The following is a 134,765-nucleotide window of genomic DNA, read 5'->3' as shown; positions in this document are numbered from 1 at the left end:
GACTGCGTGAAGGAGGTACTCAGTTTTTCACGAGTTTCGTTGAAGTGTAGATGGAAAATGATATCCGAGCGATGTCAACGGCTTTTCAATTATTATTCAGTGACTCATTAGGCAGGTGAGCAAAGACTCGCAGAGTGTAATTATTGATCGTGTATAACCTTCATTAAGTCACTTTTTACACGTTTAACATGTAGATTTATGTTGGTTTACCTTCTACCACGTTAATTAAAAGGTTCAAGAGGTAAAGTTCTACTACAAAGCAATCTTTAAGCCAAGCATCAACATCATTTTAATAATAATTTTCCATTTCATTAGAAAGCAATCTCGGCTTTGCAAATGGAACTCGGTTATTGAAAGCGACTTCCTATCCAGAAGCCGCCCCCAGAATGCCGAGAATTTCCATCGTTTGGCGTGGATAAAATCCTGTGTAAAATCTCTGGCTAAAGCTTACCGCTTCGAATCTATCTTAGGACAGCGTCTGGAGGAGCAAATTGAATTGCCCCCGCGCCCTCGGAGCGCCATTCGCGAGGTAAAGGATAAGCGCCCCGAGGTACTTACGACGACCCGTGAGATGAGGTGAAATCGATTTTTACCCATGCTACCACACCGGTTACCGGTGGATCCGGTTCCGACGGTAAGAATTATGATGAACGTTCATTTTCGGAGCAATTTGCGATCCCTCCTAATTTTAATTTTCCTTCCCGAAATGTGCTGATGTGGGCGCACGGTTCAGTTGTTGATTTGCAGATTGAAGCGCGAAAGAAGCTGGTGAAAAGCAACTTGATAACGATCGTTCTCATTAGACTTCATGAAAAGAACACTTTTTCCAACTGTATCTAGAAAAAATAAATTCTCTTCTGTAAACCTGTTAACGTGGAATTTGTTTGATAATTTTGCTTTTGAAACTATTTAGTTAAGGCACTAAAATCCTTTTCATCCTGAACATTCAATAAATTCAGCCGTCAGTATTCAATTTTCAAAGTGAACCGTAAACGCTGCATCACCAGATACCAAAAAATACCATCTCTTCTCAATCTCCCGATCCCACCGGCTAAGCCTATATTGCGTTGTACACCTGCACGCCCATTTCATGTACGATAACGCCTTGTTCCCTTCGGGGTTGTTTGATAAACATCATTAAAATGTTCCCCGTGCCCGTTCGGTGCATGCTGGCTGCCTCGGAGCCATTCAATCTTCTACACCTGTTGAAGGAACGAAAGGACGCTACAGGAAACGAGAGCGACGCCGATTCGAGCCCACCAAACGAGATGACGTTAACTGAAGCGATGCAAGCTAAGCGCTGGAACACTTTATGCAAAAACGGTGCACGTTTCGGTGCATTTTACATGCACCATGGTTCTATGGAAATGGATTGGCTGAAGCGTTTTCTCACGGGTGAACGATAATTAAACAGCTCTCGTGATGGGATAAATGAGACGTTGGGTCATAATTTACCGTCGGTTAAACCATATGGTGCAGGGAAACGTACCCCAAGGGCCCAAACTGGTTTTAAAAACGATAAAACACGATTTAGCTGATTTAAGAGACGAATATTTTATGTTAAAGTAAAGCGGATACTTGTTTGTGTAAATTTAATTTAAAAAGCAAGGTAAACAAAACAAATCAATTTAATAAAAATGATAAAATTAATTTATTCTATGTCCTTACTTTACTTTAACTTGAAGTAGGCTCTATACAGCGTGACGTAATTTATCAATCTATATTATTATCAACTTTGACAACAAAGGCGTTCAACTTATGAGCTTGACGTTGGCAAACTTAGAACGCCTCCTGAAGAACAGCACTCGTAAACGAGCCCGTGTGAAATGTTTTAATCACACTTAGTGCTTCTCGAGTACGTGAAGCGTAAACTTTTCTGTTCCTGACACGCCGTCATGGGGTAAAGTGTGGAAAACGCTAATGCAATCAAACGACGCCTTCCCATATCCCTAACGCTTAAAGCTCGACAGCTGCAACGGCAAATCCGTCGACGTTCCGTCTCCGCCATCTTCGGGGAAGATGAAGAACGCCCGGCCATTCGTTCGGGTTACGAGCTTGGTGTGTCACATTTGGCGCTCGGGAACAACCAACGACGACAGGTCGTTGGTTTTCCATCGAAAGCGTGCAACAAATCCACTTACCGTGGCCTCGAAAACTGCTGGTAATTGTGAAAAAAGCATCAGCTGTGCATAATATTCATTTTTGTGCTCGCATGTGGTGATGGCTTCCATCGCGTGGCATAAGCCGGGCATCATTGTGAATGGATAATGTCGTGATTAAGGACGAGCCAGTTTCGGTGACGAACAGATATCGTTACATCCCGTCACAAGGAATGCGTCGAAGTATTAATTACCAAACTTTGTTCAAAAAGCAGCTTGGCTTCGGTTTTGCGGTTTTGCGCAGGGTGCGAACTGTCGCTCTTCAATGAATAAAATTACGGTGCTTGGTTTGGGTGTTACAGTTGATGTAAATGGGAAAATATTTCGTCACAAAATTTAACAGCACAATGTTGGTTTTTATTTGCAAGCAACATGGTCATATTTTCTTTACATTTAAACATGGGTTTGAACTTTCTTTTGAAAATGGTTTGTTTTTGACGAGCGATTTAAATGTTTCGAAGATGTCTCGGTCGATTAAACATGTTGTTGAGGCTAGATCTTTTGTATTTTCTTTGATGTTTCTTCCTTATTCGATCATTAAAATTGCATGGTTCAATGAACTTAATGAGACAAAACACGTATTTTTCCATCCATTTCTTTTCTCTTCGAAGTAACACCACTTCAAACAGTTTAAATAATGGGGTTAATTACAGCAACATTATTTAAATTGGAAAAATGGAGTGGATGAAAGTATTTCCTCCTGTAGTTCGTAGAAGGATGCGTACAGAAAAGGTAAACAAATATGTGTTTTTACTTCCGTCGAAAGAAGAGTGTAGATTGAGGTGTCCTTTGGCTCTAACAAAAGAAACCAACCAACAAATCCAGCGATGTGCAATTCCGGACCGTAAATACTCCTGTCTCCAGCATGTTTATGTGTGGAGAATTTAAATTTACTTGGCAAGTGAAAAACCGTGTGGGAAAAAAAAGAATCGTACGCGGGGAGCAGCTTTGCAAGAGCGGTTGTGCAGTTTAGTTCAGTTCATTGAATGCTACAGCTAGAACCGTTATCGCCCTCACGTACTTCGGAACGGACTTGGCTACCTGGCCGTGGTGTTGTGGATGATGGAAAACTTTTCCCTCTCCCCTCACCGCCCGATCTGTTCTGCTGACCGCGAGCACGTTTGCAAAGTCATTTCCGGCCCGGCCACAAGGGTAGACAGAGCGTCGTAAATATTCGGGACCGGATATTGCAAAACCCCCGAGCGGACGCGCCTTGTTGCAGTAAGTAAATCTGTGCCGGGTCGCGGATGGCCGGGGCGACGGTGCGAAAAGGCCGGGCTGGGGCAGAAAGTTGGTCGTTTAGCAGGCCGTTAAATGTTTTCATTTTCACGTGCGTTGGATTTGCTTTTTCCCAGGCAGCAGGCATGAGGGAATCTAGATTTATTCAGGGTGTCATTAAAAAACCGTTGGATTGCGAGAAAATAAAATACTGGCTTTTATTATTTAAGAGAAAAAACTTGATTGAATGAAAACTTTGCTTTAAATTATTTTTTAATAGATACAAAAAAAAAGAAAACAACATTTAGAATCAATAAAATCATATAGAAATCATTAGAGTTATTTAGATGATGTAGCAATGCATGAAAATAATCAAAATCAATCTAAGTAAAGCTATAAAAAGATGGTTGAGCTAAATCTTTAAGACCTTTTCATGAAATCAAAGCCTCTTTAAACGCATTTCTGGAAAAGATAAGGTTTGTCCTTAACGAATGCCGCAGGGTGAGCATCTTACGATCTTGCGGAAACGGAAATTACTTTACCTTATTGAAATTCGAGCACTTCCCGAACGTTCTTTTGGCTAACCGGGGGATAGGTCTTTGCGCGTCATTTCGATATTTGTTGTTTCCGTTGGCGAAAGGAATTTATTTCGATTTGAGTACCTCGACGGATACCTGGTCTTCGTAGGAGACTAAAAGCGTTTACCATTCGTTTACTTTGTCCCGATGATTGTTTGTCAATAAAACCAATACCTTTCCCGGATTGGGTCTATTGATTTTGGTTATTCGCTATTGGGCCTCACGGATATCCCCGTTGAAATGAACGCATTTTGCTCCTTTAAAGTAGAAAATGATTCATTTTTCTTCAGCGATTTTTGGTCTTCTCGCTTACCAAAACTCTCCTTTTTGGGTGGGTCCATTTTAAATGCATCTTCTACTTCTCACCACTAATTTCAACGCACGCACAACCGATCATTGGCAGTAGCTACGTTCAGCTGGCTAATTTATTCGCGGCTCTGCACGTCTGCCAATGCTAACTCCATTAACATATTAACGAGTTGAAATGATGTTTACTGAACGCGATAGCGACACCCGTCCGATGGCTGTTTTGGGAAGCGATCCGTAGATCTGGGGTCTATGCCTATTTTTAGCTGTGTGTGGGTTTTAAATTACATCAATTCGGTGAGTTTTTATAAGCTGAACTTCCGCGAATTTCGATGAGCGGTTTCTTCAGTAGAGAAAACAACCTTTTTTATCGCATAAACCCCCAATGACACCGACAAACATTTTTCAGCACACAAGTGTAATGAACAGTATGACGAATTGCAAAATAGGCTTTATATACACGGTTTGAATATTGCTTTTCAAAATTGTCATTTGTAGTGCCTACTCACTGCCGTTGTAAATACGTTAGCTAAACATGTTTGATTGATAAAAAACTTTTGACACGTTGCTTATATTTGCTCTTGTTTTTTCTTTTTATTGTCAAGGCCATCATAAAATTTGTGAAAAGAGTTTGTAGACTAAATTTGTTTATGCGAAAACCTTCTTCTTGGCGTAAACGACCTCTTGGTCATGCCTGCCCGTTAAGGGCTTACGAGACTTGTTTCCCTGTTGTACGTGGATAGTCAGTCCTCTCGTACAGGGGAGGGTCCGGTCTCGGTTGGGATTCGAACCCACGCCGTCGAGGTGGTGAGCCCCGGCGCTCATGGGCCGATTTTCTAACCGGCGCTACCGCTCGGCTGTCGCGGACCCCCCCCCCCCCCCCCCCCCCGCGGATGCGAAAACCGTTTGGTAAATAAATCCTTATAAAAATTATGGTACTATTTTAATGTAATCGTCAACATCAATTTATTATCATATTTGAAGACCGTATCATCCCACTCAAAACGGATCATGCATGAAAAACGATGCTTTAGCAACATACTTATTTTTCCCCAAAGTCCATATTCAATATGTTGGTCTAAGCTAAAATTCCAAAAAGGGTATGGAAGGCGAGGAAGGGGAAACTTTTCCATCCACTCCATTAAAGACGGTGCAATGAACTGACTGTTAGAAGTAATGCTGCCCTCGGGGACGTTCACCTCTTGCTGCGGCAAAAGGTGAAACTTTTCGACAGTCGTGACGTTGGATCACAGCGCGTCAGAATGGTAAAGTAGGGCAACCGGAAGTTTCACAAAACCTGTCAAGCCGCTCGCTCGTACCGTGGTGAGGCGCGGAAGGTGCAGGTGCTGAAGGGCATGACAGATTATGTGGTATGATATGAAATTCAATTTTGATTTTTTCTTTTCCATTCCTGCGAAGGAGAATGACAATGATGGAGCGCTAGGAAGGCAATACATGTCGGTGATGTGTTTCATCATGAGGAAAATAGCTTTCGAATTTTGGTTCGTTATTTTCAGTACAGCATCCCTTCGCATAGATCCTTTTCTGGAAAAGGTTTAGGTATGTTTCGAAAGTTTCGGTCGAAACAAGGAACAAAAAAACGTCAATGATAATGATTATTTGGTGCGTTATCGTGTTGCTCGAGAGCAAACTATTTCCATTCACACTGCCATCGCATTTGCATATCGGAAAGTGTCGGCTCGAATGTTTGCCGGACAGCTACAGTTCGTACGACTGGGTCCGAGAATATTCCTGGCAGCCACTTGTCTCGTGTGTCCCGTGCTCGGAATGTTCCCGTTTGCAGAGGCCATGTGATATCAGATCGGAAATTTATGGGCCGAGCGCCAGCATCAGTGGAGAGAAATTCAATGTTTTAGAAAATTACTACAATCTGCATCGTTTCACCGGTGGTGGACCGATAGAGAGGATGGCGGAATTGATACATGTTTGCGCACATTGTCAAACACACATATTGCAGCAGGAAACGTTCCGATTTATTTCAAAACATTTAACACTAAAATTTAAAAAGGTTCTTTAAAAAAGATATTACGAATGTGGTGGTAACATAACAAAAACATATTCGCTAGAGTTCTTTAATTTTCATTTTACCTATGTTTTAATACTTCTACAGTACCCCATGGGTAAAATTTTGGTGCGCACTGTAAACAACGGTTCAATTCATCCCATACCAGAAGCTTCATCAACTGCGACTGGGGCTTTACTGGAGAAGAGTGGATGGATTTTCAAAGGGCATACCTAATTGGAACGTTGAGCGGAGCCGAAGAAAGCGTCCCATTTAGAGTGTCTACCGTCGCTAACAAGGCTGGCACGCAGGCAGGCACCAGTGCCAGCACCAGCACCAGCAGCAACAACGAGAGTGACACATTGCCGGCAGCAAGTGAAATCCAATAAATAGATTGGACACGCGCCCCCGTCGTTTCGGGCCGTGCCTGGCAATATTGTGGCAATCGAAACACGTTTCGATCCGGGCACGTACGTATCTGCCAGTGATGATGAGGATTAAGCCCAAAATTGACTACATTCTCTATGCACGGCGGAACGGGTGTTCTAATACACTGACAAACGTTGGGGTTACCGGTGAACGCATGTACAGGGAAAACTTAGACGGCGCACTCGGCCAAACTTTCAAACGCGTTTGTTTGCTCGAGTAATTTTTTTTTGAGTACCGATGACACGTAGTGCACCGTTTTGTATTATGGGTTGCGCTCATTTGGAGGGTCTTGTGATGCTAATCTAGTGTTTTATTCAACGCAACTAGCTGCAGCGTAATAATTTACCTTGAATCGATAGTATAATAGTAAGCAAACTCTCTAAAATGGAAATATATTACAGATAAAGTCACTGAAATTAAATTAACGTCCGTAACATTTGGCTATAGCTCAAAACAAGTAGTTTATTTAACCCACGACGGCGTGGGTTCGAATCCCAACCGAGACCGGACCCTCCCCTGTACGAGAGGTCTGACTATCCACGTACACATAGGGTAAAAAGTCTCGTAAGCCCTTTACAGGGCAGGCATGACCAACAAGGTCGTTACGCCAAGAAGAAGAGAAGATTTAACCACATAAAACAAAGTCTCACAAAACTAGTCTAATGTTGCTTTTTTTAAGTTCGTTTGTAGAGTGGGTATAGTGAAAGAATCCGTCTGTTTTTTGATAAAATCTGCATTTGAGTTCCTTTCTTGTGTGAAATATTAATATATTATGCATATTAATGTTTCACGCAAGAAAGGAATTCAAATGCAGATTTTTTCAAAAAAAAAGAGCAAGATTAACCTTTTTTTCTACCGTCCGATTTCGGTAAAAATGCCCGAGTTTTTATTATGACAGACCAGCTTCAACGTTAAAATGCTACATGCAACATTTCTCTCAGTGGGAATTCCAGGGCTACATTGTTTGCTTTGGAACAAAAATTCTTTTCCCGAGATTTGCGATCCATTTGCAAAAAAGTTAGGCCACATCTGTGGAAATCATACGTTTCATACACTGTCACGTTCTAAGAAATAAATTTCCCGAGGGACCGACTCACACGGTTGCAAAAGAAACTCCGAACTGTGTGATATGCTGAAGTTTTTGTCTCTAACAAGTTGATGCTCCAGGCTACTTTCATGAGTCTAATGTAGACGTTTGAACGATTTCTCGTGTATTTGGCAATAAATACAGGAAAGTAAAGGAGAGGTAATAGGATAAACGCAAGCAAATACATTTTATGAGGTATCGCTTGCTTTTAAATAAAGTCTTAACTTAAATCAGCGTCGTGTGAAATTCAAAAATCGGTTGAATACTAAAACATTACCACATGGAATGTCCTAATCAAGGATTGATATATAAGTTTTACGCAACACTCAATCGAAAACTCTCACCTTTACATTGTTACTGTTACAAATGTTTGCGGTAATTTTATCCAGCGCAAAAAAACCATCAATGAAACAGGGATATTAACGAGATGAGCCTTTCTCTTGATTGTTGCTCGGTTCGAAATGAGAAGATGAAAGCCCCGACTGGGTGGCAGGAATGTGATTATCTTTCCATCTGATTGCGCCCCAGTCATGCAACCCGGAAACCCCGGGGTCGGAAAAGGTTGCTACTAAGAACTTCGCGGCAAATCGACGGCCTGTCAGGAACTATTACGGCGGCCCAGCATCGTATCGCATCGCCCGGAGGTTAGCTGTGATTGAAATATTCATGAGACATGCCGATGCGCTGATGGACCGGAATCCACCATCGGGTAGAGGTTATCGGCTATGGCCCGCCGCCAAATAGGTTGACGGTATCGATCATGATAAATTTCTCTTCGTTCGCACCCGGAAGCGAGGGAAAATGGTAGCCCAAAGCATCGTGGTTTAGGGACGTGGTTTGTACGGTACAGTGCGGTTGAAATTGTTGGAATCCGTAGGGTTTAGCCGTTCAAATGTTACATTACGGTACGTGATAGAATTTGGGTGGAGAAAATAGGCTTGAAAAGCACAAAATATGCATTTTTATTGAAGAAAATAATTCTGGAAACTGTATTTAAACCGGTAATCGAACTTTCGCAAAACAGAAACTTAAATTCATCTTATCATCCTCGTTATATTATCATCTCTTTTGATGATTGATAAATGTGAAACATTACAAAGATTCATCATGCATGAATCAAAGCGGAAAGACTCTGTGACATCGATATATTGAACCATCAATCAATCCGAGCTTTCTGGATTTTCAGCTGATGCAAAACTGAAGTAGGTCACCAGAATGACATGTTTAACCATTAAACATCGTTCCAGCTAGCTTTTCAATTAAGACTGCAACAAGCAATGGATCCATTTTCATGCCAAACTCGAGTATTTCCCTCGCCTCGATGTCCGAGGAAAACCCGTTCGCTGACAATAGATGATTGCTTCCGTCAACATTCATCACCCGTTAGGCATTGTCCCAGAAACCGATGAGAAAATGTGTGAAGATCTCATTAGCACGGTTTGTACGACCGTATGATGCATCGTAATTTAGAAATCACATTTGGTCATGAATTAGGTGTTTAATTAAAAGCAGAACTGAGGTTTAATTATTTGATTTAATTTAATTGTTATTTCAAAATGCGCTCGGAAAACTCATTTAAGGCATATTTTCCCAATGAATTTCATCCAACTTCAAATTAAGATTCACCAAAACCGTAAATTACGCGCCATTCCAGCGCGGTGCGAGATAATAATTCTTTTTCCCAAATTTTTCATCCACACAATTTGCCGGAAAAAATTTGTCCACCGCCTTAGGAAGGCAAAGATGACATCTTTATGTTTTTTAATAAAAATGAGACCAAATTACCCCAGCCACGGGCGAATGTCAAGTAAATCATGTTTCGGAGGGAAAAAAAGAACCAAGGACTAGATAACGAAAACGAAACGCTGGAAGACAGTGGGTGACGTGTGGGTTCAACTAATCAAAACCGGATAGACAGCAATTGCCAGTGGACAAATTCATCACAATTAAGCGAAATTAAAGCGGAAGTCGACGCGCCTAGCTACAGGAACATGAACGGTGGGGTGCGCGGTGAGCTGTTGGGATTTTAGATTGGGAGGAAAATATGTGCTGAAAGAAGAAGCAACAAATAACTTTCCAGACCGAGCTATGTGAAGCTAAAAGAGCTGTGCTGTATCGTTTAATCAACGACAAAATTGGTTGGAAAAGAAGGTTTAGAAATAAGCTTTTAATAAATGTTGATTACTTATTCATTGATTTCTTAGGTTTGTAATATCATTCGCGTGAACATAAAATAAAAAGAAAAGGAATCTCAAAAGATACACAATATTTATGTTTACAGTAAATATAGCAAATGCTTAGACCAAATTCAATCTTGTCTTGTCAAAGTCAAAGTCAAAAATTTATAAATGGAAGAGATATTATTATCAACAAAACTAAAACAGCATAAAAATGTATCTGAAGAACATCAAGTAATCAAGATAAAATTTTCCAGCATTCAGCAAATCAATTATGGCATTCAAGGCCCATTTCATAAACAACCATGCGCCTCCATTGGAAAGATTTCTCAAGCATACTAAGGGAAACCGTTAATCCTTTCAATTTTCCTTCCTCATGTTCATCAGACATTTCATTGGAAGCTTAATTTTAATAATCTCGTGTACAACTTTTTCAATTTAACTCATACATTTTGATGAATTATGTGGCCGTTTCAAGGAGAAGTTTAGAAGAAAAATGTAAAGAATTCAATTCGCCTGTTTAGTCACTCAGAAATAAAACAAAACGTTGTACAAGCAAGGTCAATCTCCATAACGAAATTACCATTTCCCATACAGGACACGAAAGTACGGGTTACCTTCTCCAAATACCTATGCACTCGACTTCACCTTTTTCCTAATTTGAGCATCCTGCCGTACGGGCCAAAATTTTCCTTCCATAACAAATCATTCCTTCCGGCAGGCTCCCACACATCGAAAAGTTATGCGTACCACGTGAAAGCTTTTATTATTCGATTAATTAATTTCTCCCATCCCAGCTCTCGAAAAGGGCGCCCTCCCAGAAGGACCGTCGGAAGCGAGAGGCTGTGTTTCACTGCCGGGGAACAGCATAAAGTGATATTTATTTTTCATGCACCAACCTGGGACCTGGTGCGTGCGGGAGTAGCTGCGTATGAGTGTGTGTGTGTGTGTGCAGCCATTACTTCTCACCTCGCCCTGACGGGATGGAAGTTCGTGGCAAGTTAGACAACATTTGCTGCCTCCGTCGCTTCCGGTGGCAATTTTTGGACGAAGCGTTCCACTTCGACCGGCGGATCGGTTAATGATGCTTTATTTATTTTTACACAACCAATTTCCGGCCCAAATTAGATTTTGGCTCGAAACTTCTGCACTCGGACAATATATCAGAGCGGTGTCGTTCTTTTTTTTTTTTTTTTGGCACTTCTACTTTGCTGCGGTCGTTCAGTTCGAAAGGATCGATGTTTCTATTTCGGACTTTTGGTGTGCGCTCTGATTGGAAAAACTAGAACACGTTGGAAAAGTGGCGAAAGGAGGCGAATTGGTAAATTGGTTCGATATTTTTGTCCATATTTGTTAAGTGGCTGCGAGTCTATATTTTTAAAGAGCCTCCGATCCATAAAGGTTTACTTCCTGCTTGGTGGGGGTGTATAAATAACAGTTGTGCTTTGCTTTCCCCTTGGTTTTTTCATTGCTTCGTTCAAAAGATGTCCCATTCAACATTTTCAATATGAAAAAGAAAACTTTGAAAGTGTAGTGTATAATTGTAACATATATTGTAACACTAGAAAAAAAACAAAAAGCGCACAAAACAATACAGAAATGTGGGGCTATTTTTAATCTTCCTGCAAACCCGCTTGTACAGTTATTGTACCCCGTTCTTTCTAAAGTAAAGTAAGTCGTGGCCTGCCAGAACAAACCCGTGTTGCGGCATTCATTAAAGAAAAACCATTTCCGTCGCCCTCGGAATTATGCCCTTTTTCATGCGCCTTCTCGCCTCGTACCTGAAAGTATTTCCGCCTCCGGTTTCCATCCTACTACGCTGGCCCTGGTCGGTGAGTGAAAAGGGTAAATTATGTTTGAATATTTAATGCAATACAAATAAGCTTCCATTCGTCGGGTAAATGTGACAGAGTGGTAGACGTTGCAAGGAGATTTGCAAAGTACGTGACCTTTTCACGGCCCAAGTTGTTGAAAATGTGAAAAAATGTTTTGAATACATGCAATTGGAATTTAAGCATGTTTTTATTTTTAGAAAAATTTAAACCATCATTCGACGTTTATTAAAATATTTCATATAGGATGTTTCAGAAAAGAACTGCTCGTTCTTATGGAGCTTCCACGTGGAAACACTATCAGTTTATCATTCGAGGAATTGATAAATAATTCATCTTTTCCGTACACTCCTTCTCCCTTTAATCCTCACTTGATGCGGTGGGAGGTCGAAATCAAACTTCCAGAAAAGTGTGTGTGTGTGGCTTATCCTGAAAAGTTTAGTTCTCTGCGAGATTCCAAGCGGGCGAGCAAAAGTTGTGATGGATTATTCGATGGGTGAGATAACGACCTGCCCAAGGCAACAACAGGCGTCCACACCCTTTATTCGATCCACCAAGCACTGCACCCCCAGTGTTTTTCCAGTAATCAATCATCATGTGTCACTACGCAGCGTAAACATCGACCATAATACCCACCTACGGTGAGCGAATCCGTGGCTCAGCGTCGCGGCTTCCGGGCATTTGTGCAGCTTTAGCCCGGAATTTGTTTTAGAATGAACTCATATCGGAATTTTCCGCACCGCAACGGGGGAGCAACGTGGCGAAATAACTCCCGCAGGCGATGAAATTTATTATTAGTTGAATGTTATTCTTCCGAGGGCTTAAGGAGAAACCATGGAGCTGGGTTGTTTTTTTTTACATTGGGTGGGTGTATTTGATGGGCGTGAATAGGGATCCGCTTTATGGTCAGCTTAAGCTACGCTTCCGAGCTTCCCACACGTCGCGGGAGTTTTTCTTCTAAGCCCCATTCTAGGCACGTGACGTAGCCGATAGTTGGCGACCAGGTGTCGTTGGCCGTCGTTCGGATTTCCGGCCGAAAGAATGATGATAATTGATATAATGGTTCGTTAAGGCTAACGGAGGTAGCGGTACGATAAAACTCGCCTATGAAAGCGCCAGCCGGGCCAGGGATGTCACTGTTCAAACGAGCATTCGATGTCGCGACCAGCAGGAGCATACATCCAATTAAGGTTAGAGGAAAAAAAAAGTCACGGACATTCCTTAACGGTGCTGGACTAACGTTGACGTGTATGCGTCGTTATTTAATTAGGTGACGAAACACACCCATTGAATCGTTAGTGTATCGCTTTTGTAAACGCCTCGAATAGAAAAATCACCCCAAACAAATGTAGGCGCAGCGTCGGTCACTAGGGAAAAATTTATATGAAGGAAGTGGAAATTCTACGAATAAAAGTTAGAAAATCGAGAGGCAATATCGATTTGATGAGGATTTTCCCTTGTCAATCATCTCAACTTGGCAAGTGATCGATGATACGATGGATAAAGATAGGAAAAAAATCGGAACAGTCATGATGTATGATGAAAGTTTTTAAAATTCGTTCTTCAACGTTTTCTTAAAGCAAGGACGAAGAAACAATTAATAAAAAATGCTGGAAAACTAAACCTCAAACCTTATTTTTGTGTTGAAGCATCAACATTAAAGTGTAAAAATAAGTAGTGTTTAAGGAAAAAGATATAAATTTTAATTACTTTCTCAAACTTGAAAACCCGACAACAATATAATAAATAAATCTACTCTGGAGGTAAATGTTGAAAATACTCTTTTGTGAAATTATTCAAACGGGTCACTGTACACAATAAGAGGACCAACGATGTGGAAGCAACAAGATGACGGAGTACAGATCGGCATCTTCTGATAATAATTCTCGGCCGCATTGAGCAGCGGTACAAAGGTCATTGTGCAGGGTGAATGATAAATATACAATGTTCCATAATGCTCATGGAAGGCAGTAGTGGTGAACAATATTTCGATGAAGCTAAAAGTTTCTCGTTCACCCGACCGGAAACTCGCAACCGGTCTGTTGTCTTTCCGAGGCTTCCGGGTAGTTCGGGCGGCAACCGCAAGGGGTACGCAAATTCGGGAAAATTGTTTCGGTCCGTTGATTTTATCAAGCGTACGGACCTATGCTCCACACTTGCACCATGGAAAGCATCATTAAAGTTTATGAACACAAGGAACGGGTGTTGGATGTGTACCTCGAAATACGGCTACGTAATATTCTTGGCAACGAACGTGAACGAAAGCTTTGAGTCGCTGAGGCGGAAACGATAATCTTTGTCATAATGCGAACGTTCATTTCAATAATCCAAAATTGATAGTCTACACGGAGGATTAAATCGATCGTTTTGTAGGTTTGCTACGGTGTCTTTGTGTTCTTCTTTGCAGTACAGTAGAAGTCACGTTATGATGTATGCAATCCAGTTTTGTTCTTCGAAATGGAATAATCCTGTCACGCGTCAAATAATGTTTAACGACATTGATAATGGTACGTCCCGAAAATGGAAGATAACATATTGATTTCATATTATCTCTCTGTTTTCTGTGACTTGAAGAAAGAGCTTTGAAGAATTCTAAAAGTTTAACCTTTTTGATGAAATTTGAGTGTAAGTAAAACCTAATACAAAAACTCACCTCTTATTATGCCATTATGCAAAAAAAAACTATGATAGCAACGTATGGTTATGCTCATAAAACTTATAACATTCCGACACATGAGTGACAAACATTCACCCCCTTATCATTCGCATCAGTTTCTCCACCACATGTGCCGTGATAAATTGAGTAGCCTGAAGCTCAATTTCAGCTGCTATGAAATGTTCCCCCCCAAAAAAAAGGGTGAGTAGCGTGTTCGCAAAATAAATGATTTATGGAGGAGTAAAGCGTGAGCTTTTGTTCTGCGATTGAAAAATGTTCGTAAAAAATGCTCGCTGCATTATATGGCAAAACTCAAACATACATACACACACACGTATCCTGTAGGAGCCAAGCGCAAAACAGCAACCATGTGGAGTATAAGCCACTCTCACTGCCAGGTTGAAGTGAAAAATGGGCCTCCGCCATTGTGGGGTCCGGATTGAGCGTTTCTTCCGGTTTCGAAGGAACGAAAGAGTGAAACCCCCCCCATTAATCTTGCTTTTCTTGCCTGCGGGTTTTAAAGGGTGATCGTGGACCGGGCGTCAATTTGCAGAGTGAAGAGTTGCAAATAAATAACAATTACTCGTCCCGTAAGTACACTCTTTAATGCCTGCCAGGCCGAGTTGGCACTCGAGCGCCTCGAGTGGAGCACATAATGGTTATGAAGAATTCATCGGAGATTTCAAGTGCGTTGAGGTTTGTGGCACCACCACCACCATCACCCGACAGTCTGACGGTGTCTTTCCAATCAACGGTACTCCAAGAATCTCATCCACGTCATCCTTGCACATCCCCGAGGCCGAGCGCACTCCAAACGATGATTGTTTCGGTCTACCTTGAGCGAGGGCGAGGGAATTCATCATGCGGCTGGATGTGGATTTAGATGCACTCGGGAGGAGCCATTATTTTTAGACACAGAGTGTGGCGTGGGTATGCGGTGTAGGTGCGTTACTTCTTGCCAGTTGGCAAACATTTCTTCAAGGACTGTGAGTTGCTAGCAAACGCAAGGCAAACAACGACCACGTTCTAGTCTCTGACTGATGGATGCGCCATGTTAAAGCTTGATCCATGGAGAATGAAACAATCCAAACCGGATTACCGAAAGATTGCCTGCCAAACATTCACTTATTCATTATCTCTTGCACTCTTCAGGGACTTGCCACCAAGAGCGGGCGTAGTGGAATTTTTCTACGCGCTACCTAACCGAGTCTGGGCGGCGGAACAAAAGTGAGGGATTCATTTTTTATTATCTCGAAAACAACCTTGTTACGCCAAGACGCCCGAGCAGCTAAGACACATGTGTATCCTTTTTTATGGCACCCTCTTGGCTAAAAGAGTGAGTGTCCTTTTACCGTGCGGTGTTCGGGCCGCATCCTTTCGCCTGCTCGACGACGGAGAAGAACTTGACGGTTTGTTAGATCTTTGATTCTTTCGCCGTCGGCATCGAAGCGTAACGCTTGCCAGCTGTGTGTTTTTCCCTGGCAACCCTGGATAAAGGACACCGTTCCGATGGCTTGCACTAGTTCGGCGAACCCCTCGAAAGGGAATTCAATCTCCTGCCGATGCCGAGTGCTGGATTACCGGGTGAAATTTGAGTACCGCCGGATAGTGCTTCGGGGAGCTTTGGAAGCTTTGCGCGCACATTGACGGCTCCGACGAAATTGAGTCCTATTTTTGGGATCTTTTCCAAACAAACCCTCTACGCTAGGTATCGCTGCTAATACCCAACCGATGGTGTACGTACATGGTAGCTTTTTGCTTGCTACTCTAGCACGTCGCTAGACTCTGACGAACAATATATTCTGCTTCCATCCACTATCAGGTTCAGTCTGCAGGTTTGGATGACGCTTTAACTCTGCTCGAGAAGGTTTTGATTCGTGTTTACCAAAGGTGTAACTTGTTTGTGCAGAGATTGATGGACATGCTTAACGGAAAATGAAACAGAATAGCAACGTCACAGAATAAACTCTTCCGAATACATTGCCATGCACTATTACGCACAATATGATAATCATTCCTGATAACCGGCGCAAGCGGGACGTTGTTTATTTATCTTAACTCCCTTTGCCGAGTAGCGCCAACACAACGATGAAAACAATATGCAAGCGCGACGATAAAATCGTGTTTAACGACACGTGAAATTAATTACCTTTTTTGCTCTATTTGCACCAGCTTAAGTGTCTGTATAGCAACCGTTTCAGCAAACACAATGAATAGAGCAGGGCTTGTTGAAATGGTTTGATAAAGTGCAAATCGAGAGGTGATACCAACGTTATTTCGTTGAACAATTTGCCCAGACTATAGGATGGAATGCATTTAAAGAGACAAGAAATAGTTATAAAAAACTTGAACAGTAAAGTTATTGGATTGAATGGGTTCATAAAATTGGGTTTAAAGCTAAATAGAACTGCACAACTAAAGTTTTACAACGAAGACACACTTTAGGGTTTACATATGTAAACGATGGCAAATATAAAATTAGCTATACTCGTTACTTTACTCCGGTCATCATTTAACTTATTTACCTCATATAACATTCACACCATTAAAAAGGCGTTGTAATGTCCATGAACATGTTGTAAACAAAGAAATGTTAACATCTAAAAACCTAACCAACCACGATTTATTTTGCCCCGAGCACCTCCAATCAGGTTCGGATCCATTTAGGACAAATCTGCTCATTGAAAGGATAATGAGAAGTAATCAAACATAAGCCTTGCTGAGTAATCCTTACTCAAATAGTATCATTTTCAAACATCATCGATCGCAAAGGGCGACATGCTGAATCAATAACCATTTTTTCCCACCATTCGATACCATTCGAAGGGGCATTAGTATCGGTTCTGTTTGTTTTCTACCGCCTTCATGCTGACACCTGCGGGAACGAAAAATGTTTACTGAATATTTGTGCCTAATTTAGATGGTATTTCGTCCATCGAAGATTGATTAGCGACAGGCAGGAGTGGAGAGCAAAATTGTTTGATATATAATTATATCTGTATCTGTACCAAAAGATATCGTTGAAAATCATTTAACTCTGTTGCTTCACGGTGGAAATCAAATAGAATGTTATTAAGAAATAATAGCAACATTATAATGATTTATGTTAATGACACACTCAACAGCTTGCTTCGGTCGTGTTTTGAAAGTCGTTGGCGTAAATTGAATTTAAATTCTTCAAATCTCGCATGAATGTTTAACAAGGAACGTTTCTATTTGATGAAGTGCCAGACAGTTTTAAAACATATTTTGTGACGCAATAATTCGTCCCCATGGTACCACAAAACGGTAACTTGATACCCATTCATCTGAATTTTCGCCATCTTGGAGAGAATCTTTTGCTCGGTAAGTTGAACAACAATAAAGCTGCGGCCCAAATCGTCCATCTTTTTCATCTCAAATCCGTCTAAGCAACCGCTCGGTGCTACTTTATTTAGACGAAACCACGGACAAAGTTTTCGTTCGGCTGCCTCCGGCCGGCTGTCGCTACAAATAAGCTTAATCCGACCTGACCCGGGCTCCGAAGTTGGAGACTTTCGTGCACCGCACCCGGATCCTCGAGGGACCAATTAGCCCGATCCGAAATTGTACACGAAAACCTGGCTGACGCTCACGATTGGCTCATTGACTACAGGTTGAAATGGTATCAAAGTGCAAAAACATAGCACAACTTCCACTGGAGCCGGACACCGGCCGAAGGTCGCTGGCCTTACGGTTGGAAAATCTGGCCGTTCGTTTCGAGTTCATAAATATTGCACGGGTTCGTCCACGGGACCGGAGCAAAAGGGGAGGAAAAAAAGGGAAACCAATTCGCACGCCACGTTGATTTCGTGTTAAACATGATAATAACTAGCAGCTTGAGAGCAGGTGAAACTAGAACGGGTGGCCAGCACGCGAAAGCGAACGAGGAGAAAGTTGCGAATGCTCTCTGCCCGGGGGGGAAGAGAAATGTTTCGTAACATCGGAAGAAAAGATACAGCCATCATAAGGTCATTGGGAGCATTCGGCATAAAAATCCAACCCACAGTTAGTTTATGGGTTTATTTCGTATTTCTTTTTTTTCCTCACAAACCCGCGCGAGTGTTTGATGATCTTTTTTCCAATCAATCCGCGCGGCGAATGGCGAGTCGTTGTCGGAAGGAAACCTAAAACCTTCTCCATCGTACGACGGTAGGTTGGAACGAACGAATGGGACTATTTATCATTCGAAGACTGCTTCCATTTGATAGCACTATCCGCTGACTTGATTTAGGAAACGAAGGACCACCTTCGGTTGGCAGGGGAAGAACTTGATACCTTAGCTTAGATTACCTCGCAAATTTAGGATTCCTTTTCACGAGCGTTTTTTCTTTAATACGTGAGAAGGTGCAAATGAGCCAACTAAACCCACCCTGGATCATCATGTCGAGAACCGAGTAGGAACAATTTTATTTTGTTACGTCGTTCGACAGGGAAAAAAGAGAGGCAGGCCATTCTGAGCAAAAGAAGTCTAAGGATTAGCAACCGGAGTACGCTAACTTGCTGAGAGGTTGTGTAATAGCGGACTGTTGTTGACTATTTGTGCGTCCGATGGGACAGTTTTAGAAGCGGCACGCGGAGCGATCGAGATTAACCGAAGAAAATACACGAACTTCAATAATTCCGAAACAAGTTCTGCGTAGAGTTTGTTTTTTGCGCAACGAGATAGACGTAAAAGGGAAAAAGGCCAAAAAAAAGTAGTAAAGTAATCTCTTCCTCGGAACTCCCCACGGTATTGGATAATTAACGAACCGAACCCGGGGTCCTCTAAGGCGGTGGTGAACTTCCACTTTACTCTGCACTGAACAAATTAGTGATAATGATAACGGATGTTCATTAGGCGGGCGGAAGGACTGCGGTCGACGTCGGCGGCATGTTATGCCAACTCTCTGGATACATCGGGTAGCAGGATTTTAACTTCTTTGGATGCCTGAACGTCCACACTGGATTGGATGTGGAGAGAAGAACCAAATTGGCCTCGTGAGGGTTGAGCATTACATGACAAACGCTGTGCGCACTCCAATCACTGTCCTCGAGCTCAAAAGGACACCGTTTGCGAATTGTATGGGAAACGAGAAGCTTCTCGACGGAAATTAAGTAAGAAGCAGTAGTTGCAGTGCGTCGTGCATGGAGGAAACGATGGAAAACGATGGCTCAAGCCCGTGGCGACTGCATAAACATGGAGATATTGCGAAGAAAGCAGAAAAGGATGTAATTATCTTTATGATTATTTTATCATAAAATAAACATTTGCATTCAATTTGCCAATGGCGCCATATAAGCTGTTTCATTTCGCATGGTTCACGACAAAAACTGCAGCAACAATGGTAGATTACCAGTAGTGGAAAACGTTTCACTCGAGCCAGAAAAGATGAACAGCATCAATAACAGAGAAAAATGAATGTACATAAATTTGCATTAAATTACATTGTCATAAACTGGACCCATCGGATTGCTAGAAGTGCCATGAACTGTGGAGGAATTCATGAAGTCATTACCAAGTTGGATACCGAAAGTAATAAGTCTATTTTTAGGAATAACTTTCGGAATTAGTCAGTTTTGTTTTGTATTTTGTACCATATACGTTTTTAATTTGTTTCGATAAAAAATCTAGTTTGCTTTAAGAGTTTTACAAGTTGTTTTAAAAATTAAAATGGTGAAATTAAACCCAAACAAACTGGGTCTCAGGGTTTCGCTTAACCGAAAACAAACCGACCCAAAGACAAACTGTTCGCATTAGGACCAGATTAACAGACCTAAGCAAATAAATTAGTGTCTGCTTTCCACAAAAAAAGGCCCGCATCGGCGGAGCGGAGTATAAAACGAGAAAGTTATCTGATGCCAAACCGATAACGGAGCAGAACGGGTTAAACTTTCCCACCGGATGGGGTTTTTCCGGGTAGACAACGTTACGGCGAGTATATCTTTTCCACGTATGAAGACAAAACGGGGTGATATCTTGTAGAGTTTGTCGAGAAAATTTAGGCTCGCGTTTGGTACACACGAGACCAGATCGATAAATGTGCTCCGTAGCACAAACCAACAACGCCGGCAGTTTAAAACCCCGAAACGTTTGTTAAGAAAGGACGAGAACGGGAGTAATTTAATGAATTGATCCTACCTTTATCGGTGGAAAATCTTGCCGACGCTGACAGTTTTCCGATGGCCGGACACTGCGGGGCGTTCGTTCGATGGTGGATTTCGTTTCGTTCGTTCGTTCATTCGCTCGCTCGTTCGCTTGGTTACGCGGAAGGACACTATATATTTATCGTCGGTGAGTTTCCACCGAGAAGCATGCACAACATAACGCCACCCGTTCACCGACTAGTTAGCACCGGAATGGAAATGTTTTGCCAAAGGAGGACGGTGAGCGAAGGACCTGCAGTAGCGGGAAAGAGAGAAAGAGATGGGAGAGAAAAATCACTCCACAAAACAATCCAGCACGGGCATCGGAACGGTGGCGCTATGTTGTGTTGTGGAATTTCCACACTAGAGTCGACAGCGGGGCAGGGCATGCAGGACTGCAACTTCATTTGGAATTTAATTCTGCTTTTCTTGTTCCAATTGTCCCGAAAACTACACTTGCAGCTGGAAGATAAGTTTGTACGACACATTTTGCAACTAAAATGGCGTCACTGGCGACCGGAAAACCCCCGGAAAGTGGACGGTAAAACAATGCCAAATTACACCAAACGCAGCGAAATTTTCCGGCGACCCGTTCACTTTTCACCAGAGATCAAACACAAACTGAGCAAAGCCAACTGGGTTTGCTGTGTATATGTGAAAGCGAGGAGCGGCGTGAGACTGACGTGTCGTCCTGGGCCCCCCGGGTGGAGGAAAGAGAAGCAAGGTGGTGTTTCGCGCGGGCAAGAAAGAGAACGTCCGGTGGAAAACATTGCCACAGTTCGGAGCAGGCCGGAATCTTCGGCGGTTCCCGGAGAGCGACAAAATGAGTGTTAAAGCGGAGATGGAAACGGAGATCATCGGAGCCTTTTTGCCTCGCATGTTCCACCGTTTCTCTCCTGGAAAAACAACAATTCTCCGAAATGGAAGTTGACACCCCGCGGGGGTGGTGATAACGAACATGCGCTTTCCCTCAATGTTATGCAAGGAAACGGAAGAGTCTTGTCGGTGTCGGTAGGCTTTAGGAATACAGGAGAGAGACAGAGTGAGAGATTCGTTGCGATGGTTACCGCCATCGGGGAGAGGAAATCCGTGGCGAAAGAGGCTGAGCGAGCCTTAAAGAAAAGCTTTCCCGCTGCTACTGCTGAGTAGGCCGCGAGAGCATCTATTTTTATGTTTGGCATGTGATGAGAACCGTCGTTGAAATCATGGCTAAAATGGGCAGCAAGATGATGCTAATAAGCGTTCCTTTAGTCGAATGCAATTTCACTCACCTCCGATGGCCGTACTTGTGCGCCATTTAGCACCTGCTTATCCCATTTTTCCTCACTCGAGCCGAACGTTTCTGCAATTAGAAATTGAACGGCAAATAAAGATCGTTAGCATTTGCATCTTACTCTGTTCGGTTGTTTATTTTCGGGTTTTTATGAACCCTTCACGAGGCCGACATTTGTCGCAATCAAAAACATGAGCGCAAAATAATAAATGTTCCCTGCAATCGTAAGCCGTGCTCGGTCGGGCGGAAACACCGGAAGACACGGCACCGCTCCATCGGAACGTGCGGTGAAGGACGCTTCGGGTTGCTGGGTTTCCTTTTTCTGTCCTCGCGCATGCGCCCTTCGCCTCGCTGCCGGAATGCCAAGAACGCCACGCGAACAGAAGCGGCACCGCTACAAACTGTGTGGAAACGCTCGTGGGACGGAAAGAGGAAGATGGGAGCGAGGGGGTTCGGGGTGACACAGTGGTATCATTTGTTTTTGCCGGGCGGTGTGCCAAGCCAAGCTCGGAGTCGGAAAACAAGGTTGGCAAACGGTGGGAGCCAAAAAAAACGCTGGAGCAGAAAATGGTCCACGGAACCACGGTCGGAAAATAGGTCCTTGTAAGTCGCGGCTTGTAAGTGTACTGGAGGGGTGGAGGGGGTTGCAAGCAAAACACAGATCCCCTAGAGGTGCCGGAAATAGAAGCTGCACTCGTAAACTATCATTCAATTCCGAGAATGGGACCTTGTGTGTGTTTTACTGTTATGTTTGTGCATGTAGATAAATGGGTTTTCCCCCGATTCCGGAAAACGGTGGTGCAAAGGGAAGCTCTACATTGTCCTTAGCATGTGTGTATGTGTGTGTGTGCTTGTGTTTGCATTGGCTGTATTATTTACACCAAACTGTCTCAAGAGCACAATTTTACGACGCTGTAAAACGATGAATGCTGATACCCTTAACGGTAAGCGCCGGTTGAAACCGGAATCAGCTGGAAGCATTAGCAACAACAACAAAAATTCACACAATCTTTCGACCACCGAAATGGGAAGAGGAAAGACGGAACCGTTGATATTTATTGCTTCCAGCACATTATTAAATTGTTCGGTGTGGTCGCGAACTGATTAACAGATTACGTCGGCGTACCATTTCGCCGTAAGACGAAATTGTCGTTCTTGTGCATATTATTCTGGCGAACATAACGTCCCCTTGGCCGCATCGGGTCGGAAACATTGCATCATAAAAAGATATTAGACTCTTTTGTATGCCCTTTTACCCCCGGAGTTTTGTGGTAACATAAGCCGCTCAAAGGGAAAAAAAACCCTCCAAGTCGATGCAAGATCGATGTTGCGATAAGTGATCGAATCTGTGGCGCTGACAGAAAGTCAAATCACCTTGATTGGGGAATTTGCATTTAAATCGGTTCACCGTCTTCACACTCGCAAGTTGGAACATTAAACATCCGGCGAGCGTTGCTTAGCGGTGGAAAATGGACTCGTAATATATTCAACGAACCCAATGTTCTGTTTTTTTCGACAGTATTTTATATAGGAACCTGTTTCCCGGTTTCTTATTGCACTTTATATGCACGTGTCAGCCACAGTTTTGATGATTCTATGAATAAGATATAAAAACATGGAAAAGGTCCCCTTGTTTAATGCCCAAAGGAACATGTAAATTTCGGGGATTGTTCAGTGTCTTTGTAAATAATGGATATTTTTTCGATTTCAGCTGATTATTCATAAGAAGCATTTATTTTTCCGTAGGACTTTGAAATCATACCCATTTCCAAATATTTATGAGATTTGGTGTTGCTGCAATATTTTTTAATTTACAGCAGTGAATGTTTAATAATTTTAAAAAACATTTTTCCTAGCAAATTAAAAACAACCAATTATTTATTCGAGCTTCTTAATAATCGGGAAAGATAAACCACAAGTTGCACCCAAATTGTATAAAATGTGACTAATGAAGGCAAAAGCCTACCATTAACAGTTTGTAACAGCATGACTTCGAATGGAAGGTGCCCAGCATGCCCGATGGGATGAAAAATTTTGCGTAAGGCAATTATGTTACCCAATCCAACATCGTGTACCGTTTGCTGCGTACTCTGTTTCCTACAATATTTCCCCAAACGCACACCAAGTGCGCGGTGGTGATGGCCACTGTCGTCGGTAATTAATTTTGCAATAAATCATCGAACGAAGCGGTTTTTAATGCAACAGCATAATAATATTTCCAAGCGAGAAGGACGGAGCGGACCTTCCCTTCGGTTGCGGGAGTCGTTTCATTTCGCTTGTCTTCGCCCTCAATAGGTGTGTCTGTGGTTAGGTGCCGTCGGCTTAGGGTTTGCTTTAATTTAATTTCTTACGTCCAGCAGGGGTTGAGCGAACGACTCGCGGCGGCTTTCACCCTCATTGGAAAACCTGCCCCCCCTGCATAACCGAACTGGCATTCGATATTCCGCCGGAATGCCTGCTATCGCAGCCGGTTTTCGTTGCTCCTTCGCAATGGCTCCTTCGAATCAGCCCGACGATGTGTCGCGTGTGTCATAACATTTTCATTTCCACGAGGTGTCAAACGGGCGCTCGTTGGTCCCTTATTTTTTGCGCCACCTCCTTGGGCGCCCCTCCCCGCATTGCTGCGTATTTCCTGCCGAAATGGGTGTCCGTCTGAATGACTTCCCGAAGGCGCGTTCTTGGGGAGGGGAGAGTCAAAATCAAATAAAACCTTTTTCTACGCGTTCAATTTTCACAACGATGCAATCGTCGGTTGGGTACGTAGAGTTATGGGCTGCCTCATTGTCTAACCCTTGATGGAATAGATTGTGGAAACTGTTATCAATGAATTTTATGAGAAAATATCATACCATTTTGTACTGCTACAATTCTATAGGAATCTGTAACAAGGAGGTGGTTAAATATCTGCAAAAAAACTGTGTTTCTATAACGAAAATATAAATTCATGTTCTTCTCCTAGTAGAATATTCAATTTTACAGGTTAATGATGGGTTTCAAATTAAATTCATTTAAGTATGAGCTACACTTATCCTTGTCATATTCTTATTTTTCCTTTCCTTATTTGTTTCTTAGAACGGGTTTCAAGTCCTAAATTTGTTTCAAGTATATTATAATGCTAATAACAATTCCAATATACAAGATCGATTGAATAGTATAAAAATAACACTCTCTCTTATTAGAAAACTTCAATACATCAAAAGTAATTTGAACTAAGTTTAAATTTATTGGATCTAAAATACTAGTTTCAGAATGTGGATTTAGCACATGAGGTTTTTCTATTAAGTGGTAATAAAGCTTTTTATAAATTTAACCAACAGAATGAGAATTATGAAATCATAAAAAAACTTATAAAAATATTTTTGTTATACAATAACTAACTTTTTACAATCCGAATAATTAATTTATTGATAGTTTAAGCATATTATTTTCTAATACATTCGTTTTGAATTAGAGGTTTGCTGGTAAGTTTTCCTTTCATGTTTTTCACTTCTGTGACATAGTAATTTAAAAATATGTTTTAATTTAGCATTTCTTCAAAATGTCTGATTATTTAAATTATTGCATTACTGCCATCGTTCAGAACGAGAAAATACATTTGCGCAAACGAATGTCCCCCAAGGGTTACGATATTCTATGACGGTAATATGGCATGCCTCGACAGTCAGGGGTGATAATCCGAAAATGGCGGTAACGTTGCACCCCCAGGGAAAAGTGACGAACTGGAAGAGAAAAAAGAAGGCATAGCAGTTGCATAACTGAAAGCCCCTCACGCGGCTTCTGCTGTTCCTTTCGTTGTCAGTCGGCGGTCGTCAAAAAGGACATTCCACGGGGCAGACAGGGGGGAGGTGGGCGCCCGTGAAGGTGCCTCGAAGTGTAATGTTTTTGTACGCGGCTGAAAAGGAATTGTTGTGAGGTGCTTCGTGCCGGAAAAAAAGGGGACGCCGGATCTTATTTTCCGCCTTCCGCGAGCCTTTTTAACCGAGTCATAAGCCGCAACTTTGGCCGCAAGCAAAAACCGGCGCGAAGTTTACCGAAAGTGCTGTAACGTACGGCCACTCAGTGACAGTGTTGTGCTTGGTTTTTTTCCTCCTCCATCGTGAGATGAGTACCGCCCGTTTCACTTAAGATGACACACTTTAATGGTGCAATTTCGTATTTATAGGCGCATGAATAAAAGATAAAAGGATCCGGTCGCCCACGTGTGCACAAGTGTTGCATGGTTTTATGCAGTCGAACGGACCGGGAATGTGTTCGGGAAGAGCCCACCGTGTCCGCGAACGAACCATGAAAGCATCTTGTATGACGTTAATTTATGGATTTTAATATGCGCCTCCTGAAGGACACAACCAACTCAACCGGTGACGAACCAATAGACGGTGGAATGAATGGTCGGGTACTTGGATGGATGGCTTGGATTGCATTTTGGAGAAAAACAAACACAACCATTGGGAGCAACAAGGCTCTTTACCACTAGAAATGAAACATGTTGCTCTTATTACAAAAGAATGTCACCAAAGCGTGCATTTTTTTTTGGAAAAACAAAAATGTATTCAACGACCGTGAAACATGACGATTTATAGGATAAATGTTTTTTAGTAAAGCGTAAAATCACGTCCTGCATAAGATGAATTGCTGAGATGAGGGCAATTTGGTAGCAAAACGGGGACTTGTCACCATTTTCATGTTTTTTTTAACTAGTTTAGTAATAATTTAAAGTAAATTTTCAAACATTTTTCCTCTTTTTTAGTCAAAAAAGAACACATAGTAATATATTATAATATTAATTTTTAAACCAGATGCTACGTTTTTCACCTGCGTTGATGTGGTTGATTAACTCTTCGAAAAACGTGGAATATAAACTTGTTTTTTTAATAGTATCACCTGGAAGAAATATGAATTATCAAACAAAACTTAAAATGAAACAATAAAAAAATGTAAATAACATCGTGAATCGTATAAAACTTCCACAGTATTTTCAATCAGTTTTGCTTAAAACTTATGTTTTGTTACAATGAAGAGTTGTGAAGAAGATTTTAACCAAATTTATTATTTTAATAGATTAACTTTGTATTTACTTTAGATCGAAGATGATGATGATGAGAGATCGTTTGATTTTAATTTTAAAAACCGAAGTTTTGTTTTAAAGTTCTTCTGTTTGAAGGCGGCATTTAATTTAATTTATTAGTTAAACGTTGGAACAGATTTAGAAGAAGAAAATTAAAAAGTTGTTGCAAGGTTTAACTAATAAATTCAATCAACTCCCGTCAACACATCTCTTCTTTGAAACAATAATTGTGGATTGTTTAATTAGATGTTTTCATTAGAGTTTTTCGGTTCCAACGCGTTTTGAACCTTTCATACTCTCAATATTTTTGCCACAAAAATATAAAGGCTTTGTAAAAACGTAATTCTTCTGTTTACATTCTCTTACATGGAAAAATCAACCCTCGACTTCAAAACTAGCCCACAACCGATGGCTAATATTTCCATCACCCATGAGCAATTGCTTTGGAGAACACCCAACTGACCAGCTCTGGTCGAGACTTTATTAATGAGCAACACATTTAGCTTTCTGATGCAAACACCCACCCCTTCGGATAGCTTCCCGACACGAAGCCGAAGCGACGTGGCAGAAGACGAGCTAACCAACCGAAGAAGCGGTGGAAGGTGTTGAAATTAAGGACCACTTTTCTGTGGGCAGCATTTAGGTTTCATTAGGAGAAACCATCGGCCTTGGGTGCGCCTTTGGGTTCTGATGGTTTAATCCAATTTGCTGTGCCTAACAAATGAACTGCACTTATGAGCGAAATGGTCCATGGAGCGAAATGGTCCAACTGGGTCATGGATTACAAGCGCTAGATTAGGGACGGTGAATCGGTGGCCATTTGTTCGGCACGCTCGATGGTGTGGAAAGCATAACTTTCCTGCGGTGGTGTGGAGTAATAGGAAGTTGTCGTCCGGCGGAGAAGATGTCTAATAGCCAGAGGACATATTTTTTCGTTTAGTAAACAAAAGACACGAGAATGATTTACTTCCCGAGCCTTTTTGTTTGATGCCGACATTGTTGGTGGTCATATTTCTAGTCGTACAAAATAGGCTAGAGAAGAAGTAATTAAAATTCTTCCTTCATACTTTGTGTTTTAATTGGGCAAACTTTTGCTACTCTCAAGAGAAAGTTTTTATTACAATTAAACCCTTGTAAACATTGTTAGAAAAAGCATAAAGACGAATATTAAGCTAAAAAGAAAAAATAATGGTATCAGTTTAAGTTCAAAGAAAATGTTATCGTGTTCCGTTTCTTTTAATTGGTATGAAAACAGACATGCAAAAACTCCAAAATACATGCCATATCGTTCCGCCTGTTCAGTCCGAAATAAATGTGGGCTTTTCCCGTCTTGCTTCATTTACTATCTCCGGAGCCAAAGTATGATAGATGGCCCTAGGAAACGCGCTGGAAATTCAATTGGCCATTAAGAAAAGGAAATTTGGTCCCAAATCCCCACGAATAAATTCCAATTTGGTTCGCACATTGATTCCGCTCGGTCGACGACATTCGGGGCACGGGAACGTCTTATGGGACCCACAAAAGGGAAGAAAATGCTCGTGGTTTGAATAAGGGATGTAAGGGCTGGACAACGTCGGGAAAGCCTCCGCAACAACAAGCACCGAACCGCTGGTAGCTCGTCATCCGGAAAAGCAGGCAATTCAATTTAAAATGGGCCCCTGAAATTCTTGCATTTTAAAGATTTTTCCTCTGTTCTGCCTTTTTCTTTTGGAAAATGTTCCACCCTTGATCCAGGTGGAGTTTCGTGGAACCTATCAAAACAATAGAATTACTCTGGAAAATGATGACAAAATGTGAAGTATTGGCTGAAACGGGACACCCTTCGACCGTTGTCAAAGGAGGGTACCGGGAGGTTGGAAGCAAACGACAAAACTCGAAGCCATCCTGGCTGGTTGGCTGGCTGGCTGGCGGGTGCTTTTCTCTAGAGATTTTCATGATGGTGTCATGACCAGAATACGAATAAAAAATCAACCCTACGTTGGCGAAAGTCTTCCATCGGCGGTAGTCCCGCAGAAAATGGGGAATAAAATAAAGCGATAATGCCACGTTCGGAATTTAAAAGACAAGATTTTCTAGCACCATCTCGGGATGTAACCGACACTGGAGGCGTGTGTTTGCCGAACGTTACTATGCAGCTTATCACCGTTGTTTTTGTGTTTAAATATGAGCGCGAACAACAAGTGTATGTTGACATTATTTTTCCTCGAGTGTTCTCAGCCTTAGAAATAGTATCTTGAAGTGTTGTTCTAAGCTCTTGAAAAAAGGATATTTATGCTCCGAAGTAAACAGCGTATTCATAAGTATACGTTGCTTAACATTTCTATACATTTTATGAAGCATTAACTGTGACAAACCGAATCACCTCAAATAATCCACAAATCCACGAATCACCAAAAAAAATAATTACAAGAATTGGCAAACATTTTTGGCATCAAACGTGGAAATTTATACTGTACTATAACTTTTGGGAGCAAATGTACATCACTTGCACACAGTTACACATAAAACAAAAAAAAATGCATTTTAGGTCACTTCATCTTCCTGTTATTTTGTCTAATAATAGCGCAAATATTATCTCACTAAATAACCAAAACACCAAGATAAATGGAGAAGAGTGTCCTTTCTTTTTTAATTAATTCACTGGTTTTGTAAAAACGGGAAAAGGAGGTATTTTAATTTGATGGATGGACTTCTAAATTCTAAATATTCTACATAACATGGGTTCGTATCATAAACATGGGTTCGTGTAACCGGACCTTTAAACCTAGTAATTTTATAGTTTGCTAGGACTGATTTAAAATCGTATAGTATCGATATCAATTCATCCAAAAGTAACAATTTCTTCCTAACTGGACTCGAGGAAAAAGTTAAATGAATTTTATGTTTGACTAACAATTCATATTTCACCTTCTAACTAACTCCTCAAATTAGAAAATTCATAATGCAGTCCGTGTAACAGGCAAATAACGAATGGTGTATTGGCCAAGGTGTTAGGTCTAATGCCAAAGAATCGGTGTTCGAGCCACGATCGGAGCAAACTTTTATTATGTGAAGTAATAATTTTTCTTCAATATCGATATTTAAAACAATTTAAGTAACGATATTTTTTCTAAATTTTTAACCTGTGCTATGGTTCCTCGGTAAGACTACGGTTTCGCCTTGGATAAACCTTGGTTCGAGTCTCGTTTCCTCTTAGAGTCCACTCGAAAAAAATGCATGCTTCAAGCGAGCACTTTAAAATAGTTTGGTTTTTGTCTCATATCACAAAACTTTAAGACTGAAAATTGTAAAGTAAAGATTTCATTTTCTAACACCATTAATTTAAAAATACTAGAAAATAAAACTTGTAGCTGCTGGATTTGATTGTTCATATTTTTCATTGCAATTTCAAATAACCATTTGCTTCCGATACTTGAGGTATGGATTACACACTATCGACAGAAACATGCAATGGAAAACGTAATATGTTATGGCAAATTGAATCACGCACAAGGCAAGTGCAGTATAAAAGGCATGATTGATGTACGCTGCCACTCGCAATAATTCAATTTGATTCATAATATGCATGAAACCCATGATCCACCACCGAACAAACCCCGCGCATGCCGATCCCGCACGCCTGAGCGAAGAATTAATAAAAACGAATTCACTTTGATGTTGTCCGGCCCGATACCGGATGCATGTCAATATTTTGCACCTCGCTGAAAGTGCGTTTCGGAGCTGCTGAGTGGCTCGTTTTCCCGTTCAGTGTTTCATGTTCCGCCAGCACGATCGACAGCGAGCCTCCGAGGTTCAAAGAGATAACGATACGCCAAACTTCACCAGCGGCAAGCATCAGACGCCCGGAAGGATTGTTTGCACCGGCACCGGGGCGTCACTTTACCTCATTCTAGTGGTAGGAAATGGGTAAAAATGCGGGTTTGCACAGCCGAGCTCGAAGCAGTTAGAAGTTTGCTACCCCCACGGAACGTCGATACGCGTTTTCCTCCAATTCCCCCTCGGGGAAGGATGGGGGGAGTTGACTGGGGGCGGGGTTGAGAAAAGGTTCCGGTTTCCGGCAATCCGTTGGCAAACGATGCTAATCCCACCGCACGGCCTCGGGACACTCACATTCTGCGGGTTTTTTTTATTCTGGGCACCGGGGAAAAACCGCCGGTGGAAAAATGGGAACGGCAAAGTTGAGCCACATTCTTCTGCCCTGCGGAACCGCTTTAGTATTCCATACATTCAAATGCATCGGTGTCTGGAAGGAGGAGGCGAATGGCGACCGGAGGCGGTACGGGAAAGAGTGTGATTTTTTGTTTCTTCTGCCGAATTTCCATCATCGGTGGGGCAAGAACGGGTTTGAAGGGTTGAAAATTATGTTAATGAGAAATACGACCGGCTTCAGCCGGTCAGAAGCGCTTTGCCGAAGGATTAGGATGACGAACAAAAGTTGCTGGTGGTATGCAGATCAGCTTTTCAGCGCCTCTGACGGATTGAGGTGAGAGCCAAGTGAGAGGGTTGATTATTATCTTTTCGCTTTTATTTTCATTCGAACTGGTTTGCTGCTGAACGAAGTTGGTTTAAATTCAATTATCCCCCAAAAACCCTTATTTGGATTCATTGGTTTTTTTTTCAACTCTCAAGTGCATAATGTTAATGTAAAACGCGACATGGATTGCTCTTATATTAGATGAAACCTATATAAAATACACCTAATAATAATTTTCATGATTTTTTGCAGGTAGAATATGTTCAAATACTAAACATAATATTTACCTCCAGCACATAACACCACAACCGTACGCAGTAGAATCCAATTTAATTTATTCAACCAAACACACACTGAACTGTTATTAATCCAAACCAGAAGCCACTAGAGATCGATCGATGTCCACGTTTTCCACACACAACGGCATCAATATTTCAGGCTCACTGTTTACTTTCGTTTTTTACTGCTAGTTTTCCACTTTATATTTTATTTTTAACTCCTTTCCGTTGGTTCAACTATCGAACGTACACTGAACTAGAACAATCACTTCCATCAATTCTATCGATTTGCTTCTCCATTAACTGATCACTAATTTTTACAGCCTGAAATTCAACTGCCAGGCTAGATTCGGTTTCAATTACGTCATTAAAGTTCCCGAAAATGCCCACCGACTCGAGGGGATTTAAGTTTATAGTCCAACGGTGCACGGACCGAGGCAGAGCGCTGGTGCATCGAACCACCAGCATAAAACCACGGAACCACTCTGACGAACTCCCGAGCCTGGACGATGTTGACGCGTCGACCGACAGTCGGCAACTGCATTGCCACCAGACGGAGCAACATAAAAATGATAACAGCCGCAATAAAGAAGGGACCGTCAGGACCGCACACGTTGCGGCGACACAGGCCTACGGGCGCGCTACACCCACTAGTGTTCACCGCACGCACACATCGATGCGTGCGATCCTGTCCACGATTGAGACGTAACAAAGAGGCGCGCCAAAAGGATTAATTGCTCCTTGGGGCAATTTAAAGGTATTTACATATAAGTTCAAATATGTTTAGGGTTTGATGAGACTTGATATTTTTTTCATTTTTATTCACTGTTATTAATCAATAAAAATTGAAGGTTGTTCAAAACTTGTAGGGATTTGTATGCTTTTAGAAAAAGCTTTGTTTATTTTAATGCTAATAGCTGCTGAAATAATAAAGCAGGCATTTTAAATTTATTTATGGCTTTTAAATGTCTATCGGTGGGAAATTTTAATCCTAATTATGACCAGTACTAGTGCTTCTTTTTACCTACTGTTCTCTGGTGCATCTGTATTGGTACGATCCGTTTCCACGAAGGGGAAAAACAATTCACGAGTAAACCATGGAAAACCGAATAGCGGAATCTTTCCAGTTCGGCACCCGGCTTTTCCGGCGTTCGTGCGTGCATCTGAAAATTCCCGAACGCGTGGGCTATTTTCGCTGCCACACTGGCATGGTTCTGGCGTACCGATGCGCAACCATTTGTCATCCGACGGATTGCAGGCGACGGATTGCACACCCGAACCGAACGCCATGCAGGTCACTGGAATGTGGGAAAGCGAATGAATGCAAGGAGTGACCGTTCTCGGAGAAAAAAAAACGCATCCGGTGAGTATTTTTTGGTAAATAACAACAAAGGAAGAGGAAACCTTGCCGCCATACATAACTCATGTTCTTTGACAGCTTCTAGAGATAGGGAGAAATGTTGATGATTCAGATTGATTAATTTAAGCCTATCAACTGCTTATTTTTTATTTTCCATACGGATGAGAATTTACATTTTTCTTTTTTTGTTTTGGTTAATTTGGTTAATCACTGCCCTAAAATAGATGGGTTACCACACTTTAATACCAGACTTTCCGGCAGACTTGTTATCAACTCATTGCATTTTATTGCTGCTAAAACTGATAACCTAGCCATCACGAAACGCACGAAGTCATTCATAAAAATCAGCAAAAAACACTATGATCTTCTTGACTTTGGTGAGCCAGCAATTAAAACCACCAAAAAGTGTTTGTGTCGAATCTGTACCAACCGATGCTGTGGAATTGGGATTATGTGCAATCTGATTAAGAGTAAATCATAGGCCTCCATATCGCTAAGAGCAGCTCATTGACATACTTTGAATGTCAAATGCGAATGATGTTATTCATTCTGGAATAATGCAGAACATTATCAAGAGCTATTTTTTCGTACTTTAATGAACGTTCCTCTAACCCGGGGATGTCAAACATACGGCCCGCAAGAACATCGGATCCGGCCCGCGACCCCTATGAAGCAATACATCGAAAGTTTGGATCTTTGAGTATTAGCTTTTGTTTGAATAGCTAAATGTTTTTTGGTGAATTGAATGAATTGGAAGAGAACTGAACGAACGGCAATTTAAACAATTTCTAAAGATTTCACACAGATTTTCTAGACAATCGAATAAATAGTGTTCATACAAAACAAACGTCATGACCTACAAGAGCATTCTAAATAACAGATGTGGAGCTGTGTTAGCTATAGTAATAATGCAAATTTACTTTTTTTAAATCTTAAATTTATCAAAAATCAAAATGCACAATAGTGTTAAAAAATTTAATTTTTACTAAAAATCGTAAATTTTTGAAAAAGTAATATAATATTTTAAAAAATTTAAAGTGTTCAATACGATTGACTGTTTAGATCAAACCACACTGATAAGAACATATTTTGATCAATCCAATCAATTTTACGTTTTGGCCCGCAAACCTACTTTGAGGGGAAATGTGGCCCGCGAGGTCAAACGAGTTTGACATCACTGCTCTAACCGTTTAGCAATGATAACAAGTCCATTGTTTTGTCGGTTGATTCCTAATCGTTAGTAAAAACCAAACATTGGAGCGGCTTAGGTATATTAACATTAAGAATTATTTGCTAGATTTAATGCGAAGAGACATTTTTCTTTTTGTTTGATAAATTAAAGATTATTAGTAATAGTTGTATTCAAATAAGCTAAATTTATTTTCTTCCGAATTTTTACGAATTGTAAGTTTTCATGAATAAGTAAAAGGTGTTCTATGTCTGTATCAAATTATTTATGATTTCTGCACATAAAAATTGACAACTTGAAGTATTTAACTGATTAATGTTCATTGAATCTCGTTCGAACACAGTTCCAATTATAACATTCTATAGCAAGTATTTGATTATTTCCATTCATCCTCGCGTGTCTTATCAAAACTACTGTATTTTTTGTGTTCGATATAGTAAAACTCTGTAAAAATATGCTTTAAACACTACAGATAAACAATATTTTACCAAAAAAATCATGGAAGATTTTAAATAGTTTTCTCTGGATCTCGTAAAATCAACACAAAAAGCAGTAATTTATTTAAACAAAGAAATGTCAGCTGATGTTACGGATTTCAGGGTTCTATTTATTTAAACTTTTTCAATTTCTTGCTAGCCCAAGTAAGAATACTTTTCTTTAGTTGTACCTGAGGGGCTGTAAACATGAAATGGGACAGCAATTTTATAGCCTGGTAAAATAAAAGAATGAAAAATGCGTAAGAAAAATCATAACTTTATGATGAAAAATAGAAATTCAAGTTAATTTCCGGTGCTCATTTTCCGATGAACATTATTATTCACAAACGATTTCTTCTCTGAAATGTGCGGTGTTGCAGTTTTTCCGCCCAGCCCTGTATATTCCTTCGGTTACACCCACGCATGCTCGGTTGATAAGCGAAGCCGAGAATAGAAGCACCAACAAGCATGGTCTTGCACGGCGAAAGTGCGTGTACCGCAAGCCAGTTGGCTCGAAGAGCTCGTCCCGCAAGCACAAATCCCAGCGTGTCGAGCGAGTGTGGCTTCCGATCGAGTAAAGGTTCAAGTAGCGTTAATTTGGCCATTTGTCTTCATCTCTTCACAATTGTGGAAGGGGTGTTTTTTCTTCACTTCACTGCAGAAGGATCTTGCATGCCTGAGCTACGGCGAGTGAGTGTGCATGTGCGTGTACGTGTGCGTTACGTCCGTCAACGGGCAGCAGTTGAATTGTAAACAAAGTGTTGCGACCGACGACGGTCGGTGGCGAGGCGAGTATATTTCCGTTGCGCGCCATTCTTCGCCTCCCTTTGTCTATTATTATCGGAATTTCCCTGTCGCGAAATGTTTGTAATTTCTGACAGTGAGTTGCAGAACTCCCCGTCTTTTGACGCCTCCCGTCACTCGAAGCGTGCCGAATGTCGCGGCCCGTGAAAACCCGCACGCAGGGGGCATTTTGACAAAGACAACGGAATGTTTGAAGTGGTTTCGCGACACGAAAAAGGGTTAGCGGAGGGAAATTCAACCAAATGTTCAAAAGAAAATAAATTTTTCATTCTTTCAGGTGAGTTTTGTTAATTTTCATGGAAAATAGTTCGGAGGAAATAGAATACGCGTAATGGTAACTCCATCATGTTTCTAATTGGAGCCCGCTTGTAAAAGGTGTCCATTTCGTTCGCTACTGGCAACGAACGTTCATCAAATATTCATTCCCATCCACTTAAAGCGGGCGGGGTGAACGCAATATAACAACAAGTGGCTTTTCGAATATTTATGCCTCACCATAGAAACCGAAACTTGGCGAACCCCTACCAAACAGTTGGCCAGAGCGGGACGGACGTATTTTTCCGTGCGGGCACCACGGGGACCCTGGGACTCGGACCCAACAAGGGGTCCTTCGGCGATAGAACGGTTGTTTGAGTGAAACTTTCCCAATAATAAACTATGCCTCGGTCTCGGTTGCCTTGGGATGTTTGAGCATAAATCTCATAAAAGGATTTTTCTTTTCCAAACGAAATTTCCATTCCTTTTCCATTTTCAGCCGTGTGCCCCCTTCGTGCCTGAAGGTACGAGGTAAATTATTATTTACTTATTTATTCAGCTGTCCTTTGCGTTTCCACAAGCAACTCCCAGTGAAGGGATTATGGGTTGATGAGACCAATGTGAAAGCAAACAGCAGGCGCACAGCCAACTTAGTCGTTGATCTGCGAGTTCGAACATCGATTTAAAAGCATCCCCTTTAGCATGTTGCATACGAAACCTATCGACAGTCGAAGAAAAACCACTGTGCAAGTGAAAATGGAATGGGGAATCAATTTAATCCCTCCAAGTATGAGAATGCTGCAACGCAAACCTTGAACTGTCTGTGAAAACATAAAACTAGCAGCGGATGGTGTGCGCGTTTCTTCGAACTGTACCCCGGATCTTCGTACTTCGTCACAGAGAACTCGGGAAGCGTCCGGCGATATTCTTTGCCCTGACCCAGATGTCCCGAGATCCCCACTGCGACCGGAAATGATAAGATAATGGTCGCCAGCATCGGGAACGCCTGAAAACGGGACCGAAACTTTGCGCAACAATGTGCGGGCGTCGGATGATGATTGATGTCTGCCCGATGTCCAGCACGTGGGGAGGAGGGACGTTCCGCCCGGGATGCTGGGAAAAATGGAAGCGCGGAAAGTCCTCCTGTGCTATTTCATTGGAATGACAGATGACGCCAGAATGGTGCTGGCGGAACGTGACCGCAGAGTTGTCGTAAAATGTGTTCCACTCCATTTCGTTGACGTTGTGCAAGGTTTGACGTGAAACAGAGAATATGGAAGTAAAATATTTGAAATGTAATAAAATTATATAAATTGAAAAACAAAGAAACCAAAACTGAAAACCCTCTGAAGTAAAACACCATGCGCCTCCATAACCGATATTGAATAAGAGTAGGTTTTTGTTTTTACTTTCTCTCCTTCTTGCGGAAGTCTTATGCTTCCATCTGCCACTGTTTCCTACCAATGCATTGTTAAATGGCCAGCTCACATGCTGCTAACAACATTTCCGACAAGATGCTGAAAAATGCCACCTAAAACGATAATGCAGTCACGAGTGAAAAGCTCCCGCCATTCGCTTCCTGTCAACACCCCGTTGGTTTCGTGTCATAGATATGTGTGTTTGTGTGTTTATGTTGGTCTCCAACCGACGATACGTCTTAAAGAACCATAGCATACAGCATCGAGTTCATTTGTCAACACTATCGAGCTCTCCTTTCCCATTTCCCGCACCGGAGGGAATGTGGGATCATTTTACGAGACCTCATTGACGAGCTCGGCATCTGAGAGTGTGTCCCCGTCGTGTTCGGTAGCCTAGAACGCTGGATAATGGACAGCTTAGCAGCACCGGCATGGCAACTGTATGGTCTGAGCTGTACCGGTGTGTGCTCTTGCAACGAGTCGGGAATGTTTGCCACAAACGTACGTCAGGAACATAACGAATGGAGCGGGATCGGACCAGCAAAACCTCGGGTGCGGAACAAATAAAAGATTCATCATCGTTCAAGTTAAACAGACTGAGGCCAGATGATGTCAGAACAATGGACATTGTTCGATTGCCGTGCCGCCCGATGGAAACCCCCTATTTCCATTCGTTCAAGAACGATTTCTTTCTGCCTTTGCGAAGGCGGAGAGGCTGAAAGCGAATTTCTCTACGGTATACAATAATAAACAGTACGAACGGCACAGTATTATCTTTAGATATCTTCCTTTTTGCATTCCATCATGGCCATATATTGTTCGGTAGCACAACGGGCGCATCTTGTTTAGTCAATACGTGCAGTCCGCATAGCAACTCTATTTGGATAAATCAATATCAACAGAGGAGATATTTGTTCGACTCCATGTAAGAACATTTTTCATTTAATTTTTATCAACACAATTTACACAAACGATGTGTATAAAATGCTAGTATATAGTACATCACTTTCGACAAAGATATAATAATAACCGCCAGTAAATTTGAGCAGTGACGTAAACATAAACAGATTATGACGAAGTGGTTCACTGCAAAACATTAAAAAAAAAAACCTTCGCTACAAACCGTGACTAAGTTTCCTTTTTCGTCGTCTCGGGGAGTATTTACTTCGCCCTGCGATTAAACATCGCCCGCCAGGTGTTTGTTTATTGAAACATTTTCCACCGTCGTTTGCGCCGCGAGGAGAATCCTTCTTTCCGCGAATTAACCGCAAAGTGGGTGTAGACAAATGTTTTGGGAAAATATTAAACCCCAGCGACCAGCGTGACTTTTCACGTTCGCTTCTTGGAACTGAACGTACAAGGGTACAGCTGATGGTAGTCCCGGGTTTCCCAGGGTAGGTAATGTGTTTTAATGTTTTCTTCAAGTGAAACTTCCTCCGTCGTCCACCGGCCCGGTTTACTCGATCTCGACGACGCCTCGGATCAGGATCGGCCGCTCCGTTCTGTGGCGCCACGTGTGCCGAACGCATTATTTGGCGCCAGCAGCGAAACGAAAGTCATAAAACGGCATGACATCAGCATTCCATTCCGCCGTCGCTGATTTATCGCACGCGACACACGCCCGATGGATGCCCACGGTTTGGTTTTTCCGTTTTCTCCCTTGGGGTGTTGCGTGGTGAGCGTGAGTGATCCACCTTTTCATCACCACGACGACGCGCGTCCTCCACCACCCGCCAACGTGGACTCGCATCATTAGTCAATTTGTACGTCTGGCCGCTGTTCGGTGGCAGTCTTCCAGCGGATGCACGTGAGTGCACAATTAGTGCGTGATTTCGAGCCGTGTGTCGTGAAAACGCTCGATCCGAACCGAAGCCATCGCGATATGCACAGCTGCTGCCAGCATCCTCGGCGCTGGCACCGGGCGTACGATCGCTAATTGAGTTGCCCCCAAATGTCAGCTGTCCTCCGAAGTTCTGGGAGTGTGTGTGTGTATGTGCGTGTGTCCCAGCGAATAGCAAAGATATTGTGGATGACACTTATGGTGACACATTAGCGAAACGAAGACCGGAGGGTGACCAGGAAATTAAACATCAACATTAGTGGATTCCTTATTACAGCTGCCGCGTGGAATCCTTCACGCTTTCCCGCTTGATTAATCGGTTTTCCACAAACCCTTCTGGTGGAAATGGAAGTAAACTTAATAATTTAACTTATTGTATCTATATTTAAAATTAACCCAAAGTTTTTATTTTTAAGACATATCTGTACCGTCTGTAAATTAACCTAAAGTTTTTAGTTTTATGACATATCTGTAACGTTTTCCTTAAAGACTGTCACATGGAAAAATTAATGGCAAAACAAAGAAAAAAAAAACAATGGCTAATCGAGAGCTGATAAATTTCCTGCATAATAGCCTTTAAGTGTTGCAATGCCTAACATTTAAAATCACCCAGAAACACAACTAATAATTTGGTAACATCTTACCATCGACACACATCGAAATTATATGTAGTGGGCTCCCGATATGCCAATCTGCAAAATGATTAAAACATTCAACAAAATAATTGAAATCAACGATTAAAATTTAAAAAAAAAACTCAGATACCCTCATGTTACACATTTTTATGTCACATAGTAATCAGTTGATATCGAAGAAAAGAAGAACAGAAGAACATGAGAAAACAAATAAAACCCCATTTTTATACTAAATACTGCTAAACAACAGGAAAAAATAGTGTTAAAAATCAGGTGTGATTTTTGATAATCCGCAAATCCGACCACGAATATAACATGCAGTATATCCTCTTAATGTTTAAAAACATATATTTTCCATTTTCTTCTACGTAAAGCACCTTGTGATCTTTTAACAAGATTAAATTATCTTTCCGTTTACAAAACTGCCAGTCTCTAAAGGGTTTATAGTCAACCAAATCCGCGATTTATAGGATCGTGTTGTGACGATAAATTTGCAGTTCTGCAAACGACTGTTCCGCCTGTTCTGCTGATCCGCACCGGCAGACTTTTCCCTCCCGCCCATGAAGGGTGACACAGCCGCGTTCCTCTGGAGCATCAGGCCAAGGGAAAACATCCCCCCTCGTCATTGCCTACGCTTTCGCACCGCCGCTGGTGCTAACCGGCCAAATGTTCCGGCGATAGCCACATGTTTGATTTTCTAATTTTAGTCGCCTTCGATCGCCGGAAAAGTGATCACCGCGTTCGCACCATGTGGGGTGGAAAACGGTTGGTTTCTGTACACTGACGCGGCCTTTGTGCACCTTGCTTCCGACAGGTCTGTTTTTGTTTTACTCCCCACGCCACCACCACCACCAATATCGGTGGATTGAAATGATTTTGATGGAGTTTATCTTGCAAATGGCTTCAACCGCTTCCGCCCCCTGCCGACGGCGGATCGGTCGTGCGGTGAGGAGGCGGGAAATCTTTGTTTATTTGTTGGTCAATTGTCTGGACGCGCTGGTGCACGGCTCGATTTAGCGAAAAAGAAAGTCACACCGCCGTCGGTTCCTCGTCCGCCAATCATGGATTCCAGAGGGCAGGGTGATTTTTTACGCGCTGTTCATAAAATTTAACGGTTTATTTATAGTGAAATTATCTACTGTTTGCTTATAAGTATTTTTCATGGGATCAGTTACTTAGAGATAAACCATGTCTAGGTTTTGTGAATCAATGTTGTGACCCCAGTGAATGCTTTGCATAATATTTAAATTTAAACCAGACTAGCCTGATTAAAATTGGTGTCTGGGGGAAAAAGCTCAATTTTGATAAATGATTTTTCACTTTGGAATAATACGGAATATTTGTATCTAGAGTTGGTGTTTGTATTCAACAGAAAACTTTTTTAAAAAATTGGTCCGATTCTAAAAGCTTTATGGATGAAATAAATCGATCAAAATGTAGAATTAACCACGGGATATTTGAGCTCATAATTTTTAAAGACATTTCTCATCAACCTTCGTTAGATTAAATGAACCCGATATCGTATTACAACATAGAGCCGGTTTCAGAAAAAAAAACCCTTGTGTTGCACTCCGAGACCTGCCTCGCAATCGTTCCATCAATTGAACAACAAGTAAAAACAAACTCATCGAGTGGGGAAACTCGCGCGAAAAACCAAGCTGCCATTTCTTCGCCAAGAAGCAAACCACTCTCGTTGATGGTAAACGAAGTTTATGGGGATTTAATTAAAAAGTCGACGACCACGTAAAATTGACGTGAGGAGAAATTGCTTCCGAAGCGCAGAGGGGAAACAAAAAGGCGCACAAATTATTTGCACTGCAAATTTCATTCCTGGCTCGCGCTATCTCTAGACACACGTCTTGCCTTCGCACGGTCGGCGATATGTCGTACGGATGTAAAATTGCTCGGGTGCTCGCGGAAAGTGTATTCGGTATTTTTCTTTTTTGGCTTTGTTTGCTCGTTTTCCCAATCACCGGTTTTCTCATCGCTTCCTTCACCCGTGGTTCTACTTTTAGCGTGTCTTTCGCACTTGAGCGATAAATTACCGCATGCAAACAATTATCGGTGCGATATATTTTTACTTGACTTCAGCGAAGCAGCCAATTACTCATCCCGAAAACCCTGCGCTCGATTTCAGGCATCGCGCGAAACATTGTGGTGTTATCTGAGAGCATGCAGCAACTCGGTAGCTCGGCCTCATGTTGAAAGAAGCCTCGAATGACAAATTGGACGAAGAGTTAATTGAGTATTTACAGAGCACGTCGCACGGATGACGGGCGAAAGTGTGGATAAGGCTGTTTGTGCACGGCTCGGAAGTGATTTTTAAATTGCAGTGTAGTTTTGACACACTTACATACGATTTTGACAGCTAAATAAACGAATTTGCAACAAGATTGATGTTTTTGCGTAGGAGCTTTCATTGAATACAGTTGGAAGCTTAATTTAATACAATAAACTATCAAAAATTACTCAAATACGCAATTACTTCCGATATTTATAGTCAAAGCAGAGGTCAACGCAAATTTCTAAACAGGCAATAATTTGTTGCAATTAAATTTAGTGTTATATAACAGTTTTAAAATGAAGTATTCGTTAATAATATTCTAAAACATATTGTTATATACAACAGTGATATACGAGAACACTTTTTCTGTGTTGTTTATCGTTGAGTGTTTTAATTATTTATACTAATTTTACTACTGCAACTATTGGGTTTGGGATGCGATAGTCATATTCCACTTTAAATTATTATGTTTTAACAAGGTTGTTTTTAGGTTGTACATCAAGAAATTACTAAACATAAGTGACTGTAAATGATATTATCATTTCACATATTTTTTAAAAGATGACTATTTATTAAACATTGATGTAAAGCCTTCTTTGAAACGATTTAATGTTTCTTGAAAATTGTTCGTTATGTTTTGTGTTCTTTTTGTGTTGTGTTGACAATAAAATCGTATCGATAGTTGGCTAAAATTTAGAAATAAGCAAGTTACAATTTTAAATGAAATTTATTTGTATAGTTACCGCAAGATCTAATGTAAATGTCGCCGTGGTGATAATAATTGTTTTTCAATGTTTTTGCTTTTCTAAATATTTTGTTTCACTCTTAGGACCTACTTTAAATATCTTGCATTCCAAGGTCATTTTAAATATCAACCAAAACTACAGATTAACTAAGCGATAATTTCTGATCATATTTCTCATAATAAGTTTTATGGCAGCACAACGTTTTTTAAGAAGCTATTAAAACACCATCCAGCTTCAACTGAGGGTGAAAAACAAAATCTCCCAAAGCATGGTACCCTTCAGCCGGTATCTTTTGTAATGCTCGGACGGGCAAAAGCAAATAAGCAGAGCCACAAAACATTCCCGCCAAACGATGTGGAGCATATAGACTGCACCTACAACATTCCTTACAATGAATGTGAGCTTACTACAAGGTAGTTAAAAATAGGATTGACGCGGGAAGCACACCTTTTGTTTGTTTAAATTATAATTTCCCCATTTTTCTTCCCGTCCCCATTTTGTTTAATGTAAAGATGATAAGCTACCGAATCGTCCAGGTGCGTACAACATGATCATGCAAATAGGGTGGTACAAATTTATAGTTGACTGGTAAGATGGATGCAAGTTGAAAAAGAAACATCGTTAAAATGCTAGCATTCTTGATTTACCAACTTTCACAACTTTCGCCGGCAATAAGAAACTCCCGTTGGAAAAGTCATCAGCAAATTCTAACGAGTAAAAATGGGAGTAACATGATCCACCCGTTAGTGAGAGTTTCTCACGACTCTCGGACGGGTTTTCCACGCACCCACCCAACAGGAGGTCCACGATCGAGCTAACACCATTTTTTTTAATCCTCCGGATCTAGAGAAAGCGTTGCGACGGAACGGAAAAAAAGAAAAGGCCAGTCCCCGAGCTGATCGGATGAGCGAACAGGTTGGACGGTGAGTGACTTTTTGGCCGTTAGGAAAGCTGAGTGAGCAACGCGACCAAAGCGGAAAAAGCGTACAATAGACCCGCGAGCTGAGATATTTCTCCCCGCATGACCATTCCTTGAGACGGGATAAAGACACGTACGTGTATGCAAGTGGCGGGGGGATGGTTCGAAGACCGTGTTGAGTTACTCCGCGTCGCACACGCCGAGGGGCCGGTCGTGGGTTGATCGCTATTTTCAGTTGCAATCTGGGCCACTGAGGGATAACATCGTCGGGCAAATCGGTTCGTCCCGGAGTTGTCGTCCGGTCGATTGTAAGCGTTTCGTTCGTTCGCTCAGTTTTGGAACCGGCCAACGTTTCCGTCGTCTGTTCCGTTTAATGAAGTGTTAAATGAACGTTGCCAAGTGATAAACGCAAAAAAAATAAATCAGATATTTTAAACAAACATTCTTGCCGATAAAAGAAAAGGACACTGGTGTTTAACTAGTTTCAAATTTCGAATATAGAACCTTCGAATAAGTGTGTGCAAAATCACCAACATAGCGTGCTGTGATAAAAACATTTGGTGGAAAACATGATTAGTTAAAATGGGAGAAAAAGCATTATGAAACATAAGGAGAAAAAAATGACGTGATAAAATCAATATATTTTTAAATAATTGTGCAAAGGACTATACATAAGTTATGCTCTGCTCTCAACTGGCAGATCATTTTTCGTGCAATCGAGAGCACCACCATCGTCTTCACGGTGCAATTATAGAACGTGGGCCACTAAATGGGACGTTCCCACCCCGTACCTTAATCACAAGCCAGCGCGTGCTGGCGTAAAGATGTGCCCTCGATGCAGTTGCGAGTGTGACCTGAAAACAATTCAACTAAAAAAAAAAAAAAACAAGGGGAAGGAAAAACAACACCATTCCAACACTGCTGCCCGGCCCGTCACACATTTCCTGGTGACTTTCGACGTGGATTTTCCGAGGCAGACACCGTTGTCAAAAACTGTCGTTTGCGCCTCGTGCACGCGCGCGCGCGCGTGTGTGTGCATCTTATCCGTTGCCGCCGCATGTCAACATGCTGCGAAAGACCCCGCTGAGAAAGACCAGAAACACAAAAGTTCATTCCCATTTTTCCCACCAGGGGAGGCAGGATTGAGGATTATTTTTAAAACGCACCAGTCGTCGTGGTCATGGCGATCGTCACTCGTTGTTGCTGAGGTTTTTCGGCTGCGGGCGGGTTTTTACTACGGCGTGTGTTTTTTGTTTGGTCTTTCCCGTTTTCCACCTTGTTTCCCCGTCAACCGGTTTCCGTTTTCCTGGTTTGAAAATTCAACGAGTTCTGTTTTTTTTTGTTTGCTCCTACCAGCGTGTCGTATTTCATCGGTCTCGGCGGTATTTCATTTACTGTCTAAACTTCCTGCTTCGCCTTCGCCTTTCGCGGGGTGCTTGTTAAGGAAGACGGATGGGAGAGAGGGAGAGGAAAACACGAAAACTCCTCCACCGACGAGGGGGGGTTTCGTGTGTCGCGTGGCTGGAACATGCGTAAGCCGCAAGTTGAGTGAATTTGTCCGCTTCAACGCAAATCCGTCCGATGTTTTCCCATCCCGGGGGGATGAGAAAGATGACTTCGTGATTCTTTTAATCGCCCACCGTATTGTTTAACATTCGGCTTCCCTCCCCGCCTTCCTACCTTCATTGGTTCCGACCACCAAAAAGGCTGTGTTCGAGCGCGGACGCGTGGTTTATTTTTACTTCCCCCCAAAAACAGAGCGGCCGGCAACCCAAGCCTTCCCGAGTCGCGAATTTCGTTCGAGTACAGCGCGCAAATAAATTGTCAACCGCGCAATGCGACGGCGAAGGCTGTGTTGCTTGTGGCGTTTGCTGCAATTGCTCGGCAGCTGTCGCCTCCCAGGATTCCGATGGCTGTGCCGTGTCTGTGGTGTGCAACAAAAAATCCCCCCCGAAAGCCGGCTCCGAAGTGAATCCCGGCAAGAGTGTGAGCAAACGCCGACGGCCTGCCGCCATCGATCGACATTTCCACGCCCGACCAAAAAGTTCGCCCGGCCAAATTCGGTTGGCAAGCTATACCGAAATACGATAAAGCGGCGGAAAATTCGCACAGAACTTTCACGCTGCAGTGACCGGGGGGAGGCTGGCTTTCACTCAAATCATTCAAATCACCCCTTTTCCTTTCGCAGCTCGCCGCCGGCGTGTTTCGGTGAAAATTTTCCTGCCAGTGCACGTAGTGTGTGTGTGTGTGTGTAGTTGTGCGTGAAGATGTGAACCTGCTCGAAGGAGGAGGCTCTGTGTTGTTTTCTTTCCGTTTTCCGTTCGCTTCCTTCAGCCGGCGAGTGCTGCGATGAAACACGAAAGCCAACGCGTTAATACAGTAGTATAGAATAGTTGTTAGTGCAACAGTGGTAAACAAAGCAGGCGTGAAGCCATCGATCTTGTGCGCAAGTTCCCGTTTCGCAAGTGGTTTTTTTCCTTTGCCAAGAAGTGCGTGAGTGTCTGATGAAAGCGAAAGTGGTACTCCGATCTCAGTGGTAGAGTAGAAGCAGCGATTTCAATAGCATAACCCAAAACCGACCGAAAACACCATGTCGACCACGTCGATTTCGCGCGAGGAAGAGCGCAAGCCGCTGATGGAGGAGTTCTACCGGCAGCGGCGGATTCTGCTCGGCTGCACGGTGCTCATCGGCGCGGCGGCCTTCATCTGGATAGTGGCCATCTCCACCGACCACTGGTTCGTCGTAACAGGTGGCCAAGGTAAGCAACTCCGGTGCGGTAGTAATATTTCTTCTTCCCTTGTTCGCCTGTTCGCCTCTTTCGACGGCGGGACCGACGCCGCCTCGTGGTCGTAAACATTCCAGCGCCCGATGGTATAATGAAGTGAGATAATTTCCGAACAAATCCACAAATAATTCGTACACAAATCTTCACCGATCCGTAGCCCATGCGGTCTATAAATAGGAACCGCAGCGCGTCGGTTCAATTGGTTCTGCGGAACGAACGAACGAACGGACGAACGATTGCGCCAATGGCTTGCCGTAAGGTGTGATGTTACGGCCATCGGCATCGGTAACGGTTCCATTTACTCAAAGGGGATGTTTGATCCATCCATGGGCCAGTGTTGTTGTTGTTTTTTTTTGTGTTTTGTTTCTGGTGCGCGTTTGAATGGAAACACGTGTCGGGCACCAGGCGCCTCCATCGAGCCCCGGAACTGGATACAATTGGATTTGGTTGAGATTAATTCTACCCAGCAGCAAGGAAAATACATTGTTTCTTAGCAACAACTGCGCCACGGGGTAAAGTCACCTCGAAGGTGGTCTAGAACTGACGGTAGTGTCATCCAACCGATGCCAGACGGTCGGGAGATTTAATTGAATACCTGCCAAGTAAGCAGTAAGCGACGCAAAGTTGGCAAAGTGACTAAACTATCGTGATTTGCTCACCAGTGGAATGTGCAAGACTGCGTCGGGGAAATGAACCTTTCAGACGGGATTCTAAGCAGCTCGATTTAATTTACATCTAATGAGTCACGTCTGGTTTTGATTTCACTGTGATGCCCTAAGCAGCTATGAATTGAAGGCCCCAAAAACATGCAATACATTTACCGTTAACATTTTTATTAGATCAAACCAAACATTTTTAATACGGGATCAAAATTGAATTTAACTACAATTGTTTTTCTTCTTAAGCAATACGGCCAGGCCGTCCTTTCTGAAAATAAAAAAAAACAATTTTCCTTAATTTTATTTTGGAGTTTTCATTGCCAGAAGCCTGATTTGCAAAGATTTATTTCATGAAAAACCATCAGTTACCCAAATTGACAAGTAATTTATTTCTCTACTTTTTTGAATCAATGTTTTTTTAATCCTGTTAAAATTTACAATTGTGAAATGTTTGGAAAAGAAAAAAATTAAAAAAATTTAAGAAAAATTATTATATTCGGAAATGTGCCGGACATTTCTTTTGCTTATCCATTTCCAATATCCTCAAACTATTCTGAGAATTTTCCACTTCTTTTAGAAACTGAAACTCTTAGTATACGTTAGTGCATCAATCACATATTTTTATGCAAAAACCGCTGCACCATTCATGCATCATAGTACATTTCAAATGATTTGGATAATTCACACATTTTCATATTCTTGCCACCCTTGCCATTGGTAACTGTAAGCCAACCGTGCAATTAGTAATTGAAACTTGTTAAATAAAGTGAAATTTATGTGCAACATGTTTATATTAGATTCTTTATTCTCATATACCTCGTAAAAAGTTTCCCAACGTATAGATTAAATACCAGAACTGAAACTCTCTCAAACATGTTTTTTTCCATATTCAAATGCAGGAATAAGGAACAATAATTAATTCGTCCGTCCATGTTAACCGACCAATGTAATGCGTTCCCGAATCTCGTTAACCGATCGCGCTCCTGCCACTGCATAGTATTTTCCACTTTACACGGCACGAGTTTGTCGCGCTGTAAAATGTCAACCCATTTGCATTCGCGAGTAAAAATGCCACCATCAAAAAATCCCATAAAAAGTGACTTGAACACATGTTTCGAGTTTAGCTTTCACTGCTTAATCGTCTCCACCGTCGCCGCAGTGGCAAAAGTTGGCAAACGTCTGGCGTGCCGTCGGATGCTAAATTACAATTCCGTTGGCCACCCGATCGAAAGTCATTTACGTTGCATTTGCGAGTGACAGTACCGCTCGCGCATGATTGATTGTCGGCCTTGCCGATTTGCCCGCTTGCCCACCGCCCTTCGCCGTAGTGTTGTAAAGTTTATCAAACAAAATGTCAAAATATGCATTAGCGCAAATAAACAGTCAATGATTTGAACGTTTTATCGATCACATGATCCGTAACGTTGGGAGGGGTGCGTTCGAAATTGATGGCCAAATGGCTGAAACCATTGCCGAGCGGAAAAGCCGGAACGAAACCAACCGAGGGCAGCCATGTGCGGTTTGGCAATGTTTTGTTTTCCCTTTCTTTTCCAAACACTTTCTGCCTACCTTTTTTCCAAACACATTCAAACATCTTTGTGTAACATTTTCAAGCCCAATGTTGGATGTGTAATGATGTCGTTCAAACATGGCTGTTTGATTTTTCGATCGTCGAAGAGGTGTGTAATTTTCTAATCTATTTTTAAAGCACAACATAAGGTGAATGTTTTGTTTTGTTTTTCTATCATCGCTACCATGTGTGGAAAATGGGTGCGAAACTACAGTTGGTTAAGGCAAATGTTTAGATAATACATAACAAAGATTGATTGAACCATTTTAATGCTTACTCGCTTGATGTTTTTATCAGGTTAAATTGCTTTAGAATAACACACCTTTTAACCCTCATTTCTCAGAAAGCCACTGGTCAAGTTTGAATAGATCAAACATTTTGTTTACATACTCGTATTTGGCTCGTGAATATAATACCGTTTTCTGAATGTTTTGTTTGGTGAATCAAAAAAGCTGATTTGCTGTTAAAAATCACAGAACTTTTAAGCACTTTGCATTACAAGTAGAAATTACGTGTCTTATCAATGAGGAATGATGAAGTGATGACAATAACCCTAGAAAGTCTGAAAAAAACAGAGGACACAAAGAACAATATAAAAAAATGTAGAACAAAATTAAGTTTAATTTATGTAAATTAAACATTTTGTTAGCGCGTTTGGCTCGGGAATATAACACCCTCTCGTCAGAAGATTTGTTTGGTAAATTATAAATGTTTTCTGTTAAAAATTACAGAAACACCTAGGAAACAATCCATTACAACTTGATATCATACGTATTTCGATAAAGAATGATGAAAACCCCGCGTGTCAAGAACAGCACATACTTTAAATTATTTATAATTTTTGCATTGTGGTGCGACTTATGATACATTATATCCATAATACTACTGAGTCTATAAACAAAAGAGAACAAAAAATGCTTGAAATTATGAATAATTTTTACATTTAGGTACGATTTATGACGCCTTATGAGGAGAAATCTAGTAAATCTATGAACAATATTAAAATGGCGTAATGCATGATGGTGAATGTTGCAGAGAAATAATTGATTTTATTTCGAAAAGATAAAACCTTTTCGTATAAAAAAGTAAGTTCTTTTATTATTATTATACATGAATATGACGCAGCAGTATTTTTGAAACCAATAAAAGATAATCATAAAAGTCATGCTAATTGAAAGTAAAATAAAAACCTAGTATTATTTCACATTTGACGAATAATCTGATCCATTTGAAACTAATTTAACAAATAAAAAGTTTGCTTCTGGTTCCTTGCACGTACGTCTGTTGAATCATTTATGATATATTCACGATGTTAAATGATCCTTGATCTTTGACACTAACCACTAACAACCCGCAGTTCGCAAATTATTAATAAAGTGATTAAAAGTCAATAAAACCTCGTGCCGATATGCAACCGGCAAGGGTCAAGAGAAAACAATCAAAACCGCAATTTCATAAGCACTTACATTACAAGTGTAAGGCACTCGTCTGCCGGAAGCATTAATATGCAACCAGATGTTTTTCTACTAGTTTCGAATGCAATCAACTGTTTGAACGTTGCCGAGCAGCAGTTTCATAAAAATCATGACTTACCACTCGGATACCATCAACTTCTACCCAGAATGCCGGACAGCACAACGGCGAATGGTGAGCCAATATTGACATTGAATCTTTCTCCTACTTCCGCTCCGGTCATGCTTTCTGACTGGAACGGTTCACCGTAAAGCAAGTTATGCCGGTTGTTTGCCGTGCGATTCACAATCCTCGGCGAAAGTCAACAGTGCCCTCGGGAGAGAGAAAGTGCCGTTTTTTGTTTTATCTTTTGCACTCTATCTATTTTTGCTCCGACTCTCTTGTTCGACAGTTGGATGTTTTCTTTTTGTTTTTGTTTTTTACAACCAAGTCACAATGTTTTATGTGTTCGAGAATAAAAAGACCCCATGGAGACATGGGTAGCGAGCGTTTCTTCATTTTACAACGATGTTCAACGTTTGCGAAGCGCGTTGCAAATTGGTGGGATTAAAAATAAGACCCCATAGGTCACCGTTGCACGGTTCATCAAGTGGTATGGCAAGAATGTTTTCCCCCGGGGCAGGAAGGACCGGGTTGAACGGTTGCGGTGTGTGGAAGGGGACCTTCGGGATGCAACGATTAACGATTGTAATTAATGCGGAAGACAAACAACCCTGTGTCAGGGATTTATTCGGGCTGTATTTTACACGATATCACACAACACGGAGGCCGTCTTATGATTCTTAGTAGAGCATCCGGTTCCCAAGGGAGATGGTTCGGTTGATACCATTTCCGAGAACTTCGCTGACTTCGCTGAACCGACACTGATGGGTGCCTTCTTCTCCCGCTTGTTGACAGGAATCTTCATCCCGGAAACGCGCCGATACTTCAAAACGTCCCACTCGGGGTTGTGGAAAATCTGCCGCTACGGCGTCATACCGGCCGTGCTGGCGCAGGCCAACGTGACGCGCAACTTCACGACGCTCTCGTTCGTCAACGAGAACCGCATCGCCACGATGCGCAAGACGATCGCGAAGGAACCGTACATCCAGGACTTTCTGGCCACCGACCTGCGGACGGACAACGTGTCCGACGTCGACGACACCTTCCGGCGGCACCTGTTCGCGTCGTGGATCGTGAACGATGCGGGCCAGTTCGGCGAGCTGCGGACCGTCTTCCACGAGCTGACCGGCAAGCTGCGCCAGCAGGACAACGTGGCCGTGCAGAAGCTGAAGAACCCGCCGCTGATGATGCTCGACCCGACCGATCTGAACGGGGTGCGGGAAGCGCTGAAGGAGGAAACGGTGGCCGCCGTCGTGGAGACGGTCATCATCAACTCGACCGAAATCAACGTGCTGCTGCCGCAGGCACTCAAGGAGGCCCTGTTCGACGGGTGGGAGCAGAAACCGGGCGTCATCTATCTGCTCTGGGCGTTCGCCAAGGCGATGAACATCCCGCCGTACGTCGTCAGCCCGAACGGCACCAAGTACATCATCCGGCCGCCGATTCCACCGAAGAAGGGCCGCATAGCGAACGGCTACGAGTACACACCGTTCAGTAGGTTTTCGGCCATGGCGCGACCACGGTTTTCGGCCCGGTACTAACACGCTTTCCCTCTTACAGAAAAATGCAAATTCCACAATCTTTTCCCGAGCGATGACGAAATTCAGCAGGATCCTTCCATCGACGACGAATTGCTAGGTGAGTGATCGCGGATCGCGTTTCGGATGCCTTACTCCATGTTACGGTTCTTTCCCACCGGAAAAACTTATTATTAACAGCACGATCAATCTGGGAAGGATCGCCTCCCCCACCCCCCCCGTACGATTCCATTTTCCCGCCCAGTTTGATTTGATTTTGTGTTACTTTTTTTAAACATTTCTCTTTCGTTTTCGTTTCGTGTGGTTGCGTTGGCATCGAAATATCTCATCCCCCAAATGCACCCAACGTAAATAACATGATTTGTTTTTTTTATAAAAAAAAAAAACCCCCCTCAATACATACACATACCACTATTCCGTGTCCGTGTGTGCATGGCCTGCTAACCGGGCACCGCGCGATTGAATAATAAAACCGATTGCCATTTTCTGTATCAAACATAAAACGACGACGATTGCGATTGCGATTGGAGTAGAAAAAGATGAAGCATTCTACAATCCCGAGTTCCAGTCGGAAGGTATGAAGCACTGGTTTCTCACATAGTTTCGGGAAACAAGGTATAAGTTACTTGTTAAAGTTATCGTACTAGCTAAAATCTGATGATTGATTTTGATTGAAAAAACATCCAACGGAAGCCGGATGGTTAGAGGTTCTGGTTCCGTTAGCAATATTTGATCGCAAATAGTGAGCAAATTAGTGAAAAGAAATATTTGAAGCCGAATTTAGCTAATGCGATGAGTTGAAAAGTAACTGTGCGTCTTGTTCCTTTCTATTAAATTGCCTTCTCTTTGTAACTCTACTAGAACAATTGGAACCTACAAAATGTAGACAAATTATGTGTGGTTCCTTTGCAATTTCGATGTTAAATCATTAGTCGCATCAATGTTACAATTAATCAGTTTTTTCTATATGTAGATGTGGCATAACCTTACGCGCTTTTCTAGCCACTTACAAAAACCGTGTCCCGCTTGGAACGGCATTACATTAAAATTGGGAACAAAATAGTATAAAAGAAGTATTTCTTGTTACACCTAACTGAGTAGAATAGAAAGCCTTCGGCATTTCATTGGAATGGAATCAATTTAATTAACACATTTTATGTTACGAAAAAAGTAAAACTTCTCAATATTGTACTCACACATCATCTGGGAAAGTAAAATAGGTTAGTGCATCTTTACGATGTGATAATTAACCTCAATCGCAACGAAGCTGCATAAGAAACGAATGCCGTGCATCTTTTTGCTCTTCCCGTTTTGTCATTTGGCACTTCCTGTCGCGCACTTCTTTTGCCGGTCATATTTCATATCCGATCGAGCTTTTCGTTGTCTTCATTAATTTTCTCGCGCCGACCATAAACAGCCGGTCGTAAAATTTTGCATGCGGCGCACGACGAAGCGGTGCACACAAGCATCCTCGGAGTTGGTAATCTTGCGGTTAAACAGTTCTTTACACACATTTCATGTTGCTTTTTGCACGACTTGAACATAAACCAGGCGCAACACGGCGTTAAAGTCGTCAAAGGTTTGAAGTGTAGCGAATCGACGAAACGCACATACTTTATTGCATCGTTGTTCGCTTCTGGCCGCTTCTGAATAGGCGTTGCATCATGTTTTCCCGCTGCTCATTACTTTTTACGAATGCACGAGTTAAGAATGGATATTCACGTTTCACATACGTTAAGATGTTTTGCGCGGCTTGGTTTAAGACAATAAATATAAAAGAGCTAAGACAATAAAAAAAAAAGTCTAAACAGACTTAAAGATACTTCTATTATTATGTGTAAAACACTAGCTGTTTTCAAGTTATATTAACAACAATGATGTATTGTAGTATTATATCATAACCGATTTGGTTTTTGGTGTGTATAATACTCTATTTTTCTTTTAAAATTAATGCTCTGAAAATTAGAGATAGCGTTAAACAGGAGAATTATTTTTGTTTGTACTAATTTCTGTACTCCCATAATATCAAAGTGGAACCTTTTCTTTACGTTGATATTTTTACTTAACACTAGAATACATTGCTTTGGAATAACTCCGCCATTATAAAAAGGTGATGTTATACACGCGAAAGTACGATACTTTGTGACTTGACGGTAAAGTATGTCTTCAGGAAAACAAAACATTATATCAAATAGAAAACCCCTCCTAGTCCCCCTAATCGCTTGCATGATAAGGTTAGCGGTAGTGTGTTTAATCCAGTTGATAATAATACTAGTAACAGTGCATCAACTCGATACGACAATGTTTGATTGCCCACAGTAATATCAAACAAATTTCTATATCATGTTAACCTTTTCGTTCCCTCCTCCTCCTCCTCCTCCTCCATCCAGACTACAGCCGAACCGAGGCCTCGTTTGCGTGCATCACCGTGTTCGTGATGGTGATGGGTTTCATATTTTCGATTTACACCTTCCTGAATCCACGATACATGTTCAAGCGGTTAGCCGGAGGAATACATTTCATTTCTGGTAAGTCAGATGGATGGGAAAAGGGGTCAATGGATTGTCGATCTTAAAGTGACGAAAAGGTGTGTTTTTTACTAAACTTCTTTTTTTTTAACTCTTCAACGTGATTACAGCGGCGACGAGCATCGTCGTAATTCAAGTGCTAGTGGCTTCCGTGGAGTACGAAAAGGAAAACATATCCTACACCTTCCCGAAAGGTGCCAAATATAGGTGAGTCCTTCAAATGGTGGTGTGTCGCAGGCATTCCCCTCCCATTCCCCCACTCTTTCTCACTCGCTGCCTTCCTGTTAATCATCTAATCGACACCATTTTACTGCCATTTTAGTTACGGCTACGGATTCTATCTGGCGTGGTTCGTCTTTCTGTCGAACATCTACGCCGGGCTGGCGTTCATGTGGTACTCGAAGAAAAGGAAAGGCAACAAGGCGGCCACCGAGGAGCTGGGCATGGCCGACGAACCGATCAATATTGGCCGATAGAGCGACAGGCAGACGAGAGTGACGACGGTGGGCATCGACAGTGGACGGTCAAGCCAAAGACCAAAGACAACCAACTACTGGATCCTGGAGGGGGACGGCCGGTCGATAAAGACGAAGGTAGGAGGACGCGATGGTGGAAGGGGATTGGCGAGAAGTGATTCGTTTCTTTTTAATTCGCTCTCCAAGATCCTTCAAGCACGTCCGAATTCGAAGCGAAACTACTCTAATAACGATGGACAACAAGAAGCATTAAGACATTGTATTTCTTCCTTTTTTACGCGAATTCGTATTTTGGTTTCTTCTTTTTGTAACTATTTTTTTAAATACTCTATATCTCACTCATGATTCGATTTTCTGTTACGATTTTACTGTTACATTAACTGTTATCGAAATAATAAAGATAAGAAAGATGGGTTAAACAAATGGTGTCCATATGGCTGTGTTCCGTCAAAATAGAATTTGGATTGAAATTAATCTAATAAATGAATCCAATAAGGCAAGTTAGAAAATCGGCCCATGAGCGCCGGGGCTCACCACCTCGACGGCGTGGGTTCGAATCCCAACCGAGACCGCACCCTCCCCTGTACGAGAGGACTGACTATCCACGTACTACAACAGGGAAACAAATCTCGTAAGCCCTTAACGGGCAAGCATGACCAAGAGATCGTTACGCCAAAAAGAAGAAGAAGGCAAGTATTTTTTTTTGTCCTCTATTACTATTACCACAATATTATTTGTCATCAGCACCGTTTTAAATCACAAATACTAATTGTACGTTTTTGTCACACCTCATGTGTCCGAGCCCTTTATTGTCGTGTTATCGATGAACCTTAACATCAACAAATCAGGGTGCGAGCCCATGCCATACGTCGGTTTCACTTCCGGTTTCCCCCCAAAATTGTATTGCTGTACGCTATGTGCGATACGTGTATATTCGGATAATGCTTTGTTAACACGCACTTACCTTCCTGCAACATAAAGAACCGCGTGATCGAACAAATCTTTACGAACAAGGATATTTCTACCTCCTGGTGGTGTCTTCGGCTCAAGAACCTATGCGGTTCGAGCGAACAGGATCGGGTGTCTAAAATGAAATAAAGCACAAAAACGGGCAAGTAACTGTTGCACAATCGACAGCCGCATCGACGAAGACATAATAACCTGATCAACCACGGAGCAAGGAAAACTCTTTGCCAGCTTCCATGGAAAGTACAAGCGCCACACGTACAGTGCACTCCAAGACGTTTCTTCAAAAGATCGACCAAGTGGTGGGTAAAGGAAAGATAAATGTACAAATCGAAAAGACCACTCACTGCCGGCGACTAACTAAAAACTGACGAATGCGTATGGATGGGACTTGAAAGAAATTTAGTTTGATAACTAGTACACTACAAAAGGGTCAATATTAACGTGGGAAATTGTTTAGTTGCACGAGTGTAAAATAACAAGCATGTTATAAAATTCTTTCACTACCTCTTCACAGCAGGCACATTCATTTCCCAGCTCAGGCCGGCGATAAGGACCAAGAAAACCGGAGACCTTCCGACACCTGGCTTTGGATTTTGCTTTACCTAAAATATTCCCCGTTTCTTGCACCGAACAGGCACGGCCAGGGCTCCTGCTGCTGTGGGACGGCAAATCTTGTGGAGGATGGTTTGAAAAACAGGATTAGTTTGCGTGTGCATCGTGTTCATTTGCGGCATATATGGTTGTGTAGGGTTTGATTACTTTGTTCAAGCACTCGGTGCGTAAGTGTACGTTCCAACATCGCTGCTGTTTGCTGCTTTGCCCGGCCAACGAATGCCTCTCCCTCACGTGGCTCCCTTTTGGGCGATGGGCCATCCCGACCACGGCTGAGGAAATGCCCGCACGCACATTTTATCAACATCATGCGCTGCAAATAAGATGAATCAATGTGGTTAAAACTGTCGAGTGGTAACAGCGAAGAGAGTGGTCAAACATAACGCAGTGAATGTTCAATTAACTTAAATTTAGACGGTTGGCATTTGCTCTACGTTTCATTCGATCCGGTTTTGTTTTGTATCCTCGTAAGCAAGGAACCAGTTTTATTATCGCGCTCTCTATTTCAATTCGTCATTTGTGTATGAACGGTATTACCTCCACTATCAATCGATTTGTAAATTCTATTTATTTACCCCTCTGGTGAAGAATTTGATTGAAATATAATCAAATGGCGAACATAAAAACAATTAAAACATAGTCTACAAAATGATTTTAAATCATTCTTCACTTGCCACCAAGTTCGTGTCAGTACCGAAGCTTAAGCTAATCATGCCTGGCGATAATTTAATACTTTCTGCAACCTGCTAAATCGGCCAGAGTCAAGGTGTTGTTGAGCAAAGAAAAAATGGTACCATTAAAGTGACCGAAAAGAAGAAAAACGGTATCCTCGTTACGTAAAACGAAAGAAAAAGATTAATTCTCCGATGCTAGATTTTCACAAATCGTAATCATTCCTATGGTTGGTCTAGTGTTTCGCATATGTATGGGGCTTTTGTTTTTGTTCTTCTTCCATAATGATTAAGATCGATTAAAGATTACTACATGAGTGGCTTTTAGTTGTTTACCTCTCTCATTGCTTGCTTCGTGAACAAAACAAGAGAAATTGTGTTTTTCTTTACAAGTTCTGCAGCACGGTCTTCATAGCCTGCTAATCACACACACACACTTTGATTCCTACGAGAGATTGATGGGTGCATCATCATCTTCATCGGGTAGGGCTTCCTTCATCGTTCGATGAATTCGACTGCGCGCGTGTGGTGTGTGCAGAAAGTGGTGCGGATTGCGGTCGACGTGGTTGTTGTTGTTGTTGTTGTTCGGCGAAGCGCGTAAGTAAGAAAAGGTCATTGTTAATGTACATGAAGGAGCTGCAGATATGCTGGAGAGAATGGATTCATTTATGTCCAAATAAAGGGGTTTTTGGAAGGAGTATACTTCCGTTGCGTACGGGGCCTCAGGTGCATTCGCTCTCCTATTCGGTTTCTACGGGTTTCCCTTTAGATTTTATCCTGTATGAACGGATGTGCCAGCGCGTGGTTCAGCGAGATTCGCTTGGCGGGATCGAGGGCGAACACCTTGTCCAGGAGGTCCTTCAGTTGCGATACTTTGCGTATCTGCTCGTCGGGAAGGTTCTGTCCGGCAATGAGCTCCTGCTGTAAGTCCCGCGTCGACTTTATGACTGATACGACCACAATTTTTTCCTGCAAAATATTGAGAAACATAAATGAGACGATTGTTGGGATTAAATAAACAATACACTGCAAACATGTAACGTTGGGTCCCTGTGAATATTGTTTCATTTGCCAGCTTTTAACGGATAATGTTAAATAATCATTAAATTATTTTAAATACTCCTTTAATCCATTAACAACTACCAAAACTCGTTAAAATCGTACGCGCATAATGATGTACAGCAGTCTCCACAAACATGCGATGTTTAAATTAACGTATTTTTGCGTGTATATAATCATCTTTTTTATCCACGATCATTGCATGGCAAAAGTAGTGATGATGTTAAACGAGGAAACTAGAAGTCTTACTATGCCTTACACGAAGGTGATTCTATATACGCGAAAATACGGCAAATATACATGAACGCTTCTATAATAAGCCCCAATCGATTAACGAATCCAATTTATTAAAGTTGTATGTTTAAAAATCCAATCATTAGACAAATAGAACGGTGTAATTGACGAAGACGAACACAATGGCTTAAGTGCAATAGCATCCGAAAATAGGCTTCTTGTAAAAAGTGCATTTATATACGTATAAAAACATACTGATTTTTTGATTGGCTGTTGAGGTCCAACAAGACATATTCTGCCATTTTAAGACATTAACGCCGGAGTCCACTCAGATCCTACGTTTTCACTTAAGCTTTTAGGCCATTTAAAAGTATAATAACAAAAATTGAAATTTCATGCACATTTGCTTGAACCATCATATATACAGTCTGACAAGAAAGTATCCGTACAGTCATCAATTTCAACTTTAAGCCTAGTTATCTCAGTGACTACGTGACCTAGGACAATTATTTAAACGACATCTCGTAGATAAACTTATATTCTATCCAATGAGGTCTTAACATTTCAAAAAAGTTACTTGTAGGTCACTTTGCTCTAACGAAACCCCAAAAAAGGCCCAAAATCGATGACAAAAAAGTATTCGTACACCCGGCTTTCTTGACCAAAAACACCGGTTTGGTGAGGTTCTAGTAGTCAAAGTATCAACCTAGCTATTATTTCGAGTTATTAAGGGTCTAAAAAAATGGCGGCATCAATTTTATATCATCATTTAACGTGAAATGGCCAGTGAAACTTAGCATACAGCTGCAACCAATAGAGAGCTATCTTTTTCATGTGATGTCAAGGGAACCTAACATGGAAAGTTGATGAACTCTGTGGCAAATCTCATGCTAAGTCTCAGGAACTTATAATTTGTCGAATTAACCAGGGTACAACTAGACTAAACCCTTCAAACAGACATCTTTCGTGGTTACTCAATCGCTATGAGGTGGTGATAGCTCGAAAAGCTATGAAGTCTTCCATACTTAGAGTTCTCAAACATGACGAACGAAGTGTCTAGATCACCAATCATATGATTTGGATTACAACTCTTAAGAAGGTTTTTTGGAAAAAACAATAACATTGCATAATTGTACGTTGCAAATTTTTCGTTTCTAAGGAAAGAATAAGGGAGACTGGGGATTTGCAAATCGCTGTATTTTGATGCCATTGGCGTGTCGGCACAGTGTTTTATACACTATATACAGACTTAATACATATAAAATTAAGCAATTTTGGCCAAAACAACGAACAACAATTGAGATTTAACGTCGAACTCAATCATCAATATGAGCAACGTTGTTCCAACTATAAAACACAGTAGTTGAAAGTATGTGTTATGGCGTTCGGAGGCCATTAATCAAACTGGAAACATTGAACTAATTATAAATCATCTGTAGGACATGGTCTACTTCGCCCATTTTATTCTTTGGACAAGCCAACCCTTGGTAAAAGTTTAAATGTTCTACAATGTTCTCTCTGAGTAAAATAACGATCCTAAGAATAGGTCATGTATTGTCCAAGAGTGACCACTTTATGAGATCATACAAGTGTTGACGATAGTCGAAAAGTGTCCGGAATCGATCTCTATACAACATTTGTCGAAAGATGCCTAGATCTACCATCAACGGAACATTATCCTGATCTTAGTAGACATCTTTAGAACTATTATGGAATCGGGTCAAATTTCCAGCATATTTCGAAAAGAAAACTGGTAGAAATTATTTCTTGGCACTTACAGGCTATTATTGAGGCAAGTGGCATTGATTGCACCATATTGGCACATCATGTACGGATGGCACATCATCAATACTCATCATGTACGGATACTTTTTTGTCATCGATTTTGAGCCTTTTTTGGGGTTTCGTTAGAGCAAAGTGACCTACAAGTAACTTTTTTGAAATGTTAAGACCTCATTAGATAGAATAGAAGTTTATCTACGAGATGTCGTTTAAATAATTGTCCTAGGTCACGTAGTCGCTGAGATAACTAGGCTTAAAGTTGAAATTGATGACTGTACGGATACTTTCTTGATAGACTGTAGATGCAATAAATTTAAAGCGAAATAAAAAAATAAGCACATGCAAAACAGCGACACTTACCCGCTCGGTGATTTTGTCTATCTCGTGCGATAGGAAGTTGCAGTTCTGGTCAAAGTGTTGATCCTTGAACTGACCCTTGCGAATCAGCTTGTTCGGTATCTTGCCCTTCAGGTCCATGAAACACTTAAGCATTTGATTATTGGACTGACCACTGAACAAAATCTTGCCCGTATACAGCTCGTAGATGGAGCATCCGGCCGACCACATATCGATACCGTAGTCGTACGACAGGCCGAGGATGATTTCCGGCGCACGGTAGAAGCGCGACACCAGGTACGGCGTGATCTCGTTGTCGGTGATCGACGATGCCGATCCGAAATCGCACAGCTTCAGCACCAAGTTGTTCTCGTTGACCAGAATGTTGTCCGGTTTGATGTCCGCGTGCAGGATACCGGTCTTTTTCAGCAGCTTCAAGGCCAGCAGCAGCTGCTGGGTGTAGCTGCGTACGGCTTTGATGTGCAGACCGACGTTTTTGCCGTACTTCTTCAGCACCTCCCGCAGGTTCATCGAGAGTGGCTCCAGGACCATGCACAGATGCTTGAGGTGGAAGGCAACGAAAAACAGAAAAGTATGTTAGAAATGTGGAAAGAGATGAGCTTGAAAAGGAAGCCGGCAAAACTTACCTGCTTGTGGAAAAAGTGTCGGTACAAGCGAAGGCAATGGTACCGATCGGTTGGATCCGCGTCGTTGAGTTTCTTCAGTATCTCCAGCTCCCGGAGGCCCGTCTTATGCCTGGAAGGACGGTGAAAATTATCCGATTGATGTACGAAGCAATAAACATGTTTCATGGTAATAATCTTCCCGAAAAAAAACTTACATGATCTCGTTGTTGCGAATGATCTTAACAGCAACGAAGGCACTGCCACGGGCTTGATCCCGAGCCTTCACGACCGTACTGAACACCCCCTGGCCGGTGTAGTTGGCGACCACGTACCGGTTGTCCAGCACCTCACCGATCCGGACACGATAGTAGCCTTCCGCGTCGTCCCAGTTGTCCGTCAAGGCCGGGTTCTCGTGCGCCTGCTTGTTCGCCACCACCTGGTTCGGCGAGTCGAAGTTGGAGTCGATGTCCTGTTCGGCAAACATGTCCCATTCGGGGCGTTTAACATTTTCTTTCGCAGTACTTTTCGGTTCCTTACTCTGCCTGTCCAGGTCCCCTTTCGGTGGGTCGGCCGGGTCTTTCTGCTTACGTTCTACCTGATCCATCAGATCCCGCCGTTCGCTCGGTATCGGGGGCGTGAGCGACTGGTCGGTCCCATCGCGGTCATCCTGCTGCTGGTGGTGGGCCGTCGCTTCCCGGCTGTTGTTGGTGGATGAATCGTTCCGGGACGACGGGCCGGTACTGCTGCTCAGCTGGCGCAGTTCGGGCGGTTGCACTTCCGTCATGCTGTTGCTGTCCTCGTTCGCTGCACCCAGTTTCTGAGAAAAAGTTCATTAATTTCTTTCATTTCGTGTGTTTGATGTGGTTTTTAGCTAACGACCTACCTTCAGTAGCGCTTCGCGCTCCTTGCGTCTCTTTTCAATGATCTTCTCCTCGTCCTCCTCATCGTCAATGTCGATGTCGGCAATTTCACTGTCGCTACTAGACTCCTTCTGCTGCTTGAGTCCTTCACTAAGAGAATCCTTAAAACGATCGTCTTCCACCTTCCGACCCCTGCCGCCGCCACCCCGACCGTCGCGCCCGTTCCGCTGCATACCACGCCCATAACCTCGATCTCGATCCCTGTCGCGACCACGATCCCAATCGCGATCGCGGAAGTCTCGATCCATCCTACCCGGACCACCGCGCACGTTACGATCCCTGCTTCTGCCACGGAAACGATCACGTGATCCCAACCGACCCCCTCCTCCCCGACCACGGGGATCCCTTTCCATCGAACGTCTCTCGCGGCTACGATCACGCGGCGAATAGCCACGTCGATCGCGGAACGACCGATCCATGGAACGATCGCGCTCTCGCTGGCGGGCCCTCGCCCGGTCCCTATCCCGATCGCGTTCGCGCTCGCGAGCTTTCTCCCGCTCGAAGCGTTCCTCGGCCATGCGGCGCTTGTAGTTATCGTCCTCCCGATTACGGCGCTCCTCACGGGTTCTGTTTTCCCGGTCCCGTTCGCGGTCTCGATCCGATTGCCTTGAGCGTCCATCTGCTAGCTGCTGCTGTGACTGGAATTCTTTCGATGACCTTTTGTCGACCTCTGCGTTAGAGCTCCGGTGGGAGGGAGGTTGTGAATCATCCTGGCCACTGCGCGCCGCAGTCGTGCGGTTCACAGCTGCCTTCTTGAGCAGCCGATCCACATCATCCGGCGTCGAATCTCCATCGATTGTTATGACCGCTTCATTCGGCTCCACACGCTTCTTCTTAACCGGACGTTCTCCTCCTTTAGCCTTCGACTGCTTTCCGTCATCTTCGTCGTCCGTCGCATACTCACCAAGGCAAGCCTGTAGCATTGCCTTCTGGCGCATCAGATCCTCCAGATTGAGTTCATCGTCTTCGATGACCGCCACATCCGGGCTGGGTGCATCCTCCACCGCCGTTCCCTCACTTTCACTTTCCACCGACACGACGTCCTCCTTGCGCTTCTCCAGGTTTTGCGTTAGCATTTGTACCAGTTTGTCCGGGTCCGTCGATATGTGCCCTTTCCGTTTTTCCGCCACCTTGCTGCTGCCATTGTTTTTCGGACGCGCCGTGTCATCGCCAACGTCGCTTTCGGCGGATCGCTTGGATCGTGCAGGTTGTTCCACTTTACGCACTTCTACCTTTGCGCCATTGTTCTTGGCGTGGTCAGCTTCCGACCCGCTGCTTGCCTCGTTCTCTTCGTCCTCGCCACGGTGCTTCCGTTTGTGCTTTTTATGCTTCTTGGCCTTGTAGGTCTTCTCCGCCTTATCGGATTTTGATGATTTCTTGTGACGCTTATGCTTTTTATGTTTGCGGGAACTGCTGCTTTGCTTCTGCTCCGATTTGTTGTTCTGAGGGCTTTGCTCCTCCTCGGCCGAATCACTTTCGTCCGAAGCGATACTGCTGGAAAGGGGATGATAATTGGAACCAAATTAAAGCGTCATACTGATGACGAAAGGAAATGGTGGTAAAACAACGCAACCCAATATTCTGGCGGTCGCACTTTAACTTACATTACTTCACGTGATGTCATCGTTTTCACAATTTTCCACAACACAATGCGTGAGATTAAAAATGAATAAGCAATCCGGAATAAAACAACTTGCTTCGCAGAAGCACCTTTTTTTCGTTTTGCACGCACTAGAGATGTGAGTCTAGAGATGAATCGGCTGATTAGAGCCGCTCCCAACAGGGAGCTTGTAGATCCGATTCCAATGTGAGCTCCTTATCGCATTTATTATCTTCAATAAAAAGATAATTGACAACGAACAGAAGCTTTCGACCTGTGCTAATCTAGGCAATTGCATGTGAACTAAATGATGAAATTCCAAAATAAAACCTTCTTTTGCGTGGATAAAATTCAAGGACTCACTCCTCTGTTAGATGTGAGTTAGGAGTACGTCCATCACACTGATACTGTCAGCGAAGTTGTCATTTTCAGTTGATCAAAATGTTTACCTGTTCAATTAAAAAACCTTGGTCCTAAGTTGAAATTACCGTTGAAATAATTAATTTGTTTAAAGTTTCTAAGCCGATTTATTCTATCTTTCTAAGCCGATTTTATATTAAATAAAACATTGCTTTTAGGAAATTAACCAAGACTACACTCTGTCCCAAGGTCAGTTTTGAATTATTTGAGGTAAAAGAATTTTGAAATACCAGTGTTCATTCCTGTTGTAGTAAGCTATAACAAGTCAGCCCAATGAATTAATTGTATAGCAGGCTGTAGCCACTCCGTAGAATTGTTCGGATATACAATAAAGAAACTCTGTACAAAAATTTGTGGAAAACAAACGTTTATACAGTTCCACTCCGAGACTCGTAGCGATCGGACGCTCTTTTACGAAGCAGAGCAAATAGTTTATCTCCGCAAAATAGAGCAAGCCTAACAATGGCAGCTTTGAGAAGTACCCTTCGGGTGGACTTCTCAAAGATTCCTAAAAGGCCTCCCGTGATGGAGGCAACGACCTTCGTGATGACAAAGCTGGGTCTTACCAGCAACAACATCAGCTCAATCCGGATGAAGCCAGCGACATCCGCAATGTTTATCCGTGTGAAGGAACAGAGCCTCGCTCTAAGAACCGTCGAGCAGAACGACGGAAAGCACTCGCTAGAATGCGACGGGAAGCATTTCCCGATCCCGATCACCATGGTCGACAACTCCGTGGTCGTGAAAGTCCACGACTTGTCTGAAGATGTTTCAGACAAGACAATCTCGGATTTCTTCTCCCGCTACGGAGAGGTGCGCGCGATTCGAACCGGCGTTTGGGCAAAACCTTATCCATGCGCCGGAATCCCGGACGGATACCGCTATGTGACAGCGGTTATCACAAAGCCGGTGCCTTCGTACGTCACTATCGGAGGTGAAGAAACAATGGTGACCTACCGGGGCCAGCACCAAACGTGTCGTACCTGTGGGCTTTCGGTGCACCATGGCATGACCTGCACCCAAGGCAGGAAACTAGTTGCTCAAAAAGCAAGTGTGAACGAGAGATTATCGTACGCGTCTGCCCTGCAAAGTTCAGCAACTTCAACGACACGCGCATCTGCACCGGTTGCACCTCCAAAAAGCGTCCCGGCGAGCGCACCGTCCGTCCCGGTGCGTACACCAACCTACCCAGCGAGCGCACCGGCCATCCCGGCGAGCGCACCGGCCGTCCCGGCGAGTGCACCGGCCGTCCCGGCGAGTGCACCGATCATCCCGGTGAGCACATCAACCGTCCTGGCGCGCACACCGACCGTCACGGAGGTCGCACCGGCCGTCCCGGCATCATCACCAAGAACGCCTACAACGTTGCCAAGCGACTCGATAGGCGTAGTAAATACGGCACCGGGTGCTATAACTAAGCCCGTCGTCTCCAGTCTGCTGCGAGCAAGTTCGCTGAACTTGACATCTGGCGCCAAAATCCATCAAGCTTCAAGATCGGCAGCAACATCGGAGGCCGACTCGGACATGGAAACGGAGCAGTGCCAGGTTTCGTCGCTGCCTTTCCTCGCCCCTCGCATTCCCTCTCCTACTCCTTCCACATCATCCGTGCTGGTGACAGGTAAGAGAAGATCGGACGAGACGGTAGAGACAGACGGACCGGGAGTTCGGACGGAGGCGCCGCCCAAGCGCAAGCCTGGCCGTCCCCCCAAAAACCCTGGGCTGCAAAAACCCCCGACACAAGACCCGAAGCCGACAGAACGAGACTCGCGCTAATTTGGTTGAGATGGATGAATCGCTGAAATCGATCATTTTCGCATCGATTAATATCAATGCGATCTCCAACTTGACTAAATTAGATGCTTTACGGAGCTTCCTGCGGAATATTGACGCTGACGTTGTATTCTTGCAGGAGGTTTATGACTCTGACTTGACGCTCCCTGGGTACAACATTGTAACGAACGTTGACCACACAAGGAGAGGTACTGCGATCGCTATTCGCGAACCGATAAAATTCTCTCACGTCGAACGCAGTTTGGATTCACGTCTCATCTGCGTTCGGCTTGAGAATAATTCCACATTATGCAACATCTATGCTCCGTCAGGAACGCAGCGTAGAGCGGAGCGGGAACTGTTCTTCAACCAGACGATAGCCTACTACCTGCGGAATGTACCAGGACCGGTCATTCTGGCAGGGGACTTCAACTGTGTGTTGAAGTCCAAGGACGCTACCGGTGGAGGGAGTCAGAGCCTTGCTTTGCAAAACGTTGTGGATGGATTAGCTTTGTGTGACAGCTGGGAGGCCATCAGAGGAAACGATGTTGAGTTCTCCTACATCACACGTGGTTCCGGTTCGCGAATCGATCGCTGTTACGTCTCCAAGACTATGAACGACCAACTGCGTAACACGCATATGCACTTGGTGTCGTTCTCAGACCACAAGGCACTTACGGTGCGTCTCTGCCTTCCGAACATACCTGACGCGCGACGAAATGGCTATTGGCAACTACGGCCACATATTTTGACAGCCGAAAATATAGATGATTTTAGGGGCAAGTGGAATTATTGGACAAGACAACGAAGGAACTATGGTTCCTGGATGGAATGGTGGATTTGTTTCGCCAAACCAAAAATTAAATCGTTTTTCCGTTGGAAAACGAACCAAAAATACTCCAACTTCCGCTTGCTTCATAACATCCTCTACGCGGAGTTAAGGTCCTCATATGATCGGTATTTGGCAGATCCTAGTGAGCTGTCTAATATTAATCGTATAAAAGGGGAAATGCTCCTCCTTCAGAGGCGTTTCTCCGAGGACTTTGCTCAAATAAACGAAACGAGAGTAAGTGGTGAAAAAGTTTCCACTTTTCAGCTTGGAGAACGAAGGCAGGGTCGTACCGTGATTTCAAGCCTAAGAACTGACGATGACGTTATTATAGACAACCCTGACGAACTGTTGAACTATGTTCAGACGTACTACAGGGACCTGTACTCCGACGAATCGACGTACCCTGACCTGTCTTTCGCATGTCACCGTGCAATTCCCGAGGATTGTCAAACCAACAACGGTTGCATGGATGAAATTACCGTGAGTGAAATCCTTCATGCAATTGAAAAATCGAAACCTCGGAAGTCACCTGGTCCTGATGGAATCCCAATAGAGTTTTATCTACGGACATTTGAGGTCATTTGGAAAGAACTAGTATTAGTTCTCAACGAAGCCCTCAATGGCCATATTCCGGAGAGTTTCGTTAATGGGGTCATTGTCCTCGGAAGAAAGAAGGGTGATGGGTGCACGTTATCCTCCTACCGCCCGATCTCTCTCCTTAACACGGATTACAAACTCCTCTCGAGGATATTGAGGATTCGGCTTGGAAGAATTATGGATAAGTGGCAGGTGATATCACCGGCGCAGAAATGCAGCAACAAGCCCGCCAATATTTTCCAGGCCGTACTCTCTGTTAAGGAGAGAATCATAGATCTAAAGCGGAGGAGGAAGTGTGGAAAGCTCGTCTCCTTCGATCTTTCACAGGCGTTTGACCGTGTTGATAGGGGCTTTCTGTTTGAATCGATGGTCTCCTTGGGTTTCAATCCGGATCTCGTCTGCCTTTTGAGGAAAATTGGAGAACAGTCCTCTTCTTGTGTCCTTGTGAACGGCTCTCTATCCTCTTCCTTTCCTATCCAACGCTCCGTGCGACAAGGAGATCCCTTGTCAATGCACTTGTTTATCCTATACCTTCATCCCCTCATCACTAGAATCGAAGGTATTTGCTGCGATCCGGATGACCTGGTCAATGCTTATGCTGACGATGTCTCAGTGGTGAGTACGTCCCCTTCCAAAATTGAGCGAGTGAGAGCGGCAATCGAGGCTTTTGGTGTCTGCTCTGGTGCCAAACTAAATGTCCACAAGACTCTGGCTTTGGATATTGGAGCGGTATCAGACGGGCACCGGCTCTTAATACCATGGCTGCACACTGTGGAGCGCCTGCGGCTGCTTGGAATCCTTTTTTCCAACAACATTCGGGAAGCAGCCGGTCACAACTGGGACCTGGTGATCAACCAGTTTCGTCGGCTGGTGTGGTTACACAGGGTGAGAGACCTGAACCTTATGCAGAAAGTGGTTCTGCTCAACACCTTCTTGCTGCCGAAGCTGTGGTTCGTTGCGTCGGTTGTTGGTGCACGCGCAATGGACACAGCCAAGGTAACTAGCCTGGTAGGGTCTCTCCTCTGGAGCGGTGCTGGCGGAATACGGATCCCACTCCAACAACTGGCGCTGCCCCGAAACCGTGGGGGACTCAACCTCCACATCCCAGCTGTGACGACTATAGCCCTGTTGACCAACCGGTATGTGGTGGAACAGGAGTACCTGCGGATTGGTGCGGACCACATACAATACGCTGACAACCCGCCTGACATTGCAGCCATCCCATCAACATATCCATGCCTTCGGAGTGTTGTCCAGATACTCGCATACGTTCCCTCCCCTCTTAAGCAACACCCGTCCACTAGAGCGTTTCGCAAGACGCTAGTGCAACGTTTCCCAAATCCCAAAATCCAGGAACAGTTTCAAAATGTTGTCTGGAAGATGGTATGGAAGAACATCCATTCCCCGAAGTTGTCATCGGAACAGCGGTCGGCACTTTACCTTGTCGTGAACGGCAAGGTCCCACATGGCGATCTGCTAATGCGGATGGGACGCGCATCCTCATCGTCCTGTATGTTTTGTGTTGAATGTGACACCCTGGAACATAGGTTCACCTCTTGCACTCGCGTTATTGCCGCCTGGGACCTGCTGCAGCAGTGCATCAGGAATGAAGCTCCAGGGTGTCAGTGCTCGTTTCAATGTCTCCGTTTTCCAGTACTCCGCGGAATGAGTACTGCGCAACGAGTAAAAGTGCTTCGTCTGTATGCAAACTACATCATCCATATCATTGGAAACAATGATACTGCGATCGATCTAGCTGTCCTTAAATGTACATTGTTTCTTTGACACTATTGTAAAGACCATATTTATAAGCAAGTAAACTATTTTATAAATAAATAGTATGTTTTATAAAAAAAAAAAAAATGGAAGGTTACTTACCAGGAGCATATTTAATAAGTGAGTACATTGCAATACTTATCTCCAGTTACATTGCTGCATGTTTATCAAGTGCTCTATGAAGTGCCCTACCATGATTCAACTGATAACTATTATCGGTAAACACTTTTAACTTTTAACATAAACAATGTTTTATATCAATAAAGAATGCGTTACAAAGTTTTTCAAAATAGAACATGTAAAACTTATTGTTCGGTGTCACATTTTAAAATTAAACCAATTAACTGTCGCCACGTGATATGTTACACATGCTCACAACGCAGCGTTATCTTTGGATGCTCGATTTCGTCCTTGCTTTGCACCAACTTCAATTCCCTTTGCTGAGAAGTTACTGCCACCTTGCCTTGGAGCACCTCATCCGGAATGTAGTGTAGCGTTTTCGTGATGACCGCCTGCAGGGACGCAATGACTCGTTCCAGCGTGGCGCCCATGTCATAATTGGTCAGTGTCGAGTGAGCCAAAAAGAGCGAGGCGAACAAATCACCTGTGCCGGTGAAGCGAATAATATTGTTGCCCTGTTTCGGAATGGCAAGCCGAAACCGTTCAGTACCGGAAGCTACACGTTTGCTGACGAACGCAAGCAGTGTTTCCTTCGATCCCAACTCGGACGACGATATTGCCACCGTTTCAACACCTTTCTCGTGGAACCATTGAACCGCCTCCCAAATGTCTGTCTCCGATTTAATTTGCTTGCCAGTGAGCAGTTCAACCTCGTACTGGTTCGGAGTGATAATGTCGGCGAGTGGAACAATTTCGTCTCGGTAAATTGGCAGCAATTCCTTCGGAACGTACATGATTCCGTCGTCTCCCATCACCGGGTCGCACACTGTGAAGAAGGAATGACTCAATTATTTTCATTATCTCGCTATAACTCTTGCTCTCAAGGCAAGATGCAACAATGTTATCTCCCTGTTTGAAATATTGGAGGCGCAACATTGTTGCAAACGATGCGTCCCCACGGTGCGTCTAAATATAGACACTTCCATACACGCACACGTTTACTTACCATAGACGAGCTTCTCGTTGACCGCACGCAGCGACTTGAGAATGTTTGCGATTTCGCGAAGGAACGTCGGGTTTCCGACATACCCGGTGAGGAGATGGGTGTAGAGTTTGTGCAAGTCATTATCCACCAGTCCGGAGTAAACTTCCGCCAGTTCCTTCTCGTTCAGCACTTGTCCCTTGAAGCCCTGCTTATAACCGGTGTGATTGGAGAACTGCACCGAATTTATTGGATCCACTTCAAAACCAAGCACCTGTTGATTGGGATGAGATATGTTTTGTTAATGAAAATAGCACAACATGCAAGAGTACTGTTTACCTGCATCGGAAATACCGCGCTCTTGTTACCAACATGTCCATGCACGACATGACTTTGGATCGAGAGTACACGATGCTGGATGTTGGAAGACATGATTGCGAGAGGCAAACGACCGGATCAAAATGCAATGCTCGTTAGCTCACTTCACGCGGGCGACTGACGATATGCTACAAAATTGCATGCTATTACTTAAACAATTTAAAGCTGGTAGCACCACCCCACCCTCCAAACAGCACATGTGCATGTGTGAGCCAACAGCTGACCGCGATAAGATAACGCAAACAAATATTCGGCTGATGATCAACTGCCAAGGAATGACTTTTAGATTCCTCCCACTTTTGTATTGTGTTCACAGATTAGACAAATATAAGTGTTTTTTCACCATTATTTTCATCATGTTTTGGGCATTTTGTTTGTTTATCTTTTTTGGCCCATAGTGGTGGGTAGCTCCCTCTGAACTGAAATTAAACAGCCCCTCCTGGGAGCGGATAGCGATATCGATCCTGATGGTCCTGGGGACCATTCACAGAACCGATTTAGCCTTTAGAGCAATTCAACCATGGATTGTCTAATTGTTGCTTTAACAAATGATATAAAAAATCGGCAAGTTAGGTAAGCACGCATGATCTGATGGATTGGGATTCGGATTCGAAGATCCGGATCTTGAATCCCTGTAGAGATTTAGTTTCCCCATCACTTTCGGTGTGTTTCGGTTGACAGCTAATTGTTGTTACGTCATTCGGAGATCAACTGTGGTAACTGCAGTAAAATATTTCGAATTGTAACTGCCAACCAACTTTCGAATAGTTTAATGAAAAATACTTAATGAAAGTATTATTTTTCATTTATTCTCTACTCTCGCGATTTATTTATGGAAACTTGGAATGTTTAATTACGATTTAATATTGTAATAGGTATAAAATAGTTTCACTAAAGGGATAAAACAAATTTTTATAGTTTTTATTGGAAAAACTGTAATATTTTAAGTAATTTAATAAAATCCAAAAATTTTCTAAAAATTTACCGAAAATTTAGTTTATCGAAATAGTAGAATCCATCCATAAATTCTGATCCATAAATTCACTGGAGCCCCAGCACATTGACCTTCGAAGCTTACAGTTGTCCCTCCAAACTTTTTTATTAAAAACAATTTCTAAAGCATACGCTTACGCGAACGGTTGTTCCTTCAAATTTTTTATTAAAAACAATTTCTAATGCATGGTCTCAAAATAGATTCATAGATGTTTTAGTATACGCTTCTAGTATCTTAACTTTCGAGATCAAAGCCGATGTCCCTTTTACCAGCACCATCATCTACATGAAGGTGGTTATGATAATGATTACAGAATAGGGTACATTTTCAGGGTTGCAAAACTAAATCGGGGGTTGTTACACGCACCATTCAGCTTCATGATCACACGTTTGAGGAAATCTCCGGGGTCGGCATATCATATGATTTTACATTCAATAAAAAATATTGAATTACTTCCCTTGCCCCTTGTTACTTGTTGGCGCTGCGTGAATCTCGCTGGGAGGGTGGATGTCCCGCAAAGTTACCGAAAATGCCGTTTTATGCATCGGTAACTGTAGCATCCACTTGGGACCGTTTTCTATTGTTTTCTCTTGTAGGCCATTGTGCGCCTTTAGCGCCGTTATCAAAAGAATGTGGGTACATCTCTATTCTTCTGTTCGCACACATTTAATATAGGTTGGTAATAAATTTACAATAATTAAAACAAGTTGGAAAATTCAAAATTGTAATTTACGAAGAACATGCATGCCCGTAATTTGCAGGAATATCTCTCAATCTGTTTGAATTTCGACTCGCATTAAATTTAGTACTTCCTGTATAACTATGCAACCATCAATCGATCCTGTTACTGTTCTAACGGTTTCATTGACCCGGTGATGATGCAAGAGGTAGTGGTATTCGATATTTTTCTATAAATGGCAAAATGGCAATCCGTAATGCATAGTTTTCTGTACGCTGCACGTGGCCATACACACCAATTTATCCTAATCCTCAGCTTTATCAATACTGATCGTATCTCATCTTGTAGTTCCATTCTGCCGAGGATCAGTCACGCCTCCGGGCATGCGAGAGAATAAAGTATCCGTTTACCATGAACGTTATTGGATGCTAAGTGGTTGAAATTTGGTACCTTTTACTACCTGTCAGCAACGAACAGAAATGGGAAGTGGCATGGTTTCCTTTTTTTTAACGGATCCCTTCGGAAGCGTGCTAAAACCGCAATCCCCGAGGACCCGATCGAGAGTCCTTTTTCACCGAAACCCGGTTTGTCGGCATAATTATTCCCTGAAGGAGAGAAAAGATAATGTTGGTCCGGTCCTTGTGAAGTGGCCTCTAGAGCAGGAAAGCTCGTGCCTGGAGTTGAGTGGCGCAACGAGATGGTAACGCATCGATTCAAGTCGAGAGGGCACGATTGTTTGCAAATATGTCCGACCGGAAGTGCACTGCAACTGGCCAGCATTTGTTCGATGGCTGTTGAGCGAGCCGCCAATTTACAAGTCAATGAAGCATGGTCTATGAGTTGACATTGAAAGCTAGAAACAACTGGAAAACAACATTTTATGTATCTTTTATACTATACATTTCCTCCCAAATGTTGCTAAAATACTTTCATTTAGGATATTTGAACTATAGAAATCTCACTTTTTTTATATTATCCTATGCATCTAGTGAGTTTTATTGGCACAAAAATGCTTGTACTTTTGAACTATTTCTATAAATGCGCTTTAAGTCCCGGGATTAACACACGTCTTCCAACCCCTGCCTAAATGAAGCATCGATTAAAGTGTGACATTTTGATCGAAGCCTGATCGGAACTCATGCGTCAACTGCTCTACTTATTCGCCCTCTCTCACTTGCACAACCGCATTTAGATTAGATACAATTACAATTATAACAATAGTAAAATCCATATCGACCCCAGAACAACAACCCTCGCAAAATAACTATTTTCCAATCCAAAAAAGGGAACGAAAAAATAGTAAAACGGACACTTTGTGCACATAAAAAATAAATTTTGGCAAAAACGTAGGGAAAATCAGAATCACGCAAAAAAAATGTACCACCACCGATTGTGATCGACACATGCATCTGTCGGATGTTTCCCGGTGCAACGGTGTTACGCTAGGTGCGTGCCAACGTACTGCGACTTTGGTGATGTCCTTTCCTGGTCGAAGGAAAAAAGGGAAAATGTAGAAATAGCACTCGACTGGGAGGAGAGTTGGTAATTAATTTTCAGTTGAACCTCCCGTACAGGGCCGGAAGTGCGGAAGACCGATTAGGGACCGGTAGAAGTGTGTATTGTGTCAAATAAATAAAAACTGGACTGTCCTTCCGGTTTCATACCGTTCTTTGGATTCGTGGACGGGATTTATGCAAATGCAGCTGTCACCAGGGTTCCGCTTGGCCGGGTCCACTGCTGGTATGACCACGGCTGGTATGGCAACAGTCGGCAACCCCAACGCCGTCCCTGACTTAATGGCTTAATGAACGTCAAGCTCATGAAATTCACTGCTTTTTACACCTTGGCTTGCTAAGTTTGGATTCCTTCGACACCCTTTGGTGGAATGCCTTTCTCGAACACGCGGCCGGAACTCGACGTTTAAACTTTATCGCGCGCGCCCCCAGCCGATCCGTATCGGAAAAGCCTCCTGCTACGGTGTGCGGCAGACTGGAACCGTTTTCTTTATTTTCTTTTTGTGGGCAACTGATTTTTTCTCGTTACTCTCATATTTCCTTTCACAACATACGGGCAGCAGCAGGATTCGAAGGCAAAAGGACCTCGAATGTCAACGGTTTTTCGCATTCTGACGCCTCCCTGAAGAAAAAGCAAAAATGGAGGAGAAATACCAAACATTCTGTCCGGGTTCGCTCATTTTCTACTATCACGAAGACACGAGCGACTTCAGGGGAAGGACTTCAGGTAGCGAATGATCTTGCTTGCAAGCCCTCAGAGGCTCGGTGCGCTTCTCCAGGGATTAGTTTTGGTGGTTTCACACCGACTCGTAATCTCATAAACATTGCCACTTCAGGCCCATTGTGGAAAGGTGCGAACAGTGAGTGGACACAAAGCGACACAAGGACAACAATGTCCGCACTGAGGCGGAACGGTAGCAATAGGATTTTTTTCTAGGGATCTAAGGGACAGGGAGACATACACACACGTATGTAGGACACAGTTGGTGGTGAATCGGCACGAGTTTCGCTCGCAGCAGGTCGACCACGATTATCCTCATGTTAGAATTCATCTCCTTTTATCGAACATATTTAAGCACGTGTTTTGAAAGATATTGCTTCTCTTTTTTCCTTCCTTTTAAATAGTTGTGTGTACCTTTATTGATATTTTTAAATTTATCAGAGCTATTCCGAGATCCGTTTCGAAACGGTCTCGAATGCGAGCGCTCGTCTCGAATCGAGATTTTTTCGATATTCTAACATTCGAATCGAGTCGACAAAGTCGACATAGCTGTTCGGCAGTTGTCAAAATCAAATGGTCAACACAGATTTGGACGTTGAATGTGGAAAAATCGGTTGTTATTAGTAGGGTTTCGTGAAAAAATCTATGTAAACTGATATTATCTTCCTTTTAATGGTACGCATATATCAATCACCGCCCCAAAAGTAATAATAACAATCAAATCGAATTATCGAACATCACCAAAGGTTTATTCAAACCATTAAGCGGAAACCCTTAATACACTTTTGCATACACCTTGATAAATCTCGAATTCGAAGTTGGTAATGCCGAATATCGAATCTCGAACGTAAATCTCGAACGTTCGGATCTCGGAATAGCTCTGTATGTTTAAACTTTACTACTACTTTATGTAAAGTACGGCTATTTTAACCACGTGCCTGGAATTAAATCATTTACTTGCATGCATTATTTAAAATAACCGTATTTACTTGTACCCATGTGTGACTTTTTAATGTTGTATGTTTTCATGTTGAAACCATTAGTAAGGTTCTAAATTTATGCAATATCAGTTTTTCTAGCATAATTACTGAAAAAATTACGTAAATCATGTTCCTTGAACGAAATGGGCATAAAAACTGGACAAAATTAGGCTTTTCCAATTTTGAAAATATCACCGAGCCTGCAAGACACAAATAATGCTTCTTTTACGTGTTAAATTGTATATTTTACCAGTGGCGGATTTACACTCTTGGACGCCCTAAGCGGTAAAATGAATGGGGCCCCCGCACTACCGTAAAAATTCATCGTCGATTTTCGTCTTGTTTATATGCTTTTCAATAAAATCAATGTTAGATATTATTTTAACATCAAAAAGTTTTCTGGCTGACTCCTCGAAGTGCTATCTACACTGCGTCCCAAAATGATAGCCTCACCCAGTTTTTTCACTCATATGCTATTTTAAATGATCGCAAGGTAAAACAAACGATAGAAACATATTCCTTAATCTAAAAGAAATGTGTTTCACTTCTATTTTATCAGAAAAAAAATTTAATTATAACATTTTGGTGAAAAATTTAAAAAATGGAGTGTCCCATAATGATAGCCTCACTTCAAAAATCATTCAAATTAACAAAGCAACCCAGTTCCTAGCCACGTTAGCAGTTGCCAAAAGTAATTTTTAAGTTCTCTTACTTTAATTTGTAATTTAATTTGAACATTGGAGGCAGAAAACAACTCTAGGAACGAGAAAAAAGTCGAATTGATGCTTATCGCTTTAATGGCAAGTCAAGTCATGAGATTGGTGTGCTAATAAATAGATTCACAAACGTCATTAACGATTATGTAAAAGATTCCAGTTAATATGGGGTTCAGAAGTCTCCTGGTCATCTTCAAAATCTTTCCTCGCGTGATAATCGGATGATTTTTTAAGTTGCGTTCAATTCAACCAAAGGTTGCCGTAGGATAAAAAACGATTTCTGGTTGAATGTGCACCAAACTGCTGTGTTGCGTGCTTTGAATTAATGTTCTGATGTTGTAAGAGAGTCCATGAAGAAAGTTTCTGCCCTCAAACTTCACCAAAAAGTCGCTAGATTGGAGTTTGCTACAGAACATATGACATGGAAGAATGTGTGGAGAAACGTAAGTTTTCACTTTGTAGTCTTGTTCAAATTTTAAATTGATAATTCATGTTAGGTGGATTATATTGATGAAAAAAAGTAAAATATTGATGGATGGGATAGTTACATCCATTACTGGCGAGATTTGAGACGATAGCACGATTTTTCTACCGTCGCAACTTTGAAGGTGAATCGATCATGATTTGGGCTGCGTTCAGCGGTCATAGTAAAAGTGAATTGGCTCTTGTACCAACACGTATGAACAGCGATATGTTTATCGACATCCTGGCGAATCATTTGAAGCCTTATCTGGAAAATCACAACACCCAACAGCCCATTTTTAAGCAAGAAAATGCTGCCGGGCACGCACGCAAGACAACAAGAACTCACCTTGCACGATCGAGTGTCGAAACAATGTCTTAGCCAGCCGTTTCCCCAGACCTTAATCCAATAGACAATATTTGCGGAAGGCTAGTTCAAGAGATTTGTGAAGATGGGAGACATTACGAGACCATAAAGGACCTTAAACTTGCTATCCGAAATGCTTGGCGTTCCTTATCAGTAAATACGTTAGAAAAATTATCGGAGAGCATGCCATCACGAATTTTCCAAGCAATAAATCGTACTGATTATTATATCATGACTTTTGAATTCATTTATGCTATTTTTGTTGATAATTTAATCAAAATTCTAAGTGAGGCTATCATTTTGGGACACCACTGATTTTAGTTTCTTGCTAAAAAAGGGATTGTTCATTCGTTTTCTTCAACAATATTTATGCAAAGTAGTCATTGTATACTTATAAATATTTGTGTATTTTTGAAAAAAATTGTATGCTTGGTATTTGCCCTGCACAGAAAAAAACTAGGTGAGGCTATCATTTTGGGACGCAGTGTATATGTTGTTTAACAAGTCTTATGCAATAAAGAATTTTTATTAAAAATAGCATGCAGAACAAAAGCATTGCTTACATTGAAGTTGTTTAAGTTTTTCATTCACATTATTTTATTCTTATGGTTGATATATTCCAAAATTTTGTTGTTTTGATGCAAATACATGCTTGTTTACAATTAATAAACTATAGAAAATGTATCTTCTGTTACTCTTCAACTTTGATTATATACCGGACCAAACTTTCTTTATTTTATTATGGTTCTTAGCATTAACTTTTATAGGATACAGTAAAATTATCCATTATTGACCAGTTACAATTTATTACTTGTCGATCATAAGAGCAAATTAATGAATTCTATCGAGTATTTGTTTAAGTATAAATTTTACAAACTTGGCCGCTGAAAGTTCGGGGATCCTTGCAAGCTTGGGACCCCCCGCGGCCGCTCAGTCCGCGCACCGTTAAATCCGCCAGTGTATTTTACCATAATAACTGAACGAGTCTCTTAATTTCCCAAATGGCATTGATTATCTTCCCATGGGAAACAGTTTACACTTCAAGTATTCAAATGCTTCATTTGCTGGCGCACGTGTGTGGCGAAGTGCTATCAGGAAACTGTTATGCTTTTTTATTGGGTGTTAATTATACCGGCTGCCAAAATAAACCATGCGTGATTTCTCATCCAAATCGATGGCGTTTGGTTAATTTCTTTTTAACCGCCTCTCAATCCACTTGGGAAGACGCATGCCAAAAAATCATCCACAAAACCACCATTCCACCATATGCCAAGGCAGTGTGGTTTATCTATTGTGCCGCCTGCAAGCTGTCCGTTTTCACACGCCGCCACGCGTCGGTCGGTAAACGATACTCTGGTGAAAGAAATGGAGGAAACGCGCGCGAAACGTGACTAGAGTGCGTAAACTCGAGGAGGCGTTAGTCCATACCGAAACCCGTTCAGCTCCTCCTATAAGTTGCTCCTTTAACTTCGGCTTCCGGTACAGTCGTGCCGTTCCGTTGGCCACCATTTTCCCCCGTGAAGAACGGTTTGTCGCTTCCTTTAAGTGACGCCACGCGTTCGCACGCCCGCCAACAACAAGTGGTTGCCACGTGGCGACCGGGTGGTTATACCTTTCCTTACCAACAAACGCCGCGGCGGCTCGGTATTTTGTTTATCCTTTCACCACCACTCGCTCGAGTGGGATGTCACGTGGCAGGAAAAATCAGCATCAATGATTAAACAATTAGGCAAATCATCTCCCCAACGTTCTAGGTACATGTGAGCATTTTTTATATCTACCAAATTAAATACGTTTCAACAACTATTTTAGCGGTCTGTTGGCACGTGTCAAACGCGTCAACCCGATCTGTTTAATTGGATAATTGGCTTCTCGGGCACATCATCGTATGTGTTTGTTCAACTGCTTCCTTGGTAGCAAAATCACATAGAAAGATTCAAATACTTCGAACCCCTCCGGCCAACGGTCCTCCTGCCGATTGAGTTGTTTAAAGAGCGTGAAATTTGGCAATTCGTTCCGCCTGTCCTTCCGCTGTACATACCAACTGCGGTTGGTTTGCGACATTTGTCGGATTTTCGATGCATCAGGACTGAATTTTTCTGCAGGAAAATTGAGATGAATTTAAATTTTGTTTACAAAAGAACCCGTTAGTTTGATTGCGTTCTTCTGCACCGCATTCGTTGTCCCCTTTTCACTGATTCATTTTTCCTTCTTTGGTTGTCATTTATGCTTTAGGGTCCGATCTGGCTAATCCCGTAAGGGGCTAGTTGCCCCGATGGGATCTGTTCTTCAGTGGATTTCCATTGCATCAGCTCAAATAATCTCAGCATAAGAACCAGAGGAAAAGAAAGTGAAAATGTCACATGTCAGCGGAAACGGGTGCGGACGGGAAAAAAGGACATTTTAAGGTCGTAAAAATTGGAAAACACTTTGTACCGATTCGTCTCGCCGCACGGTCAATCATCTCGCTCGGAGTGGTATATTTGAATATCGTTAGAAATTTCGGTTTTATTGCTCCTTTTTCTGGGATTTCGTTTGCCGTTCCTCTTGAGAAAGAAGGTGACACGATGGTTTCTTCACTTTTACCACGAGCAGATGCCGATGCGGGCGATCGGGAACGTGAAAGGAACCCGATCGTAAACCCGTACCCAATCGGAGACAATTTCATGCTAAATCTGTTCCAAAATCCGCGGAATGTACCGGAAGCGGAATGGCAGGAAATGTAAATCTTTCCGCTGCCTCGGGCAAACCGGGTATGCGGCCCCCGAGCGCGATAAGGAAAAACGGTTCCACAAGGCGAATCGAATCGTTTCGGGGACGAAACTGTAAGCCTTCGTTTTGTTTATCAGTTTTTAAAATTTCCCAAGTATTTGGAAGTTACGGTGTAGTGGCCTTATTTTCCGTTGCCCGAGGCGGTACCGTTTGGTAAGTGAAATATTACCGGCTTCCTTCGCATGTTGGGCACGCTTAATTATGGGTGGCTTCGCTCCGACTGCATCTGGGTGGGCGGAAAATTCAATTGGCCGTCCCACGCTGAGGAAATAGGCATTTCGTTTTTTTTTGTTTTCCTCCGATCTACCGGTTCCTGCATCCGGGAAATTACTTTGCCGGAACTACCCCAAGGAAAACAAGGACGTAAACCTGAAAGTCAAAAAATTCGAACAATCGTTCGTTATTCGCCGAGAGTCGAATCCTCCACTAGCGAATGCCCGCTGGCTATTAAAAGCTAATAAAATCGGAAAACATTCACATTTCCTCCGCCCTTGGTGACGCGGCGGGAAAATTGGCCCAACACGATTCGGTTCGCTCATTCGATGCGCGCTGCGCAAATGCATTCATTACATATTTACCTAACGTCAATCATGCTTTGCCGGCTTACGAGCGGTTTTGCTGGAAGCAAACGAGAAAAGGACGCATGGAACGAAAAGGAAAGGCTCGAGGGGCAGATTGGCTCACTGGAATTGGAATTATCCATAGACCGTTTGCTCGTTGGAATGATTCGGTAGCGGCTCAGTTCGTCTGATTTTTCCCTTCCGACATCCGTCAACCCGTCATAGTGTTTGGTGATAGGATTAGAGGTTAGTTGGCCTTACCATTTAGCTTCACCGTTTCCTACGCACCGGGAGCGAATGTTTATCTGAACGGTAAAGTGAGGATAAAACAGAACGCATGTTATCCGACCGGAAGAAGAGTGTAGCCAATTTCTTCTCCATGCGTTGGTCGTGACCAAATCGAATCAAATTAAAAACTGCTTAACGAATCCTGCTATTGAAGGTGAACGGACTGATCGGTGGTTGTTTGTTTTTTGTTTGTCTCCCGAAACATTAAACCGCAAACCGTTGTACTTTAAAGTGTAATACCTCTCGAAGCCAGCTGATGGTGATGGATTGATTTTAAGTTTATATTTTTTTATATTTCAACAAGTTTAATGCCTTGATAAGCCGAGTGATTTCTATTTTTTGTTGACGTTGACGTGTCAATTGAAAGTTGAAAATTGTTTTGTTTTCTATTTATCGTACTTGGAATACAATACTTTTGAGTGCTACCTTTTCAACTAATTTTATTCCATAAAGTTAGTGTAAAAGCGAATTAGTTTTGATGTTTTTTGGTTCTCATGCATGAATTTTCCATGAATTGAAAATTTTCTGTTTGTACGGAATCTTCACTTACATAAATCCATTCAACAAAGTTTTTACTCTGAACACTACGCAACGATTAACAAAAAGATTGGAAACATTGCGAAAGAATTGATGTAAACAAATATAAAAGATCAATTCAAGCAAACGATTGAAGTGAAGTCAAATATGCAAAAGTATCCATTATAAAAAAAAAATTAGAATTCATTCAAATCAAAGACATTTGGAAAATTTACTTTAATAAAAAAACAGAATAAAAAATTCCTCATTACAACAACAGATCAAAAACACTGAGAAGGTGTTATATAGATGAAAACATGGTTTATACATTTTAGCAATTCTTTTAGTTTGCTCAAAACTGATTATAGGAATCTTTAACTAAAACGTTATAAGGCTTTTATCAAATAAAAATAAAACAATTTTGAAAATATAGGCAAACACAATAGCAAAAGACGTACAATAGCAAAATTCGTATAAAAAAATGATACTTTCCTTTATTATTTAACATGTTTTTAAGTCCTTACATGAAGTCCACAAATGATTGTTGTGTTGAAAATTTTCTACACTTGTAGAATACTTCAATGCCTTCCATCTGTTGCTTCACTTCTTATGCTAGGAAACCGAATGAATCAATCATCGACAAAATAAATAGTCCTGGTCACTTGAAACGCTTCTGTTATTTCACATGTCTACCTCTTTTGGCCGTGTTTCTATGGGCTTGAATCAAAAAGGACTTAGCCGTGGTGACAATTGCAGCACCGTTACACCACCATCGGCAGCTGCAAACCCTTTTGCCAATTGGGTGCTGCATATTTTATGTTGTTTCGCCTTCAATGCAGTCTGTGGGCGATGGTGCTGGTGATAAATCTACGATCGAAAAACTGGAACCCCATGGACGCCGTAGAAATGCATCTGGCAACCCTGATCTAGGTCGATCGTAGGGTACTTTGAACTTGAAATTCGGTTGAGGATGAATTTTATTACTTTACAGTAAACTTCTTTCCTTTCGTTGATTCGTTTTACGACTGCAAAACGATAACAATCACAAAGAAATTATTTGAAACAATGGAAAGTTGTCAGCGCCGTTGTCTAGTCCTGCCTTAGGGACACCTTGAACGTTGGCAGACGATCGTTAAAATGTCATCCCACTTCCCGCTGGATCCAAATGGCCACTTCGCTGTGTGGTGCATTAGCGTTTACTGCAGCGGTCTGGTTTGGTGGCCAATTACGGTCCCGGAAACTGGCAGCGATTTTTACGACCGGTCAAATGCCCATGCCCAATGAGCGAGGACCTCCTGCTGCCCGATTTCGAGGCCTCGACTGGTAATAAAAATTATGCCAATATTTGATTTGTCCAGCGATCGAATGGCAATAACGGGCTTACGGAGCGAACGGCTCCTTTCGCTCCAGCACTTTATGGCGGAATTATACGGGGGCGACACCATTGTAATGCGCCTCGTAGGGACAGCGCTTAGCAAAGGGACGCACCATTCGTCCTATTTTTGTTTGAAGCCACCGGAAAGGGATCGGAAGCGCAACTCAAATTTGAGTTTTACACATTGTTTGTAAATGGATTGTGCCCTTTTTCCCGTTTTCGGCAAGGTCGTTCGAAAATGGGGGAACTAGCACAGGACCTTCGTCAAGGTGATGGTGGATAGTAGTGATTTGAATATGTGATTCGTATTTCATACAAGATTTCGCTAGCTAAAGGCTGTTTTCACATGAAAAAGGGATGTAGCAGAGTTTATTCAACTAAAGAAATCTTGTTATGTAAAGAAATGTGTAGTAGGTCGTAATAAATTGAATAAGGCAAGTTGTGAACAGCAACGTTAACATCGAAATCTACTTTCAATTCGAATGAGAAAAGGATTTATTTAAATAAGTTTATCTTTAGCGGAATGTAGAAAGTGCTTAATAGTTTGAGCACTACGACTTGCTCATATTTTTATGCCAATTATTAGTTTAGGACATCGGAAAGTCATGTTTTTTAATGAACAAGTTTTGAAAAGAATCAGTTTTGTAATCCAGGAATGTCTTCATGACAGACGGTTTCAAATTATTTGCTGTACATTCTTTATTCTCTAAAAAAAGTAAGCTTGTATAATTCAGTTAGTTGTATATTGTTTACAGTTTGATATAGACACTTTTTAAATCTTTAAGAAAATTTTTAATATGTTGGAAAAAAAGATCATTACAATTTATATTGTTAATTACAAATTGAATAATTTTTAATACCAAATTAAAGACTGTTTTCAGTTTCAATAATTTAATTGATTTCTTTGGAATATGTTTTACGGTACTTTAAGTTGGCTTTCGTTCCGATGGTGGTTCTTTGGAAAAAATCCTGATAGAAATTAGCATTAATGATTAGAACTACAAATTACCGAAGGTACATAGCTTATTCTCTCGAGAGTAAACATAAACCAGTAACAGTTCCTTAATTCCCTCTCATTGTTTGTATAAGTTAGTCATGTTTTACAGATCCCAACTTCAGAAGAAGGATAGCGGTTCGAAAGTATATGCAGGTTCGAAGAGGATACGACAGTTCTTCATTGTTTTTGTTAGGGTTCTCTGTCTCCCGGTGTCATCCATCAAATCGTTCTGATTGATGAAGGAGTTCGGAGAGACTGCACCAAGCACATTAATATTTTGCCGGCGTGGAATCGGTGCAATTAGCCGGCTCTTATCTGCGCGAGGCCAGTTAGTTAATGATTCTGGTCGGGTCAGCGAAGAGGACAGTTTTTTTCTGAGATGAGCTACAACCGGCATAAACCAGGAGCTTCTGACTGCTGGATTTAGTGGCACCGCCGACGTATGCTGTTTTGGGAAAGAAGAACCAAACCGTGGCAAGGATTCTGTCAGTGACAAAAAAAGAAGAAAATCATCAATCAGCCGCATTTAGCAGTTTGTCAGACGAGAGTGTGTCCCCGAAGGAAAATCTGGGTGGAGGTGAAAGGGCATTGGCGAGATTTATGGCGAGGCGACCGGGACGGGGGAAAAGCACAAACGAACGAACGATTCAGGATTCACACCGCGTACAGCGTGAGTTCCCCGAACAATGGCTATAAAAATAATGGTGCAGTGGAAATTCAATTCCAAGCCCTCGAGAACGCACGGGACTCGTTTCGGGGCGCCCGGAAATCCGTGGCTTCGGCCGGCCTTGGCTCGTTTATATCCGACGGGCCCGGGAGAACCCCTGAGGTGTTGAACGGCGGATTATTCGCATAATTCGGCCGCTCGACAGGAATCGCATGAGCCGTTCGGGAAAGGTATGAATATAGCGACGAGGGTATCCGGGGTCGAAAAGGACCTCGGCAGGGCTGTCTCGGAGTCGGTTGTCAAGGATGCTGTCAGCCACCATTCGCCCAACTCGGGGGACGCTTTCCCGGCTGCACGAAGCGCAGGGCCCTGTTTCGTGGGGTCCTTTTTGTCGTTCTGTACTTGCCACGCGTACACCGTCGATGTAAACCGACCCTGCAATTCAAACCGTCCTCCGGCGCTGGTTTGTCGAAGCCGGCTGGCTGTCTGGCTTGCATTCTGTTTGTTTGCTTCGGATAATTGTGATGAATTGAGGTTTCGCGCTTACCGAACGGAGTGACGTAGCCATTCTTCCGAGCGGGGAGTTAGCGGACAGGTTGGCGAGTTGGCAGATTTAAAGGGCGACCGAACTGGAACTCCACCATTCCTCCCTGGTCAATTCTTTGCAATCACGCTTTTCGTACTGCACAGGGGGTTGGATTGCTTTGTGCGTTTGTTTTGCTTTCCAAACCCGACAAACGTCAACCTTTGTGCGGGCTGACAGTCCGTTTTTCCGATACGGCAATGAATTTTAGATCTCGTCCTTTCCGACGCTTGGACAGAAAAAAAAGATTTAGGCAAGTTTGCGGTGGTTTTTCTCTGCTCTTCCTCCGTAACTTCGATGTCCAGGCGCATGATTTGCGCAACGAATGGCATGACATTGCGATTGGAAGCGCTGATTAGACGCTACTTATTATTCCCTGCAATAGTTGTTAACACCCATATTCGGTGAGGTCACTACGCGGACTACATGGAAAACACATTTAATTTCAATTGTTGGTGTTTCATATTTTATTCGTTTCATCCATTCATCTTTCTCCGCTGTTTCATCTATCCTACGTTGCTTGGCTAAAATCGTGATAAAAATATTTGTTTGTTTTTCGTGTATATGGATACTTTATAAAACGGTCGAAGAGCACTTAATAGCTAACCTCCTAAACTGCTAAAATCTATCCGCTTTGTATTATCTCGAAGGCATTTCATATGTTTCGAAAGGATTGAAACACACGGACGCGTGTTAGTCGATCGGCCAGAGTAAAAACAGCACAAATCGTACTCGATTTTTAGTCTCGTCCCATCGATCAAGGGAGAAGGTTTTTCCCGACAAGTTTTAAAACAAGCACTTTAAACATCAACAGGAAAAACGAAAACGCGTCCGATCAGATCCTTTATCCTGTTTGGTTCACATAGTTGAGGTCATTTAGTTAACTTGACTAGTTGCATCAGACCATTTGGTTGAGAGAACATTCTCCGGCAGTAATTACATCACTTCGTTTCAAGTAAATGCATTCTTATTAGAATTAGTTTTCTTGAAATGAAATAAGAAAGTTACTGCATCGCATAGAAACAAATAAGTATATAATAAACCTTACATTAAAAAATGTAACCATATTGGAAGATAGACAGTTTCTTTAAATCAAACAAAGAAAAGAACTAGAGTAAGTAACTAATATTAAAAAATATAACTAGAGTATAAAAATTAAAGAAACACATTTTGAACAAATCGTAAAATTATCAATAAAATAAAATGAAGTCTTGCAAATAAAACTATTTTACGTAAAATAAAAGTATAAACATTTAACTAAAATTAGATCTTTCAGTGAACAAAATATTGTTAAAAAAAATAAGGTACGAAACTGATACTAATTATTTGTTCCAACATGGTTGCATTAAAGAGAATAATATGTCGAACAATTGCATGCACCATCAGATAACTACACTGGGATAAAATGTCCATTGCCTTGGCATGAATGCTAACTCTTTTCCACTCTGCAAAGCCTCTGAATGAGCCACGCAAAGCAATCGAAATCCTATCACCTAGAACAACTTTTTCTTCCACTTAACTTTAGCAACATGATACCTCTAGGATTGCTTTAGAAAATGTTCCTTTTCTTTCGTATCACCTGTGGAAACTTTAGGTAAACATTGGGCTGCCATTTTCCAGCGGGATGTCCCGCACGCTAGACAACAGTCGCACCGCCAAACTCGTCGAATATTCCCGAGTCGAGTGCGGAGTATGCGCCATCGCCGCCATTGCTGTCGCGCCACGGTGGAGTCTGGTTGTAGAAGCTGCTGTTGAAGTGCATCGCCTGTGCGCTTCCCGAGGGAGAATGTCGCTGGGCGGGTAGGTCGGAAGCGCCCATTCCTGGATGTCCGTAGTTGGCCGTCTCGTTCGGAAGTCCACAGGTTGTTGTCGGCATCTGAGGGTAGTAGCCATCACGGTTGTACGAATGCGGCACCGTTGGAGCTACGGTGGAAGGCATCGGTCGAACGTTGCTGTGTAGAGGTTGTTGCGGGAGATGGCACGCATGTGTCACTGGAGTGTGTCCAGCTGGGTGTGGGTGAGGTCGTTGTTGAGGTGCTGCCTGTGCAGGATATGCTGGGGGATATGTTTGTTGTGCTGCGGGAGACCGTCCACCGTAGGCCACATCGAAGGCACCACGGAACAGGTGATAATTTTGCTTGGAAAACTGTCCAACCGGTTGAGCTGTTGCCGTCGGCACGAAGGAGTTGCCTTCAGCAGCCACGGGACCGCCCATCGTCGAGCCGTACTGCTGCATGCTGCTGTAGAAATCGCCCGCCGTAAACGGCTGCGGTCCTCCCAAGCCCCAATGGTGGTGCGCCGTCGACGGATTGATGAACATCGCATCGAACAGGTCCTTGTTGATGCGCTCGCCGCTCAGCGTAAGACTCTGGAGCTTCTCTAGGTCGAGCTCGATCGAACCGTCCAGCTCGAGGAGGTGCACCAGCGAGAAGATGTAGTTGTACGCAAACCGCAGCGTCTCGATCTTCGTCAGCTTAGTATCCTCGGGGAACGTGGGCAGTGTCAGGCGTAACCTCTCTAGCGCCTCGTTGAGCGTATGCATCCGATTCCGTTCGCGATCGTTCGCCTTCAGACGGCGCACGCGCTTGATGCGCATCACCTGCATAGGACTTCGGTTGCGCGTGATCCGGCTCTTGCCCATGGCGTACTTACGCTTCGGTTTCGGCTCGACACCGTCCTTGTTCTCTTGCGGCGTGGGTTTGACCGGGGTGGACGTCTTCACACCGAGACTTGGACAGAATGATGCTACCGAGTCGTTGCCAGGTGTAGGCGCCACCGTCGCCGCCTTATCCTTAAGCGACTGGCGTCCTCGTTTCTTTGGCTGACCTTCTGCTGGCATCGGTGGAGCTTGTTCCAACGCTGGTATCACTCCGGTAGGATGCACACCCGGAATCTGTTGTACTCCCGGCGTCAGATGTTCAAATACCAACTTCCGAGGACCGACATTGGTGTAGCCGGAGAACGGTAGCTCCCCAGGACACGATTCATAACTCTTCTCGAACCCACTGTCCTCCGACGTGTATTCGTCGAAGTCCTCAAACGAACGATCATCGAATCCACAGTAAGAGGACATTCTTGAGGGTCTCAACGACTCCGGAGCTCACCGGGAGCCTCTAAGTTCTCAACGATCCTCAGAATTGCACGATCACTCGATGTTTTTTTTTTTGCTTCACAGTTCAAGTGTACAATCATACACAAAGCATAGGCACACACTCTTGCGTTCAGGCACTGATTTACCATGAAGAAGTTTTAAAGGTTTAAATACCACTGTAATGTCGCAACCGACTCATAGTACTGCGAGGGAAATCATGGAGAAAACGGATCTCTTTGGTGAGCACTGGTTCGCCACCCGTACTCTACCGTCTACGAACACCAACTAAGCGTCTACCAGCAAGGACGGGGAAGTTTTATAACTTACCCCTGGAAAACTGGTACCGGGTACAAACCCCGGCACCAAAGGATCCCTTCTTCCTCTCGCTCACCCTCCCGAGTCGGACGTTTGGGCGTCCCCTCTCGTATTGCCCTTTGTCCCACCTTCGTTCCCGTCCACCAGAGGTTTGTTTTCCCCGATTTGTTTTCCGAACCCTACACGCTGCTAGAGTTTTTCGTACATTTTCTCTCCATTTCGTTCTCGCTTGTTCTTCTATATATGTGCTTGTCGCTTCGAAATCGGTCCCTGTATCGTCCTGCTCACCCTTTCAACTTCGCAGGGGTTGTTTGGCAACCCCTCGTTAGGATGGATCGTGCCGAGCTGGTGCTTGCGTGAGATGGAAAATCGTTACAAGGGTAGTTCTCTTCGAAGGACCTCCGTTCGGCGCACCATTCACTTGTTGGTGGAGTGCTCGATTGTTCGCGCGCCCGGTGACATGGACGCTGCTACAGGTCAGTTTCCGGGAGGTGGTATTTTCAACCGGTTTCCCCGGTCGAATGGGTGGTGGTTCGCGCGGTGACGTCTTCAAGAGCAACGAGTTATGTTTAAAAGTTATATGCTTTAATATTTTAATAACTCCGAGAAATGCTACTTTTGGAACAGAAAGTATCAAACATGAAATTAGTTAAAATCGTTGAGATTCAAATATGAGCATTAGTAAAGCATGTTTTGCCCACAGTATATGTAAGATAAATCTTTTTCTTTAGCATGAGATTGTTTTAGGTTTCCGTAGTGTTGTACACATATGAACTACAAATCATGTAAAATGTTAAAACTACATTTATCCAGAGCACAACGCTAACCTTTTTCGGGGTGTTATTTATTACGACAAGCAGGAAAAACTTACTCGCCGATTCCCTCCACCAGCTCCGGCGAGCATCAATCCAATTTCCACCAATTGGGTGGTGAGGAAAATGTCCTTTTGATGTGTTTTCCCCCAACACCCAACCAACGGCTAGACGTTTCATTTTACGAATGCTAATCACGGCCCGCGTTTCAAGGAACCCCCGCTTTGTTTGGGAAGTTCGCCCTGGCTTGGAAAAATGAACTTGAAGCTGTTGAGGCTGGTTCGGAAAACGATCACATCTCGATCTCAAGATGCCGGATAGTTTTTGCCGGAGGGGACATTTTTTCTTCCCTCCCGCCACGGGGCGGGAGTAACGATGCATTATCGAGCCTTTTTCTGCGGAGAGAGGGCTGCTAATGCTGTTGCTAATCTTGTCGGATTTATCTCGGCAGCACTTTCGCCCGCCTTGTGCCTGCGTACCGGGATAAACCGGTGGTAGCTATTGAATTTTAATGGAACTGCCATCCCATTGCGAAGTGACAAACAATTTGTAAATCGACGGTAGAGATTAGTCCATTCGGGTGCTGTCTGGAAGTTGAGACGACGAAGCGATGCGGTTCGGTAAGTGACATGTTTGTACAGAAGAGAAATTCAATAAGCATAATAACAGTTTGTGGTCATTTATAAATTGTATGTGTACGCAGAAAATCAATCAAAATTCTTTATTTCGTAAGGACATATAATTCTAGGGTTACAGTAGTTCCGCTTTTGATAATATGCTTCTTTAAAGGAGATTACTTTCTTTTATGTTTTCCTTCTTTTGGTAAGGTTTAGGAAATATTTTGACATTTTACTCAGCAATGTTGCTTTCTTCTTCTTCTTCTTCTTGGCGTAACGACCTCTTGGTCATGCCTGCCCGTTAAGGGCTTACGAGACTTGTTTCCCTGTTGTAGTACGTGGATAGTCAGTCCTCTCGTACAGGGGAGGGTCCGGTCTCGGTTGGGATTCGAACCCACGCCGTCGAGGTGGGGAGCCCCGGCGCTCATGGGCCGATTTTCTAACCGGCGCTACCGCTCGGCTGTCGCGGACCCCTAATGTTGCTTTATAATTGCATAGTTTGAAAAAAATGGAGTATCACTTACGGTTAAATCTCCAAATAAAGTCAATTTATTAAATGTTTTCATATTCATCTAACTTTGACTTCATATTCTGATAAATTTATTCAAGCTTATTAAGTGTTTTAAACTGACCTAACTTGCAATTTGTTATTTAACATATTTGTAAAAACAAAAAAATCATAACAATTAATTTAATCATTTATAGCTTCTTTAGTCATGCTGTTTGTTTAATTGTTTATCAGTTTCAATCTATGAGCGATATGATAATATTTTACTGTCATACATAAGCTTAAAGTAATATTTTGTTTAACACTACTTTTATCACCTCGTTCATGTAGGCTTTAGCAGAAAATATTACAAGAACGTTTTTTTCACTAGCAAACAATTAATTCTTGAGGAACTCAGGATTATCACATTCACATTTCTTAAACAAATTTGGTCATCTATTTTTGATATGATTTAGTAGCAAATTACTAGCACATAATGTTTCCTTCAGGCCTTTTTTCCGTTTTATATTGTGAAATCATTGACAAAATGTTTTACTTTTATTCAGATTTCGTCCTGTTCCAGTCCCATGCACTGGCATCGTTTGAACACGGTCGAACAAATATGCGTAAAATTTGCAACCCGGTACAAGTTCCATAAAAAATGTGTCCTTTTTTCATCAACCACGGCACGAGTCCTGACAGCAATGAATCAAACGATGAAACACAATAGATACACCCCGAACCCAAAAAAAAAAGTGCCACGAATCGTTCGTTCACCCTTGAAAAAGAGTCATCCGAAGGCGGTGCCGGATCAATGAAAATTGTTTGTTCTTCAACGGCCCCGCCCGGGTTTCGGAGCTATTTTATGCTGCATCATTTCTGCAACCCCTTTCGATTGTGCGTGTTTTATGTTCGGATGGCAATGTCGCCCGGGGTCAGCACTTTACGCTGATCGATGCTGATCGATGAGTCGGTACGATTCCATTTTTCCGGACGCGCTGACAAAAGTAGGCCACCGTTTGGTCGGTCGGTCCTTTTGAACGTGGGTTTTCCAAAGGTGTTCCATCCGGTATCGAGATCCAGGTTTTCTGTTGTGTGAACCCTTTGATGGCAGCGGGCTTTTTAGCACGCTTTGCCAACCTTACGACCCGCCGACAGATTGATTCGTTTCGGAATGTTTCTCGCCAAATCAATTCAAATCGGGTGTGGCACTTTTTTTTGTTTATTTGTTCGAAGTGCAAAAGATGTCCTTTTCGCAGCCGCTTTTTTCGGCACCCGCCCGTTTAACCCGTTTCCGTTGTCCCAAAATGGGACTCGGTTCGGTGGCGTAGCGAAATTTTATTTGATTTTATTGATGGTGCACATATTTTTTTACACCCGAATCGGCTAATAATTGAAAGTGATAAATTGAACGGCAGATGCTTGGTAAAATGTGGATGTTGATCACCGTTTCGTGGGCGAGTGGTTCCTGTTCCGAAGTTCTTCGAAACCTCTTTGAATCTTCCAAGCAAAAGAGTTTACGAGTGGATAAACAATGCAAAGGGATTATCCTTCTAATCTGGATTCGCTCGCGGAAGGACGATTGTCTCAAGTTTTGCTGCTTTCTTCAGAAGCAGTTTTCTTCGAAAGATATTCGGGATGTTTTATTTCCTTTTCTGAAAGGATTGAAGTGAACTTTTGATTTTCGGACACTCTTGACCGCCTCGAAGGTTTTACAAAACCCAACCAGAGGAAGCACGAAAGATGAGTCGCTGAAAGCAGTTGAGCGTTGGTCGAAAACGACAATCGAACAGGCGTTAAAGCAAACAAACAGCCACGGATAAACGGGTCCTGCTGCCGATCCGTTAACTAAGTGAGGACACGTGCGAAGCCAAACGATACATTGTTATTCCTAAACTGCTACGGTGGGTTGGACGGACCAGGAAGTCTTCGGGGGTAGCTCCCCTACAAAGTTCTCAACCCTGCCAACACCGAAGCGATGGTAGCGAAACCACTCGCACGTGTCCTGATGGCACTACAGTGAGAAGGATAATCTGCACCGAAAGGAACGGAGTGGAAGAGTTGGACCGGAAAACGGAAGCAGTGTCAGAAAGTGCAGTGTCAGGCTTCCGAGAAGGAGAGCAAAGGAAGGAAACAATTATCCGACCGGGGAGGATCATCCTGCGGATCGGCGGAAAAGCATGTGGGCAAGGTCGTGGACCTGGGTTGATTATTGTTATTATGGTTTGAATTCCTGGGAGGATACACTTCCTTCCGGAAGCGCATTTGCATACGCAAGAAATCCGATGCAAGGGTAGCAATTAGTTCTTGTGAAGGATAATTTTCACCAAAACAAAAAGTTCATATGAAAAAGATTATCTTTCGGAAAGGACCTTAAATATTATTTTTATTTTTCTATAGGAAAATTTTCGCCAAAATGTTGCTTTAAAAATTTGAAATGGTTTAAAAATTATTTCATTAGAAGAAAACAATTTGTTTCTTAATCAAACTCTATTCAAATATGCATCGCCCCCAACACCCCCATGGGACAAACTATCATGCAGTAGTTTATTTGTGTACTACCGTCCAAAACGACTAATAACTTTTATTCCACCTCTCGATAGCAATCAACATAGCAAACAATACGAAAGGCAAGAACACCTGTGACGTTCGTGCGTAGGTGTAAAGCTGACCCACCGCCACCCTCACCATCATCATCGCCATCATGCCGCTAATGCAAACATTACAGATCATAAATGGAACATATGCTCGATCTGCTCACCGTAGCATTGGCTTCGAATGGTAAACATACGGTGGGCAAACACAGTCAAACCTTTCGCGTGCTATGACACTCTCCCGAGTTGGAAAAACTTATTTTTTCGTCATAAAAAAGTTAATAGTTTGTGTCACTCATGGCGTGTGACGTGCTTAATAGGAAAGTTGAACTTTTGCGTTTTCTATTTAAGTAACAGCGATATTACAGACACATTTGTTGGAGCATTTTATATACTTGTGTGAACACATACAATATGGAGGGATGTGTATAAGAGCTGTTGTTGTGTAACTCTTCAAAGTATAAACTCATTTAAATCGTACAATTTGAAATATTTATTTCTGATAATTTTTTGTCAATTTTTTCAAATAATTTTTTTTCATTTTCATCAAAGGTGTAAAACTTAATAATAAAAATATGGGTCAGTTTATTACATACTTTTGTACCATGATTTATCGTAGAAAATTACCAAAACCCAAGTATTCAGAACATAATGTAATTAAATAGGTTTCTTTTAAATTGCTTCTTCATGTATTTTTATCAACGTTCGTTTTGAAATTATTAATTTTTTAAGTCTTGTTAAATTAATCACAAACTGATAAAATATATAACGTAAACTTTCTTTGTGTGTATCATGAAATGTTTTGCATACAAAGATTCAATTGCATGTCTGAATAATTCGCGGTTTCTCCTTTATGTTTGAAATTGATATTCCTTTTCTTTCGATGCGAACATTTTTCTAATATCACAAATATATCACAAAATATTTTTTGTGCAATATATTTTTCACGGAAAAAAGGAACATTTTTCTAATATCACTTATATTTACTTGTCGGAATAAAAAATCCACAATGATTAAAAATGCAAATGGGAATTAAACGAAAGGTCTTATTTTCTTCGCACTCCTTAACGCCTCACGATCGCTCAAGTGGTTGGCCACAGAATCGTTTCGCTACAGACGAAAACGGCTTTCCACCCTTGATAGCCCGTTGTTTAATGACATTCGTTCTACATTACCCTTTTGAGCTAATAGTGATTGTTCCAAAACCAAAGGCCTTAAAACCCAAACCAAAATCGTACCAAAACTAATGTATCGTCGTGTGTAGCTAATCGTGGCTGGAATACGGAATGCTCGTTGATGAAAATTAATTTGCATAATATTTATACATCCATCGTTTTCTCGCACCTTTTCACTTCCCTCTTCGGTATTGCACGTTTCCCTCCGAGACTTTTCACGTCCAGTTTCGGGCCAGAGTATCGAGGCAACATTGTCTTCCCCCACGAGGAGCAAAGATCCATTCTCTAGAGCAACGCATCAACACATATATACACACACAGTCACACGTTGGGCCACTTTTCCTGGCCCATTTTTCCGGACACCTCACTATCATAGCATTTTGTTCCCCCGAGAGAATGCAACGAGCTCGGGATGGCGTTGGCCCATAAATTATGCGTTGTTTTGTCAGTCGCAAATAAACATGAAAAATTTAATTTATGCAAACGATTTCGGTTCCATGGACTGATGAGCAGCGCATACCGGATTCTTCTCGTTAGTTCTCGACCTCCGATCCGTTCAACAGAGCTTATTTCTGCCGTAAGGATGGCTGGTGGAAAACATTTGCAGCGAATCAAGCGGCGGGAGACATAAAACAAATGAAATTCTTCATCATTTGCTAACGATAAAGAAATCGAAATGCATTCGGTTTATGTTATGTTTTTTTTTTTTTGCTTTCGGAATCTAGTGTTACTGTTCTTTTCCCTTTCGAGCCTATCTTTTTCGTGCGGAAGGTTTGATGTCCAACGAGGGATAGATTTGAATAACAATCACATTGGTAATGAACCTTTTGACTTTGGAGAGGCAATTTTTCATTAGCGTAAGGAAGCGTCCAGAATCAACCGAACCGGAGTGGAAAAATTTAATTAAAAACGCTCAACCACAGCCACCTTATCCGTCGGAAAATGGTACACAAGGGAGGAATCCGGATTTTCCGACCTTTTGGAAACTGGGAGCGTTCGGTTGAGGGAAAAACGTAGGGGGCGTCAATGCACAACAATGATTGCGTTTGGCTTTATGATGAGGAAATTAAATGATAGGTTACATTATCGGTTTTTTTCAAAGGGAATTTGTTGATATCGCATGAAAACACTATCGAAAGACTTCAATGCCGGTATGAATTATAATGAGACGAGCCCGTGCATAGATAATTTAAATTAACGAGTCGCCCAAACACATTTTCATTCTACCAGAGTAAATGCAACAAAAAATATTTAGAATTAAGAATCGTCATAGTATAACTAAAACAACATCAATAAAATAAAAAATCCCCATCAAAATCATGTAATGAATGGCACTAATCCGGCACGTATTTGAACTGATAAATACTTTAAAATAACATATTTTACAACACTACCCGGATTATTCCTCATCAGCCGCTCCGTAAACATACAACCCGTTACAGATCACTACAATTGAATGGGAAGCACTGGAAGGGTTTGTTCGATGTTTTGTGTGTCGGTAAAAAAAGATCGGAATCCGTTCCGCCACGTAGTTGTATGGATTGTATTTTCCTTCCGGGTTCCGCCTGTGATATGTTTTGCTTAACCTCACTGTTACTGTTTCGTTCTATCGGTTACCTTCACCGCTAGGCTGTAAAATGTGAATAAAATTCTAATTACAAGCCTTAATCCTGTCACCCGGCGCAAAACCCGCACATCGACGCGACGGTAATGAATACATTCACGGGCTAATCCTTCACTTCCTGCCGCCCGGTCGGTGCATCCATCGGGCATCGCGATCTCCTGGCGCTTCTACGAGGCGCTCTTCCGGGAAAGGGGTTGGTTCTTTTTTCAATTTTTCACTGCATCGCGCGCGCGACATGAAAAAGTATCAAAATAAATGCTACACTTCGATGAACGATGGAAGGGTGCGCAAACAAGGGTAGGCGCATAAGGGGGAGTAAATTATCAATCCCCTTTTTTTGTTGATGTTGTTGTTGTTGCTACCCCTTTCCACTGGCGGTAGAGTAAGTGCTCTAGTTTTCGTAGCCAGCAAATGTGGATTTTAGGTGTAATAAAAAGTTCCTGTTTTTCTTTGCTGAATTGATTTTTACGGAAAATGTGAAACCTTGAAAAGTTGAAAATCTACGAAAATTCTAGCGAATATTCTGTTAATTTATAAAATTTTCCAACACCAAGGAATGTTTGTGACAATTTAACAGAACGAGTAGTTTAAGTTTCCATTGAAAAGCTATCAAAGACACCGTTGATATCGCATTAAAAATCCTTCCACAAAACAATCCAACGAACTTTTCAACTAACCCAACCCAAGGCTACTGTAAACACGCGTTTGTTGTACCAAAAACTACACGTGTTCCGGAACGGACATCCCCTATCTGACTTTCTCCTTGATAGAGGATCGCTTCCCTGTCCCCCTGGCCTCACCTCACGATCGGTATTTGAAGAGTCCTCTTCCTCTCAGCTGCCCGTACCGTTGAACGTGTGTATGTTTTTCATTCCTAAACCAATCCTTCTCCCTCTCTCACTTTCGCGCGCACGAGCAGGATTTTCCTCCGCCGACAGTTATTGCTACTCTATCAAAAGTTAAACAAATGCAGCAGTAACCCCGAAACGCAAACCCTGTGTGCAACCGTTTGGCAACCCCTTTTTTGCCGGAGGGCCTCTACGTTCTACTCGCATTGTCCCAGTTTACCAGTTTAAAGTTGTGAAAAAGTAAAACCCGCCTGCACCGGCTCGGAAGCGGAGTGGGCAAGGAAAAATCGACCATCCATCCCGTTCACTGCCCGGTTTTTCCTACCTATCAGTGGATGTAGTTTATCTCCCTTTTACTTGAATGCATCCCAAAGGGAGAGAGGGTTGAGATATAGGGTGTAAAAAAAATAATGTCATAAAATCACATAAACCCGCCGCCGGAGCATAAAATCGTTCAAGTACAACAAAGGCACACACAAGAAGAAAAAAACCTCCGCACCGTTAATGTCGAAAAAATTATGTTAGTTTTCCCGACCGCCGCGCTTACTCCTCCACGAGAAGGACACATACACACACGCACACACACATACTTGGGACAAGATCGAAATGCAAAAACAATTGCTGCACTGTTTTTCCCGGGTTTTTTTTTTGTTTGGAAGCAAAGGGCTAATCGACTGCATTGGGGCATCGTTCGAATGTGGGTAGAAGTTTTCCACCTCCCTCGGGGCATAACCCCATGCAAGGGGACAAGAGGAAACTTGAACTAGGGGTGTGGCGGAGGGGGAAAAACCCATAAATTTCATCGCAATCATAATCGGTACCCGGGGGTACGTCACGGGACATGCGAAACGGGTTAACGGATTTCTGAAACTGCCGAAGGATATCCTTTAATGGTGATGGTGACCAACCCTGCGAACGCCATCATAACCGCGGTGCATCGGATTTGCACCAGAGAGGCATTGAAACAATGATAGGAGGAAAAATAAAAAGAAATCAAATAATTACGATTCCTCAGGACGCGGTGTGTGCACTGGACGCTAACGAGGACCTCTTGTCGTGTCCGTGGACAGTTTGACGAGATTATTGTCGTTTGATGGCGGTAGGGTCGAGCTTAGACATCGCTTCACGAGGTGCCAACTAGCAATAACGGCTAAAACGTTGAGAGACAAGGGGAAACCCGACAATATTTAACTTGAGTAAAAAAAACTTAAAGCTTGAGTGTAAAAAGGACGATTTTTGTATTGTTCAAGATTACGAAAAATGTGGGTGGCAAAAACAAAGAATAAATTTATACGATGCTAAACGAAGGAGGAAATTTAAATGGTAGTTAATGTTTATAGCTGATAGTACGGCGATGTTTATCAAGCCTATCATTCACCCCACACTTGGGCGATATTCAATTAAGCCATACAAATTGGTAGCGTTACGATATTATGTACACTAGCAAACAGTAACTGTTGGTAAATATTGAAAGTATTGCACTGGGAATTTTCCTGCGTTGGCCACCGTTTAGCATAGTGCTGATGGGAAATCGATCCATCATCGTTCGTGTCGTAAAAATAATCCTACGTGGGGAGTGCTAACAGGCACTCCACGGATCTGTGGATTTCCCATTGCACGGAACGAAAGGGTTGCTGAAGATGGGGAGGGGAAGTGATTGTGGTGCAGGTGTTATTGAGGAACACCTTGAAAACACAGTTTAATCAACATAGAAAATATAAGAAGGATTATAAATTACATCTAAATAATTAGGTTCGGAAGATGAAACACGCTTAAACGTATTAAATTTAATATGTCGCATATGCTTTCATAAAAAAATTCCTCGTTTAAAATCCGTCATCCATGCGATCGTTTAAGATTGTTGCATCGAAGCTATTGCAGATAGAGTGGTGTAGAGTTGTATCTAATGAATCTTTTCGTGAGATTCAGTCATATTAATAATCCATCACCCAAGTCTCATTCGAATTGATCAATGTATCTTTCAAAATAACTATCTCAAAACAATCAATCGACTAAATCATAAATCAACAAACTATCATAATTCTTAATACTTCGTCATTGATCAATGAATATCCGGGTATCTTCGTGAATTTTTAGAGATTCATCGACATCCCTTTTTATTATTACCCCTTTGTCATTGATCAATGAATATGCAGGTATCTTCTAGTTTTTTTAGAGATTCATCGACTCCTCTTTTTGAGATTCAGATTCCAAACCAATTAATTCCAAACCAATCTAAATCCGAATCTGGGTTACCCAACTCTATAAAGAAGCTACAAGCAATTTTAGACAAATCTGACAGCAACCGTTGTTGTTTACCGACATTTCCAGAACATCTGTGAATCAGTCGCGTGTGGTTTGTGCGTTAGTGCTTTTGTGATCGAATTTATCGTGCTAGTGAGTAACAAAAATGTCTGATGACGAAGGAAAATTCGATACCATTCTGTTCGCGATGGCAGAACAGCATCCCGGTGGTGTGCCAGAGGTAAATACGACGAGAATGCTACATCATCGAACCGCACATAACCTTACTATTTCATTTTGCCGCCGGTACGCTTTCCTCCGGTCTTCACAGATGCTTGCAACAATCGCCGGATTTCTAAACAGAAAGACTGATTTCTTCGTCGGTGGCGAAGATTGCGATTGGGAAAAACTGGTGTTGAAAATATTCCGCAATGAGGCGAATAAAGCGCAGGAGGTTGCGCGAAAGAAGCGCCAGCAGCGTGAGGAGGAAGAAAGGCGTCGTCAGGAGGTGCTGCGCAAGAAGCGCGAAGAGGAAGAACAGAGTAAAACGGCCACGATAACCGAGCTTACGGATGAGGAGGCCGAGCAGCTCCAGAAAGAGCTCGACGCGAAAAAGTAGGTCTATGGATATATTATTGATCGGTGGTTGCTATGGCTGCGGCACGGCATATCAGATTGCTAACGTACCTACTTTTGTGATTGTAGGAAAAAAGTGAGTGAACCGGAACCCGAACCTTCCAGTAGCGGTAAGGACAGTGAAGATAAGAAAGCAGAAAGTGACTCAGAAGATATAGAACCAGGCGATGAAGGTAAGTTAAAACCGAACCGGGGCAACGGCTGCGATCTAGACAACTATAAATGGACACAGACGCTGCAAGAAATCGAGGTATGCATTATGGGACTAACAATAGCAATCTCCTAACCCCATGGTTTCCCCGATGCTTTTCGGTCGTCTGTCATATCTCTACGCCCTGTACTTTCCCCTCATTTTACAGTTGCGTGTTCCGTTCGATGTAAAGTTCACACTGAAAGCAAAAGATGTCGTGGTTAATATTCAAAGGAAGACCCTTAAGGTCGGTCTCAAAGGTCACCCGCCAGTGATTGACGGTGAGCTGCATAGTGAGATCAAAATAGAGGATTCCCTCTGGCATCTGGACAAAAATACGGTGGTGGTAACTTTCGAGAAGATCAATCAGATGTCCTGGTGGGAGCGACTGGTAACGACAGATCCGGTCATAAATACGCGCAAAATTAATCCCGAATCGTCAAAGTTGTCCGATCTGGACGGATCGACGCGCAGCATGGTCGAAAAGATGATGTACGACCAGCGCCAGAAGGAGATGGGCCTGCCGACGAGCGACGAGCAAAAGAAGCAGGAGGTGTTGAAAAAGTAATGTTGATATTGGCTGATTTCTTAGTGGTTTCCATCGAGTCAATAACATAACCCATATCTCTTTACCCGCCAGGTTTATGGAACAACATCCTGAGATGGACTTTTCCAAATGTAAATTTAACTAAAACCTGCACGTTTCCTGTGGATCTGTGAAAAAATATGCCCCGAGTCTTATAAGAATTATACGGCATTGAACGGTAGTGAGCTGGCTTACGTTCCATTTTTGTTTTGGACCATTTTGTCAGTCGGTTCCGGAAAGGGGGTAGAATTGCGCACGTAAACTTTTGTGGTTGTAAAGGCTTACCATTCATGAGCGCTTTTAGTCGCCCATTCGGCACCCGTTCACGTATTATAATATTTGACTTAAAATATGATATAAGCAATAGAACTTCGTCTTGTTAAACAATTTTCATCAGTAACATCGATTTTTTTATTGCCCAGAGAAAGAAATATCGCATGATTGTAGTTGGTCGTAATTAGAACTCAATTAGTTTCTTTCATGTATTGCTTATTTAAGAAAAAACACATTATTAAAGATTTTCATGTATTGCTTTATCCTCTCATCATAATTTAAATAATTTAATAAATATCACAGAACTGAATCAGTGAAAATCAGGATTGAAAGAGGAATGGTAGAGTAAACAAAGGCAAAGACAAAAGATAGTGGGGGGGGCTCCTTGAAAGGAATTGGGTTTTCGAAGGAGAGGAGAGGATTATATGGTAGGCACTAGTGGAACTGCGCCATCCCAGGCTATGTGAGAGGCACATTTGCCAAATCGTAGGATGTGCAAAACAATGACCCATCCCGACCACTCATTACTTAAATCGAACTAAAACTAACACCTATTGCGTGTTTTATCTTTGTTTCCCTTCGTGGAGAGAAAGATGTGGGACATAGGGGTTGTAGTTAAACCCACGTCAAGGAAATGAAATCATTTAATAGTAGCTTTTTTCTCGAGCTTTTTTCTTTAATGTTAACAGGAAACTAAGAAGGTATACATGCGCCTTCCCCCTTCAAACCGTGTCGGTTTGGGGAAGAATTTGCTTCCTAACGGTAATTGGTCCTCTGCGTCACAGTCGTGTGACACAATGGGAATATATATAGAGGGGTATCTAGTGGCTAAAAGTCTTCTCCAAGTAATTAAGTACAATTTATTCCATATGGCAACGATTTGTTGCAGACCGGCAGCGCTAAATCTATCAGTTTCGTTTGCTTATATCTACTGCGAAAATCCATGTCCATTGGAAGTCCATCGGGGATGGATCCGGGGGTGATCCTCTTGTTTTCCTTGTGAACTTTTATGAAGGAAATGAAATGCTACTTTGGCATTTCTCTTGCTCGCACTGGAACGGGAATTTTATAGGCGAAGGAAGAAAAAAGGAAATCATTAGTTTATATGACCTTAGATGGTTTTTGGCTGACGTTGCTACTTACTTTCGAGCAGAAAAACGGCCGAACAGATACCGATCATGAATATGATGCTCATCGTTACGATCAGTATCGTGATCTGATGGCCGCTGGAACAGATACCGCTCTTCATGACGCGCTGCGGTCCGCCGATCCCGTTCACCATGGTAAAGTGCGTTGAGCTAGCCATCGATACCGAATCCGGATCCTTGCCCTTTAGCGACCGGAACGGCGAAACGAGGCTCGGTGCAGCACCGCCGCCGGCACCGGGGCCACTTCCGGCCAGCTGCTGTTCGCTTCCATTACCGCTGGCCTCTTCGTCGCCCTCGTCGATGGAAATTTCATCGATCGGCACGATCGTGCTGGTAGCCAGCTGAAGCTGGTGCTGCAGCTGCACGTCTTTCCGGTAGTCGATGGCGGCACGATCGGCCGGATGTACACCATCGTCGGCGGCGTCGTCCTCGTCGTCTTCGATGGCTTCGTGCGGCAGGAGGATGTTGCTGTTGTAGCGCGATCGACGACCGAGCGTTCCGTGATGGGGTACCAGCTCGAGCGTCGAGGAAAGGTATCGCTCCAGCGTACGGCTGCTGCCGGCACCTGGCAGCTTGGAGTTGCCGCCGGAACCGGACACCGGTTTGCGGTGTATTTTGGCAAAGTTCTCAAGGTTTGCTACCGTCAGCAGTAGCGACCCGGATGATGCACTCTGGAAAGTCAGTGGAGAGAAGAATACATACAATGCATACCATCAACAAATGTCCAACGTTTTGGAGGATTTCACTTACATGTGTACTATTATTACTATCAGTGGAACCCTGCGATGAGCGGGATCCTCGTTTGGGGCCCTTTCGATGCTGCCCCCGTTCATCCTCCACAACGACACGCTCTAACGTTCTGCTCCCACTGTAACCGCGGCCTCCGGTTTGCCCAAATGTTAAAGGCTTCCCGTACGTCATCCCCTGATGATGAGCCTGGTTTGCCGCCAGTTGCCGGGACAATTTCTTGCTGCGATCGAGCGTGTAGTACCCGTAGTATGCTCCCTTGGCGATGGCCGCCGATTGGTTGTAGTCGTCGAATCGGTGCCGCGCGTCCTCCAACTGGGCCACGTTCAAGCTCGCCAGCTGGTGCACGCTATGCCGGCGCCTTTGTCGTCGATCGTACTCCAGCGACCGATAGGTTGGTTCCACAAAGTACGGCAATCGTCCACCACCACCACCACCGGGGAAGTCGTCTCCGTAGCCATCGTCCAGTTCGGCGGGCTGATGATGGAGGTACTCGCCGTGGTGCATGAAGCTTCTGTTGGCGTAACCTGCCCTTCGCAGCCGGCGGAGGCTGTTGGTTCGCTCGGACACGATGGCATTGGCATTGACGGGGGTATCGAAATAATTATAGGTTCCGCTACCGGATGGCGCAGTGGGCACCATTGCCGGTCCAGGAGCTGCTAGATACTTCTGTTGCTTATGCTTCGCTGGCTGCTGCGGCTGTGGCTGTTGTTGTTGTTGTTGATGTGGGTTGGACTGTGCCGAACTACTGCTGCCAGAGAGGGAGCCTAGTGAGGCTCGAGCGGCCTCCCAACTGTTAGTCATCTGGGGAAGGAAAAAACAATTTATAGTTCAGAAACATTCAGTATACAGGTAGGAGTGTTTTGGTATTTATAAGTGAACATAGTTTGTTTGGTTATTAAATTACATAAACACAATTAAATGTAGATACCAAAGAAACGCATCGAATAATTAAAATTTAAATTAAATTAAAAATAATTTTTACGTAACTGTTAGTCTTCTGAACAAATAGCATGTCAGTGCAATGCTTTATTTCTGATTTCGTGGTGATCACTCGGTCTGGGATTCTTTAACAGAACTTTTAATAGTACGCTATATCGGTTACTTGAGGTACCAAGTTTTCTTAAGTACATTAGGTTAGTACTCCCGTAACACTTTGACTGCCAATGACCCACATAGTAGGGGGCAGGCAATTCCGATCTTGACATGAAACTATTGTAGTAATACACTAAAAAAGAAGAAGGTCATATCATTCGCAAAAAATCATCCTTAGGGAAGCGTAGTCTATTTGTTAATTGTGTAAAAATAAGCCTTGGTATTTGAGGGGCAAACGAATTGTTAAGCATAACCTAAAGACTTCTTACCAAATCAGTGATAGTGGAATGCTTTATTACTGATTTTCCGGTAGTGATAAAGTCAGCAATTTTTTGTACTAAATAGAACGAAAAATTCGGTCCTTGTGGTGCAAAGTTAGCTTAAGGACTTCATCAATTATGGGAGTCCTCCCACAAAGACAAATCTAAACGAGACAAGGAAAATATACCCATAACATAGCTGTAGCATAGAAAAGATCAAAATTCATATCAATACTGAATTGATAAACATTAAACTCCAAATGCTTGTTGTACAGTTTAATTTAAAAAACCACATGAGCAATAGCAACAGAACAAAACATGTGTTTTTCCACGGTGTCTAGCGAACGATTTAATTTACGCCATTTTTCTGATCGTGATTGAAACACGGCAATTCAATAATAACCACTTAGCTTGTTTTAACCCGGCATGATCAAATTGTCCGAAGCACGAAAAAGGGACGCTAACGACAAGTATGCACTTTTGCTCCGTTTATTTTTGTTTTGTTTTTGTTTACAGACAATCTAGTTTTCAGTGCAAAACGAATGCCCTATCTATCTGCCCCTGGGTCCTTATTGGAATGGCAGAATTACAGAAACAAACAAATCGCTTGCCATTATGTTTAGCAAACACCACCATCCGGACACATGCCCCCAATTACGTCCGACGCCCCGTTAGCACAGTGCGTCGCTGGTAGCGACCAATCCTTCAAGAAGTCATAAACCACGGCATTGCACGCTTGCATCCGCACGTAGCCACACGATTGTGTGCCCCGTTTGCAGCATCGAGTGCACCGGGACAACGATATTCGAATGGGGCACCTCTATGAGTCAGCGTCCCGTATCCATCCAGCGAATAATGGTGGCTTGCGGGGCCTGCCTTGGAGTTGCACACAAAGCAGTGCGACCTCCTTGCCGAAAAGAAGGTCCGGCTCGAGTGGAGCTGATCGTAATGTCATTACCCGGCCACACCTTGGCCCGAACGGCGGCGGCGACGGACACTGCCTGCCGTATGGCACTCGCGAACGTGTACGTGTTTACGCCCGTGGCACCTTCCAAGTGGTCAATATAAATTAAACAATTAATCGCAACCGACCAGCCAGGGGAAGAGAGCCACAGACACGGGATTAAAACAACGCGTTGCCTCCAGTCGGATCGTTGGAGCTGCACAGCGTCATGGGATATTATCCGCCCCCCGAGAGGAATGGTCCGTGTCCCGGTTTATATTACGGCATGCCCGACCCGAAAACAGCTGCGACTTATGATTGCGTGAGCTATAGCATGTGTTGTGTGTTGCGCAATCGACGGCGTCGTCTCATGGTCACATTACTCGGCGTTTATGCAGACCGCAGGCCGGTAACCACTTGACACTCCTGCACCGGAGTTCCTTGTTCTTTCGCTCTCACTTTTGTATCTCTTTTCGTATCGTTTCATACAGCTGCACGTAGCGGAATATGAAGTGAAGGGTAGAGAATGGTGTCGCTTCGGTTTGTTTTTCGTAAAGGATCACCAGTTCCTGTAGGCACCGAAGCACTTCCGTCGATTGTGGCTCGGTGCTCTGAAGAACGCTTCAACACATGGATGACCACTACGATGGAGCGGACCAATCCGTAGTGGTCAGTGAGGCAGGTTGTGCTGTCCGACCGTGTGTGGCTTATTGGCTTTGGCTGGCGCTTATGTGTTGTGTTGCGTTAAATGCCGCCAGTTGCTACTGGTTTATTTTCAGAAGGACCCTCTCCGAACTCGGCTCGGCTAATGAACGACCTTGTGCGTTTGAAGTTTTTGGAGTACGCTTCTACGTCCGCAAGCACTTCTTCCGTTCCGGGCGAATGGACGAACGAGGTGTAACGATGAAGAAGCCACCAAGCCAGTGGTAGATTGAATCCGGTGACCGACCAGTCAGTCAGACAAAACGAGCCTCGTCCCGGATGACTTGCGAAAGACCGATACAATACATACTCCAAGCGAAGACGTTGCCACCTGGCCGCAGGTGGTTTTCGATGGACTTGGTCCGGAGTTGGCTTTGTGAACTCTTTTATTTGATAAGATCATTTGTCTGGCGATGATTGCGAAGTCGTCTGACAAAGTGTTCGCCACGATATCCTGTTCCGGCTTGCATACCAGACGAAATTCGACACACTACAGGCGGCTCAGAGGATCCGGGTTCATTCGCCACAGGGTTGTAATTAGTACCGGCTGGGTGTGGTGTAGTCGAAACCCTTTTCCCAGTTTTGGTCCGGTTCAGTACGAGCCGGTTTTTCGTCCATATGTTCTGGGTTTCGCACATTTATTACACTCCCGATGCTTACGTTGCCGTGGGAGCCGCTAACGAATCGAACCCGCCCGGGTCAATGTGCCTCTCCTTTGGCTGACACTCGGGTGGTTTTTGCATCGAAACAGGAATCTTTGAGATCTTAATTCCTTAATTACGTAATATAATACACTTTTTTTGCGTGCTATGGATTTCTGCTTATGTCCGTCCTTATATTGATTGAACTTCTTCCGCGGTGTCTTTCTTTTTAAATCAAACTCTTGTGGTCTCCGACAACGGATTCATTATCCAATGTTTAAAAGCCCCAGCCCCTTTGTTGGTTATCTGGCAAATCTCCGGAAAGGGTGTTTTAACATAGTTTTAAATATTTCGTCGATCCATCTTGACGACTCCTTTTAGCCCAACCAAAGACGGACAGGTGATCAAAATAAGTGAAGAGAGTGGAATAACGAAAAGAACGTCGTTACGCTCGATAAAGCTCGCTTCCGTGTTGTGTTAACAACAAAGTCACTTGTGGGAGTTGCGACTGGGCAGTACCGTCCAGTTGGCCCACTGTTGGTTGGAGTATCATCGCTGATGACCTCGCCCACGGCCTCAGACCGGAGAGTCGGTTTCGCCGGCGTGGTTTTGACCATCGGAGCAAGAAACTGGGCGGTGCCGGCCACGTCAAGGACTTGGTGCGATGGTAATAAATTAAAGATGAACGTTTGCTGCTTGTTTTGTGCGCCTCGTTCATTGGCTTCATCCTGTGTGCGGACAAGTAGCGCAGGTCGAGTCCTCGAAGATTAAATGCCTGCTTCACACACTATCGAAGATACTTTAAAGTACGGAACAGCTGATACGGTCTTGTTTGTCCCCGTCAGTTCCTCAGAATCCACGTCATTGCCGATCGAGAATGGTTTAAGAAAGCATTACTGCTTCCAACTCCTTACCCTCGGAAGCGAGATGATGTTGCGTCATGCGAATGCTTGCCGCGTGTGGGTTTCCGGTGTCATTAGTACCGTTACTTTTCCTGAGGAAAATAATAAGGCGACAATACGCAGAAACTACTGACTTTGGAGAAGTGTAAAATAACGTCTACCTTATTTATTTTCATTTAAACGCAGCCTCAATAACTTATTTACTCTAACAGAACATGCTGAATGTAATAAATAAAAGTCAACATATAATAAAAGGTGAAGTGTTTTCAAATAAAAATAATAAAACGTTAGTTTCTCACAAAACTATAATTTGGAAACATCGATTGGAATGCTAGTAAAAGTTTTATACTCTTTTACACTCACTTAACACTTTGGTTAGGTTAAAAAAACTTTATGCCTTTGAACTCAATTAAATTTGAACTTATCTCGTGAAGCTTCCTGGTACAAAGCAGAGGCTATCAAACTCATCGGAAATGCATAGAATATTTAGCCGTTTAAATTCAGATTCAGTAGAATAGTATTCTTTTTTTAAGTTGCAATACGGCCAGGACGGAGGATAGATAATAACCCGCCTGCTTGAAACATTCCTCGGGCTGGCGGTTTCCATCACCCGAACCAAGTGGCGTTAAGAGGTTTGTTAACAACGAACTGAAGTCCACTATCGGCAAATGACCAATGGTTCGTTCGGTTCCATTTAGTGGTTGTTTTATTTTAATTTATGCTTTTTTCTTCAAAGTTCGACGGGAAAAGGAACGCACACGTATGTACAACGGTTTCATCTTCTTTCTCGATGTGGAATCTTGTTGCGTTGGCATTTTTTTCTCCCTCCAGCGTCAATAATGGACCGCATACGCATACATACAAACATCCCCGCGACCTTGCCAATATGGTGTCATTAAACGGGTGAATCTTCCGCCGTTGTTGACGTATTTATCCGTTCCAACGCAAGCGAAAGGGAAGAGGACCGAACTGAGGCGGATACCAGGAAGATTTCCTACAGCTGGTTTTGCAGAAACGGGCCTCACAAAACCCGTCACTCGACGATGGGGATCCAGGAAAAGGACCTTTTTAAAACATCATATAAAACCATAAAAAAATAGCAACAAAAACCCGGAAATAGATTCCGTTAAAGAGGTAACCGGAAAAATGCGAATTCCGCCTCTCTCACGATCTGCCCTTTCCTACGTCACGGTGCTCAGGTTATGCATTCTTAAAATGATTGCTTAAAAAACCAAAACAGGTGTAACCTTTTCCATCCGCAACCGTGTGAGTCGCCCGGGGCGTTCATAATTAACATCTTGCGGTTTATTTAAATGGCCAATCTTTCGGCATCGTCAATATTTTGGGGACCCTCTTTCAGGTTGTTAAGAATTCTGGATGCTCTTCTTCTTTCTTCTCCATCTTCTTCTTCAGATTGGATCAGTGACTTGAAAGTGTTTTTACTAATCACATGCAAATGTTTTCCTCATTTTTGGAAACCTGTTAAACCGGAGTGTGCTAGTGATAGTGGCGCCACGGAATGCCACTACCGGAGCTGAACGATATTTTTAGAAACTTTAAATATGTGTTTTTGGTTGTTTCTTTTGTTGTTTTTTTTTTCAAAGAAGACATCAATTAGAAAACTTTAAACAAATTACGGTGCGCCTCAACAAACGTTTCGAATCGATGTCGCGTAATAAAGTGTCGAGTGCCGGCGAGTTGGCGTTTTATTCTGGACGATTTGTTTACCACCCGGGCAAGGGGTTTTAATATGGATTTCGTGTTTGTTTTAGTCGTACCTTCTTCAAACGGACGAACCGATTTTTAATCCACCCACCGAGCTTGGAAGCTGCCAGACAAACGTGATGATGATTCCCAAAACGGTTTCGGGATTGGGCGGGACTGGCTGGAAAACACTCACACTCCGACTTCTGCCGAGGAGATTAGAGTTGGTCACTGAACTGCGTGCACTGTGCAACGACGACTGATCGTGCGGGCGTTCCGGTGGACTAGTTTTGTCCATTCTGGTGATTCATCGGTAGTGCCCATTCCGCATGGACACAGTTTTTCGTTCGTTGGGAGAACCCTGGATGCTCCGCACGTTAAGACACTCTTGAAAGATTTCGTCAGCAGTAGCGACCCATCGAGGATTGGATTTTCCTCGGTGTATTAAAATATTTGCCGGCATGAGTCACCGACAGGCGCGATCAATTGAAATGCGCAACCGAAGAGTTCAAGAGACGCGGTCAATGTTTCTCGGATTCGTTTACCGCCAGTTGCTTGATATTCATGCTGCATCCTTTGCTGTGCTGAGGTGTCCAGTAGGTGTTTTGAAATACTCGACCGTTGCTATGCTACCGATCGCTGACTCAATGATGTTATTTATTAAATCCATACATTCGTTTTTGCTCACTGCCACGCTATTTCCAGCTACCAAACCTAGCAGGACTTCCCTTAGACTGCTTGTTTGGAACTGTTGGAATGATTGTCATTAAGAAATATTCTTCCTGATTAGCATAGAGATTATTTCTCCGTTAATATCATGCATTGAAAATATACAGACGCACCATCATAAAACCATCAATGTCCGACCAGCGTCCAAGCGGATTTCCTTGGCTGGTGCATCGTACCGCTGGCATGCCGCGCATCGTACGAGGATCATCGTTAACCTTGATCGCAGCCCTCCCGACGACCGTTGGTTCGGTGTTGGAGGCCACCAGTGTGCGTTCGATTGCGGAATGTTGTTGGTCGATGAACTCGGCGGCCCCACGTGGGCTCCCCGAAAACCGGCAGTCCACAACCCATCCATCTCCACTATCGAAGGTTTAATTTCTTGTTTTATTATGTGAATCATAAGCGGCTTGTTGGACGGGGTGACCGAAAACGAACACTTCCAATTAAAAGCTGCGATCCGATCGAAGATGATGTGCGATTGCAGTGAAGGAGGAGGCAAGGTGACGTGGATTGCATAACGGAAAAAGCTCATTAAAGTCCAGCCTTCCCCTTCGAGGCAGGCGTTTTTTTCTCCTGCCGCCTTACGTTCCTTCGTCTCCGTTGTTCGCGTCAGTGGAAAGTAAAAGTGTTACTTTCGACATGGACCTCTAAAAACGAGAAACACACTTTCAATGTCATTTCTTTCGGCCAACGCCAATGCCTTCGTTTGATGAAGACGGCAAATGTTGCTGCTTCGCTTCGCTGTTGGGGTTCGCAAGCCCGGAATGGATACAATGAACTCGATGAAGATGAATAGTCGGTAGATGAAATGTTTCGCGCAGATTCATAACTATCACCGGGCTAGTTTTGTCTGTGAGGATGAAGGAGAGGTATGTGGAAGTGTTATGCAAGCTGAACACGGTGCTAGTTTCTTTATTTTCATTCGAACGGAATCAACGTGACGCGAAATATTTCAGTGCATATGAATATTTTTCCTTATGCTGGTTCCACTCTTCCACTGCGATCGGGAATATTTTGAGCGCAGATTTAATGTGTTCCCGGGCGGGAAAGGATCGTGGTATCGATAAAAAAATATCCTCTCAACCATGTGTCCCACAATCCACAACCGAAGTGTCCTCCTTTCCCATGGAAATTTCCTCGAAAGTGGGCGTGGAGGTATACTTTTTTATCTTTGTCTTATTGCTGAAATAATGTCCGCAGTGGATGTTTGTGTTCGAAAAAAGGTGTTATGTGAATATTGGCACACGGGGAGACCGTGAAAGTTGATAGCATTTCGAACAAATGACGCTCGCGTAATAGGGGGTGCATTGCAATGCTGTATGTCAAATGGCTTTTGGGACAATAATTAAATTCGATTGGTTTTAATTAATTTTCTCGTATTTCACAGATTGTAGTGTGCGAACCTTTACACAAAAATATTTCACCAAACTAAGAGTGGAAACTTTACACCGGCATACGGTTAGCACAAATTCGTCCAATTTAGCTATTTTTTTATAGTTTAATATTTATATATTTTTTTTCTAATATACCTTTCTATCTTTAATCTACATTTAGATATTTTTTCTATCAATTGAGAATCTTATTTGAACTTCTTACAAAATTTAATTTAAGTTATTCAGATTTTCTCCCAACGAACATAAATACTCTAATCTGTTAAAGCTTCAATAATTTGTAATGGTTAAATTTTGAAATAAATATAACAACTGCCACCCACACGTCAATGGGCAAACAAACCAACTTTCTTCTTGCAGCTGTAGAAGCTACAACTGTAGAAGAATGTAGACATTTTCATTTGTATGATCATGTTTTACATTTTTCTATTATCTTGCATACATTATCATTTTTTATTTTTTGTATTTTTTTTTAAACAAAAACCCGTTTTCGTTTTCTCGGTTTCGATGCCTCCTTGTGGATGCATGTAACCATTGGAAAATGGTTGAGCACAACATCAGTTTAACATTAATGCATAATTTAAATTCTCTGACTATCTTGCATGTCAATCGTAAATTACGGAAGACTGTGCTCACTACGAAAAAGCACACTTAACACCAATTAGCGAATGGTTCATCGGCAAAAAGGGAATGTATCTATTCCCGGGCGCACAACCGCCGCGCACCGGCGACAATGTTTCGATCCGGTTAGATACAAATCTTTCAGCTCGGATTCACTCACCAACAACAAAAACAAAATCCTTCTTGATCTGCTGGGACACCTAGAAGAAGCCTCGAAGAATCACGGATAGTGTAGGCAGTTTTGTATTTGTGCGCGATCCATTGGTTTTACAGTCGATCGGTGAAGCGTAACACCTCCCGCCAGGTCGGTCGGGTGGAGGATCGTTAATTTCCCGCCACAACCTCCAAAGCTGTGTGCTGCAAGCGCGCGAAATCAAACGGTAGTGATCGCGAACACGCGCTCCGGCGTCGAATGTGAAGGTCGGACTCGCGCCTCAAGACTTTGTGCACCGCACTTGAGACATGTGAGTGTGGTGTGGTGGTGGCAAAACGGTGAGTCGCTGTTTGCTCCAAAGTACTCCCATCTTCTTCCCCTGAACTTGACAAAAAAAGGGAAAAATATTTTTTGCAACGAAGGGGGTGGAAGCTTTCCATCCGGGTGAATGCCACGCGTTCGATCGAACCACTTCGATGTGGCTAATCTCACATAACGTTCGAAAAGTGCTTTGAAATCGAATGATCCTGTGTACCTGTTTACCATAAATTAACCTCACTGAATGCAGTGAACATACATTGCAAAGCAAACAGAATTTTTTTCGATTCATGTTTATTTTGTTTTTCATTCTATTTTTTAGCTTTGGCGTGAAGCGAAGCAGAGGCTTACTGAGGAGCTTCTCGGTGCAAATAATGGGATGAAGGAAAGATTTATTGGACGAATACCTAATGGATGTCAATGGTAGGGAATGCGTATATTAAGCGAACCCGGATCAAGCGAAGTACTTTCTTGTACCAGCGAATGCTGAAGGAAGGCAAGCGTGTTGGTATTTGCTCGCTAATGTATGCGACTGAAAACTTCTTAAGGTGGATCGAATGAACATTCTATTTTAATCACACTTATTCACACAATGGCCTATGGTTCTTGGTCAATTGATCGATAAATTTTTATTAGATTAGACGTTTTTTGTTTCTAAGTTCATCCAACCAGTGGTTAAATCGTTTTACTGAATTGCTTTAACGGAAATGAGAAGGTTGTTAAACTACCTTCCTATTCTAACTGTAAATATTTGTATTTGAGTGTGTTCAAACGCAAAAATTATCTCCCCCTTTGGCCAATATCACAAAACAACCGGTAACAGTTGTTGTCGTTCGATTTCAGTGGCAAGCTTCGCAAATAGTTTACCTTAGCAGGGCGCCCCAGTGGTGGTTACGTTTGGTAAACAGTTTCTACTAGGCACAACATTGTCGTTTGAGAGAGTTAGCGATACTTTTTGGTCCTATTTGATTTGCTTTAATATACATTAAGCGATGAGTAAAGATTGTTCTCTCTGAATAATGTAAATAACTATTTGTACTGGGAATAGACTCAAAGTTCGATCTTGCAATGATCTTCCAAAGCCGATCGACAATGTACTGACAAACAGGAAAATCCCCCTAATATTTATCGATCAGCTAACGAAAACAAGTGAGTGACAGTTGAACTTTAAAAACAGCTTCCGCGTTCTCGACGCATGTTTGTACGGGGGATTTTTCTTCGCCCCAGGTCATTAACACGCTCCAGCGATAACGATCAGCTGCGCATGTGTAATGTTTGACTTTCCAGTGGAGTACCCTTGCGCCACTTGGAGTGGATGGTTGTTGACGCTCAGAATTACCCAGAATCCTACAATCGGACCTGTCATCAGCCGCCCGTGTTTGTTTGTAGTGCTGGCTTCGTTGGCTGACTCACATCGAGATGCTCCAAGCCCCAGCTGCCGACATTCCAGAACTCCTTCCTCCAAATGCAAATGTACCGAACGAATGGTTCGGCCTGCTCGGACTCGGACAGGGTTGACAACTTCTAGGCACGAGATGCCAACCTCACTTTGCCGTCAAAAAGATGAACACGATGGAAGTTCTCAATAGCCGCGGCAGGGAAGGCTCGAGGTACGGTTTGCCAATTTATTCGGACCTTGTACTGATTTCTATTCCAATTAAACGTCCCCTCCGATCTACCGCCGGGCGCCCTCGGTAGGTTGATCTCTTTCTTTCGCCGCCCCGCGTACCGATTTATCTTCTCGCGGCCCAAGGGTGGCTTTGTTGTTTTGCGCGAAATATCGCTCGATTCACCTCACTGAAGAACCATTTTGGGGGGATCGCAAAACAAAAAGTGGATGGAAAATGGACGTCTCCCCTTTTGAAGCGGCAAGGGAGAGGTGTTAGTTGCATTGGTGGCGTGCTTGAGAAGGTCATCACGGTGCAATATTTCTGTGTTTTTTTTGTGTTTGAAAAATCTTTTCGGGTCTCACCAACACTGTAAAGTGTTTGTGTGTAATGATAAACTCAATCTTGCGCGATGTTTGGTAGATTCAGTTATGGTGTGATTTGGAGATGGGAAAATTCCGTGTTTTACTACGCTTGGGAATATTTTCAATAATGGTTCAGGGTGTTTGATGGGTGGCATATAAAATCAGCAAACAATATAAGCGTTCTGTGTTTTAGCTGCTGCCTCGGATTCTTCAGTAAAGACCAGGGAAATCCAACTGAGTTTATGAAATATGAAAACCATGCTGCGTGACGGCTTGACGACCTCTGGAACTGGATGGAAACATGCAAAGTGTGGCCGGGTTCAGATGCACTTCAGCAGGTGAAACGATGAAGACAGAGACCCTTCCTCGTGCATCGTATGCTAATGCAAATGCATCCATCACACCGTGCTGGGCCGATCACGGCAAGTGTGTGTGTTTTCAGTCGTGTGATCGTGAAGGTGAGAGTCAATGACGCGTGCATCGAGCCCCACTGCGGACATATGAATACCCGGCATGGAGCAGCTAGAGCCAGTCGTAGATCGAGCGCGCAGGTTCGATTCGGACCGTGACCGCGAAAAACAATGACGGCGACATCGAACACCACCACCGGTCACAATCGTACCGGTGGTGTGTGATGCCTTTTGGATATCCACCGACTACCGGATTAAGTGGGTGGTGGGCTTTATGATGTGGCACGATTTATGTGTCATCCGGTCTGCGACTCGTGCAACCGCCACGTTCTTCGTTCAATTCGTGATAATACTAACCTACTGAACGGAACAAACACGTCGACGATCCCTTCTCTCAGTTCGCATTCGAGCCGACAATGACCGAAACCAGTGACTATGACTTCGCACGTGGTGATCCCTCCCTGAAGGACGACTCTCCGGACTTCGTCACAGATTCACTTGTTCGCTCCACGGCTTCCGATCGGCAGGACCGGTCTGGACCCCGGACCCTTCCAGCGGTCTAACCTTCGCTTCTAATAATAGTTATAATTATTCCATGCTGCCGGCCTCCCCAGTTATTACCAAGGGTTTGGAATTTTTCGCCTCACGTGCGCACAAACGTTAGAATTCCCTTTTTTCTCACTCCCAGACTCCAATCGATCCATCACCTGCCCAGTCAAGGCACCCGGTGGTATCCAAGAGTGGCCTCCGTTTGAAGTGTGGTATTTCGGTGGCGCTCGGAGAGCACGTAGCTAATTGAATTAAACCGAATGTAATGAACGTATCCGCTGGGCGGGGAAAATCGCCCGAATCAATCAGTTCAACTTCAAGCAGTTGGAAGTAGGCCCAGTCCAGTGGTCAAGTGTTATTCGGAGTGCTTTCAGGGTTGCCTATCGCAAAGTGGAACTGCTGTGGGATGCAATGCGCCAGACAAAACCAAAACCGTTTCTTGTTACCGATACTAACCTGCAATGAAACGGAAAAGAATGGAAATCAGGGGAGTGTTTTATAGTTTTCTTGTGCAAATTTACTATATGAACAACAAAAATCACCAAACAGATCGCTTCTCAACTATATAATTATTGAACTCAATGTAGGTATGCTTTGTAAATAGCTATTTGTAATTGCAAACAACGAGATCATTTTATCCGTTTTTCGATTTTGTCGTGGCTTGGAAACTCATGCCTTTTGGCCTTTAATCAAGTGTTTCGGTGAGCTAAAGATATATTCTCGACATCAACACTTGTTAATATTTTTCCATAAACTGTTTAATAGCAGTTTTGCAATAAACTCAACTTTTTTGAGTTAAACTCAGTGATCGATTTTAACTCAGTTGAAAATAAAAGTAGAAAGATGATCTAAAACTAGCCAACCTGAAGCAGCTAAAGTAAAAATACAAATGATAGTTTCTATTTCAGCTCTCCATGTTTGATTTAAAAAAACACGTTGCAAAGGTCTCAAGCGCTGTTAAATTAAACCCCTCTTTAAAGTTTCGACTTGCCAGTATCACATCATAAAATCGCACTTATGCATGTTCAGGTACCAGCACCATCATCGCCCCCGTCCCGGTAGCTCATTGCCAAGCGGGTTAGATAAGAAAATAACCCGCTATGCAGCGAAAACATGATAATTCGTACGGTCAAGAAGAGGCTTCACGGAACGCGATCAGGACGCCGCCGGCGACAGGTGATGGAAGCGGCGTGAGAAGGTGGCCGTACTTTCCGTAACGCACGGTACAAACGATAGTTGTTTACCCCGCAGCGAATGGGCGTCATCACCTCCGTCATGAAGGAGGAGGAGGTGAATCTCGTGCACAGCTGATTGCATAATTATGCCAAGGTCAGAGAGTAAGAGAGGAGCTCCCTTGAAACAGCGTTCAGCCAACCGAACTCCACGACAGATAGAGGAGCCGTTAGGGTTGTCGCGTTATTTATCCGCTGTGCCGTAATGCCATAATAGAAATAGTAGCGCTTGGGGTGAGATCTCGCAGTCATTGCTCCGTTTAAAAGGCATGAGTACCGAACTCGGCCTGTTGCCTGCTGGTCGGGGAATGAAGGCCATGGTGTTTGCCCGATGGTGGTGTCAAATTACGATCCCCCCGCCGCTCTTTCCCTCTCGAGTGTAATTTCAGATAAGCACCTCCTGTAGGTCACTGGCACAACTTGGAGCGTTTGGCGTTGTAGCTTTTGATAAAGGTGAATTAAGCATTCCTATATTTTTCGCAGCATTTGGGAATAGAAAATGAGTAACCAACACGTTGCTTTACACTCAACAGACGTCTAAAGGGAAACCCCTACATTCCGGTTCTGAATAGAAGTCTACCATACCCAACTGGTAGCCTCTCGATGATGATTAACCTCCAGCCGTGACGAATCACCCTCAACGCGATGACTGTCGATTGTCAGAAGGAATAATCTTTAGATCAATCTCGTCGATTGCGTCGGTGTCGCCGGTTGCCGGCAGCAGCCACGCATTCACAAGGGTAAGCTGGCCCCATTGGAATGTACGATCGAGATCTATACGCAGGTGTGCGGGAAGCAAGAAGCTGTCGAACGAGAGGAATACGGTTCGCCGGAACTTTGCCGGAATCATCAAGGGTCAAACGCTGTTCCACGCGAGGGTGTGATAGGTCTTTTCAGAGGCAGAGAATAACCTCAGATCTTCAGAGCGAGGTGGTCTGGATGTGGGGATTGCGTCGAGTCATTTGAATATCAAACTCAAACAGTTGGGAAAATTTCACTTGATGATCTCTTGAGGGAAGAAACTTCTATATATCCTAAAAATTGTTTACAATCTGGTTACGTGACAAGTTGTTATCCACAAAATATCTTTCCTTCAGGAGTAACCACATTGCCTTCGGCGCGCAGATGCAAGACTTTTCGAAATAGTTTCAAATGATCTAACACTGATGCAACGTAGGAGGAGCGTGTACGTGTCCCCGGTCTGCACACTTCCCTCGCCGTGCCAAAGATGTCACCCGCACGATTGTGGCCGATTCCGTGTGGTGTGTGCTGTTCTGTTTTACGATTATCGCTCGTTGTGCCCGCTTGGCTTGGTTGGCTCGTTTGTTTGAGGTTAGCACATTTCTTGCGCAGGTCGTAACGGTGGCTCCTGACGTGACTGACAGACAATGTTGTGCGCAGGATGTGCCGTGTCACACCACGGGAATTAGGTCACCGAGCAAAAGGAGCATCTTTTGGAGGGTTCACCTGTGTCGTGTTTACCCCGGCGTGACTGAAACGAGAAATTCTTTCAGTACAACACCAACCGGGGTCAACCGCAGTGTCAACTTGATGGCTTGAAGGAATTGTTGCCAACCGTCTCCCGGGTTTGTGGGAAACCCGCCGGAAAGCCGTGATTTGCCAGTTTGGAAGCCCGACCGAAGGCAATTAAACATCTTCCAAAGGATTTAAAAGTAAAAAAGTCGTGATCAAAAACAAAATAGGAGCTAAACGCTTTCGAAACGTCCATGTTCTACAGCATTACATCTGGAGTTAATTGTATGTACAAAGACATCGAAATGAGGTAAAACCATTTCTCTTTTGATTTGAAATGAATAATTGTTTGATAAACTTCTCCTGAATAACACTAATGCCTGCGGCAGTAAAATAATCATTTGTTTTCAATTACACCAATCATCATTCTCTCGCGCACTTTGCGCCTCATTTCTTCACCCCTTGAAGGTCATTCCATCCCAGAAGCAATGGCGCCTGGTTCGGTGAGTTTTTGACAAAGCGATACCGAAACCTCCCTGGCCATTAGCATACAATAAGCTACAATCGCTTAACACGTGAACGCCGAACAAGCATCCCACGGGCTTTGACGAACAAAATTCACGTGCCGAGCGGGAGAAGTCTGCAAGAAGGAAAAATTCCGAATTCGACCCCACCCACCCGAACCCTCCCGAGCGCCATACCTTCCTAGCTGAAAGATGGAACTATGTAACGCGCGCGGCCCCCATCACCCACTGACACAGAAACGAACGAAACGAAAGACTTCAACGCTCGCAAAGGCGAGAAGCGTTCGAGGTTTGGGATGCGCCAGTCGCAGTTTTTACTACCATCGACAAAGTTTGAAGCCGTAGACCCGAAGAACTGCTTCGTTTTACGTTGAAGCCCTTAAACACGGGTGACGTACCTACAGGGTGTGTGTGTGCGGTTATTGTGGCGCGTAAAGTGTTGAAAATTGAATTTATGAATTCCCCTGCGAACTTGCGGGGCACGCAGCTCGGTGCAGATAAATCATAATGATGGATGATTGCTTACGATATCGGCTGGCAAATAGCGCCACAATGGAAAAGGAGGTGACTGGGTTGCGTTTCGTTGAGCATTCCAATTCAACTGGAAGGTTTATTTGTAAACACAAATAACGAAAATAGGTGGTTTTAATCACACTTTTAGTTGATTTGAAACACATTGTTCTAACACCGAACCTCCAGCGAAGCCCCGGTTCCTTGTGCCATATGGGCCGTGTCGATGTCGAGAAGTCGTTCCACCCGTCGGTTCTGACCTTATTCTAGCATTTGATTTACGGGCTGTGGTGCGTAATGTTCTGTTCCGTATCAGACTATTTTTCAGAACGCAAGCTGTTCCTTTGGCCAGATAACGATAAAACAGCTGACTTACAACCTTGAGCTAAAATAGACAAAAAATAATTTTTGCGGTGAAGGATTCAAAACTATTCTCGAAGATATCAAGTGCTTTTCATTACCACTTCAAAGGTTTATATGTGTAAGGGACAAACATCTAAAAACAGTCCATTCAGTTGTTATTGTAAAATACAAAAAAAGAACGAACTAATAACTTTTCAATGTCGATAAATGGCAATAGGATTGACAGTTGTTTTTGTTCTACACTGCGTCTATTTTATTTAAACATTTTTATACTCATATGATTGAGCAGTAAGTGACCTAACATTACTTCTAGTTAAAGCTCTTGCAAGGAAGAAGAGTTGACAAAAACAGGCAACTCTTATTACTGTGACTTTCAGTACCAACCCATTCGATTGTGCTCAACAATGTTCAACGACCGAAGAAACACGATTTCAAATGCTGGACTGGACATAGGACAAATGCACCTCACTTGTATACACCTGCATCTTACAGGTGGTATGTTGTAATTTACGTTTTTTCAGTAGTTTTACGCTTGTAATGTTGTCTTTTAACCTATGGTTTTTTATTTGTTTTAGCCATCATCTCAATAGGTTAGAGACTCCTGGCAAGTCGGAACATGCGACTCGACTTGGGCTAACATTCGAAAGGAGAAAATAATGTTCAACCATCCTCCATTGTGTCACACTTGATTGAGCGCTCAACCAGCGTACCAATGTATGTTTTATCGATAGCTCACGGACGGTAAGGCGCACAAATTAGTGGCCTTTTTCCCTCACATTTGGCCCTCGCATGACGGGGGAAAACTTTGTCAAAGATAAACTTCTGTGTCGCGCAATCGGCTCAGCTTGGACGCTTTTTCGCATCGTTACGATTAAATCAGATTTGTCTTGCCGATAACTTTTCACTAAGCCCCCTGGTTCCATTGTGGTTGACTGAAGTTTGGCAATAGTAATTAAAGTTGCACCGCAATTATCTTTTTGTTGTCGTGTGCATTTGGCGTACGGCATTACAGAGTGTGTGACATTAAAGTTACACAAAGCACAAGCCATGGGTTTCTTTACCTCACCGAACCCGGATGGGAAAACCGAACACACATCGACAACAACGTTGACAAACGTGCCATAACACGAATCAGTTAGTATGATGTGAGTTCTTTCAAGAAATTTGAGCGTTCCTTTTCGTGGCGAACATACTCTTCGTGAAACGGATTTTATGTCTGTAACTAATATCAGATTGAAGATAAGGTAACATTCTTATTTTAAATCCGTCCTATTTTAAAACACATTCCTAGACTCTAAACGCCTCAAGGTGTTAGCATCAGCCAGCATTCCGTTACGTGACTTTACGATCAGTTAGAAACACGAAAGCCGTTTGCATCGTTTCAGGTTCTGACAAACAACGAGCTTCTGTTTCGAGATTTCGAGAGAGAAAAAGTGCTGGAAAGAATAGGAGAAAAACAATCCGCGTTAGGATCCGCACAAATTTATTCACTCCCAGACGGTTATTGGGGGCTATTTTTAGTCGAGGCGGATTTTTATGTTTCGCCACCATATACACCCTTCCACGTAGGAGGAGTCCCGTTCGTTACCGGGGGTGGCTTGTGTGACGAATCCATAGGTTGATGGCTTTGCCGAACGGCTGGTGGTTTGTCGGTTTGTTTTTATTTTCCGATGATGACGTCGCTCCTCGCTCTGCCTATTTTCAGAACATTGCGCGTTTTTGCACGAACAGCAGCGTCGTTCGTCCGGCCCGGTACCGGATCTTGTGGTGTCCCTACTTGCTCGATCCGGCTGAGTCAGGCACTTTGAACGCATGCTTCGAATGCCGGAGAGCCTTATCCCCGGGTGTATAGTAGGTGAAGAGGTCACGTGAACTGCACACGCGCATGACACGCGGATTCTGGCCGGATAAATCTTCGGAGTTGTGTGTAGTAACTTTTTTTTTTGTTTATCACACTGATTGATATGCATCAAGATGTATGTGTGTGAAAACATGTAGAAAGCATTATTAATTTACGTGCAGCTACGGTCTACCGTTACAATAGTTGTTTGTTGATGCTAGCGAGTGGCATTTTCTCATCTTAAAGAAGATATTTTAATAAATTGAAGGAATATTTTAAGACAATAAACACTGACCGGGGAAAGTTTTGACTAGGAATAGCACACTAATAAACAGTAGGAATTCAAAATCTTTTTATAACCTCTAATGTTTTTGCATAAACCTTTTATGTTTTGGATATTAACACTTCTTATCTATTTCGATAACCAGCTCTGTGTCGACGTCGAAATAAATCTCGTTCCTATACTCCTTGTTGTGGGGCTTATTTTTTGTATGATTGACAGAAAATCAGGACATATTGCCTTAGTAGTCGGTCCTTAACTCAATAGGGGTCTATGTCTCAAAGTTAGCTTGCGAAGGCCCAGGAAGCTGGATTCAATAGCCGTAAACTGGAGTAAGTCCCCGCCAAAGGAAGAAGAAGAAGAAAAGGTATAATCTAATCACTAATCAGATATTGTCTATGTAAGGCTTCTTGCCAATTGAGGTATTTATTTTTAGCACTTCCCGGTTCTACCAAACATAGTGAAATTCTTTTAAGATTTAAACTTCGACTATGACGTATCTCCGGGGTCCCAATCAATGATTTGCCTTAAAAGGCTAAACGGCCACCAAACACAACTTTAAACATGGCGATTCAAAAAAAGCGAAATAAGCGGATGCCATACTCGTTTTTCACACTGATATTCAATTTACCAAGGCCCGAAACCAAACACAATAATGCTGACTGACAACAAAGTCTTTTAAAGCAAAGCGACGACTACCAAATTGAAACACACTAGGCGTTGAAAGTAATAATACCAAGCGTGAAATTTCAATTGTCGGAAAATGTCACGAACTTATACTGCAAAGAAAAAATAAAAGGTGATTTTTGCAGGGGTCGTTTTATGTTCAAGTTTTCTATTTTTAGTTCACCATGGAACATTCCAAATATAATTTTATAACTCTTTTTTTTAAGGTTCCATTTCATATGTTCAACAAATATTTTTATTATTCCATTAAAGTGCTCAACATTTATATAAAATGTATTATTCACCCAATATGTTGAAGAAATGGTAATGGAAACGAGTTGGCGATGTTGCGACAGGCATTTCCTGTCTCGAAGCTGTTCATACGAAGCTTTGAACTCGATGAACGTAGATCGGCTTCGGGTCTCCAGCGTTTGATTGATTGATTGTGTGTAAATAGATAAGACATGAGAGAGGGCGACTATAACTAGAGCTCGCACATGATCGCATGCAGAAACATAATGCACCGGGAAAGCGAAACTGTCAACCGACTGTGTATGTGTGTGTATGATTAAATGTGCCACGTTGCATAACAGGGTCTCGTAGATAAACCCCAGGTTAGAGCCAACAGTCACTTACGTCTGGTGCAGTTCGAGGGTGAAAAAGTCCTTTCCTTACCCGGCTCTTACAAGGAGGCGGAATGGATTGTCGTTCATTTTCTATCAATCACCGCACATCTAACAGTGGACCGCTTGGCTTCAAACCGCAACAACAGCTAAGATCTAAATCACGTTCAAACCCGATCAAAACCAAGTCAGCTGGTTGTGGTGGCACTGTTGTTGTTCGGGCGATCCAGGAAATTCACCCATGCAAAAGCCAACAACTGGCGGCGAGCGGGTCGCTCACGTCATAAGTGGATTAGAAATCAGAAAAGGCGGAGAAATTTCACTATTATCGCGCCGTCGAGTGGGCGACTCGGCATGACTGGCATTGTTGACCCACTAACCGATCGGGTTGTTTGATGTTGCACTCAGGTTGAACTCGAGCAGAAGCAGAAAAGCTTCTTCTCACGCACGTGTGTTGTATTTCCTCACGACTTCAACTGGGTGCAGCTTGGAAAGGCGCAGGCAGAATAACAAGGCGTGTGGAACTACAACGATTGACTTGCAAACTGGTGATCCTGCAACGGCTTTGAACGGCACCCTCTCCAAAGCAGACCCTACCCTACCAGAGGCTTCTTGGAGGAATTTTCTAAAGGGCAGCTCGGCCTGCCATGCCAAATGGCGTGCGTTCGCGTGTGGTATCGCGCGTGTCCCGTCCATCGCCGAAGAAAGGGGACGAAACGGGGACGAATTTCCCTCACGGCACACCGAAAGTGCGATCGTTATCGGTCGGTGGGGTGCCGCAAGAAAGCGCGGGCCCAGTGGCAGAGTAAGGAAAGATATCGTCACCTCCCTGGGGCCGCGTGGAGGGAGGTTTTGCAATCCGCCTATCTAATGGCCAGGGCGCTGCCAAGGCGCGGACAGGTTAATTAAACCGTTTTAAGGGCAACTGAAACAGCCCGGTGAGAGAATCCATTGGTGGCCACCACCAATTGCGTGGCATGTGTGCCAATGTGGGCAGCGAACTACGGTTGACAAACTGTCCGAGGTAGTCGCTGACATCGGAGCTTGGAAAAGAACGATGCCGACCAGTGGACGACGTTTTTCGTTCGGGTTCGTCGCTTAAGTCTTTTGTTCCCCGACCCGATGAAAACAATTTACTTGCGATGGGTTCGTGTTCTTAATCAGTTTAAGATATTTTTAAATTGTAAGTAGCCTTTGCTTTTGAAGGTCCTTTGCATCATAAATATTACTTAAGTTTGACTTCTCTAATTAAACCCCAATAATGATTTTATTACACGATGGCATCGGCCGACGTTAGATTCAAATCAATTTTAATTGGATTTTATGTATCGTACACTCCGGCTGTCGGGAATGGAACACGAGGAGGATGTCTCGGTTTTGAAATTAATCGATAACGATCGCTGCTGCCGCAACTGGCCTGCCCGCGATCGCGTGATGGGCAATCGTTCATTTATTTTCTGCAAATGAAAACAAACCTTTAGCAACCTGCGCACCGCACTGGCGGTGGTTTGATTTCAATCTTAAATAGCACCCGCCAGTGGGGAGGTGTAAGCGGGCATGGAGCTCACAATGTGTGTCACGCTAACTGCGAGGTTGCAGGATGGGGGGGCAAAAACATCCTCTAGAACATGTCGCTTTTAGCGAGCGGATATGTAAAACTGATTAATGATTGATTTTTTTTTATTGTAGGATATCTTAAAAGACACAAAGAGTTCTAGTTCGGTTAAAGTTCTTAGGGAGTGCTTGCTGTATAGAGCCTACGAGGAGATGGAAGGGAAGCATCTCCGAGATCTCCGTAGAAGCGACCAACATTGAACCATCCGTACGAAGCGGAAGATGCAAATTGCGCTCATGCATCGGTAATGATCGATCATCAACAGCTTCGCACGGAATGAAGGCAAAACCGATGATCGGCCGACCATCAACCAGCGTGTCATCGTCAGCATCGCAATCACTCGCTCGGGTTCTCGGCGAGTATACGTGTTCGTGGCCACGTTCCTTCGACCAGCTGATTTAAATGTTAAGCGACCCCGATGTTTTCTCGTTTTGTTTTTTGCGCTCGGATAGCTCGTCCCCCGGGTGGTAAGCGCAAAATTGGAGCGTTTACTGGAAAAACGTGGATGACCTCCGCGGGGCCCGACTGTAAGAAGGTCGGTTATTTTTGCACCTCCACCACAGCACCACACCGCACTCGACCCAGCGGAGATGGATTTACATTTTTCCATTGCCATAACGGAGGCGAACGCGATCGCGAGAGCGGAGAAAAGTGTGCACAACTGAGTGTGAAATCGGAAACAGGCTGTGCAAAGATGACTGAGGAAATTATTTAACATCGCCCCTGGATGGCAAGAACTTCCGGATTTTTTATATGCAAAACACACACGAGCAACAAAAACCAACAACAAAATCGGCATACTTCCTCCGTAAACACGCCCGACATATGACGCCTTCCTTTCGGTCGTGACTCATTCGTGCCTGATTTTACCTTTTGTCGATGACATATTCCGCAGGAAATGCGAATTCGTCTCGACAATTTCCAAAGGTCAGTTATGCAACACCCGTTAACGGGTGTGTGTGTTACGGCATCAATCAGCGATCGTCTTAGTTCATGTTTGTTGAAGCTTTGTTTAACACCCGACGATTGATGGCCAATCATCCGATTTGAGTTTAACATGAAGTGTTTTGAAAAATTTATAACAACACTAAAACACCCCTTTGAACCTACTCACAGGGTAATAATCCGTTAAAAAAACTACCATGACTAACGTGCAAAATTACGATCTTGTGCATATGATCACTTCTTTCATTGGTTTTATGTAATTATATTGTACAGCATACCTGCAACTCGCCAACCCACTTTATTCCACGCGTAAAAACAGCGTCCCTCTGTTTTGCGCCGAACCTTACAATTTCCCAATTCCAAGGGAGCTCAATGCACAAGCTTTTCCTACTATTTCCAGCTGCTCCAACAACTCCATCTCGTGAGCTGTTTGGCAACACAGCGACATCACATCTCTCACAGCGCAGTTATTGGCAACATTACATCAAAAAGTATCCATTCAACCTTTTTTTTCTCCCCTCTCTGGTGATGATGTTTTGGTTTCTGCCAGCGTCTCGATAAGACTCGAAAGGAACCTGGGTGAACCGGGGTGGAGGCACGCAGAAAAGCGCGTACGTGTGACGATGATGATGCCGCTCCGTGTGTGTTCGCGTATGCAAATTTGCACAATGTTTTCTCCTTCCCTCCTGTTGCTGTTGGGCAGAGTTTGCAAAAGGTAGAAACAACACTAGATAAAACAAAAAAAACATACAAACGGCAAAACCTCCACCAAAAACCGATGCGGCGCCGGCTTTGGGGTCGCTATCAGCTACACGAAGCGCCAAGGCACATATGAAGATAGGTTATTGCTTTGCGAGAGCAACTAAATGGTGGTGGTGGTGGACCGACCAAGTGGTTTGAATAGATTTTCACACACTCTTCTTTTTGTTTTTGGGTTAAAAACGCATCGAGATGCACATCTACTTGCAACGTTGTGTTAGTGAAGTTGCTTGTGATGATGATAGCGTATGATGTTGCCGTTGTGCTAGATTTCATGCTTTCAACTATTGTGTTTGCATCGCGAGGAGACCCATTCACAAACCATGCTTTGAATTCCCATATAAGCCGCGCGCGCTGATAACACCTATTCGCTATCCGTTTGTTAAACAATCTGTCTAATGATAATTGTAAAATAAATCCTCGTTCATTCAACAAATATTTATTTTCCCCACCGTTTTCCACTCAGTTACGTTTGGATGGAAACAGACACTTTTCGCGATTAACCACGCATCATTCGCGGATTCGTCACGAGTAATGGATGGTTATATCGGGCGTGTGTTAACGGAACTGTTTATTCGTCAAACTTCTCTCGGTCAAAGGAAAACATGAAAAGGTCAGCGCCACGAGGGAAGGCGCCGCCACAACACAAGGAAGGCTTTTTCCCTCCGGGGGGGTCGTGACGGAACGGTAATGTGTCCTAATTGAACCCTTCTTACATCACACCGATGTACCCGATATTTACCTGCATAAAGGTGTTAAAGCTCATGTTTGACGGGTCGTTTTTCTTCGGTCTCGTCGTTTACTGGCGGCAAGGCAGGCCAAGAAGGAAGAATAACTCAAACCCGGTCCTCTTGTCGATATTTGAGATCCTTTGGGGGACGCTTTGACGACGAAGAAATTTCCTCCGGCGAAAATCACTCACGCTTTCGAACGATTTCACTTTGAACACACTAGAACGGCACGAATGGGCTTCGAGCGAAAGCTGCTGGGCAAAAGGCAGTTCTTCATATGCGCCCCCTTGTTTTATTTTTTTTTTGTACACACTTTTGCACACCGCTGCGTGATGAAAAATAAAGCTATAAAAATCAACCCGCTTTCCTGATGAAACCGGCAATCAATCGGCGGCGCACTCCGAATGCTTTAAGGCTTTCTTCGCCGAGCCGGCATATGCTGCATACCCCTCTATTGTTCGTCTGGTTTGTGCCTTTGCCTTTGCCGCGCAGAGAGGGTTTTAAAACATTTGCCAATCTTGTTTCTGTCCGCAGCGATCCCGAGAGCACGATCTTCGCACGGGAAACAGTTACTTAACGCACGCACGCACGACAACGACGACTACGACGACGACGATGCCGATACTTTTCGCAAAGGCTCAGTGAAATGGGTTGCACATATGGAATTGATTGACATTTATCGTGCCATACCGTTTCTCCCGTCGTTGCCCGAGACTGTCCGACGACCGGCTCGATCTTTTTCCACCACCGCTCTATCGTTCACCCTTTTTCCGTTTCCCTTTCCGTTTTTCAGTCACAGAACTGCAATGAATCATTCGCGTGGTGATGCGGTTTGATGGCTTGCGCGGACCGGCACGCGTACTCCACCCACCGGAGGAGGAAAGGTTGAAGAAAGTCCCTTTGTTCTCGTCCCTTGACTCACCCACTCGTTCCTAAAGGTGGAGCTGGCGGACACTTACATCACTTTCGCAACTTTATACGCGGGTCCTTGAAAGCGGAGAGCTTGGGAGTTGCGCAACAACCGATTGCGGGCAGAAGGAAGGGAATCGCACTTGCAGATGATAATGATATTGCTCGCTGCCGACGATCAAATGCACCCGGAATGCACTTGGTGCAGCCGAACTGGAAATGAACCGAATGGCGGCGCTTCTTGCGTAGTGCACTTCTCGCCGCGACTCGTTTGGAATGTCTCGCCGTTCGTCCTAGACGAATCTTCCCTTCAGTTCATCGGTTGAAAGTGAACTTCAAAACGGTACTACGTGCACCGGAGTTTTTCGAGCTTGCGCAACCGAAACCGGTGTGTCTGTGTGTTTGTCGATGCCGATGCCGTTTGCTGCCGGGGAAAAACGCGCCCACCACGACCAACTGACGACCGATCGGGTCGAGACGGTGGCCCAAACAAGGCGCAGACTCCCGCGGACACACGGCACAATCGCTGCTCGCTTTGCGTGTTTGGCCGCTGCGACTCACCCCACTGCAGGGTTTCACTGTCACGTTGATGCTGCTGCTTTAGCTGCTGCTGACCTGCCTGGTTCCGTGTCGCACACTCCGCAAAGGCTGTGCTTAAACTGACGGTCCGAGCGATGCTGGCGGCAGAGTTATATGGGAATTACATAAATTTGCACACACACTCTCCGCGGCGCGAGATCGCGGGAGAGTGTCTCGCGGTTTTGAGGCTCGTTTTCTGTGGCCCAAATCCATTCCGCTCACTAGGGCACGTTCTTCGCGCCACGCCAAGTGCTAACCAGTAGTGTGCTGGATGCTGCGAGAATGATGATCACGTTGATCGAGAGAGGCGATCGCGAGCAAAGCGGGAGCAAATCTTGTCTGGAGATCGCGTTTTTTTCTCCGCTCAAGCAGCAGCACATAGTCAGCTGTTCGCCTTATGTTCAGCGTGAGAAGTGGTTCTTCTCATACTTTAATGCAAATCTCATCACGCTGCTCACTTCCATCTCATTTGATGCTTTTTTTCCGCTTGATTTGAATTTATGTGGGAATAATGTGACCGAGAAGGGGGATCCTTTTTGTGGGGATGCGTACTGTTTGATCCTTTATTGGACATATTATGCGCGTTAGTGATTGTAAAATCTATCCTTAACCCTTCTCTTAGAGTCCTCGTTTCTTATTTTGAAATTTTTGATTGAAATATCTAAAGATTTTTTAGGCCCTTAGGATGATCGACGTACGAAAATTAAACTTATGAAACTATTTTTACAAAATTTTAAAACGTGAGAAAATCATTTCTCATGATGGGAAAATAATGTTAAGGAAATGATGACGAATTGGTAAAATTCTATCCTTACTGTATTAGGTAACTGTCTTATGACACCCTTAATTATAATATTGGAAAATTGCACATCTTGCTAGAAAATTATGCATCATCAGTTCAGTTCAGACAGAATGATAACATTATTCGTATGAACAGTACACATTTAACTATTTTGTAAAATTTCAATTATTGAAAAGTTTAAATAGTTTCTTTTTCGAAGAAGTGTTCCGGAAAGTTACCTTAGTTATTCATCACAAATTAGCCAATGTAAATAATATGTCTTATTAATAAATGAGTCATTTGAATGCACATTTATGAAATGATTAGCAATCTGAACAAACAGCATTGTCAAAATACTGTTTTTTATCTATGAATTAAACTTAAGTAGAATGACCATGAAGCGAATATAATAGTAAAAAAACAGAAAAAAATGCTATCCAGGAGATATTATTTTGCCATTATAACTAACATTTCGGATGAGTTGTGTTAGCTGATGGCCGAACGCTAACCATGCCCACCAAACGCTATCCAAGCATACAGACACACACACACACACACACACAAATAATAAAATTTCTAGATTCTTTAATTATAGTTCCGTAAATGCTTTATCTACAGCACCCCGGAATTATTTGCCGTGCCGATAATCAAGATGGACAAATCACGAATCCTGGACCTACACGCAGCGTCACGTGACGGGGCGAATTCTCTTTACATCTTTCCCTCCGTGGGTCCATTCGTTGCCGGAATCAATCCCGTACAACGCTTCGGTGGGTTGTGGCACCGGGCAAAGGTTCACCGACCACCGAGCGCACGCTTCACACCGCCGGATTTGATTCGAATTTTTCGCTAAATTTAGAACCATTCTTGATGATTACTTCTGTTGACCTTTACCGTCCACGTTCGGTCGGTTACAGATTCACATTCCTCCAAAACAGAGTAAGAAAATTGCTCATCTGCCTCTAATGGATTAATGTGAACGTTGTGGGTCTAATCTCGTTGAACAGTAAAAAAGATCGGATGGTTATGTAATCATTATAGATGTTTCATTCGCCTGGATAATAAAATAAAGTCACCCCTGGCTGCAGTAAAAAGTAGCAAATAAAAAGGACTGAAAAAAAATTCCATAGAAAATTACACATCATGTTTCTTTTGCTCTCCGTTTCGGCAAAACGATCTTTAAATTGTTTTCGAACATTTGTGTTACATGCCTAGAGGCATTTGCTTTATTTTCATGATATTTTTTTTTATCGGAAATGTGTTGCAGTTTGCCAAAAATTATAAATCAATTAACACTTTTATTTGTCCTTTTACTTTTAGGTATGTTTTACACCTGTTTCGCGACGATTCCTGTTCGATTTGTGTACTTGGCGTAAAACTCTTAAAAATTTTAAGACAATTCCAACTCCCAAACATTTCCGGCGGTGGATTAGACACCATGTACTGTGCAACATCTCGGCCGGACCTCAGCGGGTAGTCCTTCGTCACGAGACACAGTTTCGTTGAACCTGGCAAGAGGTCGTTTCGCATCCGGGAGTTGTGAAGTGCTCGTTATCGAGTCGTCCACGTAGCGATGAAATCCTCGGAGCCCGGTGTATGACCTACCGGCGTGACTCGTACGTGCGTGTGTGTGTGGCTTCGAAGAACGATGTGAGAGCCCTCCGGCGCGGAATGAGATCATTTATTTAATTTTGATTTCCTCGCGCCAGTTGCTGATTGTTTCAGTGTTTCTTTTGATGGACCTTTGGTCTCGTTAGTTTTGACAACTAGATGAAAACTGAAAAGCCCTTTACAATGGGGGCCGAGACGAGTCTTTCCGCATTCGTCGGATGTTCACGGCGACACGAAAATAGGTTCAAACGCCGTCTGCTCTGAAGAGCGTTCCCGCTCCACCCTGCTTTGAGACGAGAACCCCCTTCTGACGAAGGGCTTACCTATCGTACCTAAGATGCAAAGTTCTTTGTTTGTTTATTTGTTCCGGTTCGAACAGGCTGGTTTCGAACAGCACTCTATTACTAAACCAGAAGCCAAGACGCACCACCGGGCCTCCTAGCGTTGCGCCACCACCGCATCGGGGGGAAGGAAACCACAGCCACCAACCGTTGATTGACACCGACATCAGCGCGGGTCGGTATCGAGAATCGGCTGAAGTGGCAGTCGGTTTCATCTCGATCTATTCTAGCACCTGACAACAATAACCTTGAGGATGCGCTTGAAGTGATGTTGTGCGAGGGCTTCTTTAGGCCTCATTTAAGGTGGCCTGCCTGATGGCGGAGGCGTGTGCGGGTTGGGTGGAATATTGGCCCGGCTGTGGTGTGGTGATGGTGTGGAATACAACACCGAACAAGATCCGTAGAGTTACCTCAAGCATCATTAGCCATTGTTGCTCAAGTGTGCGGTGAGATAACGGATCTTGGGTGTTGATGCTAGGACGCCCCGACAAAAACACCAATTTTTTCGTCACATTCGAAAAAGGGGAGCCATTTTTCTACCCACATAAAAACACCTGTTGACGAGGGGAGAGTTAGGGTTGGTAGGAGATGGTTTGTGTGGAATTCTTTTTTGTCTTGAGAAAGGTTAGGCAAAGTTGCCTGAATATTCATGCTTCCTTCAGGCAGCTTATCATCAAGGAATCAAAATTGTTTAAAATATATTGTACAGTTAGAATTAACGGCTTATTCAATTTAGATTCCTGATTGGAGCTTTGATGGAGGCGAAAAATATTAACTTTAAACTGTTTTATCCTTTGCTGTTTCTTTTGTACGAACGCGAATGCAATATGAGGAATAATACCGTATAGTCACGTGTATAAAAACATCCCGCATGTATAAGCCAATATTTCTTTTTAGAAGAAGCTTTTATGTTATATGCTAATCAATTTAAACTATATTGAAATAATTTCAATTCGTTATTACCGATGTCTTAATAAGCGTGATAAAAGTTATCGTCACTAGCCAAGCAACTACTTTATCTGTCTACTGTCTGCATAAATAATGTCTTAAGTACCAGTATGGTTGATAATTTTAAATCATTTGACAAGTTCTAAGCGACTTTTAGCCCTAAATTAAGTATCCGCGTTTAACCAGCTCCTCAACAACAAGGTCATTTGTTTTAAATGTCATATTTTTACTAATTAATAATTTTTAAACAGTTTGTCCAAGAGCTTTATGTATTTTCATAAATTTTCATAAAATGGTCTTGGCAGTTGAAAAGTATTATACTTTAACGGAATTCTAATCGAATTAAAAAGGAGCAAATTTTGGTAAATGTAATGTAATTAAACAGAATAAAGTTAAGGTAACGTCCTCCAGTGCCGCTCATCTTCTAATAATTGTAACGGTGTGAATGCGTCATGCTCTCATCAACGCTGCGCCATCCATTAACCATCGTTAATCTGCCCCACTGATTGCAGGAAACATGCTACAAAAGCAATAGTTGTCGCATTACTAATTACTACACCCCCGCCGCCGCTGCACACGCGTCAGCGGATCGGTCCGGGCCAACTACCAGCATCCTTCACCGTCGAGTTGATTGAATTCACTCATTTCGGTCCCGTTCGAATGCCCACGATGTGTGGCATCGATTATTAGAAACACGTGCACCACGAGCTGCATGCGCATGCGCCACGCACGTAAAAACCCTTCGGCCCGGTTGATACATTGTGGAAGCATTTCCTGGGCGCTGATTGAAATGCATTCGCGCATGATGCATCTCCACGTGGATCGGGAGTCGACGATGGGTTTTACTGCATGGGACAGTGATGCCACTTCCGGATCAGGGGAAGGGGGTTCAAGCGAAACCAAACCGCAACCCAGGTGTCATAATATTGATAAAAGTCGTTTGCTTATCCGGGCGGACAACGAAACAAAGCTCATCGGAGAAAACTTGTTTGCTTAAAAATAGGAACGCGAAGCCGTTAGCTAAACGCCCCGTCCGTCACCCTTTTGTCAACGGCAGCGAAAAGGCCAACCCCTCCTCACCGAGTTTTTTAATTTAATACTCACACCGCGCTACCGTGTCAAGTTCAAGGGTGGACCCGCTGACATAACCGCGCCGTGCAGTAACTGGAGCATAAAAGTGGTCCACTTTATCGTTCCAACGCGAGATGAACGCATTAGCACCACTATCACTATAGTTTTTGAATACATTTCCCCACACAACGATCACGAACACGACGACGGGGCGGTCACACACGTCCTTACATAACTGCAGCCGGTCGTTTAGGTTTGCAAATAGGTTCGAATTCGTTTTATGCAACAGAAAAACCCACCTTTGCATCGAAGAAGATGAGGATGAGTGATGAGTGTGTTTAAAGGTTTCTCACCAAACTCTTTGAATGTGACATTGGAAATGGCAAGTGGAATAAACATTGCAGTTGATTAGTGCACGTTTTGACATTTGCATCTGAATTTAAGTGTTTTCATTTTCTAATTCAGGAGATTATTTATGAACGATTCATAATCTTCATTTTAACCGTTTTGTTTGACTTACAGTTTTTTTGTCATTGCTACTTCTAAACGAATACATTAAATCGAACACAACGAAACAGCAATTTATCATCATCCATTCCGACATCTCCGTGTCGTTCTGTGTGCTTCCGCGCCAACAAATAGTACCGTTGAACGATTAACTGATATTTATCGGAGGCAAACGGCGGAAAAATGACGGAAAAGAATTTACATCGCACACTGCCCGTAAATATTGGTCCCGCGCAAACAAATCCGAAGAAGTGCTAGTTTCTGTGAAATGCGTTTGTCAAGTATTTTTCTTCCTGTGTTGCTGGTTTTGTCTTTCTCCTTCTATAGCGCTGTAAGCTATTATGTTTTGTCGTCGATTCATCCTGTGTTTTTAGGCGAAAACTATTTGCTTCTTACGTTCAGCGCCGGAATGCGAAGGTCGCAGGTTAACGGCGAGGAGACAAGTGAATAAAAAAACTTTTTAAAAATGTTAAACGGATGAGATTGTTGAAGCTGCGGGTCGAACTGGACTCTTGTTGAACCATTACCGATTTTATTTTGGTTTTTTTAACGCCTCCTTCAGAAGCCACAGCCTCTAATGGTGAACTCAACTGTTGGTGCGTTAAACAAACTGGACCGCACAGACAGATAAAAAAGGGTGTTTCGTGTTGTTCCCGTGTCGAGTTTTTACTCTTCCGTTAAGGTATTAGCGTGAGTGAACTATTACGCAAAGTAAACTTCCTGAACGCGCTCGGTGCGATTACTCGAGATTTTGTGGCCAAAAACGTTTTTTTAAAAGCTTGGGAAAACGTGCGCACGACCACAAACGGGTGGGGAAGGCTCATTAGGCGAGGCTGCTGCTGCGGCTCCGGTTGGTTAGGCACGCCGTTGTTAGGATTGTCGTCGGATTTTATCACATTTAATCGTACAATTTGCATCAACGCTAAATGTTTCCTTGTCTGATTAGTTTCGCTGTTTTTTTCTGATCGACAAACATGAAAGGGAATTGGCGTAAATCATGCTTAAGCGTACTGAGGTGGTTTTAAATCTTCGAGAGTATTAAAGTGGAAGCAGACAAGATTTAGAAGACTCGAAATAAAGGAAGGAGACGTTCTCTCAAGTCGAATCTGAAGCCCGCCAAGCACACTTTGTTCTGCGAACCGTTTATATGAGCTGATCGTAAAATAAAGTACTCAAAAAAGAATTTGAAGGATTCCAAACGGGTTGCGAGGATCGGTTTTCAAAAACGAAACAAGAGTAATTAGGAATCAAAGAGAATCACAGCTTTCATGTATCTTCTTATTGTTCGTTCCCGACGTCTTATTGTGAGCTGATCTCATCACCAGGTAGTCTTTAAAAGCCCTAAATTGTTCTTTGAAATAAATTTTAGTTTGCTCTTATTTGTTTCACACTAGCGGAATGATGGAGAGGTGCATCAAAAAACCAAAACCGCTAGAAGATAGTCAACAAATATACTAAAAAGCAGCTGTTTACAGAAATTATAAATCTTCAACAATAGACAAATTATAGCGTCCTGAAAAGAGGGATCAAAATGACCATTAAAAAGCAAAATAAGGGTGGTCAGCTTGGTTCTCGAAAACCAACTTCTGGTTGATACAAAAAATTGGAAATTATTGTTTTAGAAATAGATTTGTATTATAACAAAGACTTTTTGAAAAATATTGAAAAATATTTAAAATATTTTGAAAAATATTTCAAATATTTAAAAAAATATTCAGCCGTTTTTGAGATACTAAATTCGAAAATTACGTCAACATAACCGTTATTTGGATTTGAGTATTTAGGTACGAAAGTGTCTTAAAAATGTCAACAACGTTTTTGTACCTGAAATGCTCTTTGCTTTACAAAATGAAACTTTTAAATTTACGGTGTGTATCATTAAAGTTTTATATAATGTTATCTTATGTTGGACTTCCATAAAGTACAAATAGGTATCGAACACCAGCTTGGAATGGTTCCGTTTCAAGTCATGTAGCAAAAAAGAGTTTGTAATTTAAAACACCGTTTGTCTTCATATTTCACACTTCATAAACCCTAGGGGGGTCCG

At 43.1% G+C, this 134,765-nt stretch overlaps 6 protein-coding genes across 9 annotated transcripts; 2 read left to right on the top strand and 4 right to left on the bottom strand.

Moving 5' to 3' along the window:
* The first annotated feature begins 46,215 nt into the window (after positions 1-46,215).
* On the top strand, positions 46,216-55,160 carry LOC131265463 (uncharacterized). Its single transcript, XM_058267727.1, has 7 exons — positions 46,216-46,384; positions 51,011-51,709; positions 51,776-51,853; positions 52,287-52,328; positions 54,144-54,281; positions 54,392-54,488; positions 54,604-55,160. The coding sequence occupies exons 1-7, from the start codon at positions 46,216-46,218 to the stop codon at positions 54,755-54,757; spliced, it is 1,377 nt and encodes a 458-aa protein (XP_058123710.1). The 3' UTR covers positions 54,758-55,160.
* Positions 55,161-56,887: 1,727 nt separating this feature from the next.
* LOC131262935 (serine/threonine-protein kinase PRP4 homolog) lies at positions 56,888-63,599 on the bottom strand. 2 transcript variants are annotated; one of them, XM_058265039.1, is made up of 6 exons: positions 63,571-63,599; positions 61,930-63,457; positions 61,262-61,863; positions 61,068-61,176; positions 60,445-60,981; positions 56,888-57,978 (listed from the first exon to the last, which is right to left on the bottom strand). In XM_058265039.1, exons 1-6 carry the CDS (start codon positions 63,588-63,590, stop codon positions 57,775-57,777), a joined length of 3,000 nt encoding a protein of 999 aa, XP_058121022.1. In that variant the 5' UTR covers positions 63,591-63,599; the 3' UTR covers positions 56,888-57,774. The 2 variants fall into 2 exon arrangements, with proteins under 2 accessions (XP_058121022.1, XP_058121021.1); XM_058265038.1 differs by having other exon boundaries at positions 61,930-63,460; positions 63,571-63,596.
* Positions 63,600-69,040: 5,441 nt separating this feature from the next.
* On the bottom strand, positions 69,041-70,822 carry LOC131262992 (pyridoxal kinase). 3 transcript variants are annotated; one of them, XM_058265107.1, is made up of 4 exons: positions 70,625-70,822; positions 70,403-70,569; positions 70,088-70,337; positions 69,041-69,907 (listed from the first exon to the last, which is right to left on the bottom strand). In XM_058265107.1, the coding sequence occupies exons 2-4, from the start codon at positions 70,493-70,495 to the stop codon at positions 69,324-69,326; spliced, it is 927 nt and encodes a 308-aa protein (XP_058121090.1). In that variant the 5' UTR covers positions 70,496-70,569; positions 70,625-70,822; the 3' UTR covers positions 69,041-69,323. The 3 variants fall into 3 exon arrangements, with proteins under 3 accessions (XP_058121090.1, XP_058121089.1, XP_058121088.1); XM_058265106.1 differs by having other exon boundaries at positions 70,634-70,822; XM_058265105.1 differs by having other exon boundaries at positions 70,403-70,822.
* A 15,446-nt stretch (positions 70,823-86,268) lies between these two features.
* On the bottom strand, positions 86,269-87,705 carry LOC131265214 (basic helix-loop-helix neural transcription factor TAP). The gene has a single exon (XM_058267475.1). It carries the CDS (start codon positions 87,703-87,705, stop codon positions 86,269-86,271), a length of 1,437 nt encoding a protein of 478 aa, XP_058123458.1.
* A 10,803-nt stretch (positions 87,706-98,508) lies between these two features.
* LOC131262248 (nuclear migration protein nudC) lies at positions 98,509-100,251 on the top strand. The gene is made up of 5 exons (XM_058264212.1): positions 98,509-98,680; positions 98,771-99,054; positions 99,145-99,325; positions 99,435-99,829; positions 99,906-100,251. Exons 1-5 carry the CDS (start codon positions 98,606-98,608, stop codon positions 99,955-99,957), a joined length of 987 nt encoding a protein of 328 aa, XP_058120195.1. The 5' UTR covers positions 98,509-98,605; the 3' UTR covers positions 99,958-100,251.
* An 899-nt stretch (positions 100,252-101,150) lies between these two features.
* Positions 101,151-102,823, bottom strand: LOC131265640 (uncharacterized). Its single transcript, XM_058267925.1, has 3 exons — positions 102,023-102,823; positions 101,268-101,943; positions 101,151-101,176 (listed from the first exon to the last, which is right to left on the bottom strand). The coding sequence occupies exons 1-3, from the start codon at positions 102,821-102,823 to the stop codon at positions 101,151-101,153; spliced, it is 1,503 nt and encodes a 500-aa protein (XP_058123908.1).
* Between the last annotated feature and the right edge of the window lie 31,942 nt (positions 102,824-134,765).

Source organism: Anopheles coustani, chromosome 2 (assembly GCF_943734705.1).
Source record: "Anopheles coustani chromosome 2, idAnoCousDA_361_x.2, whole genome shotgun sequence".
NCBI lineage: Eukaryota > Metazoa > Arthropoda > Insecta > Diptera > Culicidae > Anopheles > Anopheles coustani.
This window is presented reverse-complemented; position numbering and strand designations above follow the sequence as displayed.

Excerpts from the sequence above, each read along its gene's own strand:
- LOC131265463 (XM_058267727.1), top strand. The coding sequence starts at position 46,216 with ATGTCGACCACGTCGATTTCGCGCGAGGAAGAGCGCAAGCCGCTGATG. Across the intron at positions 51,854-52,286 it reads CATCGACGACGAATTGCTAG|AAAAAGATGAAGCATTCTAC; the intron begins GTGAGTGATCGC and ends CGATTGGAGTAG. Across the intron at positions 54,282-54,391 it reads AGGAATACATTTCATTTCTG|CGGCGACGAGCATCGTCGTA; the intron begins GTAAGTCAGATG and ends ACGTGATTACAG.
- LOC131262935 (XM_058265038.1), bottom strand. The coding sequence starts at position 63,590 with ATGACATCACGTGAAGTAAT. Across the intron at positions 61,864-61,929 it reads AGCGCGAAGCGCTACTGAAG|AAACTGGGTGCAGCGAACGA; the intron begins GTAGGTCGTTAG and ends ACTTTTTCTCAG. Across the intron at positions 60,982-61,067 it reads GACACTTTTTCCACAAGCAG|CATCTGTGCATGGTCCTGGA; the intron begins GTAAGTTTTGCC and ends TTCCACCTCAAG.
- LOC131262992 (XM_058265105.1), bottom strand. The coding sequence starts at position 70,495 with ATGTCTTCCAACATCCAGCATCGTGTACTCTCGATCCAAAGTCATGTC. Across the intron at positions 70,338-70,402 it reads GCGCGGTATTTCCGATGCAG|GTGCTTGGTTTTGAAGTGGA; the intron begins GTAAACAGTACT and ends CCCAATCAACAG. Across the intron at positions 69,908-70,087 it reads CAACGAGAAGCTCGTCTATG|TGTGCGACCCGGTGATGGGA; the intron begins GTAAGTAAACGT and ends CCTTCTTCACAG.
- LOC131265214 (XM_058267475.1), bottom strand. The coding sequence starts at position 87,705 with ATGTCCTCTTACTGTGGATTCGATGATCGTTCGTTTGAGGACTTCGAC.
- LOC131262248 (XM_058264212.1), top strand. The coding sequence starts at position 98,606 with ATGTCTGATGACGAAGGAAAATTCGATACCATTCTGTTCGCGATGGCA. Across the intron at positions 99,326-99,434 it reads AGACGCTGCAAGAAATCGAG|TTGCGTGTTCCGTTCGATGT; the intron begins GTATGCATTATG and ends CTCATTTTACAG. Across the intron at positions 99,830-99,905 it reads AAGCAGGAGGTGTTGAAAAA|GTTTATGGAACAACATCCTG; the intron begins GTAATGTTGATA and ends TTTACCCGCCAG.
- LOC131265640 (XM_058267925.1), bottom strand. The coding sequence starts at position 102,823 with ATGACTAACAGTTGGGAGGCCGCTCGAGCCTCACTAGGCTCCCTCTCT. Across the intron at positions 101,944-102,022 it reads ATAGTAATAATAGTACACAT|AGTGCATCATCCGGGTCGCT; the intron begins GTAAGTGAAATC and ends CTGACTTTCCAG. Across the intron at positions 101,177-101,267 it reads GGCCGTTTTTCTGCTCGAAA|TGCGAGCAAGAGAAATGCCA; the intron begins GTAAGTAGCAAC and ends TTCCCGTTCCAG.